The 144,179-nt window shown below is 43.6% G+C and overlaps 3 protein-coding genes across 3 annotated transcripts; 1 reads left to right on the forward strand and 2 right to left on the reverse strand.

Moving 5' to 3' along the window:
* Positions 1 to 9,830: 9,830 nt before the first annotated feature.
* suclg1 (succinate-CoA ligase GDP/ADP-forming subunit alph) lies at positions 9,831 to 35,327 on the reverse strand. Its single transcript, XM_084155698.1, has 9 exons — positions 35,086 to 35,327; positions 26,736 to 26,836; positions 24,723 to 24,839; positions 24,362 to 24,574; positions 24,137 to 24,194; positions 23,103 to 23,186; positions 21,895 to 22,046; positions 13,131 to 13,319; positions 9,831 to 10,248 (listed from the first exon to the last, which is right to left on the reverse strand). Exons 1-9 carry the CDS (start codon positions 35,117 to 35,119, stop codon positions 10,222 to 10,224), a joined length of 975 nt encoding a protein of 324 aa, XP_084011824.1. The 5' UTR covers positions 35,120 to 35,327; the 3' UTR covers positions 9,831 to 10,221.
* Positions 35,328 to 38,350: 3,023 nt separating this feature from the next.
* Positions 38,351 to 45,994, forward strand: cisd2 (CDGSH iron sulfur domain 2). The gene is made up of 3 exons (XM_084154952.1): positions 38,351 to 38,631; positions 44,109 to 44,323; positions 44,823 to 45,994. Exons 1-3 carry the CDS (start codon positions 38,529 to 38,531, stop codon positions 44,910 to 44,912), a joined length of 408 nt encoding a protein of 135 aa, XP_084011078.1. The 5' UTR covers positions 38,351 to 38,528; the 3' UTR covers positions 44,913 to 45,994.
* A 3,026-nt stretch (positions 45,995 to 49,020) lies between these two features.
* On the reverse strand, positions 49,021 to 79,247 carry LOC311112199 (sodium/hydrogen exchanger 9B2). The gene is made up of 13 exons (XM_084155224.1): positions 79,168 to 79,247; positions 69,951 to 70,225; positions 68,456 to 68,654; positions 67,564 to 67,734; positions 65,348 to 65,490; positions 64,856 to 64,983; positions 54,718 to 54,893; positions 54,074 to 54,180; positions 53,701 to 53,850; positions 51,505 to 51,613; positions 51,186 to 51,322; positions 50,543 to 50,726; positions 49,021 to 49,810 (listed from the first exon to the last, which is right to left on the reverse strand). The coding sequence occupies exons 2-13, from the start codon at positions 70,056 to 70,058 to the stop codon at positions 49,752 to 49,754; spliced, it is 1,671 nt and encodes a 556-aa protein (XP_084011350.1). The 5' UTR covers positions 70,059 to 70,225; positions 79,168 to 79,247; the 3' UTR covers positions 49,021 to 49,751.
* Between the last annotated feature and the right edge of the window lie 64,932 nt (positions 79,248 to 144,179).

Consider the following 144,179-nt stretch of genomic DNA (forward strand, 5'->3'; position numbering starts at 1 on the left):
GTTTAAATGTATTTGGCTAAGGTGTATGTAAACTTCCGCCTTCAACTGTAAGTCATGCTCTCTTTAGACAGGAGTAATGATATAATTTTGGCAAAACATCAAATTTACTATAGGGGAAGCCAGCATCCGAACAGTGCACTGTGCACTCGACATCTTTCCTTTCCAAAGTGGCTGAAACCAGAGATCTGGTGCCCCCAATGTTTTATTTTTAAAAGTCACTTCTCTTTTCCCACTAGCACTGACTTTGATGATACATACTTTGCTGACGGAAAATGTACTTGATACAATTGTAATGTGTTGTTGTCTCACCTAGCTATCTTAAGATGAACGCACTAATTGTAAGTCGCTATGGATAAGAACATCTGCTAAATGACTTACATGTAAATGTAATTACGAGATGCTAATTTCTCCGCCCTAACAATGGGAGTTGTTGTCCTAAAGGCGGGAAGGCAGGCGACATGCTTTGGTCTGCATATTCAGCCCATAGAAACCTATTGGGTTTATTCTGGACAGTTTTTGGCGAATGAGCACTCTCGCTTTCGCCTCGCTGAAAATATCTCACTGGAGAAAGCATCCGAGCGAGCAAAACAGCGCCCCTCTGTGTTACTATATGTAGGCCATGTATCCGATGCTGTCTGGACAGAAATAGTATGACATGCTATACTCTTTATCCAGACAGCATCATATACATGGTATGCACATACTGAGACAGAGGGGCGCTGTTTCGCTGGCTCGGATGCTTTATCTGAGATTGATGCGTCTTTCTGTCGGCACGCGTCTCAGTCAAATAAATGATCAATATTTCAATATTTTATTTGGACGGGCAAGGAGGTACGGCAGGGCGGGCCAGGACCCCTATAATGCCGGCCCTGGGTGTGCATGCGTGCAGAGAATGTAAGATGTATTTCTTTAAAGTTGGCAATTTCAAAAGAGAAGAGAGAATGCTTCAACAAAATGGGGAAGAGTCAGCGAGGAAGAAACCTGGGGCTATTTTTGCCTCATCGCCTGTCGCTCCGGCACAGTGCGATGCATTTACACCTTCTGACCTCCGCAATCGAAGCTGTCGCTCGGAGGACGGCGGCCAGGGCTCATGCAGCCCGTTCCTCCCACCCGTCTCATTAGATATGTGCAGCGAGATAAAAAGCTTGGCGGCGGCTGTGTGCTCACTTGGCAATAGTTAGTTAAAGGAAACACCTGAGCCCCAACACAAATAAGATTCCAATTCCACTGGCAATCTGTATTATGGTAATTTCTCTAACGCAGATTAGAAAGTAATTGCTAACAATGTGTACACATAATAATAAGTCTTGGCCACCTACACGTTGAAGACATAAAGACTACAGAGATGTCTGGTATAGGAGGGCATTTTAAATATATTTGAATATATTCCAGAGGAGTTGTCCATCTGTAATGTTGTTCTTCAATTTCCAACAGCATAGACTTACATTTTCTATATATGTAGGCCTTGGCTTAAGTGGCCTAATCTTCAAGTCTTTCTATACTGTATGTCGTCTGTTATCTATTGTTATCTATTGCTTCTTTCCAAGGTTAATACGCAAACATGTGAGAGGAATGAATCTATGCCTGAAAGCATCAACCAGTGATCACACTATCTTCACTAAAAGACTTGACTTATTCCACATTTTGTTGTGTTACAGTCTGAATTCAAAATTGATTCAACTGATTTTCCCCTCAGCCATCTACACACAATACCCCATAATGACAAAGTGAAAACATGTTTTTTTTGTTGAAGTTTTAGCAAATCTATTGAAAATTAAATCCAGAAATATCTCATTTACATAAGTATTAAGACACTTTACTCAGTACACTGTTGAGGCGCCTTTGGCAGCGATTACAGCCTTGAGTCTTCTTGGGTATGACGCTACAAGCATGGCACACCTGTATTTGGGGAGTTTATCCCATTCTTCTCTGACCAAGGTCCTTTTCCCCCGATTGCTCAGTTTGGCCGGGCGGCCAGCTCTAGGAGGAGTCTTGGTGGTTCCAAACTTCTTCCATTTAAGAATGATGGAGGCCATTGTGTTCTTGGGGACCTTCAATGCTGCAGACATTTTTTGGTACCCTTCCCCAGGTCTGTGCCTTGACACAATCCTGTCTCGGCGCTCTACAGACAATTCCTTCGACCTAATGGCTTGGTCTTTGCTCTGACATGCACTGTCAACTGTGGGACCTTATATAGACAGATTTGTGCCTTTCCAAATAATGTTCAATCAATTGAATTTACCACAGGTGGACTCCAATCAAGTTGTAGAAACGTCTCAAGGATGATCAGTGGAAACAGGATGCACCTGAGCTCAATTTCGAGTCTCATAGCAAAGGGTTAGAATACTTATGTAAATAATGTATTGCTGTTTCAAAATGCTTATACAAAAAATTGTAAAAAACTGTTTTGGCTTTGTCATTATGGGGTATTGTGTGTAGATTGATGAGGAAAACATTTAATCCATTTTAGAATAAGGCTGTAATGTAACAAAATGTGGAAAAGTGATACTTTCTGAATACACTGTACTCTTATAATAAAAAAAAAAACTGTACTGGTTACCTTCAGATGAGTCCTGTGACATTTTCACAGTGGGGTCGCATTAGTTTGTAGCCTAAACGGTTTGGACGCTACAATCAGTTGGCCCATAGACGGCACCGACTTCAGAAGAGTCCCCTAACACTTGTGGGGGTCATAGAGCAAAACGGAGAACAACATCGTGTTTGTAGGTCAATAGTTTGTAGGTCAAACCGTTCTGACGCTACAGACGATTTCTTGAGAAGACTGATTTTCGGTATGTCTCATGGTATGACAAACACCGCTCTAGCTCTGCCACCTTTCACCACAGATGCGGAAACGCGACATCATCGGATGCGGTGGATTAAGATGCATCCAATGCAAAAATATCTGTAGTTTAAACTGATGGATTTTTTTTATTATGTTACTTAGATTGACAACTCTGGGGTTTTTTAAATACTATTATTGCACAGTGAATCCATTAAACGTATTATGTGACTTGTTGAGCACATCTTTACTCCTGGCTTGCCACAACAAAGGGGTTGAATACTTATTGACTCAAGACATTTCAGCTTTTAATTTTTAATTAATTTGTAAAAATGTGGACATTATGTGGTATTGTGTGTAGGCCAGTGACAAAGAAAATCTAAACGTAATCCATTTTATATTCAGGCTGTAACAACAAAATGTGGAATAAATCAAGGGGTGTTAATACGTTCTGAAGGCCTCATCACAATTCTCTCTCGGAGTTCTACGGACATTTCCTTGAACTTCATGGAATAGTTTCTGCTCTGACATGCACTTCTTCTTCGGTGAGGTTTAATGGCGATTGGCATCCAATATGTTGCATTACCCGCCCCCAACTAAACTATACTATAGATCCATTACACTTTATGATACAAAATGGGAAAGAACCAGGAAGAAATATGTATACTGTGTGTGTGTATGTATATATATATATATATATATATATAAAATAAAAGTATACATCTATGTTTAATTACCCTACCAACTAACCCTATACTCATTAAAACCAATCACTGTATTCCACTACTTTAACCCCATCTGTTCCTACCCCAGGCCAACGGCCTGATAGGACGGGAAACTACCACTCAACACACGCTGTAGCTCTTCTGAAGTAAAATCTCGTACCCCCAAGTACTTCTCTGCAACTGCCACCACAACATCTATTTTCTGTGACTTACGTTTCATCTCTGCGGTACAGTTGATAACCATTGCTGTGAACGCTAAGAAGCCAACCTTACTGAAACATATCACTCATTGACCTATCCCTCTGCTCTGGCACAGATCTACTATTCACAGGGATCCTCTCAGAATCCTTCACCCTTGATCCACCCTCTACTTTCTTCACTGCCTCAGCAAACAACACCTTCTGCACTACTCTGACCCTTGCCACCTCAACATGCCTTTCTCGCACCGGACACCTCCGATCCATAGCAACATGAGCACCCCTACAGTTGACACACACAACTTTTTCCACTGAAACTACACATTCCTCTGTCTCATGTCCTCCTGCACATTTCCCACAATGGAATCTCCCTCTTACACACTGCTGTTACATGCCCATAAACGTGACACCTATAACACTGCAGTGGATTTGGCACAAAAGCTCTAACAGCATAACTCATATATCCTAACATTACTTTGTCAGGTAAAGACTAAATCAAAGCTCAAAAGAACAGACTGTGTCACCTCTGTTTCACCATGCTCTTCACCGGGTCGGAGTCGCACCAAACGGCGGGTGTCACAAACACCAGGACTCTTCAACTTCAATTGCTCCACCAACACACTTAACGCTACCCCAGAAATCACTCCTTTCAATGGTGCCCTGTACCTAAGCGCAAAGCAAGATACAGGTCTTTCCCCAAGTTGCGTCGCACGGAGCGCCTGCACACTCTGATCTGAAGAAACACAAACAAACATCACAAGTCCACTTCGGGTTACCTTCACCGACTCAACAGCACACACCATCTTTTCCACCCAACCTGAAACCACCCATGGATCAGCCAAAAGGCCTGGTTCCACTTCTTTAAAAATCTTACTCTCACTTGACCAAATGAATCATCTTTATCATAGCCATGTCCATCAATGCAAGGCTCGGGCTCTGAGCTCGGGCTCCTCACAACACCTTCTACCCCTTCCATTTCACCTACAGAACTCGAACTGGTGTCCGGCTCACTCTGTTTCAACTTGATGTTAATCGTAATCTCCTTGCGTTGAGTTTGGTTCAAAGAAATGACCCCAGCCAGTGGTCCAAGTTAATCGTTATTTATTATCCCTTGCATCACATTTTCATACTGGGGCATAAACAAAATACAAAAATACAATACAAAATGTGTAAATACCTGTGATTAAATAGGAAACAGCACGTTAGTTGTGCAGGGTTTAATGAGGTTGATGGCTGTCGAAGCTAAAATCTGTAGCATGAAAACAACTGTTAGCAGTGAGCTTATGTGACCATTACGTCGGTGCATGTTTAGCTAACACACTTCTATACAGCAATCATATACCAAAGCACATCCCAGAAAGCCCCTCAATCCCTAACAGGTACCATATACCCACTCATATATAAATCAGGAATGTACAGCAAACCTGTACACATTGTAAAATATAAAAATAGAATACAGTATTCAGAACGTGATCTACCCCTTGCATCACATTTTCATACTGGGGAGACCTGACGTCCGCAATCTCCCCCTATCTGCAAGTGGGGCCAATAGCAACACACCTTATTGTCATCGGAATTGAACCAACCAAGAGTGCTTGAACATTAAATACACATTTCTTTAGATGAAAGTGGAAACATAACCAACCCTGTTACATTGACACCAATCTTCTTCAACATACCCTCTCCCTTGTTATTGCTAGCTTAAACAGATTCAAACCCATCCTCTGCCTCCCTCAGTCTTTCCAACCTCCTTTCTCTTTCCCTCCAATCCTCCTCCCTTGACCAATTATCTGACTGCTTCTGAAAATATTCAACTTTTCCAAGCCAAAATCTACTTTTAGCCTCAGAGAAAGACATGCTAAGCCCTGCACTGTCTCCACTTCAAACTCGGTCAGCCAATCTACCTCGGTGCCTGGTCGAGACCAGTCTGACATGCACTTCTTATACGGTGGAGTTTAATGGCGGTTGGCATTACCACCCCCAACTAAACTAGAGTATAAATCCGTTACACTTATACAAAATGGGAAAAATAAACAAACCCTACACTCATTAAAAACACAATACCCCATTCCACTACTTTGACCCTATCTGTTCCTGCACCATGCCATCGGCCTGGGAGAACGGGACACTACCACTCAACACACCCTGTAACTATTCTGAAGTCAAATCTTATATAGCCAAATACTTCTCTACAGCTGCCACCACAACATCTATTTTCTGTGATTTACATTCCATTTCTACAGTTCAGTTGATAACCATTGCTAAGAAGCCAACCTTACTGAAGCATATATCATTCATTGGCCTATCCTTCTATGCTGGCAGAGATCTACTACTCACAGGATCCCTCACCCTTGACCCATCCTCCTCTACTTTCTTCACTGCCTCAGCATATGACACCTGCACTACTCTGACCACTTCAACCTGCCTCTCTCACACCGGACACTTCCGATCCCCAGCAACATGTGCATCCCTACAGTTGACACAACTTTAGCCACAGAAACTACACAATCCTCTATCCCATGCCCTCCTGCACACTTCCCACATCTTGGAATCTCCTTCCTACACACTGCTGCGACATGACCATAAACGTTGCACCTAAAACAGCGCAGCGGATTCGACACAAAATCTCTAACAGGATAACTGATAAATCCTAACATGACCTTGTCAGGTAAAGACTGACTCAAATCTCAAAAAGGACTGACAGTGACTGTTTCACCACGCTCACCACCGGATCTGCGTCACACCAAACTGCAGGCATCGCAAACACCAGGAATCTTCAACTTCAATTGCTCCAACTCCACACTTAACGCTACCCCAGAAATCACTCCTTTCAATGGTGCCTGCTTCCTAAGAGCAAAGCAAGAAACAGATCTTGACCCAAGTTGTGTGACACGGAGTGCCTGCTCCCTCTGGTCAGAAGAAACACAAACAAATATCACAAGTCCACTACAGATTACCTTCACTGATTCAACTGCACCCAACTCCTTTCTTGCCCACCGAGACCATAAATGGATACACTTTCTCCAAAAATGTCACTCCTACTGGACCAGATTGTTATTTATCATGTCCATTGATGCCAGGCTCCAGTTCCGAGCTCTTCACCACACCTTCCTCCTCACTTAATGCACTTAATCGCCATCTTTCTCAAATTCAAATCCAACCTCCTCTTTTACCCCCTCCATTCCTCCTCAGAAATCCACCTTTCTGTGTCCCTGCCCCAATATTCCTCTTCTCCGGACTTTGATGTAACTCCATCTCATAATCATCCTGCCCACCTCCGAAACATGTCTTCTCGGGCGCCGACATTTTGAGAGCATCTTCCCAATATGGCTACAGTCCTCTCCATTCGCTTTCCTTCTCATGTGACTGCAACACATGCACTGGGTTTCGGGCTGAATTGGCCACAGGTGGACGCCAATGAAGTTGTAGTGACATCTTAAGGATTATCAAAATAAATTGGTTGCACCTGTGCTCAATTTGAAGTGTCATAGCAAAGGGGTGTGAATACTTTTGTAAATGACTAAAATGTAAATGACATATTTCTGTATTTAATTTTCAATACATTTGCAAAAGTTTCTAAAAACATGTTTTCACTTTGTCATCATGGGATATTGTATGTAGATGGGTGATTAAAAAAAATATATTTAATCCATTTTGAATTCAGGCCGTAACACAAAATGTGGAATAAGTCAAGAGTTTTCTCTACAAAACTCTTGAGCGTGCCGTCTCTAGCCAACTCTCTTGCTATCCCTCTCAGAATGACCTTCTTGATCCAAACCAGTCAGGTTTCAAGACTGGTCATTCAACTGAGACTGCTCTTCTCGGTGTCATGGAGGCTCTCCGTACTGCTAAATCTAACTCTCTCTCCTCTGCTCTTATCCTTCTAGACCTATCCGCTGCCTTTGATACTGTGAACCATCAGAGCCTCCTCTCCAACCTCTCCGAGTTGGGCATCTCCGGCGCTGCTCACTCTTGGATTGCGTCCTACCTGACAGGTCGCTCCTACCAGGTGGCATGGCGAGAATCTGTCTCCGCACCACATGTCTAGGCCCTCTCCTATTCTCTCTATACACCAAGTCACTTGGCTCTGTCATATCCTCACATGGTCTCTCCTATCATTGCTACGCAGACACACAATTAATTTTCTCCTTTCCCCCTTCTGATAACCAGGTGGCGAATCGCATCTCTGGCACACATATCAGTGTGGATGTCGGATCACCACCTCAAGCTGAACCTCGGCAAGACGGAGCTGCTCTTCCTCCCGGGGAAGGACTGCCCGCTCTATGATCTCGCCATCACGGTTGACAACTCCCTTGTGTCCTCCTCACAGAGTGCAAAGAACCTTGGCGTGACCCTGGACAATACACTGTCGTTCTCCGCTAACATCAAAGCGGTGACCGATCCTGCAGGTTCATGCTCTACAACATTCGCAGAGTACAACCCTACCTTACACAGAAAGCGGCACAGGTCCTAATCCAGGCACTTGTCATCTCCCGTCTGGATTACTGCAACTCGCTGTTGGCTGGGCTCCCTGCCTGTGCCATTAAACCCCTTCAACCTATCCAGAACGCTGCAGCCCGTCTGGTGTTCAACCTTGTGCTCCTCCGCACACTCCACTGGCTTCCAGTTGAGGCTCGCATCTACTACAAGACCATGGTGCTTGCCTACGGAGCTATGAGGGGAAAGGCACCTCCTTACCTTCAGGCTCTGATCAGACCCTACCCCCAAACGAGGGCACGTAGTTCATCCACCTCTGGCCTGCTAGCTCCCCTACCTCTACGGAAGCACAGTTCCCGCTCAGCCCAGTCAAAGCTATTCGCTGCTCTGGCACCCCAATGGTGGAACAAGCTCCCCCACGACGCCAGGACAGCGGAGTCACTTACCACCTTCTGGAGACACTTGAAACCCTACCTCTTTAAGGAATACCTGGAATAGTATAAAGTAATCCTTCTTCCCCCACCCCCCATTATTATTATAATTTTTTTTAAAGGTGGTTGTCCCACTGGCTATCATAAGTTGAATGCACCAATTTGTAAGTTGCTCTGCATAAGAGTGTATGCTAAATGATGTAAATGTAAAATGTAAATGTATGAATACTTTCTGAAGGCACTGTATGCTCTCTACTAGCCTGGACAAGGTACACAATTATTTAATTAAATGTAGCCTACAAATTGGGCCAATTGACTGAGGCTGTGATGATCAAAATGTAAAGCCTGATTCACACTATGCTACTATGGTGAATGCTTAACCAGGCCAGATCAGTACCCTACAGCTCAGTTTGGGCCTATATTGTGAGTAAATGGTGACCGACTGTCTGATCTACAAATAATAATTAGTAGCTATGATGCAATGGGATTTGTAGTTGGCAGTCACCTGCACTGTCAGCTGCAGTGTCGAACAAGCCCATAAACCCCTCCACTGATTGGTCGTTTGACCAATCACATCACATCTTTTTCAGAACTGATCTGATTAGTCAAAAGACCAATTAGTGGGGGTGGAAAAAGATCAGAATTGTGCTGCTTCTGTAAACGCAGCATTAGTATTCATCCCTTAAACCACAGCTTCAAGAGCAGTTATGAAAAGAGTAGTGTGAATTGAGAAGGAATTAGCATTTTCATCTGGTATAGTTTCAACATGTGTCATTATGTAATGAAGCAATGCAATTATACTGTAGGACCAAGAAAAGCCCTCCTACACAGCTTCCCTTTCCAATGAGGTGAAGAGAGAATGAGTGTGTGCGTGCAAATGCAAATCCCATAATGGGTGACATGTTAGTTCTACTATAGCACCTAAAATCCCTGGATTGTATATACGCTGCCTCCTAATTGGCCTCGCCAGGGAGTGACACTGCATGATGGGGGATTGTGATTGGATGAATTCAGTTCAGTGGAGACCTTTTCAAATTGGAACAAAAGAACATCTTCCAAATAAAGTTTAGTATTACATACCATTTCCAAACAGACATTGTTTTTAATGCTACTATACTGTAAAGCTTAGCAGAACCATACCTCATATGCACCCAATAATACCACTGTGTGATAACACTTTCACACTGTCATGCCAACCTGTGTGTGCGCGCAAAAGAGAGAGCGAGAAACATAAAAAATGAGCCTACAACCCAAAAAGTGTTTGAGAAATATTTTCTTATTCAGGTGTATAGCCAGTGACAGACAGTTTGATGGAATAGTTGGTTACAGTAGGAGAGTGAAGTAGTAGGAAGACAACACAGACACCAGATCACCTCGGTAACCATGGCATCCCTCTGTAGTCGAACTAAGCTAGACACATCAGAAGCTACCATAACAGATGGCAATAACTGTCCTCTAAAATACACTTTTACTTAAGTCTATAACAAGCATGTTATCACTTATTTAAAAGAAACCATCAAGACATACTGATATAATTACTCTCTTGTGTAAAGGTATGAATTCATAGCTGAAATCAAAAACATCTTAAAAACACTGCGTAGTGGGGGGGTGGGGGGGGGGGGTTGTTGAGGGGTGTTTCCTTTCCCCATTTACAACATCTTCCTCTTCTCAAACTCCTGCGGAGAGATGGACAGAACAAACAGAGGAGGGTGAAAAAGGGGGAAGGAGAGGAGAGGGTGATTTATTCATGTAGATTACTGCTACAGGGGGTGGGGGATGGAGGGATGTTAGTAGACCCTGACAAGGCACTTTCCTTTCGTCCTGGGGAGGGGGGGAATGTCATCGTCCCAAATGGCGCCCCCATTTCCTACATAGTGCACTACTTTTGACCAGAGCCCTTTGGCTGCCATTTGGGATGTAGACAATATATTTCTCTCAGAGATTATTGAAGAGTTTTTTAACAGACAAATAACATTCAAAATCGTTATTTCGGATGCAAAGATAAATACCTTACAAACCGAATAAGGCTATGGAAGGCTCATATACAGTGTGGAGTAGTCCAAACACAGAAAACATGTATATTCACACCAACGCATCAAGATCCATAGTCATATTATACGACAGTGAAAAAATAAGAAGCACATAACCAAAAGGATGACGGAGAACATTAAGCATCGGATGTCGCCATTTACATAGACCATTTACTAAATATCAGCAGAGGAAGGATGACAGAACAAATACTCTCCTTCCCTTCGTCCTAGAATTTCCCATTTCAGAGGAAAAAGCTTACTTTATGCAAATGTCATTTATCAGGTCTGCAGCAACACACATGCATGATGTTGCCCATTGGAAAATGCCTTACTTCCAAAATGCCTGGAAGTCTACTGCCGCCAAGTGGTTGAAAACACCTACTTCGGCTCAACGCCACAACTTTGAGTGCTAGAGCAACTCGGCGGGGTGTGTGTTATCTGTAATGTAATACTCAGGAGTGTTAAGGGAAGACGCCCTTCAGTCTCACACGGGGCAGATTAAGTGTATCTGTACGCGCCAATCAAGGTCGGGCCCTTGACTTTCGGAGAAAGGGACAGATAGAAAGAGAGAGAGAAGAGGGGGGAGGAGGAGAAAGAGACTGGGGGATGAGCGGGGCTGTGTTAGGGCTGACATGGTGGCCCCGAGGCTTCAGGCCCTCTCTGATGGATGAAAGGAGGGATAAGGGTGGAAGGTGGCACAAGGTCCACTCAGAGTCCAAAGGGAGAATGCTAGAAACTGTTCTCTCTGCTACCGCACGGCAAGCAGTACCGATGCACCAAGTCTGGAACCAACAGGACCCTGATCAGCTTCTACCCCCAAGCAATAAGACTGCTAAATAGTTAGTTAAATAGATTACCAATAGCTACCCGGACTATCTGTATTAACCTTTTTTGCACTAATGCTTTTGACTTATCACATACGCTGCTATTGTTTATTACCTATACTGTTGCCTAGTCACTTTATCCCTACCTATATGTACATATCTACCTCAATTACCTCGTACCCCTTCACATCGACTCGGTACTGGTACAGTACCTTGTGTATACAGCCAAGTTATCGTTACTCATTGTGTATTTATTCCGTGTTATAATTTGTATATTATTCTATCTATTTGAATGCATTGTTGGGAGGGGCCCGTAAGTAAGCATGTGACATAAAATGTGATTTGAAGAAGGAAAGACAGAGGAGAGAGGGGGAGAAATAGTGCTTGCTTGAGATATGTATTTAGGCAAAGGGGAAACTGTAAACGAAAGGTGTTGCAGAGTAAGAGGAACAGGAGAGAGAGAGAGCGAGAGAAAGAGAAGCGAGAGGGATCGTCCTTGTGTGTGACAAACAGTCAGGAGGGAGTGTCAAAGGTGCTCAAGACAGAAAGAAGGGGAGAGGCGGAGCAAGATGAAGGAGAGGAGAGAGGGAGGGATGAAGAGTGCTGTGTGTGACATTTTGTGAAGGGAGGCCATGAGAAAGAGTGAGAAATGGAGAGCGCAGCACACATGAATGGAGGTTTATGTGGGCCTGACAGTCTGCCTGGAATGCTAGGTGGGTGGAGTTTGCACCTTTGGGACTATTCTATCAGTGACAGGAAAGCTTAAATCTAGCGCAGTTACAATATTTGAAAGAAAACAAATACTTGAATCTAGGTGTGGACAGAAGGGGAGCTTCACTGACCAAGCAAAAACAAACACTAGAGGGTTAGGCATTGTACTGTACTGAGAGCAGAGCATGTTATACCAAACCAAACTACCCCCAGCGGGCACTACTTTGTTTGTTTGCTCTGGTGTGTATTATTACGCCAATTACAGCAGCCGCCAATGAGATTAACAGAGACGTATGAACACAATGGGCTGGGAAATTAACACGCCGGGAAAGAGTTTTTCATCATTACGCGCAATGATTATGAATTAAACCAAAACAGTGCCACCACCGCACAAATCCATATCTGTGTGTTGGGGTTTGCCACCCTGCGCTCGCTCGTAATGAAAGAATAAGATGATGAATGGGTGTAATACACGCTGTAACTTTTTATACGTCTTGTTAAAACCGGCTTCCTCCGGTGATAAATTGAAATAAAGAGGCAGCAGCAGCGTAGCTAAGTTACCCGCCCTGGCATCAACAGCCATGCTTATTCATTTCCCCCCTTCACCTTGCTGTTGCCTTTTGTTTATTGCATATTAAAAAGTTCAATCCCAAGTCCCACAACCTTGCTTGTTAACGAACCCAAACACTGAAAACAACATACACTCAAGTAGAAAAAACAAAAAAATTTACTCAACATACAGTCAACTTGATTTAGTTCATGGTTTTTTTTCTACTTTTGTATGTAGAGATTGTTTTTAGTATATCTGAGGGAAGAGGCAAGGTTGGGATGTGGGACTAAAGCGACTAAAGTAACCCTTTTGCCGTCCTCCCCCAGCTGCTTTGGGAGAATGGTACGGTCTGTCGCGCCACTGGTCTCACCCATAGAGTTGGCTAGAGGGCTCGAGCCATGGCAAAGATAGATGAGCTCTTTAATACATCTCTATAGTCTCACCTTGAACATGGTGCTGCCCAGTTGGGCGGGGGACATGCTGACCACAACGCCCGCCTGCTGTAGGGCGGCAATCTTCTCTTTGGCACCGCCCTTGCCCCCTGCGATGATGGCACCTGCGTGGCCCATCCTACGGCCCGGCGGGGCAGTGAGCCCGGCAATGAAGGACACCACGGGCTTGGCATTCGCTCCCTGGGGAGGGGGGGGGGGGGGGGGGGGGGGGATTGAAGGGAAAGGGATTGAGGGGGAAAGAGAGCCTCAGTCACACCTGTATTCTCAAACAAATGACAGACTAGACACTCCAAAACAAAGACAACACGTTTTCCTATTAACAGCCCCTCTTAAATAGGTCATCCTTAGACCCCTCTTATTTGATTATTAAAACAAAGATGGTAGCGTAGAGTAAATCTTGAGTATAGTAATTATATTCACATTCATGCCAATATTATATTACATGCTCTGTCCAGATGTGTGTGAAAGAGTCAATGAGACCATTTAATTGCATGGGTATGAGCGTGGATGGGCAGATACACTCCCTCCTCACACACACAGCCCCCTCCCCGCCATTTCATATGATCTCATTCTCGCAGAAGAAGGTAATTAGTCACACGGACACTGATTAGCTCTGGCGCTGTCCGCTCAGCTCGTCCTGATGGATGGCTAAATTCAACAGCAGAAATAATCTTCCAGCGCTGGCGGGAGGGGAGAGAGAGCTAATATTTCACACTCAGGAATAACATTGTATTGGGGATGAAAGACCTTAGGGTGGGGCTTGTTCATTAGGGCACGCGAAGGAAAACATTTTGAAATAGATATTGAAAATGAGTGTTTAATATTAGACTAGGTACTGTAGTAGCTACCCACTTCTGTCCATTTGGTGCTAAATGAACACAACCCAGGCCTCTCTTCAGACGCTCCTTCTAGGGGACATGCCTTGTGATAAGGATCTCCCTCCCTCTCTCTCCATCTTTCTCTTGCTCTCTCTTTCTTTCCCTCTCTCCGATAACACACGTCTGAGGGAGAGGGTAACACAGTGTGTCGAACAAACTGTCCGACAAGCCAGGAAAGGTGGTCCTCCTGCTTATGGCTTTACTTCACTTCTACCATTTCAGCACAGGCTTTACAAATGGAGCCCTCCTGAAACTGGCAGGTATGTACAGCAAGACAACCGCTATTAATTTCAAGACACTGGATACTTGTTTAAGCAGATCAGCCAAGAAAATCAAGAAAAAAATGTTTGAAAAAAACCTGGCTAACGATGTACAGTATTAACAAGAAATGGCTCTGAAAGCAAATGTTCACTGAACAGGGGAACATGACTGCAATCAAGGAAAAAAAATGTACAGAAAGGATACTAATTAGTAGAGGTGAATGTTTCCGCTTGTAAGGTGGCCCAACATTTTTTCCTCTAAATGTATTAGAACGAGGGTGGCCAAGCCTTTTCCTAAAGACCGACCCACCTGCAAGGCTTTTGTTCCACACCTGATTGTACTACTCAGCTGCTTTTCAGGACCTTGACTAGCTGAAGCAGGGCTGGCGCAAAAGCCTGAACACCCAGTAGCTCTCCAGGAGGAGGGATGGCCACCTCTGTTTCAGAATCTTTATTCAAAGTGTCCCTGTCCATACAATCTTATTCATTATGATCAACAAGGAAAAACTGATACTGGATCAGCACTCCTACTTACTCTGAGACGCTTTATGAATACAGGCCCAATGCCGTTTCTCTAGCTAGGCCCTAAAAACTCCAGTTCCAGCTCTCGCTAGTTCCATCCTAATGAATTCAAAGCTTTGACAAACGAACCACCCCTGTGTGAATCAACTCTTAAATCTACCTAAACATGTAAGGCTGTAATTAGTCAATGAATCTTCATCTTCACTCGGAGAGAAATCGGTGGATAATAAGAGAAGTCGAATTAGCATTTGAATGTTCCCACCGCCTTTGTCCTCCATTGTTAACCGTGGAGATGTATTACTTTAATAATGGAACTAGAGAGAAGAGGAGGAGAAGAGGGTTGTTTCCACAAATCTTCTTCAGTTCCTTCCCCCACTGGAGGAGGGGTGGAGTAGGAGGCAGGGGGGAAAAAAGGGGGAAGCCTTGTTGTATGCTCGAGAGTAGAGCCTCAATCTTGTCAGATTAAGACGACAGACAATTACAAATTGAGGAGGCCCCATATTCACACACTAGATGTGAATGGAGTGTGCTACACACTCCACAACTATTTCTAAAATCCTTCCCCTGGCCTCCTAGACGACAATTGGTGTGTGTTAGTGAATTACAAGGGCTTTGCGTCATGCGTAAAGCGAAAGAGAGAGTGAACAAGTGAGCGAGAGCAGGGGCTAAGAGTCAGAGGATAAAATGAAAAAGGATTAAAGGATACGTTTAGTGTTCACGGTGGGTTAGCTGCCAAATACTCTACCTGTCTCATTGGAAAGCCTGGGCTCACCGGTGTTAGGTCTTATGTAGCCCTTTAGTTTTACAATGCATGGAGAGGCTGAAGAATACTAGGTGAGCCTCTGCTGCTTTCTCCCTCCCTCAGATGAGACTAATGCCGTGTTCAAAACAACTGGGAAATCTGAAATCTCAGACTTCCGGACAGCCGTGCGTTCAAGACAACTGGGAAAAATAGTTTTGAACGGTATTCCAACTCGGAAATTCTGGCATCTTTCTAGAGCTCTGACTTTCCGACCTGAAGATCACTGACATCATGATTTGACCCCCCCCCCCCCCCCCCCAGAGTTTCCAGTTCTCTTGAAAGAACCATGACAGATCAGTCCAGTAAAATAAAAAAGCAAATTATTAAAATGTATGCTCAGCTGTGCCTTGCAAGTGCTACACCAACTGATCTATTATGTAATCAAAGCTCGAGTTTTGAAATATAATATGGTCTGAGAAGAACAATATTGGCAGGCCAGGCATTTAGCCAATATGCTGTGATAATGTATTAGGCCTACTGCACAAACCTCATTCCTACAGAACTCTTTTTATTTGGCAGTAAGGTTTAAAAAAAAATATCTGAGCAGTAGATCTCAGCTTGCTTTTTGACTGCGAAAGTGATCTTGACTCAGAAAAGGTTGGTGACCACTGCTTTACGCCAACCTTATTTCGACAGTCTTTACCCATCCCCACCTAACCTCCACCAACCTTAAATAATATGTATGGACAAATTACTTAAAACCTGCAGGTTTTACAACTTATAAGACAACCCGTAATAATGTGTTTTCATAAGGCTTAAGTTACAATACCTTATGTCTATGTATCAAAATATCAACTGACTCAAAATCAATTTCTAAGACCAAGAGCACCGCTGTCGGTCCTGTCCTCCGTAATGGAATCAATACGCGGCCGTCGTTAACAGTGCGTACGTCTCAAATGGCACCCTAGTCCCTATATAGTCCTATGGGCCATGGTCAAAAGTGGTGCACTATGTAGTGAATAGGGTGTCATTTGGGACGCGAGCCAGGGGAAGAACGGTCCTGTCGCCCGACATCTACTACATCTCTTCCAGGAAGATAAAGTTCAATACATGTAATGTTGCCTGACCGTTCATTGATCATGTCCTCCGCATATTTCACACCAAACCCTCATTTGTAATCTGTCCAGTGCAATGAAATTCATTAGGGATCTGTCCCAAATGGCACTCTACTCCCTAGCACACTACTTTTGACCAGGGCCCGGGCTTTGGTCGGAAGTAGTACACTATATAGGAAATAGGGTACCATTTGGGACGCACACTAGGATGATGTGATGCGTCTGCTGTAACTAATAGATTGAATGGTTTGAAGGTTTTTCATCTGTGGAGAAAAAGAGATCATTTTGAAATATCTAGCTATGCTGGTAAGGGCATACCAATAGAGCATACCAATGTGATATTGTATTGCACTTTTCGGTCCCAAATGGCACCCTATTTGCTGTAGTGTCATTGTATTATACTTTCATATACGATTCCATTAAGTGTCTGAAAATATGCCAAGCTGATCTTATAATGACGAATTAGAGTAAAATAAATGACAATACAGTTAGTATCTGTTAGGGTTGGGTGGTATCCAGATTTTCATACCGTCATACTACACTGCTCAAAAAAATAAAGGGAACACTAAAATAACACATCCTAGATCTGAATGAATGAAATAATCTTATTAAATACTTTTTTCTTTACATAGTTGAATGTGCTGACAACAAAATCACACAAAAATTATCAATGGAAATCAAATTTATCAACCCATGAAGGTCTGGATTTGGAGTCACCCTCAAAATTAAAGTGGAAAACCACACTACAGGCTGATCCAACTTTGATGTAATGTCCTTAAAACAAGTCAAAATAAGGCTCAGTAGTGTGTGTGGCCTCCACGTGCCTGTATGACCTCCCTACAACGCCTGGGCATGCTCCTGATGAGGTGGCGGATGGTCTCCTGAGGGATCTCCTCCCAGACCTGGACAGTCTGTGGTGCAACGTGACGTTGGTGGATGGAGCGAGACATGATGTCCCAGATGTGCTCAATTGGATTCACGTCTGGGGAACGGGCGGCCCGTCCATAGCATCAATGCCTTCCTCTTGCAGGAACTGCTGACACACTCCAGCCACATGAGGTCTAGCATTGTCTTGCATTAGGAGGAACCCAGGGCCAACCGCACCAGCATATGGTCTCACAAGGGGTCTGAGGATCTCATCTCGGTACCTAATGGCAGTCAGGCTACCTCTGGCGAGCACATGGAGGGCTGTGCGGCCCCCCAAAGAAATGCCACCCCACACCATGACTGACCCACCGCCAAACCGGTCATGCTGGAGGATGTTGCAGGCAGCAGAACGTTCTCCACGGCGTCTCCAAACTCTGTCACGTCTGTCACGTGTTCAGTGTGAACCTGCTTTCATCTGTGAAGAGCACAGGGCGCCAGTGGCGAATTTGCCAATCTTGGTGTTCTCTGGCAAATGCCAAACGTCCTGCACGGTGTTGGGCTGTAAGCTCAACCCCCACCTGTGGACGTCGGGCCCTCATACCACCCTCATGGAGTCTGTTTCTGACCGTCTGAGCAGACACATGCACATTTGTGGCCTGCTGGAGGTCATTTTGCAGGGCTCTGGCAGTGCTCCTCCTGCTCCTCCTTGCACAAAGGCGGAGGTAGCAGTCCTGCTGCTGGGTTGTTGCCCTCCTACGGCCTCCTCCACGTCTCCTGATGTACTGGCCTGTCTCCTGGTAGCGCCTCCATGCTCTGGACACTACGCTGACAGACACAGCAAACCTTCTTGCCACAGCTTGCATTGATGTGCCATCCTGGATGAGCTGCACTACCTGAGCCACTTGTGTGGGTTGTAGACTCCGTCTCATGCTACCACTAGAGTGAAAGCACCGCCAGCATTCAAAAGTGACCAAAACATCAGCCAGGAAGCATAGGAACTGAGAAGTGGTCTGTGGTCACCACCTGCAAAACCAGTCCTTTATTGGGGGTGTCTTGCTAATTGCCTATAATTTCCACCTGTTGTCTATTCCATTTGCACAACAGCATGTGACATTTATTGTCAATCAGTGTTGCTTCCTAAGTGGACAGTTTGATTTCACAGAAGTGTGATTGACTTGGAGTTACATTGTGTTGTTTAAGTGATCCCTTTATTTTTTTGAGTAGTGTATTTCTAAATAAATATATTTTGTATTTATTTTTGATGCACAAAATAATTGTAGGCAACATGGATCTTGATCCAGGAGGGGATTGATTGTCTCTGTAACCAAGAATATTGATCTTGCCATCTAGCCACTTAGCTAGCAAGTTACCAAATGCATAGCTTGAGCCCTGAGCTGGACATAATATATTTGGCACATCTTACATACAGTGAGGGAAAAAAGTATTTGATCCCCTGCTGATTTTGTAAGTTTGCCCATTGACAAAGAAGTGATCAGTCTATAATTTTAATGGTAGGTTTATTTGAACAGTGAGAGACAGAATAACAACAAAAAAATCCAGAAAAACACATGTCAAAAATGTTATAAATATATTTGCATTTTAATGAGGGAAATAAGTATTTGACCCCCTCTCAATCAGAAAGATTTCTGGCTCCCAGGTGTCTTTTATACAGGTAACGAGCTGAGATTAGGAGCACACTCTTAAAGGGAGTGCTCCTAATCTCAGTTTGTTACCTGTATAAAAGACACCTGTCCACAGAAGCAATCAATCAATCAGATTCCAAACTCTCCACCATGGCCAAGACCAAAGAGCTCTCCAAGGACGTCAGGGACAAGATTATAGACCTACACAAGGCTGGAATGGGCTACAAGACCATCGCCAAGCAGCTTGGTGAGAAGGTGACAACAGTTGGTGCGATTATTCGCAAATGGAAGAAACACAAAATAACTGTCAATCTCCCTCTGCCTGGGGCTCCATGCAAGATCACACCTCGTGGAGTTGCAATGATCCTGAGAACGGTGAGGAATCAGCCCAGAACTACACGGGAGGATCTTGTCAATGATCTCAAGGCAGCTGGGACCATAGTCACCAAGAAAACAATTGGTAACACACTACGCCGTGAAGGACTGAAATCCTGCAGCGCCCGCAAGGTCCCCCTGCTCAAGAAAGCACATATACATGCCCGTCTGAAGTTTGCCAATGAACATCTGAATGATTCAGAGGAGAACTGGGTGAAAGTGTTGTGGTCAGATGAGACCAAAATGGAGCTCTTTGGCATCAACTCAACTCGCCGTGTTTGGAGGAGGAATGCTGCCTATGACCCCAAGAACACCATCCCCACCGTCAAACATGGAGGTGGAAACATTATGCTTTGGGGGTGTTTTTCTGCTAAGGGGACAGGACATGTACCGTCAAATGTTGGGTGAGATCCTCCTTCCCTCAGCCAGGGCATTGAAAATGGGTCGTGGATGGGTATTCCAGCATGACAATGACCCAAAACACACAGCCAAGGCAACTGCAAAGGAGTGGCTAAAGAAGAAGCACATTAAGGTCCTGGAGTGGCCTAGCCAGTCTCCAGACCTTAATCCCATAGAAAATCTGTGGAGGGAGCTGAAGGTTCGAGTTGCCAAACGTCAGCCTCAAAACCTTAATGACTTGGAGAAGATCTGCAAAGAGGAGTGGGACAAAATCCATCCTGAGATGTGTGCAAACCTGGTGGCCAACTACAAGAAACGTCTGACCTCTGATTGCCAACAAGGGTTTTGCCAACAAGGGTTTTGCCACCAAGTACTAAGTCATGTTTTGCAGAGGGGTCAAATACTTATTTCCCTCAATAAAATGCAAATCAATTTATAACATTTTTGACATGCGTTTTTCTGGATTTTTTTGTTGTTATTCTGTCTCTCACTGTTCAAATAAACCTACCATTTAAAATTATAGACTGATCATTTCTTTGTCAGTGGGCAAACGTACAAAATCAGCAGGGGGATCAAATACTTTTTTCCCTCACTGTAGTTAACTTATAGTTTTCAGGAAAACCTGGGAATTTTGGGAATGCTACAGACATCTTGCAACCCTAGAAAATAAAAATGTTTGACGCATGGAATTGTTCAAGGAGTCAAACTAAAGAGAGCAACATAATTTTAGGGCTGGCTTTGCATTCAGCATTTTCATTTCTCAGCGTTGACAAAACAGCAGCTCAGGTTAAACAATTTCAGGCTTTGGTTAAACTGCTGCCTCTGGTGTTCAACGCTCAACACACAATCGACTTTCAGAGAACTACCCGCCACTTACACACTCAAATTGGCTTTTCATGCATGTTGGTGTCGCGAGCCATTGGTCTCGGTTTGTCAACACTTTGGATGATTGGGTGAGCCGGTTTGTACATGAGGGAGTGGGAGAGAGAGAGAGGTTCCGTCCCAAATGGCACCCTATTCCCAATGTAGTGCACTACTTTTGACCTGGGCCCATAGGGCTCTGGTCAAAAGTTGAGCACTATTAGAAAATAGGGTGCCATTATGAACTCATCCAAAGAGTTGTTCTCCCGAGACAGAGGGTGGGGAGAGAGATTTGCATGCATTAGGACAGCCGAAAGCACATAAAATTAATTTTCAGCTGCTGAACACCTGACACAGACAGACAAACCGCATAGTGTGTGTACACACATACACCTCACAAAAATATCTTTGCTCAATCAAAAATTCTGTGTCTTGACAAATCTAGAGAGGGCAAAACACCCACTTGGCAATAACTGTCGCTGAAAGACACTTAACCACTTTTCAAGCCTTGCATAATTCACCATCCATGCTCCAAAGAGCAGTCTCTCCAACGCCTGCCTGGAACGAGTGTGTCAAAGGTGTGTGCCGTATTCTGCACCATGAACCCTAACACTCTCTGGAAGGACATGCACTCTAGCTCACACCCTCAGCCTGTGCAGAACCCAAGATCCATTAGCAGGTGGGAACACACACACAGTCTTACTATACTTGAGGACCAACAATTGATTCCCATTCAAAATCCAATTTTCCCTAACTCTAAACCCTAATTCTAAACCTAAAATAACCTTTTTACAAATGAGGACCAGGAACATTTACTAATTTATCGGAATTTTATAGTTAGTTTACCATTCTTGTGAGGACTTCTGGTACTCACAAGTATAGTAAAACGTGTCCACACACACGTTTTGGATGTGGGGGCTCTGAGTGTGCACTCCTAAGGGGGTCGTCGGAATCAAAGCGATGAAAGGGAGTACCTGACAGAACTACACACATCTTTCCAAAAGGGTCTGGATGATTCACAAAAGTACTGGTGGACCATTGACAAAGTGTTAACAGTCTGGTAGCATGTTAATGTGTGTGGGTCTCCTCTTACAGAGTTGTGCCGTTTGAGGTAATTGGCAGCGTTCTCCTCTGCGTTGCCTCCGATCTCTCCGATCAGGATGATACCCTCCGTCTTGGGGTCCTGTAGGAACACCTCCAGGCAGTCGATGAAGTCTGTCCCGTTGAAGGGGTCCCCGCCGATGCCTGAACAAAAACCACACAAACCATTAGAAAACACTGTTACGCTGCTTATATCCATAAGATGGATGTCAGATGTGACCGTAGGCATATAGTACAATGTACTTAGAATTTGTATTTTTAATTGGTTTTATATGTGACTAGGAAAGTGTTATGTATGCATTAAAAATAACTACACTGAGTGTACAAAACATTAGGAGCGCCTTCCTAATATAGAGTTGCACCCCCTTTCGCCCTCAGAACAGCCTCAATTCATCGGGCATGGACGCTACAAGGTGTTGAAAGCATTCCACAGGGATGCTGGCCCATGTTAACTCCAATGCTCCCACAGTTGTGTCAAGTTGGCTGGATGTCCTTTGGGTGGTGGACCATTCCTGATACATACGGGAAACTTGAGCGTGAAAAACCCAGCAGCGTTGCAGTTCTTGACACAAACCGGTGTGCATGGCACTTACTACCACACCCCATTCAAAGGCACTTCAATATTTTGTCTTGCCCATTCACCCTCTGAATAATACACATACACAATCCATGTCTCAATTGTCTCAAGGCTTAAAAATCCTTCCTTAACCTGTCTCATCCCCATCTACACTGATTGAAGTGGATTTATCAAGTGACATCAATAAGGGATCATAGCTTTCACCTGGATTCACCTGTTCAGTCTATGTCATGGAAAGAGCAGGCATTCCTAATGCTTTGTACACTCAGTGTATATTGTCTATACCAGGGACGTGCAACTGGCGTCCCTTTTTGTAGGCCCGCAGAAAAATCTTCTGTAGAATTGCATGAAATTACTCTAAAACTTCAGATTGTTCACTCTGCTGTCAAGAGGGGAGAAAACAACTTCAGTTAGTGAAATTGTTGTTGTTTGAAATTTTCCTTAGGGCCCTCAAAAGGCTAGGGCCGGCTCTGACTGCATGGGCGGGTACGCAGACCCGCAAGCCTCTGAGGCCCCTCATGATCAGTTCAGATGTTTTTGTGGCCCCCACCCCCATCAAAGTTGCCCATCCCTGGTCTATACATTTGCAGTATCTGTATATCATAACATTTCATCCCACGTACCGATGCAGAGAGACTGCCCCAGGCCAACTTGTGTAGTCTGGTGCACAGCTTCGTATGTGAGAGTTCCAGACCTAGAGACAATGCCTGAAAGAAGGGGAAAAAAATACCTATATTTCACAACCACTGGCAACACAGTTCCCTTTCCTGTATGTAGATAAGGAGAGACTGAGGACAAGTTCCAATTCTCTTAACATGCATCTTTCCTTCTTGAGAGGTAAGGAGGAAGGATGCATTTTTAAGTATTGGAAAGGACCTGTATTTAAACTGTATGGGTGAGGCCAGAATTGCACCTTATTCCCTATATAGTGCAATACCTTTGACTGGAGCCCCAGGGACAATAGTGAATAGGGTGCCATTAGGGACGCACACACTGTATGCCTTTGCAATGAGCAGCAAGTGGTCTAGGATGTCTGTGCAGCTCCCCAGCAGTCCCTACATCACTACACCAGTGGAGGCTGGTGGAAGGAGCTATAGGAGGACAGGCTCATTGTAATGACTGGAATAGAATAAAAGGAACAGAGTCAAACGTGGTTTCCATATGTTTGACACTGTTCCATTTATTCCATTCCAGACATTACAATGAGCCTGTCCTCCTATAGCTCCTCCCACCAGCCCCCACTGCACCTGGAGAAATATTTGCTATGGCTGTGTCTGCTGACTAGTGCCTACAGGGTTGCAGCACTGACATCTTATCAAACTGTCTGCCGCGAGACAGTGAAGAAAATAAACTGCTTGGTCGCTCGCTGAGCGACTATCATGGATCGCCACATGGGCAGAGGTCCTTTCTCCCTCTCACTTTCTCTCCCTCATCGCTCTTTCTCCCTCTCGGACTCATTCTCACGATTCAACTACACACATGTCGTTTTGGAGACTAAAGCACGTATTGTGGGATCTCTAACCTACTGTTAACTTTCCATCAGACACAGAACAAGCTGTTGGTCTGTCAGCATTATGACACTGCTGCCAAGTAAAAGGGGATTTTATTCAATGATTCACTGAGATGAATGCAAGTGACCCGGGGGAAAATATCTCACCAATCCTCCCTTTCTTGTGAATGTGGCCTGGCATGATCCCGATCTTGCATTCTCCCGGCTGCAAAATAGGAAAACACAAAGTTAATACCAAAAGAGTGTGTGTTCTAGCCTCTTACGTTGATCGCTCTAGAGCAGTTGCGGCCGATGAGGCGGGTAGTGACCTGGCGCATCTGCTTGTGTGTGTGTATACTAAATACCAGTGCGTGTGTGTATATGTATTCTTACATTAATAACTCCGGGGCAGTTGGGGCCGACGAGGCGGGTGGTGTTCTGGCGCAACAGCTTGTGTTTGACCTTGACCATGTCCTGCTGTGGGATTCCCTCTGTGATGCACACCACCAGGGGCATGCCGGCGTCGATGGCCTCGATGATGGCGGCACCCGCAAACGGAGGGGGCACGTAGATGACTGTGGCGTCGGCCCCGGTGCCCTCTCTAGCCTGGAGGTTTGGGACAGAGGGACATGGTGAATTTAGGGCTTTCTATTCATCAATGTATGTATTTACTTAACCATTTCTTAACCAGGCAAGTTAGTTGAGAAACAGTTCTCGTTTAGGGCTGAATAAGAAATAGTGGAACACATTTAACCTCCTTGACAGAGTTGAAGACAGGCACGCCGAGGTGTGTCCTCCCCCCCTTGCCGGGGGATACGCCACCGACTAGCCGGGAGCCATAGTCGATCGCCTGCTGACTGTGAAACGTCCCCTAGAGGGAGAGAGGAGGAAGAGTCAGCTAGCCCATTCCCAATTCACCCAGTCATTTCTCTTGACCTTAGCCCGCTTCAATGTTTGATTGCAGATCTGTAAGATGGAAGCAATGTCGTGGAGATCCTTCAGTTCAAAGGGTTAGGGCCAAGGGGAAGGGAGGTAGCGGCTGACAGTGTGTGATGGATGGAGCGGGGAGTTGTCCCGGTCACTCACGGCGCCAATCGCCAACCTTGAGATATCATTAAAGACAGGTAGTTGGGAATGAGGAGAACAGGCCTGCCATCCACCATTAATCAACTGGGCAGAATGGTGCCTGGTGCCCGCAGAGGGAGGGGGCATGGGAATCAAGCTGACATGGATGGGCACACAGACACCACCAGCATATTAAGACTAGGTACAACAGCAGGTAAATCAAGGACTATGTGAATGGGGGTCAGAGAGGAGATTTGGTATAGGATCTTTCAGGTATTTTACTGTGTCTAATTGTCACTTAGTCACGCATTTAGGTCAATGGGACACTAAGTGAAAATTCAACTTAAGTGTAAGTTAGGATTAGCCTGTAACTGAAATGGGGCTTAGGTTGGCATCACATACAATCAGTTTAAATCCAACCCAGGCACACTAAACGACCATAATCAATGGCATTATGTCTCTGTATTTCTTGAGGTCATCAATAAAAATCACTCACAGTCCCAACTTTACTTTTTCAGGGGGCACCCAGTCCAATAATGTGTCGTAATATTATTAATATTCAACCTGCCAAGTTCCAGCAGCCTTCTCGGTGAATAATTACAGAGGCTGTCTAGAAACGCTATAGATAAGTGGCTACAAGGGCCAACTACGAAACGTCCAATTCAATGACCCTAACGTTAAAACTATAATTACCAGCAGTAAAGAAAGATAAAGGAAAGACTGAGCCAGCACTTTTTTTCCTCCCAATGCAGATATCTTTAAATTTCAATATTTCTTCCCTGCACCAGACTCATCTATTTTCTTCCTCTGTTCATTTTTAATGCAACATGCACTGTCTGCTCACTTTGCTCTTTTCACCGGTGGTGGCGGTCCTAGCTATCATCCACTAATGATAGGACAATTAATTTGAAGTATGGTTTGCTTATCAAGCCATTGAGGAAAGTCAGTGCACAGTTCATCCCTTTCTAATTAGCATGAGTGTTCATTCGAATAACTATATTTAATAACCCTATATTGAAGAGTTGTTGCAGAGGAGGGGGGATGGGTATTAACCTACAAGGTGAAAGAGGAAAGAGATGTTCGCTTGTTGGACAATGATGCCGATACTCTTCTTTCGACTGGGCCACTTTGACAGACAATTACAGAGGGCTTCCATCCTCATCTAAGACAATATCGGGGAACGAGGTTCTGCTGTCATTTAACTACCACTCACTGTCTGGGGATAAGGTGCTCAGTTGCAGATAGCTAGCTACTGTGTGTGTGTGTGTGTTGCTTTAATTTATTTGTTAATCTTTTTTTTTTTTACTCAATGTAACACATTGCAAATTCAAATCCTTAGCCAGTGGATAGATAGTTGGTTCTTTTTAAATCTCTAGGCCTACATACTCCTATGGCAACTTTGGCAATGAATATTTTGGGAAGATGATTGAGCTGTTTTGACTCTGCACAGGCTGATCGTCAACAATGCCTGTTGATAGTAAAACACAATAACCCAATCAGGGTTGTGTTCATTCGGCGCCAAACAGATGAAAGCGGACTGAGACAGGGAGGGACTACCTGGACTTGTCCAATAGGAAACAATAATGTTCGATAATTTCAGTTGCAAAAGTTTTAAAGATTTCCTTTGAGTGCCATAATGAACACAACCCAGTTGAATGAAGACAGCAGCCAGTGTCAGCCAGGTGTTGTGTAGCCTACATACCTGCTTTCCTGTGAAGCCTTGGCAAATGACCTTGGTGTCCTTGTCAATGTAGAGGTGCTTCCTTGAAGCAGTATAACAGTTCCTTACCCCATTTTGCTGCACTGCAAATGGAGACAGAAGGAGAGGAAAGTGAGACCACACAGACAAGTGATAATACCAAAAAACACCTGTCAAAATGCACTTTCACATCATGATTACACCACATTACACCACAAAAACATTATTTCTGGATCAGCTGTGGTGTTTGGTGACTGGAGGACCAGCCTGCTGAAACCATCTGGGATCTATCACGTGACTTCCGTCTCGCTTCCGCATTGTCTCCGTGCTGCTGTGCTGTTTGTTGCTACTTGGCTACCTGCCAAACTATTCACGTTTTACTTTTAATAAACGTTTAATCAATCTCTGTGTTCAACAAATTTACCAACTTTTTAGTTTTGTCCTCACTCATCTTTTTTCGTTAAACTTTTTCACCCCGGACGTTTTATCCCGAGACAGAAGAGTCATTTTCCTGTGCGTTTTTGCTGCCAACTGTACTTTATTTTCCTTTTTTCCATCGCAACTTTTTTCCCTTATTCAACTTTTTCACTCCGGACGCTTTATCTGGACATGGTTCATCAACATCTTCAACAGCCGAAGCTAAGTAGTAACATTAACATGATGTCTTCTAATTGCAGTCGCTGTACTCATAATATACAGGAGAACGATCGCCTTACGGCGAGAATAGCTGTGCTACAAGCCCAGCTTCAGACGCAATCGTTAGGCAAGGGTAATATCAGTGTAGGAAAGGAAGAAACAGCGTCTGTGCCACCAGTAAGTACAGATAGTAACGTTAGTATAAATCCCCCCGCACAGTCCCCGCAGCCGGACAACTTTCTCATGGCTTCTGGAGGGAAATACTGTTGGAATGCTCAACCGGTGTCGCTCATTCAGCCGACAGAAACTTTCAACCGGTTTTCCCCATTATGTAGCGAGTCGGAGTCTGAGTCTGAGTCTTCTCTTGTCTCTACTCCTCCCGTTACGGGGTCTGAGACGCCGAAGGCTCCCACCATTAGCTCTGACAAATTGAAAACCCTAGTCATTGGCGACTCCATTACCCGCAGTATTAGACTTAAAACGAATCACCCAGCGATCATACACTGTTTACCAGGGGGCAGGGCTACCGACGTTAAGGCTAATCTAAAGATGGTGCTGGCTAAAGCTAAAACTGGCGAGTGTAGAGAGTATAGAGATATTGTTATCCACGTCGGCACCAACGATGTTAGGATGAAACAGTCAGAGGTCACCAAGTGCAACATAGCTTCAGCGTGTAAATCAGCTAGAAAGATGTGTCGGCATCGAGTAATTGTCTCTGGCCCCCTCCCAGTTAGGGGAAGTGACGAGCTCTACAGCAGAGTCTCAGCACTCAATCGCTGGTTGAAAACTGTTTTCTGCCCCTCCCAAAAGATAGAATTTGTGGATAATTGGCCCTCTTTCTGGGACTCACCCACAAACAGGATCAAGCCTGACTTGCTGAGGAGTGACGGACTCCATCCTAGCTGGAGGGGTGCTCTCCTCTTATCTACCAACATAGATAGGGCTCTAACTCCTCTAGCCCCACAGTGAAATAGGGTGCAGGCCAGGCAGCAGGCTGTTAGCCAACCTGCCAGCTTAGTGGAGTCTGCCAATAGCACAGTCAGTGTAGTCAGCTCAGCCATACCCATTGAGACTGTGTCTGTGCCTCGACCTAGGTTGGGCAAAACTAAACATGGCGGTGTTCACCCTAGCAATCTTATTAGGATAAAGACCTCCTCCATTCCTGCCATTATTGAAAGAGATCGTGATACCTCACATCTCAAAATAGGGTTACTTAATGTTAGATCCCTCACTTCAAAGGCAGTCATAGTCAATGAACTAATCACTGATCATAATCTTGATGTGATTGGCCTGACTGAAACATGGCTTAAGCCTGATGAATTTGCTGTGTTAAATGAGGCCTCACCTCCTGGTTACACTAGTGACCATATTCCCCGTGCATCCCGCAAAGGCGGAGGTGTTGCTAACATTTACGATAGCAAATTTCAATTTACAAAAAAAAAAATGGCGTTTTCATCTTTTGAGCTTCTAGTCATGAAATCTATGCAGCCTACTCAATCACTTTTTATAGCTACTGTTTACAGGCCTCCTGGGCCATATACAGCGTTCCTCTCTGAGTTTCCTGAATTCCTATCAGACCTTGTAGTCATAGCAGATCATATTCTAATTTTTGGTGATTTTAATATTCACATGGAGAAGTCCACAGACCCACTCCAAAAGTCCTTCGGAGCCATCATCGACTCAGTGGGTTTTGTCCAACATGTCTCTGGACCTACTCACTGCCACAGTCATACTCTGGACCTAGTTTTGTCCCATGGAATAAATGTTGTAGATCTTAATGTTTTTCCACAAAATCCTGGACTATCGGACCACCATTTTATTACGTTTGCAATCGCAACAAATAATCTACTCAGACCCCAACCAAGGAGCATCAAAAGTCGTGCTATAAATTCTCAGACAACACAAAAATTCCTTGATGCCCTTCCAGACTCCTTCTGCCTACCCAAGGACGTCAGAGGACAAAAATCAGTTAACCACTTAACTGAGGAACTCAATTTAACCTTGCGCAATACCCTAGATGCAGTTGCACCCCTAAAAACGAAAAACATTTGTCATAAGAAACTAGCTCCCTGGTATACAGAAAATACCCGAGCTTTGAAGCAAGCTTCCAGGAAATTGGAACGGAAATGGCGCCACACCAAACTGGAAGTCTTCCGACTAGCTTGGAAAGACAGTACCGTGCAGTACCGAAGAGCCCTCACTGCTGCTCGATCATCCTACTTTTCCAACTTAATCGAGGAAAATAAGAACAATCCCAAATTTCTTTTTGATACTGTTGCAAAGCTAACTAAAAAGCAGCATTCCCCAAGAGAGGATGGCTTTCACTTCAGCAGTAATAAATTCATGAACTTCTTTGAGGAAAAGATCATGACCATTAGAAAGCAAATTACGGACTCCTCTTTCAATCTGCGTATTCCTCCAGGGCTTAGCTGTCCTGGATCTGCACAGCTCTGCGAGGGCCTGGGATCGGGAGAGACACTTAAGTGTTTTAGTACTATATCTCTTGACACAATGATGAAAATAATCATGGCCTCTAAACCTTCAAGCTGCATACTGGATCCTATTCCTACTAAACTGCTGAAGGAGCTGCTTCCTGTGCTTGGCCCTCCTATGTTGAACATAATAAACAGCTCTCTATCCACCGGATGTGTACCAAACTCACTAAAAGTGGCAGTGATAAAGCCTCTCTTGAAAAAGCCAAACCTTGACCAGGAAAATATAAAAAACTATCGGCCTATATCGAATCTTCCATTCCTCTCAAAAATTTTAGAAAAAGCTGTTGCGCAGCAACTCACTGCCTTTCTGAAGACAAACAATGTATACGAAATGCTTCAGTCTGGTTTTAGACCCCATCATAGCACTGAGACTGCACTTGTGAAGGTGGTAAATGACCTTTTAATGGCATCAGACCGAGGCTCTGCATCTGTCCTCGTGCTACTAGACCTTAGTGCTGCCTTTGACACCATCGATCACCACATTCTTTTGGAGAGACTGGAAACCCAAATTGGTCTACACGGACAAGTTCTGGCCTGGTTTAGATCTTACCTGTCGGAAAGATATCAGTTTGTCTCTGTGAATGGTCTGTCCTCCGACAAATCAACTGTACATTTCGGTGTTCCTCAAGGTTCCGTTTTAGGACCACTATTGTTTTCACTATATATTTTACCTCTTGGGGATGTTATTCGAAAACATAATGTTAACTTTCACTGCTATGCGGATGACACACAGCTGTACATTTCAATGAAACATGGTGAAGCCCCAAAATTGCCCTCGCTAGAAGCCTGTGTTTCAGACATAAGGAAGTGGATGGCTGAAAACTTTCTACTTTTAAACTCGGACAAAACAGAGATGCTTGTTCTAGGTCCCAAGAAACAAAGAGATCTTCTGTTAAATCTGACAATCCATCTTGATGGTTGTAAAGTCGTCTCAAATAAAACTGTGAAGGACCTCGGCGTTACTCTTGACCCTGATCTCTCTTTTGACGAACATATCAAGACTGTTTCAAGGACAGCTTTTTTCCATCTACGTAACATTGCAAAAATCAGAAATTTTCTGTCCAAAAATGATGCAGAAAAATTAATCCATGCATTTGTTACTTCTAGGTTAGACTACTGCAATGCTCTACTTTCCGGCTACCCGGATAAAGCACTAAATAAACTTCAGTTAGTGCTAAATACGGCTGCTAGAATCCTGACTAGAACCAAGAAATTTGATCATATTACTCCAGTGCTAGCTTCCCTACACTGGCTTCCTGTTAAGGCAAGGGCTGATTTCAAGGTTTTACTGTTAACCTATAAAGCGTTACATGGGCTTGCTCCTACCTATCTTTCCGAGTTGGTCCTGCCGTACATACCAATACGTACGCTACGGTCACAAGACGCAGGCCTCCTTATTGTCCCTAAAATGTCTAAGCAAACAGCGGGAGGCAGGGCTTTCTCCTATAGATCTCCATTTTTATGGAACAGTCTGCCTACCCATGTGAGAGACGCAGACTCTGTCTCAACCTTTAAGTCTTTACTGAAGACTTATCTCTTCAGTAGGTCATATGATTGAGTGTAGTCTGGCCCAGGAGTGTGAAGGTGAACGGAAAGGCTCTGGAGCAACGAACAGCCCTTTCTCTGCCAGGCCGGTTCCCCTCTCTCCACTGGGGTTCTCTGCCTCTAACCCTGTTACAGGGGCTGAGTCACTGGCTTGCTGGTGCTCTTTCATGCCATCCCTAGGAGGGGTGCGTCACTTGAGTGGGTTGAGTTACTGACGTGATCTTCCTGTCTGGGTTGGCGCCCCCCCTTGGTTTGTGCTGTGGTGGAGACCTCTGTGGGCTATACTCGGCCTTGTCTCAGGATTGTAAGTTGGTGGTTGAGGATATCCCTCTAGTGGTGCTGGGGCTGTGCTTTGGCAGAGTGGGTGGGGTTATATCCTTCCTGTTTGGCCCTGTCCGGGGGTTTCTTCGGATGGGGCCACAGTGTCTCCGGACCGCTCCTGTCTCAGCCTCCAGTATTTATGCTGCAGTAGTTTATGTGTCGGGGGGCTGGGGTTAGTTGGTTATACCTGGAGTACTTCTCCTGTCTTATCCAGTGTCCTGTGTGAATTTAAGTATGCTCTCTCTAATTCTCTCGTTCTCTCTTTCTCTCTGAGAACCTGAGCCCTAGGACCATACGTCAGGACTACCGGGCATGATGACACCTTGCTGTCCCCAGTCCGCCTGGCCTTGCTGCTATTCCAGTTTCAACTGTTCTGCCTGCGGTTACGAAACCCCTACCTGTCCCAGACCTGCTGTTTTCAACTCTTAATGATCGGCTATGAAAAGCCAACTGAGAGACCTGAGCCCTAGGACCATACGTCGGGACTACCGGCCGTGGTGACTCCTTGCTGTCCCCAGTCCGCCTGGCCTTGCTGCTATTCCAGTTTCAACTGTTCTGCCTGCGGTTATGGAACCCCTACCTGTCCCAGACCTGCTGTTTTCAACTCTTAATGATCGGCTATGAAAAGCCAACTGAGATTTATTCCTGATTATTATTTGACCATGCTTGTCACTTATGAACATTTTTGAACATCTTGGCATGGTTCTGTTATAATCTCCACCCGGCACAGCCAGAAGAGGACTGGCCACCCCTCATAGCCTGGTTCCTCTCTAGGTTTCTTCCTAGGTTTTGGCCTTTCTAGGGAGTTTTTCCTAGCCACCGTGCTTCTACACCTGCATTACTAGCTGTTTGGGGTTTTAGGCTGGGTTTCTGTACAGCACTTCGAGATATTAGCTGATGTAAGAAGGGCTATATAAAATAAAATTGATTGATTGATTGATTGATTGATGGAAAGGGGAGAAGGATTGCCATCTAGGAGACATAGTCCAGCGTTGTTGCCTGAGCTGTTATGTCACATGATGTGCCTCTGATTGCTATAAATCCAATTAAAACAGACCTGAAGGTAGGCCCAGAGTCTATGTTCCAAAACCTACAGTACACAGTAGCAACTGTCAGTAGTCAAACACACATACACTATGTAGGCCACTATGCTTGGATAATGTATTTTTGCTGCCCATTGTGCTTTTTCTCTCATGATTGATATTGAAAGGAAGATAAGTCTATGAATGGCATTAGTCTGTGCAGTTCTGTATGGCAGTCATGGTGAGATTATTATTTCACAAAAGGCAGGTTATAAATAAGGGAAATGAAACAAATGACCATGAATGTGTAATCTACAGAAATTTGTGAGATTCTGAAATTGCACACATTTGGAAATTCTGCTATTGGGCCATGAAGGCTTGCTTGAACAGAGGGCAACAACATGGTCGCATGTAACGTTAGTTTGCTCGCTAACGGTTAACACTTCATGTTGTCGTTTGTCCTCCATTTGTTTTGTTGTTGTTTTGTTGACTTTGAGCATTGAACTAAACTGCAGCAGAAAATCAATAAAATAACATTGACAGGCACTGACAGGCTACTGACTTGGCCTCCCGAGTGGCGCAGTGGTCTGGGAGACCCATGGGGCGGCGCACAATTCGTCCAGGGTAGGGGAGGGAATGGCCGGCAGGAATGTAGCTCAGTTGGTAGAGCATGGCGTTTGCAACGCCAGGGTTGTGGGTTCGATTCCCACAGGGGGCCAGTATGAAAAATAAATAAAAAAGAATGTATTCACTCACAAACTGTAAGTCGCTCTGGATAAGAGTGTCTGCTAAATGACTAAAATGTAAATGATTGATAAGGTTATCATTGGCCAAACATGTATCGCCAAGGTTAGTCGAAAATTCTGTGCTACGCCAAACATGAACTTACCTATTCTGTAACGGCTAATGGAGCATCACATTAGCCCGTTTCAATAGCCCATTGCTGGTGTAGAGCAATGGAATGCTAAAAACAATGGCGTAAAGAGAAGGGACAGAATGGATGGGTGACTTTAAAGTCATTTCATACCAACCAACCAGTGTTGGGGAGTAGTGAACTACATGTAGTTCAACTAGTAATTTAACTAAATGTTGCAGTATCTTGGCGGCAGTTGAACTACATTTACATTTTACATTTTAGTCATTTAGCAGACGCTCTTATCCAGAGCGACTTACAGTTAGTGAATATATATATATATATATATATATATATATATATATATATTTTTTATACTGGCCCCCCGTGGGAATCGAACCCACAACCCTGGCGTTGCAAACGCCATGCTCTATCAACTGAGCTACATCCCTGCCGGCCATTCCCTCCCCTACCCTGGACGACGCTGGGCCAATTGTGAGCCGCCCATGAGTCTCCCGGTCGCGGCCGGCTGCGACAGAGCCTGGTTTCGAACCAGGATCTCTAGTGGCACAGTTAGCACTGCGGTGCAGTGCCTTAGACCACTGCGCCACTCAGGAGACTAAATTCAAATCTAGGTAGTGTTGTCATTAGTTAATAACTTTTTTGCCATGTGGCAGTGTAGCTAACTACTAGAACTTCAGTACTTTTTTTGCAAAACGAAAAGAAAATGGGTTAAGTAGGCAATCATTTCCTTTCTTTTTCGGCATCAGATCTACCCAATTCTCAATTTAAACATCGTTTGTGTTTAACTGGCTAAAACACATATTCTCCCAAAGTGATCTGTTCTTGCAATTTGTTGTTTGGATGTACTGTAGTGAACAACTTTTTCAATGTAACTTTAGTTAAGTAAACAATTTCTTAAGTTAAGGTACACTAGGTAGGCTTCTTTCAGTGTGAAGTAATTGGTAGCTTGGTAAACTCTTTTCAGAGTACTAGTAGTTTCCCCCAACACTGCAACCAACATAACAGCCTATAGCTCCTTCCATATAAAGAGATAAAAATCACAAATTGAAAGCTTTACTTGTTGTTTGCAACCTAAAATACAATGGGGGAGTAACGTTAGGTAGCATTAGCTTACCAAGTGCCAGCTACCAAAACAACTAGCTACATGACAGTTACGTTATAGTATAGATAACTACATGTCCTAATCTAATTTATAGAAATGACATGCTAAATATACAGCCTAAAGGACAAGCACGGTCAAAGTTCAGTAGTTCGGACTGTGGCCTAGAAATTGATGCGCTATCAGCATGCTAAAAGAGTTAGCCAATATAGAGGCACGAGCGCTGCTTGTCATGGCTATCCTATGAGCAAGAAACCCCAAATTCCGTGCAAAACGTGCTCAGTGAAGCGCTTAATTTAGCTGAAACTAAACAATTTAAAGAATGTTTAGGAAAACACATATCTGTTGTTATACTTACAGAGCAGCCGGGCAAACAACCTACTATGCGACATCTTCGGTCATTCACCAATGACACGGGAGGCTATGGACCTAAACGTAAAAGGCAAAGGGCTGACTATAAATATGCCCAACTAAAAAACATGTTGCAAAAATGTTTGAACTTGTTCAACCGAGATACCAATTAAATATGTTGTTATTATACCAATTATTTAAGTCACTGAAAAAAATAGTACAACTAATGAGACGGACATTTCTCCAGGCAAAGATTCAAGGTTGGCTTTAGGCAAAGATTCAAGGTTGGCTTTAAACAGCAAAGAATTCTGGATAGTGGAGTTCAATCACTTTCATCAACAACTCGGATGAGGCCTGCATGCCTCAAACACTAGAGGGCGTGTTATGCCCATCATAGAAATCCCAAGGGTAAAACCTGCTATGGAAATGTGATTCTTACACAACAAAAATATACATGTTTTTACTGAGCTACAGTTCATATAAGGAAATCAGTCAATTGAAATGAATTCATTAGGCACTAATCTATGGATTTCACATAATATAATAATAATATAATATATTCCATTAAGCAGGCGCTTTTATCCAAAGCGAATTACAGTCATGAGTGCATACATTTTAAGTATGGGTGGTCCCGGGAATCAAACCCACTATCCTGGTATAGCAAGCACCATGCTCTACCAACTGAGCTATAGAGGACCACATGACTGGGAATACAGAGATGCATCTGTTGGTCACAGATACCTTTAAAAAAAGGTAGGGGCGTGGATCAGAAAACCAGTCAGTATCTGGTGTGACCCCCATTTGCCTCATGTAGCGCAAAACATCTCCTTCGCATCCAGTTGCTGGATATTGGCTGGAACTGGAACACGCTGTCGTACGCGTCGATCCAGAGCATCCCAAACATGCTCAATGGTGACATGTCTGGTGAGTATACAGGCCATGGAAGAACTGGGAAATGTTTCCGCTTCCAGGAATTGTGTACAGATCCTTGTGACATGGAGCCATGCATTGTCATGCTGAAACCTGAGATGATGTAGGCGGCGGATGAATGGCACGACAATGGGCCTTAGAATCTCGTCAAGGTATCTCCGTGCATTCAAATTACCATCAATAAAATGCAATTGTGTTCGTTGTCCATAGCTTATGCCTGCCTATACCATAACCCCACTGCCACCATGGGGCACTCTGTTCATAACGTTGACATCAGCAAGCCGCTTGCCCGGTACAGTTGAAACTGGGATTCATGCGTGAAGAGCACACTTCTCCAGCGTGCCAGTGGCCATCAAAGGTGAGCATTTGCCCACTGAAGTCGGTTACGACGCCAAACTGCAGTCAGGTCATGACCCTGGTGAAGACGATGAGCATGCAGATGAGCTTCCCTGAGACGGTTCCTAGCAGTTTGTGCAGAAATGATTTGGTTGTGCAAACCCAAAGTTTCATGAGCTGTCCGGGTGGCTGGTGTCAGGATCCCGCAGGTGTAGAAGCCGGATGTGAAGGTCCTGGGCTGGCGTGGTTACACGTGGTCTACGGTTGTGAGGCTGTTTGGACGTACTGCCAAATTCTCTAAAACGATGTTGTCTTATGGTAGTGAAATGAACATTCAATTCTTTGGCAACAGCTCTGGTGGACATTCCTGCAGTCAGCATGCCAATTGCACGCTCCCTCAAAATTTGAGACATCTGTGACATTGTGTTGTATGACAAAACTGCACATTTTACAGTGGCCTTTTATTGTCCCTAGGTCACAAGGTGCACCTGTGCAATGATCATGCTCTTCAATCAGCTTATTGATATGCCACACTTGTCAGGAGGATGGATTATCTTGGCAAAGGAGAAATGCTCACTAACAGGGATGTATACACATTTGAGAAATAAGCTTTTTGTGCGTATGGAAAGTTTCTGATAACTTTTATTTCACCTCATGAAACATGGGACCAACTCTTTACATGTTGCGTTTATATTTTTGTTTAGTATATTTGGATTCATAAGGAAATAAATTCAACTGGAAATGGAAAGTACAACGTTATAACCTCCCGAGTGGCGCAGTGGTCGTAGCCGGCCGTGACCGGGAGACCCATGGGGCGGCGCACAATTGGCCCAGCGTCGGGTAGGGGAGGGAATGGCCGGCAGGGATGTAGCTCAATTGGTAGAGCATGGTGTTTGCAACGCCAGGGTTGTGGTTTCGATTCCCACGGGGGACCGGAATGAAAAAAATAATAATGTATGCATTCACTAACTGTAAGTCGCTCTGGATAAGAGTGTCTGCTAAATGACTAAAATTTAAATGTAATTCAGGGTGTTATTATGCCAAAGGTAAGCCTATCTTTATGCCCAGTGATTTTTGCATATTTATAAAAGAGGATACAGGGGTCTGTCTTAATCAATTGCTTTTCCTCTGTGGATTTCCTCTGTGGATCTGTGGATTGTCTTAACCAATTGCTTTTCTTCTGTGCATTTTAATGGTCCTTCCATTCATCAGGAGTGAGGTGAAATAACTTGACAGGCATAAGCAAATTCCCTGAACGCATCATCATCCACGTTGATTTCACCTCTCCTGTGTTTTCAGATTAGTGCAGATTGCAGACAAGCCATTCTGTACTATGGAGAAAGAAAAACCCATCTTTTAAATTTAAATAATTTCAGATTATTAACTATGTCTGAGACATAATTTGAGATTATGAACAATGCCTGAGACATAGATATATGATTTATGTAGCCCCTAAACTTTTAAGTGGATCCCATTTGTAGCCAACTACCCACATCACACACTCACTCACACAGATAGAGAGAGAGAGAGAGAGAGAGAGAGAGAGAGAGAGAGAGAGAGAGAGAGAGAGAGAGAGAGAGAGAGAGAGAGAGAGAGAGAGAGAGAGAGAGAGTGACTAGATGACTATGCAAATAGATACATCCCAGCCTATTGGATTTCCTCTTGAAGTTCTACTCAAACTTTTAAGTATTATTATATGGGTGAAATTATGAGTAAACAAACATTTACACGTTTGCTTAGGAAGGATGAATGAATGAATGAAGCCAATGCACAAATAAATAAATAACAAATAGAATGCAATACAATAGCATACAATAGAATGGAATACAATGTATTTTTTCCCAGAAAACATCGGTAGGCTACTTTGTCATACAAACATCACATAGGCCTATGTATCAAACAAGGTTCATGAAAATAGCTAGTTTCTCTTTATCCGATCCATTATAAACTGTCCAATCAGATTACACCAACTCTGCCAACGTTCATTGGCTACATGTTTTAGCGTCATCTTCCGCAATTGCGTCTATTCACCAACACATCTACGCGTCTTCTCTATTTATTTCTATTGCACGGACAATTTGTACGCACCGGTCAAGACTTGAGCTTCAAATATAGCGTAATGACGCAAACGGACCTCAGGAAATATCCAGCTCAAACTAAAACCTGCCTATAGTTTCATTCAAGATGGTTTTAGAAACTATTTCAAGGATCATAAAAATCCAGCTTCCAGCCTACCTCAAAAAGCTCCCCCTTCCGGAGACGATCGGAGGATTTGCGAGGTTAACAGGTAAATGGTTACAATGTTGCAATGGTGAAAACAGGAAAGACAGAATAGCTTATCCCCATGCATGCACGCCTACAATACTAGCCACAGTAGTTTGATAGTTTTAATGCGGTTTTTCCAAGTTTCTTATAGATTGTTTTCTGTGTGGCTGTTAAAGTGCTCATCCACTTCATATTGAATAAAGTTCCTTACTTGGCTCAGGTCAAGATGATTGAACATTGTAGGGTAGCTTAACAGTGCACTACTTTGAGAAGTGTTATTGTATTGTTACAATGTATCAGACTCGGAGAGTGGAAACATTGTATCAAGTGTACTGTACCGTAGGTGTAGCCAAACAAGTGTTTCGTTTGTATATAGCACATTTCCTCTCTTGGCTATTGAAGGGAACTAAACCATGTTATTCCATGCATGTGAAACATTAGGCTACAACAAAATAGATTAAAATCCAGGTTGAGGCTGCTTATACTTTGATATACAGGCTACAGTGATGCGTGTTTTACATACTCCTGTGTGCATCAGCAACAAACTCCAAGTTCAATTGATGGAGTTCATTGCTTGACATGAACAAAGTATATGCTATTAGCAGTGATGATTCTTTCTCTCATTGCAGGCCAGCACATTGAGACCAGTCAGTCAATAAAGCAAAAATAAAACCAACTATAGGCCTATTGGCGCTCTAAATGTTTATAAGGCAATAATAACACTTGATGAGAAGCTGCTTCAAGTAAACTGTTACCAACCAGTCACATGTAGGCTAATAAGACTCGATGGATGGCTTTATAAAAGTTCCTTATGAAACTGCTGCTGATATAATTTGGTGTCATTAAACAGTGCATCTTCAAACCTTTTATTTTATTTTTTATTTCACCTTTATTTAACCAGGTAAGCCAGTTGAGAACAAGTTCTCATTTACAACTGCGACCTGGCCAAGATAGAGCAAAGCAGTGCGATTAAAAACAACAACACAGAGTTACATATGGGGTAAAAAAAACATAAGGTCATAAAATACAACAGAAAATATATATACAGTGTGTGCAAATGTAGCAAGTTATGGAGGTAAGGCAATAAATAGGCTATAGTGCAAAATAATTACAATTAGTATTAACACTGGAATGCTAGATGTGCAAGAGATTATGTGCAAATAGAGATACTGGGGTGCAAAAGAGCAAAATAAATAACAATATAGGGATGAGGTAGTTGGGTGGGCTAATTTCAGATGGGCTGTGTACATGTGCAGTGATCGGTAAGGTGCTCTGACAACTGATGCTTAAAGTTAGTGAGGGAGATAAGAGTCTCCAGCTTCAGAGATTTTTGCAATTCGTTCCAGTCATTGGCAGCAGAGAAGGAGGTGTTGGCTTTGGGAATGACCAGTGAGATATACCTGCTGGAGCGCAGACTACGGGTGGGTGCTGCTATGGTGACCAATGAGCTAAGATAAGGCGGGGATTTGCCTAGCAGTCATTTATAGATGGCCTGGAGCCAGTGGGTTTGACGACGAACATGTAGTGAGGGCCAGCCAACAAGAGCGTACAGGTCACAGTGGTGGGTAGTGTATGGGGCTTTGGAGACAAAACGGATGGCACTGTGATAGACTACATCCAATTTGCTGAGTAGAGTGTTGGAGGCTATTTTGTAAATGACATCGCCGAAGTCAAGGATCGGTAGGATAGTCAGTTTTACGAAAGCATGTTTGGCAGCATGAGTGAAGGAGGCTTTGTTGCGAAATAGGAAGCTGATTCTAGATTTAACTTTGGATTGGAGATTCTTAATGTGAGTCTGGAAGGAGAGTTTACAGTCTAACCAGACACCTAGGTATTTGTAGTTGTCCACATACTCTAGGTCAGACCCGTCGAGAGTGGTGATTCTAGTCGGGTGGGCGGGTGCCAGCAGCGTTCGATTGAAGAGCATGCATTTAGTTTTACTAGTGTTTAAGAGCAGTTGGAGGCTACTGAAGGAGTGTTGTATGGCATTGAAGCTCGTTTGGAGGTTTGTTAACACAGTGTCCAATGAAGGGCCAGATGTATACAAAATGGTGTCGTCTGCGTAGAGGTGGATCTGAGAGTCACCAGCAGCAAGAGCGACATCATTGATATACACGGAGAAAAGAGTCGGCCCAAGAATTGAACCCTGTGGCACCCCCATAGAGACTGCCATAGGTCCAGACAACAGGCCCTCCGATTTCACACATTGAACTCTATCTGAGAAGTAGTTGGTGAACCAGGCGAGGCAGTCATTTGAGAAACCAAGGCTATTTAGTCTGCCAATAAGAATGCGGTGGTTGACAGAGTCGAAAGCCTTGGCCAGGTCGATGAAGACGGCTGCACAGTACTGTCTATTATCGATCGCGGTTATAATATCGTTTAGGACCTTGAGCGTGGCTGAAGTGCACCCATGACCAGCTCGGAAACCGGATTGCATAGCGGAGAAGGTACGGTGGGATTCGAAATGGTTGGTGATCTGTTTGTTAACTTGGCTTTCAAATACTTTCGAAAGGCAGGGCAGGATGGATATTGGTCTGTAGCAGTTTGGATCTAGAGTGTCACCCCCTTTGAAGAGGGGGATGACCGCGGCAGCTTTCCAATCTCTGGGGATCTCAGACGTTACGAAAGAGAGGTTGAACAGGCTAGTAATAGGGGTTGCGACAATTTCTGCGGCTAGTTTTAGAAAGAAAGGGTCCAGATTGTCTAGCCCAGCTGATTTGTAGGGGTCCAGATTTTGCAGCTCTTTCAGAACATCAGCTGTCTGAATTTGTGTGAAGGAGAAGCGGGGGGGGGCATGGGCAAGTTGCAGCGGAGGGTGCAGAGTTGGTGGCCGGGGTAGTGGTAGCCAGGTGGAAAGCATGGCCAGCCGTAGCAAAATGCTTGTTGAAATTCTCGATTATTGTGGATTTATCGGTGGTGATAGTGTTTCCTAGCCTCAGTGCAGTGGGCAGCTGGGAGGAAGTGCTCTTATTCTCCATGGACTTTACAGTGTCCCAAAACTTTTTGGAGTTAGTGCTACAGGATGCAAATTTCTGTTTGAAAAAGTTAGCCTTTGCTTTCCTGACTGCTTGTGTATATTGGTTCCTAACTTCCCTGAAAAGTTGCATATCGCGGGGGCTATTTGATGCTAATGCAGTACGCCACAGGATGTTTTTGTGCTGGTCAAGGGCAGTCAAGTCTGAGGAGAACCAGGGGCTATATCTGTTCTTAGTTCTGTATTTTTTGAATGGGGCATGTTTATTTAAGATTGAGAGGAAATTACTTTTAAAGAACAACCAGGCATCCTCTACTGACGGAATGAGATCTATATCCATCCAGGATACCTGGGCCAGGTCAATTAGGAAGGCCTGCTCGCTAAAGTGTTTTAGGGAGCGTTTGACAGTGATGAGGGGTGGTCGTTTGACCGCGGACCCGTTACGGACGCAGGCAATAAGGCAGTGATCGCTGAGATCCTGGTTGAAGACAGCGGAGGTGTATTTAGAGGGTAAGTTAGTCAGGATGATATCTATGAGGGTACCCATGTTTACGGATTTAGGGTTGTACCTGGTAGGTTCGTTGATAATTTGTGTAATACTTTCCTTTGCCTTAGCCTCAAAACACTAAATACACTCTCATAGTATTCCCATAGAGCAGTGTAAATCTAGGACTGCATGCTTACTCAATGGAGAACAGATTCCTCTCAAACTACACCTGAACGAGGCTCACACACTAGCCTTTCTGAGTAGTTGTGAGAGGAAAAGGGTCTGACGACAGTAGCTGTCATTGCACAACATTGGAAAAGTTATGCCTTGAATTTAAGTACTATGACAAATCCAATGTAAATATTGGCTTTACATGAGCTTTGACAACTTGAAGAAACGCTTATGCTTGACCTTTGGGATGAACGCTGAATGCATGACTATGGAAAGTGTCAGATTTGGGACCTAAAAATAGCCCTAAAATAGTGGCTGGGGTTCTGAGTTGGGTCTTCATAGCAGATATTCTTGAGTGTGGAGATGACATGCCCTTTGCTAAGGAAAGCAGCAGACCTGGGTTCAAGTACCTGGGTTGAGTGTTTTTCCTATTCTGTCTGGATTGCCAGATGGGATGGGTTTTCAGTTTTGGGACTATTATATTTGTCCATTAAGCCAGGCAAGCTCAATCGAGCACAGAGTACAATATTTGAAATGAATTCAAATAGGATTTGAACCCAGGTCTAGAAAGTGGTGGTGGAAAATTATGGTTTCTCCCATTGCCCTGAGGTGCTCCATACTGAGGATCATTGACATTGTAAACATTGATTTAATAAGTCTTCGGTAGCAAATCTATAGGAGATGCATGAACATGAAGCGACTGGAATAATTGGCATGGCACTGGAAGCTCAATTATTGTTAATTTCATTGCCGTTCGGTGTAGCTTTGAAGTTATAACTTGCCTGCAGTCAGTAGCATAAGTACTGAGGTTTTTCCACCCCTATATTACATTTGTCTTTTTAATTTTTTCACTGTCAGGAAAATATGGGAGTCAAGTGAAATGTCCCTGCAGGAATCTAAAGACACTATGGCTGCGTTTAGACAGTCAAAAGACCAATTAGTGGAAAAAAGATCAGAATTGGATGCCTGTGTAAACGATGCCTCCACACAGGGAAATACATTCTAGCAGCTTCAAATATGTGCGCGTCATTAAATTGTTTTGCTCTTTTGTCCGGATTTGATGGTGTTTTTACATTTGCCTTTTGAAGTCGAGATAAATCGTATAATGAGATTAACATTCTCCCATTAGGCACCCTTCTTTTTAATCAAAAGGCTTTTAATTTAATTGCCATGAGATTCAAAACACAGCCCTCAGCTGTCATAGTCAATGGTATAATCCATGGTCATTGGGGTGCACAGTGATCAGGTTTCCAGACAGTTGTATTCTGCTAAATGGAGACAGCCTATAGAGCCCCACAGTGGAGGTGTCATAATACCCATCAAACCTAGCGGTCAAACAAGGAAATGGTTCCAATCGTTTTTCCACCATTCATTTTTCCCATAGGGAATTTTAGAACACTTAAAATAAGGGCTGTGTTTCGTGTGGGCTTACCCTGGCGCGACGTTTTGATAGCCATGTAAACCTCTCTCGAACAAGGTGACTTTCATCAATATATTCCGCTGTATTTACTCTGATTCGAAAATGCTAATTAGCATCAAAGTAGACATCATGCAAGACTACAAATCCCTGCAAGCTTCTGCACGTCATTTCTAGCCTACACCGTTGCTAACAGGTATTGTGTCAATTTAAAAATTGCACAAGACAGTTCACAGAATTGTCAATTGAAAGAAATGTAGCTAACATTAGATAGTTAATCCAGTGGCATGTAGCATCGGACACTGATACAGAACATCCCACCGGAATGTTATGGGAACCTCAGGGGTGGAACAATTGAGGAGATCCAACATCACTGTGTGTGTGTGTGTCTGTTTTACCTGTGCCTGCCTGTGTGTGTGTGCCTGATTTGTGTGTGTGTTTTCTTCCCAGTCTCTGAGTGGCTCCGGTTGCTGCCTCTCCTGGGAATCTTGGCCCTGCTGGGCTACCTCACCATCCGGCCCTTCCTGCCCAAGAAGAAGAAGCAGAAGGACAGCCTGATCAACCTGAAGATCCAGAAGGAGAACCCCAAAGTGGTCAACGAGATCGACATTGAGGACTTGAAGAGCACAAACGTCTGCTACTGCCGCTGCTGGCGCTCCAAAACGGTAAATTGGACTAGAGGGAGAGTTGGATGTTTATTGCTAACACTACACCTTCCTAGTAATTTCAGGGCCCATATTCACAAAGTCTCTCAGTAGGAGTGCTTAGGATCAATATTGCCTGATAGATCATAATGAATAAGATTATATGGACAGGGGGAACCTAATCTTAGATCTCATTCCTACTCTGAGACACTTGTTGAATACAGGCCCTGATCAGCCTGGGATAGTGGTTGGCTTGAGATTGGTTTTAGATCATGTTAGATGCAAAGACATAGCTATAGCAAGTGATCTTCTAACCTTTGTGAAAATGTTATGCAGAATTGTTAGCAATTTATGCAGATGTCAGCAGTTTCTTTGTCCATTCTCACAGTCTTTTGAGGCCAAGGGGAAGCATATGACTGTTAATAAACTGCCAACTATGCGGGGGGCTCAAGTTATCCTATCTATAAGCAATGCCTCGTACTGTACGTATCAGCTAATATTAAGTTGTTTCCTGTTGCAGTTCCCTGTTTGTGACAAATCACACATAAAGCACAACGAGTTGACTGGAGACAACGTGGGGCCTCTCATACTCAAGAAGAAGATACTATAATCCATCTTTAACGCTGTGAGGGAGCCGACATCTTTACTCCCTTCTTCTCTAACGGTCTTTAGTTCTTTTTAAAAATGTGTTTTTGTCTGTATTTTAGGGCATGGCCTTTTGCACTCTGCCAAATTGTCTTACATTTGTTTTGGTAAAAAAAATATGAAATGGCGCATACTTTGCTTTTGGTAGTGATATGCTGCAGAAATGTTGGTGGCGAGTTAACTCCTCAAAGATTTTACCATCAACACTTTTGTGAATCTTATTTATTTCAACTTGCCAATAATGGGCAATAACTGAGATAGTTTGAAAGGCTATACCACGGAGTAGTGTAAAACCTATCACCACTCCCTCTTATTGTCTCCTTCAGAAAACATTTTGTATAGTGGCCATTTTCCAGTCTGGCTATCTCTCACTTATAGGTCTCATTAAAAAACAAGTTAACCTAAGGCTCCTTGGTAGCGCCGCTCGGTTCCAAACTATTGGGACCACATTGAGGGGAATTTGGACTTGAATCACGATTGCAACTAGGGTAGCAACTTGCTCTTTAGGGTAGTAGTATATTTTGTTAGGTTGAAAGAAAACAACTTTACTTAGCCTTTTCAGTCTCCGAACTGCTGTAAGCTTGAAGTCTTTCACTTGCATACAAACACATTTACAGGATTTGTTTTCTCTGCCATTTCTCTTTGTTCATAACCTTATAAAACATGCCTTAATTCTGTGTTCATACTATATTGTGTGTCCTTGTATTGAAAACTGAAGATCTTAAGACATTTCAGAACATCTTAATTACACAAAACTGCTCCCCTCAAGAAACAATGTTTTTCTACACCAAAATATTTAAGCAATTCCTTTTTTTGCCTTTACAGTATCAAACATGTCAGTTGTCAGATTGACTTTGCATTCAGACTGAATGTGTTGCAAGTACTTCTTAATTCATTCATCAACATGAGATTTGGAGAAGGGATCTGATCCTTTGGTTACTGATCCTTATGTTAAATACCAATTACAGTACATAGATATGTATTTTCATAATGTTTTACTGGGATTTAGGCCGTGGGACTTTTGTAAAATAAAAAAAGTTCACCTGAGTTACTTTGTTTCACAAAATGATTTTTGTCAAATGGCAAGAAGAAAGAAACAGACAGGCCTTGAAGTTTTGGGAACTGATTGGACAACTGATTTACAATCATTTGACACATTATATATTTTCCATGAGTTTGTCTGCACAAAAATGTGTGGTGTTTTCACATTCCAACATATAACCTAAGGACGTCAGCAGCACCAGTTACTATTTGCATCTGCTTTCCATTCCAAAACATTGACACTAGGACCCGACCTGTGCTTTCTGATGGTGATAGGAAAATCTCACCCCTTATAATAAGATATTATCACCACATTAAAGATAAGAACTTTGCTCACCTCTAACACAAAACAAAAACATGACTACTACAATACATGTAGTAACTATATCTACGCTGAGTGTTCAAAACATGAAGGACACCTGCTCTTTCCATGACAGACTGACCAGGTGAATCCAGGTGAAAGCTATGATCCCTTATTGATGTCACTTGTTGAATCCACTTCAATCAGTGTACTGTAGATAAAGGGGAGGAGGCAGATTAAAGAAGGGTTTTTAAGCCTTGAGACATGTGCATTCAGACCCCTTGACTTTTTCCACATTTTGTTACGTTACAGCCTTATTCTAAAATTGGTTAGATAATTTTTTTCCCTCATCAATCTACACACAATACCTCATAATGACAAAGCAAAAACAGTTTTTTGTAAGTTTTTTCCCAGTATTATTCCAAATAAAAACGGAACTATCACATTTACATAAGTATTCAGACCCTTTACTCAGTACTTTGTTGAGGCACCTTTGGCAGCGATTACAACCTAGAGTCTTCTTGGGGATGACGCTACAAGCTTGGCACACCTGTATTTGGGGAGTTTCTCCCATTCTTCTCTGCAGATCCTCTCAAGCCTTGTCAGGTTGGATGAGGAGCTTGTCGCTGCACAGCTATTTTCAGGTCCCTCCAGAGATGTTCGATAGGGTTCAAGTCCAGGCTCTGGCTGGGCCACTAAAGGTCATTCAAAGACTTGTCCCGAAGTCACTCCTGCGTTGTCTTGGCTGTGTGCTTAGGGTAGTTGTCCTGTTGGAAGGTGAACCTTTGCCCCAGTCTGAGGTCCTGAGCACTCTGGAGCAGGTTTTCATCAAGGATCTCGCTGTACTTTGCTCCGTTCATCTTTCCCTCGATCCTGACTAGTCTCCCAGTCCCAGCCGCTGAAAAACATCCTGCAGCATGATGCTGCCACCACCATGCTTCACCGTAGGGATGGTGCCAGGTTTCCTCCAGATGTGACGCTTGGCATTCAGGCCAAAGACTTCAATCTTGGTTTCATCAGACCAGAGAATCTTGTTTCTCATGGTCTGAGAGTTCTTTAGGTGTCTTTTGGCAAACTCTGAGCGGGCTGTCATGTGCCTTTTACTAAGGAGTGGCTTCTGTCTGGCCAATCTACCATAAAGGTCTGATTGATGGAGTGCTGCAGAGATTGTTGTCGTTCTGGAAGGTTCTCCCATCTACACAGAGGAACTCTGCAGCTCTGTCAGAGTGACCACCGGGTTCTTGGTCACCTCCCTGACCAAGGCCCTTCTCCTCCAATTGCTCAGTTTGGCCTGGCGGCCAGCTCTAGGAAGAGTCTTGGTGGTTCCAAACTTCTTCAATTTAAGTATGATGGAGGCCACTATGTTCTTGGGGATTTTCAATGCTGCAAACATTTTTTGGTACCCTTCCCCAGATCTGTGCCTCGACACAATCCTGTCTCAGAGCTCTACGGACTATTCCTTCGACCTCATGGCTTGGTTTTTGCTCTGACATGCATTGTCAACTGTGGGACCTTATATAGACAGGTCTGTGCCTTTCCAAATCATGTCCAATCAATTGAATTTACCACAGGTGGACTCCAATCAAGTTGTAGACACATCTCAAGGATGATCAATGGAAACAGGATGCACCTGAGCTCAATTTTGAGTCTAATAACAAAAGGGTCTGAATATTTATGTAAATAAGGTATGTTTTTAATACATTTGCAAACATTTTTAAAAACCTGTTTTCGCTTTTGTCATTACGGGCTACTGTGTGTAGATTGATGAGGATTTTTTTTTATTTAATCAGTTTTAGAATAAGGCTGTAACATAACAAAATGTGGAAAAGTCAAGGGGTCTGAATACTTTCCCGAATGCACTGTATGTGCCATTCAGAGGGTAAATGGGCAAGACAAAATATTTAAGTGCCTTTGAAAAGGGTATGGCACTAGTTTGTGTCAAGAACTGCAATGCTGATAGATTTTTCATGCTGAACAGTTTCCCCGTGTGTATCAAGAATGGTCCACCACCCAAAGGACATCCAGCCAACTTGACACAACTGTAGGAAGCATTGGAGTCAACATGGGCCATCATCCCTGTGGAACGCTTTCGACACCTTTTAGAGTCCATGCACAGACAAATTGAGGCTGTTCTGAGGGCAAAAGTTAGGGATGCAACTCAATATTAGGAAGGTCTCCTTAATGTTTTCTTACACTGAGTGTCAAAAGACTACCACCTTTGTTAAAGGGCCAGTGCAGACGTTATCTCAATATCAAATCATTTCTGGGTATGAATATGTCATTTCCGGGTATAATATTCTGGTTGAGCTATACAGGACTCTTACATGGTATGATATACTACAAATTACTACTGAAAAACCTAAGGGACTCTTTCAAGAGTCAATACAAATGTAACAAAAAAGTATCTAAATCAACTGCACAATAAATACAGAATAATATTAAGAATAATAAAAACATGATAAAATGAATAGAACAAAAACTGTTTTGGCAGTCTTTTCTTAAACATTGATTTTACAGTATATTGCTCGGAATGTGACTCGATTATCTGAGCCACACTGATTTTGCCTGAAAGACCCGTCTTAAATAGATCTTAGCTAGGGGCCCATATTATTCATGTTTTTTGTGACATAATTTGGTCACATTTAGTGCACACTGCACAACATTATCTGAATATTGCTTAAAATGGAAATGTACAATAAATAAAATCATCTTGCCTTTGTCCTGAGTCTAGCTAGCAACAACTGTCCATCGCTAAATATAATATTTTCTCTGTATCAAACTGCATAACAAACTAGTACAACACTTCTCATAAATACATTACATACACACAGAATACAACATCAGCAGCTGGTAAATAATTGATGCGTAAGGCCTAAGGACAAAAAATAAATGTTGTGAGGGCGTACATACAGTGTATGACAGTATGATAATGAACACACAACATGCCTGATGGTCAATTTCACAATTCTAGTGGCTCTGCTCATAGAACCACTTTTAATGATAGGGTATCATTTTAGTAGTAGCATTACTGAATTTTCAGTCGTTGTATCGTAACATTACAGTATAGTGTAGAATGCTTGGATATAGTGGCTTGTTGGTTGAGTGGCAGGTGTAGCTCCAGTCTGGAAACTACCCTTGGGGGAGATATAAATAAACGCTGCAGGATGTCAAACACACCAAGGACAGATACACGGATAGACAGATGAGAGAGGTGGCAAAGCCCCTCTGAAAACCCCCCTGTCTGAAAGGCAATATCGTGGGTGTCACCTGAGTCTAAAATAGGAACCCTATTCTCTATACTGTACCACACTTTAAAGGGAATATGGTGCATTTTTTACACTAGAATAGGATGCCATTTTAGATGCACGCTTGAAGTGCCCCCATTTCCCTATGATCCATCCATGTAATTTTCTCATTGGTGAAGTGTACTTCCTGGTTCCCGCCACTGAGGTTGGTTTGTTATCAGAGGGTACTCTCGTAGGAGATTGGGGTGTCGGTTATAGTTCCGCTTTGCTCCCGCTCTGCATATCCAAGGAAAAAGGGTAGAAAATAATTATTAAAAAATGTATTTTACCGTGTGTGTGTGTGTGTGTGTGTGTGTGTGCTTGCGTGTGTGCGAGAGCGAGAGAAACTGAAGTGCCTCCATGTGAGTATAAACAAAATAAGACTAGAGGCCAAATGGTTAATATGGAAAATGTCTCAGCGAGTGTAGAGTCTGAGACACAGTGATTGGCAGGTAACACATTTTACCAGGACACACAGTGTAGTCAAATAAAAAATCTCCCTCCAAACCTGAAGAGCAAAAAAAGCCACCATTGTGTGGTGACAGGGCTGAGACGAAACATGATGCAGGAAACAAAAACTACCTGAAGCCACGATACAATTCATTCTCCCATCCACAGCTTCTCTTTATTAGCCTGAGATCCTGGCTGATGCGCTCTGTTTCACCATTGTCAACCATGTTGAAACAAAGCATATCTGTTTGGATTCCAGGCTTTTTCTAATAAAGATAATCTCTGTCATTAAGGGACACTGCTTTTCATAAACACGCTTCCTTCCCAATGCTGTGTGGACAAAGCTATGACAAGCTGTCACTCAAGCAAGTTTAGTAGTAGGTGTGGGGTTTTGTGTGTGTGTTTCTATATTAAAACACTCAGATGGTGAGGCAATCCTTCCTGTTGCTGTGTGTGTGTGCTTCTGTCTTTGCATTTATGCAGACAGTGTGTTTGCACATTCTGTGTGTGCGTACTCACCCCAGGCAGGGTTCTTTGGTTTCTGCAGCAGGCGAGGTCCTGTGAGTCCTATGACAAGGGCCCCTATGGGGGCGGTGAGCAGGATGGAGAGCACGGCTACTGTCAGCACGTCCATGCCATACTTCTCCAGCTCCTTATCCTCCTTGGTGCGGGCCATGTCCAGCGCTGTGGAGCCGATGGCCGCCTGGGGAGAGAAGATCGACACATTGGCCACATGTTACCCACAACATTGTGAGAGCTGGAACACTCACCCGTCATAAACTTAAAATGACACCAACATTGGTAATAATACGACAGATTTTCCCTAACCCCTTCTCCGGCTCACGCAGAGCAGCACCAGACTCTGCAAAAACATTATTTTTACTCACAATACTAATATTGTTACGAGTTTAAGTAAACAGAAAACAAACGTGTTGCATGTGGCGCAATCACTAGTCACAATATTCAAATTATATGGTTATTTTGCTTGTTGAGAAGCCTTTTTGTGAGGCAAATTTCACCCTTAGATAGTCTTTTGTATGCTTATTGGATAGCGAGAGATGGAGAGGAGAGAGAATGCTGAAAGAGCAGTAAGCTGGATTCGAGCCCTGAGGCAGTGGCTTAGACCGCTAGACCACCTTAGTTTCTGTTTACCATTAAGTACCTGTACGGTGGCTTTGGGTAGCCAGGCCAGAGCAATAAAGAGCTTCTCTTTGAAGTTGAAGCCGGCACACAGCACACAGACGAAGGTGAAGAGAACACGCACCAGCAGACCAATGGCCAGACAGCCTATGCCCAGGCCTGGTAGGACAGATAAGTTAAGGGGGGGGGAGTAGAATGACAGAAACACTTTATTCAAGTTACATTTGGAAAACATTTGGAAAACGCCCCTAATAGATGATCTCCAAAGAGCGGGGTATAAATGTATATTATGTGGTGTGTGTTCTTACTGACTGTGTGTTTATGCATGTGTGTGTTCTCACCGACAGTGTTTTTGTCCAGCTCTGAGATTTGGATCTCGGCCCCGATCAGGCCGAACAGCAGTGGCTGGAACACCTCCCAGGCAATACCTACTATGTCCTCCACAGGGACCTGCACACACACCCGCCGAGTCAGACAGACACGTACACACACGCATAAAGTATTCAGACCCCTTCCCTCTAAAATTGATTTAAAAAAATAAAAAAATAATCAATCTACACACAATACCCCATAATGACAAAGCAAAAACTGATTCTTTAGACATTTTTGTACATTTATTAAAAATAAAAATACATTATTTACATTAGTATTCAGACCCATTGTAATGAGACTCTAAATTGAGCTCAGGTGCATCCTGTTTCCATTGATCATCCTTGAGAGTCCACCTGTGGTCAATTCAATTGATTGGACATGATTTGGAAAGGCACACACCTGTCTATATAAGGTCCCACAGTTGACAGTGCATGTCAGAGCAGAAACCAAGCCATGAGGCCGAAGGAATTGTCCATAAAGCTCAAAGACAGGATTGTGTCAAGGCACAGATCTGGGGAAGGGTTCCAAAAAATATCTGCAGCATTGAAGGTCCCCAAGAACACAGTGCCCTCCATCATTGTTAAATGGAAGAAGTTTGGAACCACCAAGACTCTTCCTAGAGCTGGCCGCCCGGCCAAACTGAGCAATCGGGGGAAGTCAGGGAAGTGACCAAGAACCCAATGGTCACTGACAGAGCTCCAGAGTTCCTCTGTAGAGATGGGAGAACCTTCCAGAAGGACAACCATCTCTGCAGCACTCCACAAATCAGGCCTTTATGGTAGAGTGGCCAGACGGACGCCACACCTCAGTAAAAGGCACATGACAGCCCGCTTGGAGTTTGCCAAAAGGCACCCAAAGGACTCTCAGACAATAAGAAACAACATTCTCTGGTCTAATGAAAACAAGACTGAACTCTTTGGCCGGAATGCCAAGCGTCACGTCTGGAGGAAACCTGGCACCATCCCTACGGTGAAGCATGGTGGTGGGGGCATCATGCTGTGGGGATGTTTTTCAGCGGCAGGGACTGGGAGACTAGTCAGGATCGAGGGAAAGATGAACAGAGCAAAGTACAGAGAGATCCTTGATGAAAACCTGCTCCAGAGCGCTCAGGACCTCAGACTGGGGCAAAGGTTCACCTTCCAACAGGACAATGACCCTAAGCACACAGCCAAGACAACGCAGGAGTGGCTTCGGGACAAGTCTCTGAATGTCCTTGAGTGTCTCAGCCAGAGCCCAGACTTGAACCTGATCGAACATCTCTGGAGAGACCTGAAAAAAGCTGTGCAGCAACACTCCCCATCCAACCTGACAGAGCTTGAGAGGATCTGTAGAGAAGAATGGGAGAAACTCCCCAAATACAGGTGTGCCAAGCTTGTAGGGTCATACCCAAGAAGACTCGCAGCTGTAATTGCTGCAAAAGGTGCTTCAACAAAGTACTGAGTAAAGGGACTGAATACTTATTTAAATGTAATATCAGTAAATTTTTTATACATTTGCAAAAATGTCAAAAAACATGTTTTTGCTTTGTCATTATGGGGTATTGTGTGTAGATTGATGAGGGAAAAAAATCTATTTAATCCGTTTTAGAATAAGGCTGTAACGTAACAAAATGTGGAAAAAGTCAAGGGGTCTGAATACTTTCCGAATGCACTGTGCACGCACACACACGGACACCCAAGTGTTACGGTTTCTCAAATTACTGACATTTTCAACATGTTTTCAAAAACAAATTGTGAAAGTAGAGCAAATGGAAGGGTTCGAGAGGTGCTATTAAAACAAGTGATAACAAAAACATTAAAAACCCCCTACCAGACACAAACCAGACTACAGAGAGAGTTCAGCAAACACCAAGACTTCACAACTGTGTTTCTCTACTGGAGAATCTGCCTCCCATAGAGACAATACCAGATGGGACTCTGTGACTGTATATTTGGGATTGGGCCTCTGTATACTGACTGGAAGGGTCCCACTGTGTCCTAAAACAACAGTTTGTGTTGCACTGGAACGTTCAAGCTGTCCAGCTGCTATCCAATGCTTTAGGGGGGCATTTGGGGGTTGGGTGAGAGAGTAAATGTCTAGCTAGAAGATGCAGTGTACGGGGGGTTGAGTGAGGGGTTGACACGGGATGGGGTCGTTGTGTGTGTGTGTGTGTGTGGTTGACTGACCTTTGACCTTCTCCAGCCCAGGCCGGCCAGGAAGGCGAGGACCAGGGTGCAGAGGCCCCCCGAGCCGGGGAAACCGGCCACGTTGCTGCCGAACACGGCAAACACCGATAGGCCCAGCAGCAGGAATGAGCGCTTCATCACAACGTTGTCCTACAGGAGAGAGAGCGAGAGAGTGAAAGAAGAAGGAAGGAAGGATGCATTACTAAAGTTTTCCAAACAAGGACTATGTCCCTGGAGTAACATTATTGAAAAAGGGAAAGGCTACTGAGAAAACTGAGCTTCGTTATAGGTCAACTCTACAGGCCAGTTTCCTAGAGCTGTATTAAGCCTACTCCTAGACTAAAAGCTAAGTGCTTTTAATAGAGATTCGTACCTGGTCTTTGCTGGGAAAGTAGCGCAGCAGGAATCCCAGCAGTACCCCAGCTACCATTCCCCCTCCCACCTCCAGTATACCCCTCAGCAAGTTGTACCACATGGAGCCTGCAGAGGGAGACACAGCACAACAAAACATATACAGTTATATCAAAAGATGATGGATGCGTCCCAAATGGCACCCTGTTCCTTATATAGTGCACTACTTTTGACCAGAATCCTATGTGGGCCCTGGTTAAAAGTAGTTCACTATATATAGAATGGGATGCATTTAGGTTGCATTATGCAGTAGGAAGTCAATAATAAAACGCATGCAATACAGAGGAAGACACTGTAATAGCAGAACACATGCAGTTAGCTCATACTAAATGCATCCCATTCTATACTAAAAGCATGGCGCTTGCAACAACAGAGTTCGTAGGTTCGATTCCCGAAGTGTGAGGGCGCCATCTATTGGATCCAGGACGGATTGCAGGAAGATTTCTATGAATGTTTTGACAAAAACAGATCAAAAAGGTATATTCTTTTTCTAGTGGTCTCCTCTCATCATTGGCTCAGAGCAGAGGCACAGATCAACAACCTTTCTCCTGATTGGGTCAGAGCAGAAGTACAGATCAACATGCTCCCTCCTGAGTGGATCCCTACCGGTGGCGAAGGCCATGCCCATGCAGGTGGTGAAGCCGGTGATGGCCAGGATGTCATCGAAGCTGCCGGCGGCCATAAGGAGGGTAGGGATACCCTGCTCCAAGCCGTAGCCATCCTTCTGCAGCAGCAGCATGGAGGGAACCACCACAGCCGGGGACACGGCTCCCAGCACAAACCTACAAGAGATGGGAGAGCCAAAGTGAGAGTTAATCATCATAATATCATATTCATCAGGTTTGGGTTGCCAGAATGGGTGAGTTTGGGTTGCCAGGCTTAAGAGCGACCTCCGAAGTAACAACCTGTAATACAGTGCATTCGGAAAGTATTCAGACCCCTTGACTTTTTCCACATTTTGTTACGTTACAGACTTATTTTAAAATTGATTACATTTTTTCCCTCATCAATCTACACACAATACCCCATAATGACAAAGCAAAAACAGAAATATCACATTCACATACAGCACCAGTCAAAAGTTCTCTGTCATAAACCTACTCATTGAAGGGTTTTTCTTTATTTGTAATATTTTCTACATTGTAGAATAATAGTAAAGACATCAAAACTATGAAATAACACATATATAATCATGTAGTAACCATAAAAGTGTTTAAAAAAATCAAAATATATTTAAGATTTTTCAAAGTAGGCACCCTTTGCCTTGATGACAGCTTTGCACACGCTTGGCATTCTCTCAACCAGCTTCACCTGGAATGTTCCCACATATGCTGAGCACTTGTTGGCTGCTTTTCCTTCACTCTACGGTCCAACTCATCCCAAACCATCTCAATTGGGTTGAGGTCGGGTGATTGTGGAGGCCAGATCATCTGATGCAGTACTCCATCACTCTCCTTCTTGGTCAAATAGCCCTTACACAGCCTGGAGGTGTGCTTGGTCATTGTCCTGTTGAAAAACAAATGATAGTCCCACTAAGCGCTAACCAGATGGGATGGCGTATCGCTGCAGAATGCTGTGGTAGCCATGCTGGTTAAGTGTGCCTTGAATTCTAAATAAAATCACAGACAGTGTCACCAGCAAAGCACCCCCACACCTCCATGCTTCACGGTGGGAACTACACATGCAGAGATCATCCGTTCACATACTCTGAGTCTCACAAAGACACGGCGGTTGGAACTAAAAATCTCAATTTTGGACTAATCAAACCAAAGGACAGATTTCCACCGGTCTAATGTCCATTGCTCGTGTTTCTTGGCCCAAGCAAGTCTCTTCTTCTTATTGGTGTCCTTTAGTAGTGGTTTCTTTGCAGCAATTCTACCATGAAGGCCTGATTCACGCAGTCTCCTCTGATCAGTTGATGTTGAGATGTGTCTGTTACTTGAACTCTGTGAAGCATTTATTTGGGTTGCAATATCTGAGGCTGGTAACTCTAATGAATTTATCCTCTGCAGCAGAGGTTACACTGGGTCTTCCTTTCCTGTGGCAGTCCTCATGAGAGCAGGTTTCATCATAGCGCTTGATGTTTTTTGCAACTGCACTTGAAGAAACTTTCAAAGTTCTTGACATTTTCCAGGTTGACTGACCTTCATGTCTTAAAGTAATGATGTACTGTCATTTCTCTTTGCTTATTTGAGCTGTTCTTGCCATAATATGGACTTGGTCTTTTACCAAATAGGGCTATCTTCAATATACCACCCCTACCTTGTCACAACACAACTGATTGGCTCAAACGCATTAAGAAGGAAAGAAATTCCACAAATTAACTTTTAACAAGGCACACCTGTTAACTGAAATGCATTCCATGTGCCTACCTCATGAAGCTGGTTGAGAAAATGCCAAGAGTGAGCAAAGCTGTCATCAAGGCAAAGAGTGGCTACTTTGAAGAATCTCAAATATATTTTGATTTGTTTAACACTTGTTTGGTTACTACATCATTCCATATGTGTTATTTCATAGTTTTGATGTCTTCACTATTATTCTACAAAATAGTACAAATAAAGAAAAACTCTGGAATGAGTAGGTGTGTTCAAACTTTTGACTGGTACTGTAAGTATTCAGACCCTTTACTCTGTACTTTGTTGAAGCACCTTTGGCAGCGATTACAACCTCAAATCTTCTTGGGTATGACACTACAAGCTTGGCACACCTGTTTTTGGGGAGTTTCTCCCATTCTTCTTTGCAGATCCTCTCAAGCTCTGTCAGGTTGGATGGGGAGCGTCGCTGCACAGCTATTTTCAGGTCTCTTCAGAGATGTTTGATCTGGTTCAAGTCCTGGCTCAGGCTGGGCCACTCAAGGACATTCAGAGACTTGTCCCGATGCCACTCATGCGTTGTCTTGGCTGTGTGCTTAGGGTCATTGTCCTGTTGGAAGACGAACCTTCACCCCAGTCGGAGGTCCTGAGCGCTCTGGAGCAGGTTTTCATCAAGGATCTCACTGTACATTGCTCCATTCATCTTACCCTCAATCCTGACTAGTCTCCAAGTCCCTGCCGCTGAAAAACATCCTTACAGCATGATGCTGCCACCACCATGCTTCACCGTAGGGATGGTGCCAGGTTTCCTCCAGGCATGACGGTTGGCATTCAGGACAAAAGAGTTCAATCTTGTTTCTCATAGTCAGAGTCTTTAGGTGCATTTTGGCAAACTCCAAGCGGGCTGTCATTTGCCTTTTACTGAGGAGTGGCTTTTGTCTGGCCACTCTACCATAAAGGTCTGATTGGTGGAGTGCTGCGGAGATGGTTGTCCTTCTGGAAGGTTCTCCCATCTCCACAGAAGAACTCTGGAGCTCTGTCAGACTGACCATTGGGTTCTTGGTCACCTCCCTGACCAAGGCCCTTCTCCCCCGATTGCTCTGTTTGGCCAAGTGACAAGCTCTAGGAAGAGTCTTGGTGGTTCCAAACTTCTTCCATTTAAGAATGGAGGCCAATGTGTTCTTGGAGACCATCAATGCTGCAGACATTTTTTGGTACCCTTCCCCAAATCTGTGCCTTGACACAATCCTGTCTCGGAGCTCTACGGACAATTCCTTCGACCTCATGGCTTGGTTTTTTGCTCTGACATGCATTGTCAACTGTGGAACCTTATATAGACAGGTGTGTGCCTTTCCAAATTATGTCCAGTCAATTGAATTGACCACAGGTGGACTCCAATGAAGTTGTAGAAACATCTCAAGGATGATCAATGGAAACAGGATGCACCTGAGCTCAATTTCGAGTCTCATAGCAAAGGGTCTGAATATTGATGTAAATAGGGTATTTAAGTTTTTATTTTTTATAAATGTGCAATCTAAAACCCTTTTTTCACTTTGTCATGATGGGGTACTGTGTTGATGAGGAAAAACATTCATTTTAGAATAAGGATGTAACGTAACAAAATGTGGAAAAAGTCAAGGGGTCTGAATACTTTCCAAATGCACTATATGAATACTGATCATAATACACTGCTCAAAAAAATAAAGGGAACACTAAAATAACACATTCTAGATCTGAATGAATGAAATTCTTATTAAAAATACTTTTTTCTTTACATAGTTGAATGTGCTGACAACAAAATCACACAAAAATGAAAAATGGAAATCAAATGTATCAACCCATGGAGGTCTGGATTTGGAGTCACCCTCAAAATTAAAGTGGAAAACCACACTACAGGCTGATCCAACTTTGATGTACAGTGGGGAAAAAAAGTATTTAGTCAGCCACCAATTGTGCAAGTTCTCCCACTTAAAAAGATGAGAGAGGCCTGTAATTTTCATCATAGGTACATGTCAACTATGACAGACAAAATGAGAAAAAAAATTCCAGAAAATCACATTGTAGGATTTCATGAATTTATTAGCAAATTATGGTGGAAAATAAGTATTTGGTCACCTACAAACAAGCAAGATTTCTGGCTCTCACAGACCTGTAACTTCTTCTTTAAGAGGCTCCTCTGTCCTCCACTCGTTACCTGTATTAATGGCACCTGTTTGAACTTGTTATCAGTATAAAAGACACCTGTCCACAACCTCAAACAGTCACACTCCAAACTCCACAATGGCCAAGACCAAAGAGCTGTCAAAGGACACCAGAAACAAAATTGTAGACCTGCACCAGGCTGGGAAGACTGAATCTGCAATAGGTAAGCAGCTTGGTTTGAAGAAATCAACTGTGGGAGCAATTATTAGGAAATGGAAGACATACAAGACCACTGATAATCTCCCTCGATCTGGGGCTCCCCGCAAGATCTCACCCCGTGGGGTCAAAATGATCACAAGATCCCAGAACCACACGGGGGGACATAGTGAATGACCTGCAGAGAGCTGGGACCAAAGTAACAAAGCCTACCATCAGTAACACACTACGCCGCCAGGGACTAAAATCCTGCAGTGCCAGACGTGTCCCCCTGCTTAAGCCAGTACATGTCCAGGCCCGTCTGAAGTTTACTAGAGTGCATTTGGATGATCCAGAAGAGGATTGGGAGAATGTCATATGGTCAGATGAAACCAAAATAGAACTTTTTGGTAAAAACTCAACTCGTCGTGTTTGGAGGACAAAGAATGCTGAGTTGCATCCAAAGAACACCATACCTACTGTGAAGCATGGGGGTGGAAACATCATGCTTTGGGGCTGTTTTTCTGCAAAGGGACCAGGACAACTGATCCGTGTAAAGGAAAGAATGAATGGGGCCATGTATCGTGAGATTTTGAGTGAAAACCTCCTTCCATCAGCAAGGGCATTGAAGATGAAACGTGGCTGGGTCTTTCAGCATGACAATGATCCCAAACACACCGCCCGGGCAACGAAGGAGTGGCTTCGTAAGAAGCATTTCAAGGTCCTGGAGTGGCCTAGCCAGTCTCCAGATCTCAACGCCATAGAAAATCTTTGGAGGGAGTTGAAAGTCCGTGTTGCCCAGCGACAGCCCCAAAACATCACTGCTCTAGAGGAGATCTGCATGGAGGAATGGGCCAAAATACCAGCAACAGTGTGTGAAAACCTTGTGAAGACTTACAGAAAACGTTTGACCTGTGTCATTGCCAACAAAGGGTATATAACAAAGTATTGAGAAACTTTTGTTATTGACCAAATACTTATTTTCCACCATAATTTGCAAATAAATTCATTAAAAATCCTACACTGTGATTTTCTGGATTTTCTTTCTCATTTTGTCTGTCATAGTTGACGTGTACCTATGATGAAAATTACAGGCCTCTCTCATCTTTTTAAGTGGGAGAACTTGCACAATTGGTGGCTGACTAAATAAAAAATTTCCCCACTGTAATGTCCTTAAAACAAGTCAAAATGAGGCTCAGTAGTGTGTGTGGCCTCCACGTGCCTGTCTTCATCGACCTGGCCAAGGCTTTCGACTCTGTCAACCACCGCATTCTTATTGGCAGACTAAATAGCCTTGGTTTCTCAAATGACTGCCTCGCCTGGTTCACCAACTACTTCTCAGATAGAGTTCAGTGTGTCAAATCGGAGGGCCTGTTGTCTGGACCTATGGCAGTCTCTATGGGGGTGCCACAGGGTTCAATTCTTGGGCCGACACTTTTCTCCGTGTATATCAATGATGTCGCTCTTGCTGCTGGTGACTCTCAGATCCACCTCTACGCAGACGACACCATTTTGTATACATCTGGCCCTTCATTGGACACTGTGTTAACAAACCTCCAAACGAGCTTCAATGCCATACAACAATCCTTCAGTAGCCTTCAACTGCTCTTAAACACTAGTAAAACTAAATGCATGCTTTTCAATCGAACGCTGCTAGCACCCGCCCACCCGACTAGAATCACCACTCTCGACGGGTCGGACCTAGAGTATGTGGACAACTACAAATATCTAGGTGTCTGGTTAGACTGTAAACTCAACTTCCAGACTCACATAAAGAATCTCCAATCCAAAGTTAAATCTAGAATCGGCTTCCTATTTCGCAACAAAGCCTCCTTCACTCATGCTGCCAAACATGCCCTCGTAAAACTGACTATCCTACCGATCCTTGACTTCGGTGATGTCATTTACAAAATAGCCTCCAACACTCTACTCAGCAAATTGGATGTAGTCTATCACAGTGCCATCCGTTTTGTCTCCAAAGCCCCATACACTACCCACCACTGTGACCTGTACGCTCTTGTTGGCTGGTCCTCACTACATGTCCGTCGTCAAACCCACTGGCTCCAGGCCATCTATAAATCACTGCTAGGCAAATCCCCGCCTTATCTTAGCTCATTGGTCACCATAGCAGCACCCACCCGTAGTCTGCGCTCCAGCAGGTATATCTCACTGGTCATTCCCAAAGCCAACACCTCCTTTGGCCGCCATTCCTTCCAGTTCTCTGCTGCCAATGACTGGAACGAATTGCAAAAATCTCTGAAGCTGGAGACTCTTATCTCCCTCAATAACTTTAAGCATCAGTTGTCAGAGCACCTTACCGATCACTGCACCTGTACACAGCCCATCTGAAATTAGCCCACCCAACTACCTCATCCCTATATTGTTATTTATTTTGCTCTTTTGCACCCCAGTATCTCTATTTGCACATAATCTCTTGCACATCTAGCATTCCAGTGTTAATACTATTGTAATTATTCTGCACTATAGCCTATTTATTGCCTTACCTCCATAACTTGCTACATTTGCACACACTGTATATATATTTTCTGTTGTATTTCTGACTTTATGTTTTTTTACCCCATATGTAACTCTGTGTTGTTTTTATTGCACTACTTTGCTTTATCTTGGCCAGGTCGCAGTTGTAAATGAGAACCTGTTCTCAACTGGCTTACCTGGTTAAATAAAGGTGAAATTAAAAAAATTAAAAAAATGACCTCCCTACAACACCTGGGCATGCTCCTGATGAGGTGGCGGATGGTCTCCTGAGGGAGCTCCTCCCAGACCTGGACTAAAGCATCCGCCAACTCCTGGACAGTCTGTGGTGCAACGTGGCGTTGGTGGATGGAGCGACATGATGTGCTCAATTGGATTCAGGTCTGGGGAACGGGCGGGCCAGTCCATAGCATCAATGCCTTCCTCTTGCAGGAACTGCTGACACACTCCAGCCACATGAGGTCTAGCATTGTCTTGCATTAGGAGGAACCCAGGGCCAACCGCACCAGCATATGGTCTCACAAGGGGTCTGAGGATCTCATCTCGGTACCTAATGGCAGTCAGGCTACCTCTGGCGAGCACATGGAGGGCTGTGCGCCCCCCCCCCCCCAAAGAAATGCCACCCCACACCATGACCCACCGCCAAACCGGTCATGCTGGAGGATGTTGCAGGCAGCAGAACGTTCTCCACGGCGTCTCCAGACTCTGTCACGTCTGTCACATGCTCAGTGTGCTTTCATCTGTGAAGAGCACAGGGCGCCAGTGGCGAATTTGCCAATCTTGGTGTTCTCTGGCAAATGCCAAACGTCCTGCACAGTGTTGGGCTGTAAGCACAACCCCCACCTGTGGACGTCGGGCCCTCATACCACCCTCATGGAGTCTGTTTCTGACCGTTTAAGCAGACACAGGTTATTTTGCAGGGCTCTGGCAGTGCTCCTCCTGCTCCTCCTTGCACAAAGGCGGAGGTAGCAGTCCTGCTGCTGGGTTGTTGCCCTCCTACGGCCTCCTCCACGTCTCCTGATGTACTGGCCTGTCTCCTGGTAGCGCCTCCATGCTCTGGACACTACGCTGACAGACACAGCAAACCTTCTTGCCACAGCTCGCATTGATGTGCCATCCTGGATGAGCTGCACTACCTGAGCCACTTGTGTGGGTTGTAGACTCCGTCTCATGCTACCACTAGAGTGAAAGCACCGCCAGCATTCAAAAGTGACCAAAACATCAGCCAGGAAGCATAGGAACTGAGAAGTGGTCTGTGGTCACCACCTGCAAAACCAGTCCTTTATTGGGGGTATCTTGCTAATTGCCTATAATTTCCACCTGTTGTCTATTCCATTTGCACAACAGCATGTGAAATGTATTGTCAATCAGTGTTGTTTCCTAAGTGGACAGTTTGATTTCACAGAAGTGTGATTGACTTGGAGTTACATTGTGTTGTTTAAGTGTTCCCTTTATTTTTTTGAGCAGTGTATTATATGAACATTTAGCAGATGGCCAGTACAAACCTACAAGAGAGGAGACATACTATGAGGGTTCATCATATAATATAATATGGCCCTGTAGAAGATGCTTTCAAAGGCCAGGTTATTGTAAAAGCACTTTGTGTCAACTGCTGATGTAAAAAGGGCTTTACATAAACATAATGCATTTGATTGATTTGAAGACATCACAAACCTAAAAGAGACAGGGGAGGGGAGATGGGGGATAATACAATGAGTCTAGACAAAGTGTTTAATGATGCAGCTTTACTAATAGGGATTAGTTTGAGATATACACTATATATAAAAAAGTATGTGGACACCCCTTCAAATGAGTGGATTTGGCTATTTCAGCCACACCCGTTGCTGATATAGGTGTATAAAATCGAGCACACAGCCATGGAATCTCCATAGACAAACATTGGCAGTTGAATGGCGTTACTGAAGAGCTGTGACTGTTAACGTGGAACCGTCATAGGATGCCACCTTTCCAACAAGTCAGTTCGTCAAATTTCTGCCCTGCTAGAGCTGCCCCGGTCAACTGTAAGTGCTGTTATTGTGACGTGGAAACGTCTAGGCTCAGCCGTGAATGGTAGGCCACACAAGCTCACAGAACAGGGCCGCCGAGTGCTGAAAAATCATCTGTCCTCGATTGCAACACTCACTACCGAGTTCCAAACTGCCTCTGGAAGCAACGTCAGCACAATAACTGTTCATCGGGAGCTTCATGAAATGGGTTTCCATGGCCGAGCAGCCGCAAACAAGCCTAAGATCACCATGCGCAATGCCAAGCGTCGGCTGGAGTGGTGTAAATCTCGCCGCCATTGGACTCTGGAGCAGTGGAAACGTATTCCTGGAGTGATGAATTACGCTTCACCATCTGGCAGTCCGACGGACGAATCTGGGTTTGGAGGAAGCCAGGAGAACGCTACCTGGCCGAATAAATAGTGCTAACTGTAAAGTTTGGTGGAGGAGGAATAATGGTCAGGCGCTGGTTTTCATGGTTTGGGCTAGGCCCCTTAGTTCCAGTAAAGGGAAATCTTAACGCTATAGCATACAATGATATTCTAGACGATTCTATGCTTTCCTGTTTCAGAATGACAATGCCCCCGTGCACAAAGCGAGGTCCATACAGAAATTGTTTGTCGAGATCGGTGTGGAAGAACTTGACTGACCTGCACAGAGCCCTGACCTCAACACCATCGAACACCTTTAGGATGAATTGGAACACTGACTCCGAGCCAGGCCTAATCGCCCAACCTCACTAATGCTCCTGTGGCTGAATTGAAGCAAGTTCCCGTAGCAATGTTCCAACATCTAGTTGAAAGCCTTCCCAGAAGAGTGGAGGCTGTTATAGCAGCAAAGGGGAGACCAACTCCATATTAATGCCCATGATTTTGGAATGAGATATTCGACGAGCAGGTGTCCACATACTTTTGATAATGTAGTGTATTTAGAGGGATGGATGAATAGAACGATGGACAGATCAGAGTGAGAGACAGCAAGAGTGGAGAGGATGAGAGAGCAAGAGTGGAGAGGACGAGAGAGAGAGCAAGAGAGAGGAGGAGAGAAATAGAGAAGACAGAGATAGAAAGCAAAAGACAGGGATAGAGCAAGAAAGAGAGAGGAGAGAGAGAAAGAAAGACAGAGAGAGCAAGGGGCTAAGAATCATAGGATGAAATGAAAATGTATAAAGGCAGGGTCTCCAAACCTGTTCCTGGAGGGCTACCCTCCTGTAGGTTTTCGTTCCAACCCCAGTTGTAACTAACCTGGGTCAGCTTATCAACCAGCTAATTATTAGAATCAGGTGCGCTAGATTAAGGTTGGAGTGCAAACCTATGGCACAGTAGCTCTCCAGGAACAGGGTTGGAGAGCTCTGATATAAAGGATACTTCAAGTGTTCACGGGGAGTTACAGTAGCTGCCAAATACTCTACACCTGTCTTATTAGAATGCAAGCGGTGTTAGGTAGCCCTTTAGTTTTACAAATGCATCGGGAGGCTGCAGAATACTAAGTGGGATTTAGAAGTAGAAGTCTCAGAGAGACAGAGAGCGAGAGAGACAGAGAGAGACAACGAGAGAGGGAGAAGAGAGAGACAACGAGACAGAGAGAAAGAGAGTTTACCCTAGGATGAATCCCCATATCCAGGGCAGGCCCATGAGGAAGTGGGAGACGATGGCGATGGTGCATGCCTCGATGATGCAGGGTCCCATTCCCACACGTATACACACCATACTAAGCTTCTTCAGAGCCTGGGAACACATACATGTACACACACACACATTAAAAGGAAAAATCATTAAGTCAAGTTTTGAAGATAAAGGACATTCAAGAAGCAAAGTGTCACTTGCTACATCATCATGTTGATGAGTTTTGCATCATGATGATGTGGCAAGTGACACTTTGCTTCTTGAAAGTTCTGAAAACTTGACTGCTGAAATGCAAAACATTTTGGGACTGTATCAACAGTGGACTAATTTAAAAAACATACACATATTGTTTTTTAGTGAATTTTTCCTTTAACACAGGTTATCACAGGAACATAAATAATAAAGACAAGTACTAAACACTAAAAGCATTGGCCTATGGAGAGAGATTAGTGTTTGATTGACATACTGAGCCATCCAATCCCAGGCCTGCTCGGGCCAGGATGACAGCGAGGGCAATGTTCCTCAGGGCGGCGGACCATCGGAAGTCGATGTACACGGCGTCCGTTACCACGGGGATATTACGCAGCAGGAAGCCCGTCAATAGCATACCTGTAGAGAATGACAGAGAACAATGATACTTTATCATACTATTATATTAAAGTTAATACTTTTATAAACAACCATGGTGTTATTCTTTGGACTTTCTCTCACAGCAAGAGGGGCAAAAAAACGATGTATTGCTGTATTGTTCTGAAGACAATCTTGTATTTATAAAAAGGAGAGTTAAAACAGAGAACTTGAGGCTAAGATATCATTCCCATCTTCACATTGGTTAAATGCCAAGAAATTCACTTTTTCCGACACATTCTTTGTTCTGATAGTCTGGGAACTGCGTATTAAAAGGTTGAAGATCAATTGGTTTAAGATATCAAAGGCTTCTAGGCATAGGATCCTTTTGAGAGTAAAGAAAAAACCTTTCCAAGTAGGAATAGTGCAAACTGAAGAGAGACATGCATACAGTGGAGTCTTTAATCTACTGTATGAAATTGAATTGCCTTTGAAGTTCAGAAAGATCAATGTGGTCCTGTGTGGTTTAGTTGGTAAGAGTGGCATTAGCCAACGCCAGGGTTGTGGATTTGATTCCCGCTGGTGGTATACTAAACCGTATGCACTCACAGTCACTGTGCTGTAAGCCGCTTTGGATATAAGTGTCTGCTTAATAGCATATTATCAATAAAGTACACAACAATTGCATCCCATCTGGGACGCAAGCAATGAATACTAACTGAGCAGGGAGGAACTAGTTAACAGGCATAAGAATATGGGACCGACTGTCTGTTAGCCTAAATACCTTTAAGGCTGTAACAAAGCTTGGCCGAAATGAAATTCCTGCTTTGTTCCGTTTTAATCCTGCGTCAGGCCAAAGAAGTCTGTTCAGTTCAAACAACGAAACGGGGACTTTGAACTGGGAAACAGAGTTCCTCTGGGTTTAAAAAAAGGAAAACAGGGGTTGGAGAGACATTAACTATCCAAGTTTTGAAATCAAAGATCTACATCCAACAATCAGTTTTTGGTTCAGACTTTACTTCTGACCTATGGAGTGGGATCTATCGGATAGACACTACGCTAACGATCAAAGTTTCGAAATCAAACACCCACCAAAACACTTTTTTTATTATCTACAATCTCCTTTCTGGACTGTTGAAAGTGAGGAGTAGGTTGTGAATCTGAACATCTGACTTCTATCTTTTTGTGAGCTGAGTGAGTGGCCACTGTCTTATTATATGGGTCTGTGCAAACTATAGGTCTTGTCATGTGGTTACCAGCATCAAGAGAGACTTTGGTCAAAGCTGCGCCGTATCTCAACCAAGTCTCTATTGTATGGTGAGAAATGCAAAATACTCCCTATCAGTCTAAGTCAACAAGGGTGTTCATTTGGTTAGAAATGGGATAAGGTGGGATATGAACTCACTTCACTGTCTAGGTATGGTAGTAACACATGTATGATGTACTAGTCCCCTGTAGCTCAGTTGGTAGAGCATGGCGCTTGCAACGCCAGGGTTGTGGGTTCGTTTCCCACGGGGGGCCAGTATGAAAAATGTATGCACTCACTAACTGTAAGTCGCTCTGGATAAGAGCGTCTGCTAAATGACTAAAATGTAAATGTAAATACTACACGTGAAGTAGCAATGTTGGCAAAGCCAGCCAGAATAATAAGGGACTGTTTGTCCATCCATGTTACATGCAGGTGAAACAGTCACATTTTACATGTATAGTAAAGAGTAGTAGTGAGGGGACAAGCAAGTGCATGCATGCTTAATCTAGTGAGTGGGTGTGTTTAATCTGAATGTGTGCTTATTATAGTAAGTAGGTGTGTGTGTGTGTTCTATCTACTATATCAGCAGATATAGTACCAACAGCCAGCCACCACTTCCATATCAAAGACAAAGAAAAGGATGGTGTCTCTCTGACTGTTACCAAGGAACATGTAGGGCATGTAACACCCTGAAGATGCCATTTTGTCTCTCTCAACAAGTCAAATGAGGTACAGGTTACCGAAAATAACCTGTTATATGCTGCACATACATATGCCGTCACAGACAACACAGACCCCATCACCTACAACACATACACGCAAACACATATACACCCACACACGCTCTCTCTATTCGCATGACCTACCCAGGAGCGGGGGAAAGGGAGGCAGTTTGGGCAGCCGTATGAGGCCCACCAGTTTGCCCCCGGTGACGGAGCAGATGAAGAGCACGGTGATGCCAAACAGGTTCCCCGTCGGCAGACACTCCTCCTCTGTGATGGACCAGACCACGCCAAACAGCACTAATGCAATGACGACTGGGAGGGAGGAGAGGTCAGAAGTCAGTACATGGCCAGTTAGCAGTTTGTCTTTTACTTTTACCTGCCAAATAAAATACAAATTTGATCAAAAAAGATTGCATGTGCTGTACTAGATTTGGTTTGCAAGGTACAGTGGTCTCAAAAGTCTACTACTAAGCCTAAATGTTAACTTGTACATTTCAGTATATCAGGGACACTGGGTAGGGCTTTAGTCCATCTGTATATCTTCTCCATTTGTGCTATATAAATGCCTCTGGGTACAACTGTGGCACTGTTCAACAGCGTGCGCTGGATAAAGAGAAGCAATTCTAGAGTACCTTTGTTCCCTTTATTGAGACACACACACACACTGGTTCTACAAACTCAATCCTAACATATTACTCCACTCTCTCTCTCTCCCTCTCTCTCTCTCTCCATTTTCCACTCGCCCAAGCACAAAACGCTACAAGATGCCAATCCCTGATCCCATAGCAATGTCACCAAGGTAACATCACTACGGTAGCATTAGCCCCCCTGGTGCCCGGAATTAAATAAAACACAGACCACAATGGCATTATCAGCGCATTGTAGCATTATGAGGTTCATGACATTAGGCCACTCTAGTATTAGGCCTATATTGTATCTCTATTCTGGTGTCGATAGAAGTATAATTCAATTTCTATGGGCATCAGCATAGAGACACAATACTAGAGTGGCCTATTTCTATGCTGGTGCCCACCCTTGGTGATGAGGGAGGCCAGGAGGCCTCGGGGCGGGCAGGGGCATGCCCGGCGGAGCCTGCCACAGCAGATGACCGGGGGGTCAGTGTTGGTGCCCGCATCCACCACCGGGTTACGGGGGATAAAGTAGGTCTCCTCCGTGACCTGGGGGGTGGAGCTCCGTCTCACCACCACCTGAATCTGGTTCACACCCAGGAACTACCGGGGGGAAGACATAGAGGAAAGGGGTTTTAGTTCAATATGAAAATGTGTTAGTAGCCATACTTTTAAATGAAACTTTCTTACTACATAAATGCCATTTCAATACAAGCTTCTGAAAAAGTAACACACTATTAGATTTTTTTTTTGTTTTGTTTTTTTTGCGAAAGAGACACTTGACAAAGGGACACTTCGATGTTTTTGTACACTTGCTTTCAAAAAGCATCCTCTCGACTCCATCGTACTCTAACCCCAGTTAAAAGGTGCAATACGCAGAAATCGCTCCGCCATTTCCTGGTTGCTAAAGTTTGAATAATTCGCATAATTTCAGTTTATGTAACAAAACAAGCAATGTATAGTGTAGAGAATCATTGTACCATTTAAAACTGCTGTGAAATATATTTTTAATAACCAAAAATATATTGTATTTTCAGATGTTTGAAGCTAGTGTACAAAACCAAAAGTAAAAGAGGCAAAAACAAAACTTAACGGAAGCATAGAAATAGTGCACATAGAACAGATCTTGCTTTCAATGAGAATGACTGATCTATAACTCACATTTCTATGTGAATTTGGATGGGTCGCCCAAAAAGTTGCATATTGTAGCTTTAACTTCTTGAGTTGAAATGATAGCAATCTTTCAAGAGAGACTGATTGTGGTGTCAGGAACTTGTTTTGGCTAGCCTAGCCCAACACTTGAAGGTTGATAAGAATGGTACTGGAGCCAATGCCAATGCTCCTGGCTTTTTTACCTCCATTTCTTTGTCACACCTATGTTAAGTGGTTCTCATTGTTGACAGGGAAGTTAGTCATGCTAACAAGACACTACTGTGTTCCAACTTAGTAATAGTTCTCATTCTTATCATAAAGAGTAGATATGGACTTTTACTACAAAGAGTGTGCCACAATGAGAACAGTCAGTGTCATGAAAAAGGCTGTTGTTCCAACTTACAGAAATACCACTCTCTGTGGAAAAAGAGGCTGGCAAAAATCATGAGCAAATCTCCTGGTAGGGTACATCTCAAGGTATGTTTCAAATGACCTAACAAAACTAAATGTCAGCATGATGATTTTACATTTTTGTTTTCCCGTAAATAATTGACCCCATAAATGCATAGTGCCAAATAAGAGTGCACAGTACACTGCCAACTGATTCCAGATCAATATGTGTGGAATCATTCAACCAAAATGACTATTATGCCGAAGCCATTTCTCATAGCTTCAGCAACTCAGTACCATTAAATTATGTAAAGGCTATCTATTAGCATTTTGGCTAAACCACTAGATATACTATACCTCTGCATGGTTTGTTACTGGCGAGGCTCCGGGACTTTGTTCTAGGTCCAGCAAGGGAGAAGGTGAAGGTGTAGGCGGCTTCAACTTGGGCTGGTCGTCCTCCATCATGGCATCTAGTACAGTTCACTTTCTCCTCCTCACTTTTTCTCTAACCTCACAGCAAACCCGGTGGAGGGGTGGGGTTGGCCATCGGTGCACTGCTGCTCTGCTCTTCTCCTGTTGTATCCCAAGGTCTGACTCTGTCCAGCACTAGCTCCCATTCAGTGGGTCGTCACCTGTTTATCAGTCAAAGGCAGTGAGAGTGAGTGTTTGCTTGGTGGAACTGGCCAGAGAGGCATTTGAGGCAAACATGGCTGTAGAGATATGAGGTGAAAACCAACCAAGTGCAGAAGCAATCAAAGGTGAAGGTAAACAGTACTATAAAAGAGATTATAAAGAAAGACAGAGGTTTTCAATGTTCAGCATTCTGCTACCAGTATGGAATGAGACTGGGAGTAAGGGAATCAATGCATGAATGCAGAATCTCGTCATTAACTTCATATAGAAATCATACTATGTTATTAGCTACATTGTCACCACTCTCCTTCTCCTATGATAAAGCCATGAAATATAATGGCATTTCACTTACAGTAGTGTCCATTTTATCTGAGACAAGCTGAAGTTGGATTGCTTTCCATCCACAGTTTTTATGCGAGTAAAGTCATACTGTATAAAAAATAAATTGTGACAGCTGTGATGGAAATAGGAAGTGTTATAAATGCCGACAGATCATTTGTTCGTTCAACATGGTCGAAATGGCGGTGGAAACGCCTTTATGCACAAATATTGATACAGTATAATAACCATCATCTCGAAGTAAACTTGGGAGTCGTGATGATATGGTGTGTGGTCCTCCCACTACAACTCGGGAAACCATGCAGTTTATTAGGCTACAGATGAAACAAGTTATGATGAACTTCACAGGGTGGTGACAGTGCACGGTGATGAGCTTCATGCTGCTTTCCAATAAATATCTAGGGTCTTATTCTGGTGACATGATGATCGGTGCTTGACTGCCGTTTGACAAATACTCACTCTTCAATAATAACTTCATCATGTAGACTAGCCTACCCGCGCGCAATATTTCCTTTCATAGGATAGCCAGAGCCAAAGTCATTATTATCCATCGGTGATTGGTTGAGCCTTATTTGAAGGCGTGACATCACTTCGAGCCCTGACCAAAACAATGGTGTACAATCTCTCTCCCATCGGATCTAAAACTTGGTAACAAGTGACAACCTTAAAACCAGTAGTAACGACCAACTTCAATGACAGTTATCTTAAAATTAAAAAGACATATCTAATATTCCTGCACCCCAATAACATTGTCGCCGAGGAGGGCTTGTTAGCTAGCTACAGGGTTTGAGTCACCTCAGCCATTTTATTATAAAACAGCTCAGCTAACAACGCTAGCTAGCCTATGTCTAGACGGAGGAGCTCATGAGCATATACTAGACATGTCACATAGGCTTCAGGAGCCAGCTGGTTAGATATGATTCCACCATGGGCAACAACAACTGGCTACTAGTTAGTTTTCACCAAAATATCTTCAACTCATAACTAGTTTATCCAGTGACCACCGCATTTAGAAGGACAGCTACTGACTGAAATGTAGCATGCTGGCTCACACTGGCCAGGCAGAAGCCATCTCGCTAGCTATTTAACAGTTAGCTAATCGTGGACGTCAAACGAAGACGCTAGCTAGACTCCGAAACTCACGGGCTACAATAGCTAACTGGTTAGACATGATAACAACATGGGCAACAACTCATAGTTAGTTTAGCCACTTACAACTGCATTTAGGAGGCTAACTAAATTACTGAAATGTAGCTAGTTCACTGGCCAGGCAGTAGCCATTTCTAGCCAACTAATAGATTTCCTATAGATGGGTTAGATCGCTAAGCTTTTCACATTAAACTACCATCTTTCCTGTAGTTTATTTTATTTTAGTGTTACCAACATAGTGATGCACACACTGAATGATGTGGCACAGACGGTGGTCACACACTACAAGATTCTTCACTTGGTTGTGAGGATTCTCGATACCACGCTGTCTTGTGAAAACAATGATGTGATTAGATTTAACGTACGAGCTGTGGCTCAAAGCAGCATCATAAACGTTCAGTCAGACATTCACGCTTGCCATAGAGTTGAACTATCTAGCCAACATTTTGAATTGAATAACATTGCTTGTGAACTTCAGATCTGTAACGTTTTGCTTTGGTAAAGGCAAGCACAAACGCATCCTTGTAGTAGTCATCGCTCCTGCACGAGATGCGTCATCATCTCACTGGCTTCTTCTCTGGCGAGCTCTCATTGGCTATTGCTGATCACCGTTCTCAAAACTAGTCGTTGCACATCTCACAGTACAAGAGCATTGCAGATTTTGTGCCGATAAAATCAAACATGTTTGAAAATATCAGGACGTCTGGGACTGCTCAAAGATGAGATCGGTAGCCCTCAGATTGCGTCTCTGACCCGCTCACATTAAATGAGCGTCGTAACGACATGGGGATTTTGTCTCTGATCTCCAAATCGTGTGCTGCACTCCTGGCTTCAGCTGACAACATCACGAAAATGATGCGCACGCTTCCTTGGGGCAGAAGTCAACCTGTTGTTGTGGTTCTGGATAGCAATAATTACCAGAAACTGCCATGTGGGGAATCACAAGTAGCTTGTTTCATCTTGTTATTGATACCATGTCTTGTTTTTAGGTGTTTTGACTGACTTCATGTCAATGCTAATATGGCTGAAATTCAAATAGCTAGCTAACCAACAACTTTAACGATGTATTTGAGAGACAAGTGCTCATTGTGCAAATGTATTTATTTTCAAAAAACATTGGAGATGAAATATAGCTTACATGTTGTCAACAATCTAAGCCAACCCTGTCTGTTTTGCCCAATAGTTGCGCACACCTCGGTTTTGTTGCAAAAACCAACAACCCATCTATTCTTTGATGAGTTTGTGGAAAGGTAAAAGCGCATCTGTGTAACATCACACACACAAGAAGGCTCAACCAATCACTACGCAACTCAAGAATATTGACTTCTCCTCCAGCTATCCTACAAAAGGAAATTTCGCTACCAGCACTGTATCTGCGAACGTTGGCTAGAGCGCATGTGCCAAGACCAGAGTGGGCACATTTGCTATTTAGGCCTAATGCAACAGTTTGTGACAAAACTATTGGTAGAGTTTAAAATGCGATGGAAACACATTGAACTTTAGATTTTTAATCGGTACATGAAGACTTAAGTGAAAAAGTATACTGAACAAAAATATACACGCAACATGCAACTATTTCAACGATTTTACTGAGTTACAGTTCATATAAGTAAATAAGTCAATTGAAATAAATTAATTAGGCCCTAATCTATGGATTTCACATGACTGGGAATACAGATATGCATCTGTTGGTCACAGATACCTTTAAAAAAAGGGCGTGGATCAGAAAACCAGTCAGTATCTGGTATGACCACCATTTGCCTCATGCAGCGCGACACATCTCCTTCGCATAAAGCTGATCAGGCTGTTCACTGTGGCCTGTGGAATATTGTCCCACTCCTTTTCAATGGCTGTGTAAAGTTGCTGGATATTGGCGGGAATTGGAACACGCTGTCGTACACATCGATGCAGAGCATCCCAAACATGCTCAATGGGTGACATGTCTGGTGAGTATGCAGGCCATGGAAGAACTGGGACATTTTCAGCTTCCAGGAATTGTGTACAAATCCTTGCGACATGGGGCCGTGCATTATCATGCTGAAACATGAGGTGATGGCGGCAGAGGAATGGCACAACAATGGGCCTCAGGATCTCATCACGGTATCTCTGTGCATTCAAATTGCCATCGATAAAATGCAATTGTGTTTGTTGTCCGTAGCTTATGCCTGCCCACACGGAGCACTCTGTTTACAACGTTAACATCAGCAAACCACTCGCCCACACGACCCCATACACGTCTGCGGTTGTGAGGCCAGTTTGACGTACTGCCAAATTGTCTAAAACGACGTTGGAGGCAGCTTACGGTAGAGAAATTAACATTTAATTCTCTGGCAACATTTCTGGTGGACACTCTTGCAGTCAGCATGCCAACTGTGCACTCCCTCAAAACTTGAGACATCTGTGGCATTGTGTTGTGACAAAACTGCACATTTTAGAGTGGCCTTTTATTGTCCCCAGCACAAGATGCACCTGTGTAATGATCATGTTGTTAAATCATCTTCTTGATATGCCACACCTGTCAGGTGGATGGATTATCTTGGCAAAGGAGAAATGCTCACTAACAGGGATGTAAACAAATTAGTGCTCAAGATTTTAGAGAAATAATCTTTCCGTGCTTATGGAACATTTCTGGGATCTTTTATTTCAACTCATGAAACAAGGGACCAACACTTTACATGTTGTGTTTATATTTTTGTTCAGATTCTATAACGTTAGCTTATGTGAGTTACTTTGCCTGACCTCACTGAGTACGGTTACATGCACACAATAATATGATTATTGTGGATCGTCAGATTAATATAATGGTTTGTTTAAAACGTTTACATGCTTTGCAAGAAGAATGACTTCCCTAATAATAATTTTACATGGACACATTTGATGGGACTGAAATAAATGCAGAAAATCGCAAATCAAAATAAACGTTCTACCAAAGCGATCATGTTATTTTTGCGAAGTCTATTTGATTTCGGACATATAAAATGCGTTATGTGACAAAACATTTAAATGCATACTTTCAGATTTTCCTAACTCACTTCACTCTCCCAAACAAGCTGAGATTTGCGCTTGTACATTTACATGAACATTAATAATTAGATATTCAACAGATTATGGCATTAGTCATGTAAACACCTTACTTTACTTATCTTAAATCGGCGTAACGTCAAAATCGAAGTAAGCATACATCGATTAAATCACCGGGTTTTCTGAGCTAACTTTGGAATGATTAGGACATGTAAATAACTTCATCGGTGTTCCAGCACTGTATTTGATCTGTGCATGTGCCAGCACCGGTAGCTCAAGTGTCCCTCTTACGTGCTACCCAGACCGCGCATGCGTCCGTGTGCACCATCACGCACAAGTTGATTTTGTCCACCCACACCAGACGTGATCAGGACACGCAAAACAAACTCTGAACCAATTATATTAATTTGGGGACAGGTCGAAAAGCATAAAAAACATTTATGGCAATTTAGCTAGCTAGCTTGCTGTTGCTAGCTAATTTGTCCTGGGATAAAAACATTGGGTTGTTATTTTACCTGAAATGCAGAAGGTCCTCTACTCCGACAATTAATCCAGAGATAAAACGGTAAAAGTTTGTTTTCTAGTAATCTCTCCTCCTTCAGGCTTCTTCTTCTTCTTTGGACTTTATATGGCGGTTGGCAACCAACTTTATGGCGCATTACCACAACCAACTGGACTGGAGCGTAGTCCTCAGTTCATCTTTCGATCACCCACGTGGGTAGATGCTCCTAAAAACCAATGTAGAGATGGGAGAGGCAGGACTTGCAGCGCGTTGAGCATCACAAATAGAACCGAGTTCTATTTTAGCGCCTGGCCACGCAGACACTCGTTGACGCGTGCGAGCAGTGTGGGTGCAATGATTGAATAACATGTATGTGTACATTTATTTTGCAACGCACGCAACGCGTGCGGTGTGGTCAGCATGTTATGCACGAGTGAAGTGAGTTCGAAAAAACTTAAAGTATGCATCTTAGAAATCGAATTCACATACAAACTTTATATGTCTGAACTCAGAATCAAAAATGTTTGGCAAAACTAACATGGTCACTGTGGTATAACGTTTATTTTGATTGCCGATTTTCTGCATTTATTTAAGTCCCATCAGGTAGCCTGATTTCAGATGTGTCGATGTACACTGCTCAAAAAAATAAAGGGAACACTAAAATAACACATCCTAGATCTGAATGAATGAAATAATCTTATTAAATACTTTTTTCTTTACATAGTTGAATGTGCTGACAACAAAATCACACAAAATTATCAATGGAAATCAAATTTATCAACCCATGGAGGTCTGGATTTGGAGTCACCCTCAAAATTAAAGTGGAAAACCACACTACAGGCTGATCCAACTTTGATGTAATGTCCTTAAAACAAGTCAAAATGAGGCTCAGTAGTGTGTGTGGCCTCCACATGCCTGTATGACCTCCCTACAATGCCTGGGCATGCTCCTGATGAGGTGGCGGATGGTCTCCTGAGGGATCTCCTCCCAGACCTGGATTAAAGCATCCGCCAACTCCTGGACAGTCTGTGGTGCAACGTGGCGTTGGTGGATGGAGCGAGACATGATGTCCCAGATGTGCTCAATTGGATTCAGGTCTGGGGAACGGGCGGGCCAGTCCATAGCATCAATGCCTTCCTCTTGCAGGAACTGCTGACACACTCCAGCCACATGAGGTCTAGTATTGTCTTGCATTAGGAGGAGCCCAGGGCCAACCGCACCAGCATATGGTCTCACAAGGGGTCTGAGGATCTCATCTCGGTACCTAATGGCAGTCAGGCTACCTCTGGCGAGCACATGGAGGGCTGTGCGGCCCCCCAAAGAAATGCCACCCCACACCATGACTGACCCACTGCCAAACCGGTCATGCTGGAGGATGTTGCAGGCAGCAGAACGTTCTCCACGGCGTCTCCAGACTCTGTCACGTCTGTCACGTGCTCAGTGTGAACCTGCTTTCATCTGTGAAGAGCACAGGGCGCCAGTGGCAAATTTGCCAATCTTTGTGTTCTCTGGCAAATGCCAAACGTCCTGCACGGTGTTGGGCTGTAAGCACAACCCCCACCTGTGGACGTCGGGCCCTCATACCACCCTCATGGAGTCTGTTTTTGACCGTTTGAGCAGACACATGCACATTTGTGTCCTGCTGGAGGTCATTTTGCAGGGCTCTGGCAGTGCTCCTCCTGCTCCTCCTTGCACAAAGGCGGAGGTAGCAGTCCTGCTGCTGGGTTGTTGCCCTCCTACGGCCTCCTCCACGTCTCCTGATGTACTGGCCTGTCTCCTAGTAGCGCCTCCATGCTCTGGACACTACGCTGACAGACACAGCAAACCTTCTTGCCACAGCTCGCATTGATGTGCCATCCTGGATGAGCTGCACTACCTGAGCCACTTGTGTGGGTTGTAGACTCCGTCTCATGCTACCACTAGAGTGAAAGCACCGCCAGCATTCAAAAGTGACCAAAACATCAGCCAGGAAGCATAGGAACTGAGAAGTGGTATGTGGTCACCACCTGCAAAACCAGTCCTTTATTGGGGGTGTCTTACTAATTGCCTATAATTTCCACCTGTTGTCTATTCCATTTGCACAACAGCATGTGAAATGTATTGTCAATCAGTGTTGCTTCCTAAGTGGACAGTTTGATTTCACAGAAGTGTGATTGACTTGGAGTTACATTGTGTTGTTTAAGTGTTCCCTTTTTTTTTTTTGAGCAGTGTATTATATTGGGGATAACTTAGTGAGATCTGACCTGCCCCCTGAGCCCACTCAGACACTCTTGACACCCATTCCAAATGGGAACTACAAATGCAACAGCACTACAAAAACATCCTTCTTTAGACACCCACATACAGGTCGAAAAATCCATTAGGGGTATCATCTCTTGCAAGACAAAGGGAGTCAAATCAGGTGTAGGAACACTAACTATCCAGTAGCAGCTCACTTTGTTGAAGCCAACCATCCCATCTCCTCCCTCAAATACACTGGCATTGAGCATGTTGCTCTACCAAGGAGAGGAGGTAACATCGAGATCCTCCTACTACAGAGGGAGGCCTACTAGATATCCTATTTAAAAACATTGACCCCTAGTGGTCTGAATATTGACTTTGATCTCAGGCCCTTCTTATGAACAATTATATTTTCTATGAACAAGTCTTATAAATGAATATATTATTTCTACAACTTATCCGCATACACACAATACGTTCCCCCTGTTGATGATGCTTATTATGCATTATGGTTGAACTAAAATATTACATTTAACAAAGCATTTATTAAATTGGAAACATTAAAATATATATATGTGAAATTAAATTAAACAATAATGTATGTTGATACTAATCTTATGCTAATGCTAATGGTTCCTCTCTAGGTTTCTTCCTAGGTTTTCGCCTTTCTAGGGAGTTTTTCCTAGCCACCGTGCTTCTACACCTGCATTACTAGCTGTTTGGGGTTTTAGGCTGGGTTTCTGTACAGCACTTCGAGATATTAGCTGATGTAAGAAGGGCTATATAAAATAAAATTGATTGAAATTGATTGATAATGCTAACAATAGCCTAATATATTCAATGCTGTAAACTATTGTCTTAACAGTTTCAATCAATTCATTCTAATCAACCTAATAATTATGACACACCCCTCACTATTGTCATTGGTTGCACTAATTGCAGTTTTGTCTACATAACCTGGTTCAAGCGTTCATGACATTACCCTGAAGAAGGCACATTGATGGTTTACGCAATAAATTACTGAGAGTTTATACATAGTGTGCGACTCTCTTTGTTTTTATAGATAATTAGGGAAGTCATTATTCTAGAAAAGCATGTCAACGTTTTAAACGAACTATTATATTATCTGACTATCCACAATAATCATGTGTGCATTTAACCGTGCTCAAGTCTCGCACGTCAAAGCTGCGAAGTTACCACACAAACTCATTGCAAAGCAGCCATCAGGCTAGTGAAAATGATAACCAGTGCCGCCACAAATATGACCAGCAACGTTGTTTATGCCAGTAAGCAACGCTGACCGACGTTAGTTAATCCAATTTTGAAGAGGCAAACACTAATGAATGCTAGGTTTAGCGCAAGACCATATGGCACCTTTTGGAACCTAGCGACTTTAGCTAGCTAACGTTATTCGCAAACCTGTGGCATATGGTCTCGCGCATTAACAATAAGCTAGCTAGTTGGCTTCATTATCGTATCTTTACATTCACATTATTCATATCGACGGCTTTAAAAATGTATTTATTCCTGTAGAATCTTAAACATAGCTAACTAACACTATGGCTAGCTAACTATTATTATGCCCCAGCTGTCTAAAAACGAACTGAATTACCGCACGCAAACCTTTAGAAAAATTGCTACCAACTGACTTAGAAGTTGTTTTATAAATCACACCATAAAGTAGTCTCGACAATGACTGTTGTTACTCACCTCAAAACGCAATAACTGCCATGCCCACTTATGAACTGTCTGCCTGCCTGCTAGCGGATTCCATAGATGGAAACAAGTGGGAATCAGGAGGATTAGTGATGTCCACTCCTGCACGGAGTTGCTACAGTACATGATGATGATGATGATGGGCAGGATCGATGACAAGACCATCCACATGAGATCAGTGTGCATTATTACAGTAGCACACAGGTTTTAATTCTGGACTTTGACTACTACAGGCTACAAGGCTAAGCAAGAAAATAAAAAAATTACATCATTTTCAAAAAAAGAAACATACATAGCAATAGTAGTTAGGCCTATTGATCGGATCCGTGTACTGTATGTTCAATCAATATCCGAATTTAAACAACGAAAACGGATAATAATTTCCACTGCATGAAATCATTTTTCTAACCTCATCCACAAAATTGTATTCAGGAACAGAGATGCCTGGAGAGCAGCAGCTGCAACAGGATAGATACACACGTTGAGGCGTGGCTTAACATGACCACGCCTCCGAGGATGGTACAACTGTACGACAAATGATTTGCATGATACTTATTCTGCCACTCTGTGGTACCCGACCTGCTAACACTGAAGCTAGTAAAACTATTCTTGAATGGTTGTGTATAAAATCTCCAGAATTACCTATGTTTACCTTTGATGATGTTAAATGGCATTATGCTTATCCTTGTAATTCCGATCATAACCATTTTATTAACATTATTATTCTCTTGGCCAAATATTATATTCACAAATGTAAATGGGGTGAAAAAATTCCTTATTTTGTAGTTACAATTGTATAAATCCATCAAACTTGTGAAACTAAAAAAGTTGAGGAAATTATTAGAAGTCATGTCTCTGAATGTCTATTAATGTCTCATTGCCTTGTCACATATAAATAGTGTCCTGAATTCTTCTTATTTTTTTGTGAAGGGGGGGGTCAACTGGTGTTTTATTATTTTATTTTTTCATTGTATTCACAGGAATGTCCCTGTATTGATGTGTAATATTGTTATTATTGTTGCAATAAAAAATAAAAAATAAATAAAAGTAGCTAGTAAAACTGTCGCATTATATTTACGTCACTGTTTGTTTACCCCTGAAATTAGTTAGCTGGCTAGCGAGATAAATTAATATCGATCTAATTCGCTAGTCTTAGATATGGTGCGTAACAAACAAGTGTTAGCTAGCGACTTACTGTGAATGAAGTGTTTCGAACAGAAATGCATCAAGTTCTCTTCAGATGAGAAGGGATCACTCCCAAAGATTGATACCCTGGTCAATGTGGATCCAACATCTTCCCTATACATGTCTGCCTGTACTGTGGCGCAAGGCACCATCTCCTCCCCAATCTTTTTTGGGCATCTTCATCCATACTCTGCCAAGTGATTGGGTATTCCTTTGCCTGCAAAAATAATAAGATGCTACACCAAAAAATAAGCAATGTTAAGATAACTATTTAAAGTCAGCAAGTTTAAAATATAAAGTATATCCAGCACATCACTAACACCTCATTTAACTAATTGTGGTTTAAATTGTAGGCCAAGAATAGTTAAACATAGTGTTTGTCCAGGGCAGCAATAAAAATGTGCACAGAGTGTAGTACCCTGGGACAGAAATCACCCACGTCTGTATTTTAGAATGAGCTTCATATGTTACAATGAGCTGACAATTCTGCGTGATAGAGAATAACATGAGTTGATGGAAAATGATATAGAGTAAGGGAAAAAAGTATTTGATCCCCTGCTGATTTTGTACGTTTGCCCACTGACAAAGACATGATCAGTCTATAATTTTAATGGTAGGTTTATTTGAACAGTGAGAGACAGAATAACAACAACAAAATCCAGAAAAACGCATGTCAAAAATGTTATAAATTGATTTGCATTTTAATGAGGGAAATAAGTATTTGACCCCTCTGCAAAACATGACTTAGTACTTGGTGGCAAAACCCTTGTTGGCAATCACAGAGGTCAGACGTTTCTTGTAGTTGGCCACCAGGTTTGCACACATCTCAGGAGGGATTTTGTCCCACTCCTCTTTGCAGATCTTCTCCAAGTCATTAAGGTTTCGAGGCTGACGTTAGGCAACTCGAACCTTCAGCTCCCTCCACAGATTTTCTATGGGATTAAGGTCTGGAGACTGGCTAGGCCACTCAAGGACCTTAATGTGCTTCTTCTTGAGCCACTCCTTTGTTGCCTTGGCCGTGTGTTTTGGGTCATTGTCATGCTGGAATACCCATCCACGACCCATTTTCAATGCCCTGGCTGAGGGAAGGAGGTTCTCACCCAAGATTTGACGGTACATGGCCCCGTCCATCGTCCCTTTGATGCGGTGAAGTTGTCCTGTCCCCTTAGCAGAAAAACACCCCCAAAGCATAATGTTTCCACCTCCATGTTTGACGGTGGGGATGGTGTTCTTGGGGTCATAGGCAGCATTCCTCCTCCTCCAAACACGGCGAGTTGAGTTGATGCCAAAGAGCTCCATTTTGGTCTCATCTGACCACAACACTTTCACCCAGTTCTCCTCTGAATCATTCAGATGTTCATTGGCAAACTTCAGACGGGCATGTATATGTGCTTTCTTGAGCAGGGGGACCTTGCGGGCGCTGCAGGATTTCAGTCCTTCACGGCGTAATGTGTTACCAATTGTTTTCTTGGTGACAGGTGGCTTTTATACGGGTAACAAACTGAGATTAGGAGCACTCTCTTTAAGAGTGTGCTCCTAATCTCAGCTCGTTACCCGTATAAAAGACACCTGGGAGCCAGAATTATTTTTGATTGAGAGGGGGTCAAATGCTTATTTCCCTCATTAAAATGCAAATCAATTTATAACATTTTTGACATGCGTTTTTCTGGATTTTTTTGTTGTTATTCTGTCTCTCACTGTTCAAATCAACCTACCGTTAAAATTATAGACTGATCATTTCTTTGTCAGTGGGCAAACGTACGAAATCAGCAGGGGATCAAATACTTTTTCCCTCACTGTATATGGACAAATGTTATTTTTTTCTTCCAGCCCGTCACTAACACCTCATTTAACTAATTGTGGTGTAAATTGTAGGCCAAGAATAGTTGAATATGGTGTTTGTCCTGGGCAGCAATACAGATTTGCAAAGAGTGCAGTACCCTGGGACAGAAATCACCCACGTCAGAATTTTAGAATGAGCTTAATATGTTACAATGAGATGACAATTCTGCGTGATAGAGAAGAATAACATGAGTGGATGGAAAATTATATATATATAACGTTTTAATTAAAACAACAACAATACAATACAATACAATACAATACAAAGACAATACGAATGGCTGCTCCACTCAGTGGATGCTCTGGTCATTGGGGCGGCGCACAATTGGCCCAGCGTCGTCCAGAGTAGGGGAGGGAATGGCCGGCAGGGATGTAGCTCAGTTGGTAGAGCATGACGTTTGCAACGCCAGGGTTGTGGGTTTGATTCCCACGGGGGGCCAGTATGAAAAATACAAAAAATTATGTATGCACTCACTAACTGTAAGTCGCTCTGGATAAGAGCGTCTGCTAAATGACTAAAATGTAATGTAAATGTCATTGGGTGCGCTTGCCCCACCAGCCCCGAGACGCCGGCAGGGCACCACCAGGACCAGCACACACAGTGCTCACAGCGTGAAACCAAAACACAAAACATAAATAACTAAACACAAAACATACAATAATCATATTCCCACCCTCACCCCTGATTGGAGGCCATCAAACATTTATACTGTGTATATGTGTATGAATTTATTCCCACATTCATTCAGTCCAACCTTCAGACAGCCACATATCAACCCATCTTTCCCAGTAAATTATAATTCTACCATTTCCTCTTGCAATACATCCCTCCATTCTACCATGGTGTCTCACTAGGGACTTGAACCTCCCCATCTGCAACATTTCTGCTGAAATTGCCCCCAAAATAAAAAATGTACCCAAGAGCACAATGATATTTCCTATTGAATGACTGTGGTCCTTCAAATCCCCCAAAAATTCAGTTGTCAGATCCAACCGCGACCTGATGTTTATGACATAACAACCATTCCTGTACCTTACTCCAAAAACAAGCCACCGATGGACAGTACCAAAAGAGATACTCTATTGATTCTGTTTCTGCATGGCAGAGTCTACACAGAGATATAGCGCAGATTTTCTATAATATCTTAAATTGAGAAGAACGGATTGATGCGTCAATTGTTCTTTTGTATATCAGTTCATAAACCTGATGCTATGGTGTTAGGACATCGTCAATCTGTTCCCAACTATCTTACATTTTATGCAAAATAGTTGTTAACCCTCTTGACGGTAGGTGAAACTGATACATTTTATGATTTACACTGAGTGTACAAAACATTAAGGACACCTGCTCTTTACATGACATAGACTGACCAAGTGAATCCAGGTGAAAGCTATGATCCCTTATTGATGTCACTTGAAAAATCCACATCAATTAGTGTAGATGAAGGGGAGGAGACAGGTTAAATAAGTATTTTTAAGCCTTGAAACAATTGAGACATGGATTGTGTATGTGTGCCATTCAGAGGGTGAATGGGCAAGATAAAATATTTAAGTGCCTTTGAACGGGGTATGGTAGTAAGTGCCAGGCGCACCGGTTTGTGTCAAGAACTGCAACGCTGCTGGGTTTTTCCCGCTCTACAGTTTACCCTGGGTATCCAGAATGGTCCACCACCCAAAGTACATCCAGCCAACTTGACACAACTGTGGGAAGCATTGACGTCAACATGGGCCAACATCCCTGTTGAACGCTTTCGACACCTTGAGGCTCATCATAGGGCAAAAGGGTGGGGTGCAACTCAAAATTAGGATGGTGTCCTTAATGTTTTGTACACTCTGTCATTTTAAGCAATTTAAGATTTTTAATTGGTAACAGACAAACTAATCAATAATTTTATATTTTAAGCAATTGCCTCTTCCATTTTTGTGCAAGAGCTGCGATGAGTTGGTTATAATTTTCTATTGAGAATACCTCTCCATACACCTTGATTAACTGCTTGTGTGACATAATTTTACTGTCGTTGTTTACAATGTAATTCATAAACATGATCCCTTCGTTACACATTCTCTTCAAGAAAATTGGTATATTCTATGTTAGTACATTGGAGTATTGTCATATATTTTAATTTTTTTCGTATTTGTAATATATATATATATATATATATATATATATATATATATATATATATATTTTTTTTTTTGGAATGGATCAGCTTAATATTGCAGATAGATTGTATCTTCTATCAATGTAATTGTCTGCATCACTTCCAATCCCCCATGTTTTTTTGATTTTTTATATATATACTCCCTTTATTACTTTTCAACCCCACCATCCTTTCCCTACTTGGAGTAAATTAGTGAACAACAATGCCCAGGCCTCTACTTCCGGTCTATACTTACTATCTACACCTTATGGACAGAGTTCATTTTACAATAATTATATTATATATATATATATATATTTTTTTATTTTTTTTTTGCTCCTGAACTTCTTCTACTCTCAACCTCTCCGATCATTTTCATGGTGTCCATCCGGTTTGCTTCCACATGCTATATCTTTCTAACTGTGCTCCCTCCCAAAAGCTCCCAACATACAACCTATATACTTATTATGGACACAGTATGCTTACATTATTAGCTATCTTTGTTATTATTTGTTGTTATTTGTTATTAGTCCCATCCTTCAACTCTATTCAATACCTCCCATCTATCTCTTAACACCATCCATATAGGATATATTTCAACCGTACTGTGATGTTTTACAAAAATTCTGAACCTTTCTATTCTCATTGCTTCTACAGATTGTGAATTAAAAATAAACATTTTTGCTAAAAGTATTATTATATCATTGATTGATTGACTATGACTTTTCAGATCACCCAGTAATGCTATCTGCAAGGTTAGTTCCAGGTAAATATTGCAATCCTTTAGCCATTCCTGGACCTGTGTCCAAAAACAAGCTACAAATGGACAGAACCAAAACAAATGATCTAATGATTCTGTCTCTTCACAGCAAAACCTGCAGAGCTGGGAAGATTGTATCCCCCATATAAATAACATTCTATTGGTAGCAAGAATTTTATATAATAATTTAAATTGAAAGATTCTAATTTTTGAATCCGGTGTCGTTTTGCGTGTCAGTTCATAAACACTATGCCATGGGATCGGTACGTCAAAGATCTCTTCCCAACTATTTTGCAATCTATATGGGACGGCTGTCAATCCTTTGGTCCTTAAGTGAAACTGATATACTTTTTTATTTATCACAGTTTTCCTTAACCAATTATGTTCTTTAATGCAAGGCCGACAGACAAGTTCCTTACTTTCTCCCCCTTCCACTTTCCTCTTCCACTTTTGCGGTAAGGCTGCAATTATTTGGTTGTAATTTTGGGTAGAGCAGACATTTCCATATGTTTTTGTTAGCTGCATGTGCGACATAACTCCACCAGTCCTACCGATGATATCATTTACGAAGATTATACCTTTTTTAAACATTCTGTCAAAAAATAAAGGTTTTTTGTCAATTAGTATATTTGAATTTAACCACAATATTTGTTGCATTATTTGTTCTGTCGTTTCTGGAGGATTAAATTGAAATTGCAACCAACTTTCTATGGCTTGTTTTAGAAATAGTGACATTTGGGAGATTATTTCCTTTTCAAATAACTGAAAGTGAGAGGTTGTAATCTGAATAAAGGGAAAAAGGCCTTTCTTGAACATTGGGTGAGACAATCTTACTAATTTGCTTGAGAACCAGTTCGGATTTAAGTATAACTTTTATATGACTGAAGCTTTTAGTGATAGGTCTAATGCTTTAATATTTAATAATTTCTGTCCTCCGAATTCATATTCATTATATAAATATGCTCTTTTAATTTTGTCTGTCTTGCCGTTCCAAATAAAATTGAATATTTTTTTCTCATATAATATAAAAAACTGTTCGCTAGGCGTAGGCAAGACCATAAGCAAATAGGTAAACTGGGATAATACTAAAGAGTTAATCAGGGTGATTTTTCCACAAATTGACAGGTATTTTCCTTTCCATGGTAGTAAGATCTTATCTATTTTTGCTAACTTTCTATTAAAATTTATTGAAGTGAGATCATGTATTTCCTTTGGGATATGTATTCCGAGTATATCCACATACCATCAGACCATTTTATTGGTAAACTACATGGTAATGTAAAAATTGTATTTTTTAGTGATCCAATACAGTAGTACATTTGTCATAATTTGGTTGTAATCCAGAGAGGTTAGAAAATGTATCTAGATCCTCTATGAGGCTGTGGAGGGATTATAGTTGTGGATTTAAAAGAAAACATGATTCATCAGCGTACAATGACACCTTAGTTTTTAAGCCCTGTATTTCTAATCCTCTGATATTATTATTGGATCTGATTTTAATAGCTAACATCTCGATGGCCACAATAAATAGATTTGCCGATAGTGGACATCCTTGTTTCACTCCTCTTGACAGTTTAAAACTTTCTGAGAAATAGCCATTATTTACTATTTTACACCTAGGGTTACTATACATGATTTTGACCCATTTTATAAGAGATTCTCCAAAATTGAAATGCTCCAGGCATTTATATATAAACCCCAGTCGAACTTTATCAAATGCCTTTTCGAAGTCTGCTATGAATAGCAGGCCTGGTTTCCCATATTTTCCATAGTGTTCTATTGTTTCCAATACTTGCCTTATATTATCTCCAATGTATCTTCCATGTAAAAAACCTGTCTGATTAGAATGAATAATATCCGACAATACCTTTTTAATTCTATGCGCTATACATTTTGCTAGGATTTTTGCATCACAATACTGAAGTGTAAGGGGCCTCCAATTTTGTAAATGGACTGGATCTTTATATTTTCCACTTGTATCCTGTTTCAGTAATAATGAGATCAGACCTTCTTCTTGAGTATCAGATAATCTACCATTTACATAGGAGTGGTTAAAACATGCTAATAACCGTCCGCTTAGTATATCAAAAAAGGTTTGGTATACCTCGACTGGTATGCCATCCAACCCTGGAGTTTTCCCGGACTTAAAGTCTTTAATTGCATCCAGTAGTTCCTCCTCTGTAATTTCACCTTCACATGAGTCTTTCTGTGTGGCTGTTAATTTGACATTATCAATAGAAAAAAATCTCTACAATTAGCTTCAGTTAGAGGAGATGGAGACGACTGAAAAGAAAACATATGCTTAAAGTACTTTGTTTCTTCCTTCAAAATATCATTTGGTGAATTATGGGTGACTCCGTCAATTGTAACCAGTTTCATTAAGTTCTTTTTGGTAGCATTCCTATGTTGAAGATTAAAAAAGAATTTTGTGCATTTTTCCCCATATTCCATCCAGTTTGCTTTATTTTTATAATATATTACACTTGATCTTTCTTGAATAAGTTTCTCCATTTCTTTTTGTTTTTCCTCTAATTTATTCTGAGCCTCTATGTTACAGTTTTTATTGCCATCTATCTGTTCTGTTAGATTTTCTATTTCCTTTCTTAGTATAAACTCTTTTGACCTAAATTGCTTTTGTTTTCGAGATGAGTACTGAATTGCATGGCCTCTGAATTGTCATATTGTTTGCTGTAATATATATTCTGCCTTGTCTGGAGGATAACATTGGAATTGTAGCAAACTCTGTATGGCTTAATTTAAAAAGGAGCAAACTTTAAACATGGTTCCATTGTAAATCCACCTGAAATTGATGGTTTTAATCTGTATAACAGCAAAGAGCCCCCTTTTAAACATTGTATGCGCCTCTCTTTGTAGCCTAATGAAAAACCAGTTTGGATTTAGATACAATTTCGGTATAATATAAGCTTTAAGAGAGAGGTTTAATGCCTCCAAACTCATATTCATTATATAAATATACCCATTTAACTTTATCTGGTTTGCCATTCCAAATAAAATGAAATATTTTTTGATCACATGACTTGAAACAAGATTCTCCTGGAGTCAGTAGAGCCATGAATAGATTTGTAAACTGCGATATCTCTAGAGAATTAAGCAGGGTTATTTTCCCATAGATGGACAAATGTTTATATTTCGAATGTTTCAAGACCCTATCGATTTTGCAAAATTTTCTATCAAAATAAATAGTATTGATCATTCAACTTTTCCGGGATGTGTACACCAAGCACATCAACTGCACCATCTGGCCATTTCATCGGGAGACCACGTAACAATTTAATGTTTGTGTCTTTTAGAGACCCAATCCGTAATCTAGTATACCTATCATAGTTTGGTTTTAATCCAGATTAATTGGAGAAATTATCCAGGTCCTCAATAAGACCCTTCAGGGTTGAAAATTGTGGCCCAAGAGAAAACTTGAATCATCGGCATACATTGATACCTTTGTTTCTAACCCATTCATTTTGAACCCCTTAATTGTATCATTGGATCTGATTTTTATAGCTAACATATCAATGGCCATAACAAACAAGTATGGTTACACCTCTTGAAAATTCAAAATTCTCAGAAAAATAACCATTATTTAGCATTTTACATAAAGGAGTGTTGCGCCACTCTGCCTCCAGAGTGGCGCAGTGCTTGAGGCATCACTACAAACCCGGGTTCGATCCTAGGCTGTGTCACAACCGGCCGTGACCGGGAGTCCCATAGGGCGGCACACAATTGGCCCACTGTCGTCCGAGTTAGGGGAGGGTTTGGCCGTGGGGGCTTTACTTGGCTCATCATGCTCTAGCGACTCCTTGTGGCGGGCCGGACGCCTGCAGGCTGACCTCGGTCGTCAGTTGAACAGTGTTTCCTCCGACACATTGGTGCAGCTGGTTTCCGGGTTAAGCGGGCGGGTGTTAAGGAGCGCGGTTTGGCAGGTCATGTTTCGGAGGATGCATGACTCGACCTTCGCCTCTCCTGAGCTTGTTGGGGAGTTGCAGCGATGAGACAAGATCGTAATTGGATATCACGAAATTGGGGAGAAAAAGGTGGTCAAAAACAAATGCATTACTTTTATCCATTTTATGAGACTTTTATCCATTTTATGAGAGATTCTCCAAAATTGAAATAATCCAGGTACTTATAAAACATTATAGCCGTACTTTATCGAAGGCTTTCTCAAAATTTGCTATAAAGATTATACCTGGCATTCTCATAGTTTTCAATTATTTGTAATAATTATCTAATGTTATCTCCAATATATCTTCCTTTTACGAATCCTGTCTGATCATGATGAATAATATTCGGGAAGACCTTTTTAATTCTATGAGCTATACCTTTTGTCAATATTTTTGCATCGCAACATTGAAGGGTGAGGGGCCTATGATGTTTTTAGAGACTGGGTCTTTATACTGTCCACCCGGCTCCTGCTTCAATAGGAAATAAATCAGCCCCTCTTTTTGTGTGTCAGACAGTTTATTATTTATACAGAAAATTAATAATTAAAACATGCTAATAGTGGATCTTTCAGTAATTAATCAAATGTTTGATATATCCAGTGGTGGAAAAAGTACCCAAGTAAATGTATAGATACCTTCATAGAAAGTTACTCAAGTAAAAGTGAAAGTCACCCAGTAAAATACTACTTGTGTAAAAATCAAAAGTATTGTTCAAATGTACAAAAATGTATCTGAAATGTAGCCGTACACATCAACAACCATAGTTTTATAGAATAACACAAAGAATATATATGCGCCCCACTACCACATACAGGTGCATCTGAAATACAGCCGTAGCAATTGTAGGCCTACACATAATTTGCGCCTACCATCACGCACAGATCAGCTCGACAGAATGAGCACCACTAGGCTATCAAAGATTCTTACAGGCTTCAAAGCTTATTGCTGTCGAATTTGTGACACTAAGGTGTCTACGCAATGAGCGTAACCAAGCCGCCACTTCTCCAGGTGCGCAATAATTTCTGTGTGGGAGAGTTTCACACACACACACACACACACACACACACACACACACACACACACGCTATAGCAAGAGAGCAGGGAGGAGGCAAAAATGTAGGGCCATAAATGTTGTAGCTTACCATTTAGAAGAGCTGCAGCCTTCTCGATGCTGTGTTGAACCTCATGAGAAGTTTCTGATTCCATTCTCCTTCCTAGCGAAATTTACTTGTCAGGTCCCTCTCAAATGCCAGCTGAACAAGCTGGGCTTTTCGTTGATGTAACATGCTCTGTGTCTGTGTCTGTGTTCAGAGTCTATGTTCACTGAATACATTCTTCATTGTGGATTTATTGTTTTCGCACATTGCTGTAGATGCCCCAAAAATGTAATCATGTTTAAGTACTAACAGCACAGTCGGCATTGCTGACAAAGGCCCGCCGTATCTTTGAAGAACACTGAGTGGGGTCCATTTATTGTTGCTGGCTGTGGTTCTGATTTCACTTTGCAAGAATGTGCGAGCCCCAATAAAATCTGCTTACACTGGTTCAGTTTTAGTTAGATTCAACAGGTCGTCAGGTGCTAGCGGCCGGGGTAACGGCGGTGCAGGTGCTTATATATATATAATTCGAAAAGGCATGATATTGACATTCCGGTAAGGCAGTCACATTTATATTGCAGTAACCAGTGGCATAAAGTACTTAAGTAAAAAATACTTTAAAGTACTACTTAAGTAGTTTTGGGGGGTATCTGTACTTTAAAATGTATATTTCTGACAACTTTTACTTTTACTTCACTACATTCCTGAAGAAAATAATGTACTTTTTACTCCATACATTGTCCTTGACCCCAAAAGTGCACGTGACATTTTGAATGCTTAGCAGGACAGGAAAATTGACAAATTCACGCACTTATCAAGAGAACATCCCTGGTCAACCCTACTGTCTCTGATCTGGCGGTCTCACTAAACACAAATGCTTAGTTTGTAAAGACGTCTGAGTGTTGGAGTGTGCCCCTGGCTATCCGTAAATAAAATAAACAAGAAAATGGTGCCGTCTGGTTTGCTTAATGCAAGGAATTTGAAATGATTTACAGTGCCTTGCAAAAGTATTCATCCCCCTTGGCGTTTTTCCTATTTTGTTGCATTACAACCTGTAATTGAAATGGATTTTTATTTGGATTTCATGTAATGGACATACACAAAATAGTCGAAATTGGTGAAGTGAAATGAAGAAAATCACTTGTTTCAAAAAATTATACAAAATAAATAACGGAAAAGTGGTGTGTGCATATGTATTCACCCCCTTTGCTATGAAGCCCCTAAATAAGATCTGGTGCAACCAATTACCTTCAGAAGTCACATAATTAGTTAAATAAAGTCCACCTGTGTGCAATCTAAGTGTCATATGATCTGTCACATGATCTCAGTATATATACACCTGTTCTGAAAGGCCCCAGAGTCTGCATCACCACTAAGCAAGGGGCACCACCAAGCAAGCGACACCATGAAGACCAAGGAGCTCTCCAAACAGGTCAGGGACAAAGTTGTGGAGAAGTACAGATCAGGGTTGGGTTATAAAAAAATATCAGAAACGTTGAACATCCCATGGAGCACCTTTAAATCCGTTATAAAAAATTGAAAGAATATGGCACCACAACAAACCTGCCAAGAGAGGGCCGCCCACCAAAACTCACGGACCAGGCAAGGAGGGCATTAATCGGAGAGGCAACAAAGAGACCAAAGATAACCCTGAAGGAGCTGTAAAGCTCCACAGTGGAGATTGGAGTATCTGTTCATAGGACCACTTTAAGCCATACACTCCACAGAGCTGGGCTTTATGAAGAGTGGAAAGAAGAAAGCCAAAAAAAATAAGCAAACACGTTTGGTGTTCGCCAAAAGCCATGTGGGATACTCCCCAAACATATGGAAGAAGGTACTCTGGTAAGATGAGACTAAAATTGAGTTTTTTGGCCATCAAGGAAAACGCTATGTCTGGCGCAAACCCAACACCTCTCATCAGCCCGAGAACACCATCCTCACAGTGAAGCATGGTGGTGGCAGCATCATGCTGTGGGGATGTTTTTCATCGGCAGGGACTGGGAAACTGGTCAGAATTGAAGGAATGATGGATGGCGCTAAATAAAGGGAAATTCTTGAGGGAAACCTGTTTCAGTCTTCCAGATATTTGAGACTGGGACGGAGGTTCACCTTCCAGCAGGACAATGACCCTAAGCATACTGCTAAAGCAACACTAGTGGTTTAAGGGGAAACATTTAAATGTCTTGGAATGGCCTAGTCAAAGCCCAGACCTCAATCCAATTGAGAATCTGTGGTATGACTTAAAGATTGCTGTACACCAGCGGGACCCATCCAACTTGAAGGAGCTGGAGCAGTTTTGCCTTGAAGAATGGGCAAAAATCCCAGTGGCTAGATGTGCCAAGCTTATAGAGACATACCCCAAGAGACTTGCAGCTGTAATTGCTGCAAAAGTTGGCTCTACAAAGTATTGACTTTGGGGGGGATGAATAGTTATGCACGCTAAAGTTTTCAGTTTTTTGGTCTTATTTCTTGTTTGTTTCACAATAAAAAATATTTAGCATCTTCAAAGTGGTAGGCATGTTGTGTAAATCAAATGATACAAACCCCCCAAAAATCAATTTTAATTCCAGGTTGTAAGGCAACAAAATAGGAAAAATGCCTACGGGGGTGAATACTTTTGCAAGCCACTGTATACTCTTACTTTTAATACTTACGTATCAATTACATTTACTTTTGATACTTAAGTATATTTAAAACCAAATACTTTTAGACTTTTACTCAAGTAGTATTTTACTGGGTGACTTTCACTTGAGTCATTTTCTATTAAGGTATCTTTACTTTTACTCAAGTATGACAATTGGTTACTTTTTCCAACTGGCAGTAACTAATGACAGTTTTCTAAATTATTTATTGTTCTCTGTTCTGTAGGTTATTCAGAGCCTCCATCCTCCATTGATTTTATACTCTGGTCCAGTCACATAGGCAGACTAAAGGGAGGTGGAAAAAACAGTTACGCATAACACTTACTGGATAATGGCGCTGGAGGGGATTGCTGCCGCTCCTAACCAACTGTGCTATTGTGTTAGTTTTTTCGCATTGTTTGTAACTTATTTTGTACATAATGTTGCTGCTACCATCTCTTATGACTGAAAAGAGCTTCTGGATATCAAAACAGCGATTACTCACCTTGAACTGGACGAATATTTTTTCTTTAATGAGTCTGACGCGAAGGATATACTGCTTCTCCGAGACCAGGCACAAATCCCCATCATTCGGGTGAAGAAAAGACGGAAATTAGTCGTCGAGTGGGTAACCCACCTCTACTGTCAAGGGCTGAGGGTAGATGTGGTGCAGAAATCAAGCGCAGGACAACAGAGGCTCTTCAACAGTCTTTAGTGAGGATCAAACAATACAAAAGACTCACGGCAAAATCCCAGCCGGAGGGCAAGCGAAAAATTACGCACACAGAAAACAGTGCGTAACCCAAACTGCGCACACAGTGCGGACACTCTCTCAAAACAAAACAGAACGAGAGAGAACAAACTGACAGGCCTTCGAGAACCTATCTGACACGAAACAATTACACACAACACATGACAAAACCTAAGAGAACTTATAGGGCACATAATCAACACTAACAAAGAACAGGTGTACAAACAGACCAAACCAAATGAACATCGAAACATAGAACGGTGGCAGCTAGTACTCCGGAGACGACGACCGCCGAAGCCTGCCCGAACAAGGAGGAGAAGCAGCCTCGGCCGAAACCGTGACAGTACCCCCCCCCCCCCGCTTGACGTGCGGCTCCAGCCGTGCGCCGACCCCGGCCTCGAGGACGACCAGGCGGACGCGGAGCAGGGCGCGTAGGATGACCACGATGGAACTCGGTCAGAAGAGACGGGTCTAAGATGTCCCTCCTCGGAACCCAGCACCGCTCCTCCGGGCCGTACCCCTCCCACTCCACGAGATATTGGAGCCCCCCCATCCGGCGTCTCGAATCCAGGATGGACCGAACAGTTTCTCCGGAGCCCCCTCGATGTCCAGCGGGGGCGGAGGAGTCTCCTCTATCTCAAAGTCCTGGAGTGGACCAGCTACCACCAGCCTGAGGAGAGACACATGGAACGAGGGGTTAATATTCTTGTAATCAATAGGCAATTGTAACCTGTAATACACCTCGTTCAACCTCCTCAGGACTTTAAAAGGCCCCACAAACCGCCGACCCAGCTTCCGGCAGGGCAGGCGGAGGGGCAGGTTTCTGGTCGAGAGCCAGACCCGATCTCCCGGTGCGTACACCGGTCCCTCACTGCGGTGGAGATCGGCGCTCGTCTTCTGTTGACGGATGGCCCGCTGCAGATGGACGTGAGCAGCATTCCACGTCTCCTCCGAGCGCCGCACCCACTAATCCACCGCAGGGGCCTCGATCTGGCTCTGATGCCAAGGTGCCAGAGCCGGCTGGTATCCTAAAACACACTGGAACGGAGTTAGTTTGGTGGAGGAGTGGCGGAGAGAGTTCTGTGCCATCTCGGCCCAGGGAACATACCTCGCCCACTCCTCCGGCCGGCCCTGGCAATATGACCTCAGAAACCTACCCACATCCTGGTTCACACGTTCGACCTGCCCATTGCTCTCCGGGTGGTACCCCGAGGTAAGGCTAACCGAAACCCCCAAGCGCTCCATGAATGCTCTCCAGACTCTGGAGGTAAATTGGGGGCCTCGATCAGACACTATATCCTCGGGTATCCCGTAATGCCGGAAGACGTGGGTGAATAGTGCCTCAGCGGTCTGTAGGGCAGTAGGGAGACCCAGCATGGGAAGGAGACGACAGGCCTTCGAGAACCGGTCCACAACGACCAGAATGGTGGTATTCCCCTGTGAGGGGGGAAGGTCTGTAACAAAATCCACCGAGAGGTGCGACCAGGGTCGTTGTGGAACGGGCAGGGGTTGTAACTTACCCCTGGGCAAATGTCTGGGCGCCTTATACTGGGCACACACCGAGCAGGAGGAAACATAAACCCTCACATCCCTGGCTAACGTTGGCCACCAGTACTTCGTGCTAAGGCAGTGCACTGTCCGACCAATACCTGGATGGCCAGAGGAGGGTGACGTGTGAGCCCAATAAATGAGTCGATCCCGAACCTCGAGCGGAACGTACGTCCGACCCACCGGACACTGGGGAGGACTAGGGTCGGTACGTAACGCCCGCTCGATTTCAGCATCGACCTCCCACACCACCGGTGCCACCAAACAAGACTTCGGTAGTATGGGAGTGGGCTCAACGGACCTCTCCTCTGTGTCATACCGCCGAGACAGGGCGTCTGCCTTTCCGTTCTGGGACCCAGGAATGTAAGTGATCTTAAACACGAACCTGGCTAGAAACATAGTCCACCGCGCCTGGCGAGGATTTAGTCTCCTAGCTGCCCGAATGTATTCCAGATTACGGTGGTCAGTCAAAATGAGAAAAGGGTGTTGAGCCCCCTCAAGCCAATGCCTCCACACCTTTAGGGCCTGTACCACGGCTAACAGCTCCCTGGCCCCTACGTCATAATTTCGCTCCGCCGGACTGAGCTTTTTCGAGTAAAAGGCACAGGGGCGGAGTTTAGGTGGCGTGCCGAACCGTTGCGAGAGAACGGCTCCGATACCGGCTTCTGACGCGTCCACCTCCACTTGGAATGGTAAAGCGGGATCCAGGTGCGCCAGCACCGGCGCCGAAGTAAACAGGTCCTTCAGTCTCCCAAAAGCCCTGTCCGCTTCAACTGACCACCGCAAGCGCACCGGACCCCCCTTCAGAAGGGACATGATGGGAGCTGCCACCTGTCCAAAACCCAGGATAAACCTCCGGTAGTAATTCGCAAAGCCCAAGAACTGCTGCACCTCTTTAACTGTGGTTGGGGTTTGCCAATTACGCACGGCTGACACACGGTCAACCTCCATCTTCACCCCTGACGCAGACAACTGATAACCCAAAAAGGAGACCGACTCCTGGAAAAACAGACATTTCTCTGCCTTGACATACAGGTCGTGCTCCAACAGTCTCCTCAATACTCGGCGCACCAGGGCTACATGCTCGGCTCGGGTAGAACTGTACACCAGAATATCGTCTATATACACGACCACCCCCTGTCCCTGCATGTCCCGGAAAATCTCATCCACAAAGGATTGGAAGACTGACGGAGCATTCATTAAACCGTATGGCATGACGAGATACTCGTAATGACCCGAGGTGGTACTAAATGCTGTCTTCCATTCATCGCCCTCCCTAATGCGCACCAAGTTGTAGGCGCTCCTGAGGTCCAATTTTGTGAAGAACCTTGCCCCGTGTAATGACTCCGTCATAGTCGCAATCAGAGGGAGTGGATATCTGTATTTTACAGTAATCTGATTGAGACCACGGTAATCAATACACGGGCGCAAACCTCCATCTTTCTTCTTCACAAAAAAGAAGCTTGAGGACGCAGGGGAAGTGGAGGGCCGTATGTAACCCTGTCTCAGAGACTCAGCTATGTATATCTCCATAGCTCTCTTCTCCTCTTGTGACAACGGATACACATGGCTCCGCGGGAGCGCAGCTCCTGCCTGGAGATCTATCGCACAATCCCCCTGTCTATGAGGTGGCAATCGCGCCGCCCTCGCCTTGCTAAACACGACTGCCAGATCCTCATACTCGGGGGGAATGTGCAATGCGGGCACTTGGTTTGGACTCTCCACCGAGGTCGCCATCACGGAAACACCCAGACATCGCCCCACACACTGGGCAGACCACCCCTTAAGAGCCCTCTCTCGCCACGAAATAGTGGGATCATGAGTAATCAACCAGGGAAGCCCCAGCACCACCGGATACGCAGGAGAGTCAATCAGATATAGCAGAATCGTCTCCTCATGACCCCCCTGCGTCTCCATCCTAAGTGGCGCGGTGACCTCCCTAATCAACCCCGATCCCAACGGACGGCTATCTAGGGCATGTACAGGGAAGGGATCTTTAACAGGAAGGAGAGGAATCCCTAACTCTTTACAAAACTTACGATCTACAAAATTCCCAGCCGCGCCTGAATCTACTAGCGCCTTATGCTGGGAACGAGGTGCAACCTGTAAAAAACAAACAGGTATAGTTATGTGCACGACAGAGAGCTCTGGGTAAGTGGGGCGCCTACTCACCAGGAAGGACTCCCCAGCGCGTGGCCTGCCGTCTCGTCCCTCAGGAGACCCTCCCCAGCACCTGGCCGCAGTGTGTCCTCCACGGCCACAGTTGGTGCAGGGGACGGCCCCCCTCGAACTCCCTCTCCTCCGTTCTCTAGCGCCAGCCCCCCCAATCTCCATGGGACTCGACTCGGAGGTGCTGGAGGGTGGAATGGGCGACCCCCCCCCAGGGCATCCGCGGGTGGCCAGAGGTTGGTCAAAGGTGAGAGTGGTGTCCCTGCAGGCCAACTCTCTACGGACGTCCTCCCTGAGGCTGCAGCGAAAGTGGTCTATGAGGGCCCGCTCATTCCACCCTGCATCAGCCGCTAGAGTCCGGAACTCCAGTGCAAAATCTTGGGCACTCCTCATCCCCTGCTGGAGGTAGAACAGACGCTCCCCCGCCGCTTTCCCCTCTGGTGGATGGTCGAACACAGTCCGGAAGCGGCGGGAGAATTCTGCATATGTGATAGTAGCGGCGTCTATCCTCCTCCATTCGGTGTTGGCCCATTCCAACGCCTTGCCGGTGAGACAGGAGATGAGGGCGGAAACGCTCTCGTATCCCGAGGGCACCGGGTGTACAGTGGCTAGGTAAAGTTCGACTTGTAGAAGGAAACCCTGACACCCGGCAGCGGTGCCATCATACGCCCTCGGGAGCGAGAGCCGAATCCCACTGGGTTCCGGAAGTTGAACAGGCGGACTGGCTGATGGCGATGGTGCGATGGGTGGATGTGTGAGAGCCCCGCCGGTCTCCCATCTACGGAGGGTCTCCACCACCCCCTCGAGAGAGTTCCCAATCCAGCTGATCTTTTGATCCTGTCCGCGAAGGCGCTCCTCGATTGCCTTGACAGATGAGGCGGCTCCTGCTGATTCCATAATGGTGTGTAATTCTGTCAAGGGCTGAGCGTAGATGTGGTGCAGAAATCAAGCGCAGGACAACAGAGGCTCTTCAACAGTCTTTAGTGAGGATCAAATAATACAAAAGACTCACGGCAAAATCCCAGCCGGAGGGCAAGCGAAAAATTACGCACACAGAAAACAGTGCGTAACCCAAACTGCGCACACAGTGCGGAAACTCTCTCAAAACAAAACAGAACGAGAGAGAACAAACTGACGCCTAGCTGACACGAAACAATTACACACAACACATGACAAAACCTAAGAGAACTTATAGGGCACATAATCAACACTAACAAAGAACAGGTGTACAAACAGACCAAACCAAACGAACATCGAAACATAGAACGGTGGCAGCTAGTACTCCGGAGACGACGACCGCCGAAGCCTGCCTGAACAAGGAGGAGAAGCAGCCTCGGCCGAAACCGTGACATCTACCATCCGTTCTATTGGCCAACGTGCAATCACTGGAAAATAAACTGGATGATCTCCGTTCGAGATGATCCTACCAACGGGACTTTAAAAATGGCAATATCTTACGTTTCACCAAGTCATGGCTGAATGACGACATGGATAATATAAAAATACTTTAAAGTACTACTTAAGTAGTTTTTGGGTGTATCTGTACTTTAAAATGTATATTTCTGACAACTTTTACTTTTACTTCACTACATTCCTAAAGAAAATAATGTACTTTTTACTCCATACATTGTCCTTGACCCCAAAAGTGCACGTTACATTTTGAATGCTTAGCAGGACAGGAAAATTGACAAATTCACGCACTTATCAAGAGAACATCCCTGGTCAACCCTACTGTCTCTGATCTGGCGGTCTCACTAAACACAAATGCTTAGTTTGTTCGAGATTATCCTACCAACGGGACTTTAAAAATGGCAATATCTTACGTTTCACCAAGTCATGGCTGAACGACGACATGGATAATATAGAGCAGGCTGGGTTTTCCATGCATCGGCAGGACAGAAAAGCTACGTCTGGTAAGACGAGGGGTGGGTGTGTGTGTCTATTTGACAACAGCTGGTGCGCAATGTCTAATATTAAATAAGTCTCAAGGTATTTCTCGCCTGAGGTAGAGTACCTCATGATAAGCTGTAGACCACACTATCTACCAAGAGAGTTTTCATCTATATTATTCATAGCCGTCTATTTACCACCACAAACCGATGCTGGCACTAAGAACGCACTCAACGAGCTTATAGTGCTCCATAAGCAAACAAGAAAATGCTCATCCAGAAGCGGTGACCCTAGTGGCCGGAGACTTTAATGCAGGCAAACTTAAATCCTTTCTACCAGCATGTCACATGTGCAACCAGAGGGAAAAAAATCTAGACCACCTTTACTCCACACACAGAGACGTATACAAAGCTATCCCTCGCCCTCCATTTGGCAAATCTAACCATAATTCTATCCTCCTGATTCCTGCTTACAAGCTAAAACTACAGCAGGAAGTACCAGCGACTTGCTCAAAACGGAAGTGGTCGGATGACGCGGATGCTATGCTACAGGACTGTTTTGCTAGCACAGACTGGAATATGTTCCGGGATTCATCCAATGGCATTGAGGTGTATACCACCTCAGTCACTGGCTTCATCAATAAGTGCATAGACGGCTTCGTCCCCACATTGACCATGCGTACATATCCCAACCAGAAGCCATGGATTACAGGCAACATCCGCACCGAGCTAAAGGCTAGAGCTGCCGCTTTCAAGGAGCGGGACACTAATCCGGAAGCTTATAAGAAATCCCGCTATGCCCTCAGACGAACCATCAAACAGGCAAAGCGTCAATACAGGAATAAGATTGAATCCTACTATACCGGCTCTGACGCTCGTCGGATGTGGCAGGGCTTGCAAACTATTACGGACTACAAAGGGAAACCTATGTCTGAATGCTGTTAATTGATTACAGCTCAGCGTTCAACACCATAGTGCCTACAAAGCTCATCACTAAGCTAAGGACCCTTGGACTAAACACCTCCCTCTGCAACTGTATCCTGGACTTCCTGACGGGCCGCCCCCAGGTGGTAAGTGTAGGCAACAACACATCTGCTACACTGCTACTCAACACTGGGGCCCCTCAGGAGTGTGTGCTTAGTCCCCTCCTGTACTCCCTATTCACCCACAACTGTGTGGCCAAGCACGACTCCAACAGCATCATTGAGTTTGCTGACGACACAACAGTGGTAGGCCTGATCACTGACAACGATGAGACAGCCTATACGGAGGAGGTCAGAGACCTGGCAGTGTGGTGCCAGGACAACAACCTATCTCTCAATGTGAGGAAGACAAAGGAGCTGATCATGGACTACAGGAAAAGGAGGGCCGAACAGGCCCCCATTAACATCGATGGGGTGTAGAGGAGCGGGTTGAGAGTTTCAAGTTCCTTCTGGTCCACATCACCAACAAACGATCATGGTCGAAACACACCAAGACAGTTGTGAAGAGGGCACAACAACACTTTTTCCCCCTCAGGAGACTGAAAAGATTGGGCGTGGGTCCACAGATCCTCAACAAGTTATACAGCTGCACCATCGAGAGCATCCTGACCGGTTGCATAACTGCCTGATATGGCAACTGCTCAGCATCAGACTACTTTTCAACGTCCATGGACGTCCGGTGTCGGTCAGTTGGTGCTCAGTAGGTAAGGATGCTGGTTGCAGTAAATGGAAAGAGAGGGGGCTCATGGGTAGGTGTCAGTAAGAGCCGGGAGAGGTGACATTAACTGGAGAGAGAGAGGGAAAGAGAGAGAGGGGTTGACCAGACTGTTTTCACACTTGCTTTAACCACCAGATGACAGAAAGAGAAAGAAAACAGTTATGAGTTGAACTTAACAGTATGCCAGTGAAAAGAAAGACTGTAACAGGTGCCCCAACTGTGATTTGTGACTGCTATCATTTCCCATTGTAGCCAATTCAATTGCAATGATTCCGTTACTGAGTTTTCTGAAATTACGTTAGTTTTAATCACTTATTGATTCATAAACCCAATAGATATCAGTAAAAACACTATAACTACTTGTTGCCTCTTTGAACTTTCATTATCCTCCCTCATGAGGGAGAGAAATTAGAAAATATCTGTGGGTTTTTGGTAGCGGAATTTCAAGGCACAGGTCAATGTTTCTTAAACATACACTTTTATATATAATTTATTTATTTATTTCACCTTTATTTAACCAGGTAAGCCAGTTGAGAACAAGTTCTCATTTACAACTGCGACCTGGCCAAGATAAAGCATAGTAGTGCGATAAAAACAACAACACAGAGTTACATATGGAGTAAAAAACATAAAGTCAAAAAATACAACAGAAAATATATATACAGTGTGTGCAAATGTAGCAAGTTATGAAGGTAAGGCGATAAATAGGCTATAGTGCAAAAATAATTACAATTAGTATTAACACTGGAATGCTAGATGTGCAAGAGATTATGTGCAAATAGAGATACTGGGGTGCAAAAGAGCAAAATAAATAACAATATAGGGATGAGGTAGTTAGGTGGGCTAATTTCAGATGGGCTGTGTACAGGTGCAGTGATCGGTAAGGTGCTCTGACAACTGATGCTTAAAGTTAGTGAGGGAGATAAGAGTCTCCAGCTTCAGAGATTTTTGCAATTCGTTCCAATCATTGGCAGCAGAGAACTGGAAGGAATGGCGGCCAAAGGAGGTGTTGGCTTTGGGAATGACCAGTGAGATATACCTGCTGGAGCGCAGACTACGGGTGGGTGCTGCTATGGTGACCAATGAGCTAAGATAAGGCGGGGATTTGCCTAGCAGTGATTTATAGATGGCCTGGAGCCAGTGGGTTTGACGACGAACATGTAGTGAGGACCAGCCAACAAGAGCGTACAGGTCACAGTGGTGGGTAGTGTATGGGGCTTTGGAGACAAAACGGATGGCACTGTGATAGACTACATCCAATTTGCTGAGTAGAGTGTTGGAGGCTATTTTGTAAATGACATCGCCGAAGTCAAGGATCGGTAGGATAGTCCGTTTTACGAGGGCATGTTTGGCAGCATGAGTGAAGGAGGCTTTGTTGTGAAATAGGAAGCTGATTCTAGATTTAACTTTGGATTGGAGATTCTTAATGTGAGTCTGGAAGGAGAGTTTACAGTCTAACCAGACACCTAGGTATTTGTAGTTGTCCACATACTCTAGGTCAGACCCGTCGAGAGTGGTGATTCTAGTCGGGTGGGCGGGTGCCAGCAGCGTTCGATTGAAGAGCATGCATTTAGTTTTACTAGTGTTTAAGAGCAGTTGGAGGCTACTGAAGGAGTGTTGTATGGCATTGAAGCTTGTTTGGAGGTTTGTTAACACATGTATACAAAATGGTGTCGTCTGTGTAGAGGTGGATCTGAGAGTCACCAGCAGCAAGAGCGACATCATTGATATACACGGAGAAAAGAGTCTGCCCAAGAATTGAACCCTGTGGCACCCCCATAGAGACTGCCATAGGTCCAGACAACAGGCCCTCCGATTTGACACACTGAACTCTATCTGAGAAGTAGTTGGTGAACCAGGCGAGGCAGTCATTTGAGAAACCAAGGCTAATTAGTCTGCCAATAAGAATGCGGTGGTTGACAGAGTCGAAAGCCTTGGCCAGGTCGATGAAGACGGCTGCACAGTCTGTCTATTATCGATCGCGGTTATAATATCGTTTAGGACCTTGAGCGTGGCTGAAGTGCACCCATGACCAGCTCGGAAACCGGATTGCATAGCGGAGAAGGTACGGTGGGATTCGAAATGGTCGGTGATCTGTTTGTTAACTTGGCTTTCAAATACTTTCGAAAGGCAGGGCAGGATGGATATAGGTCTGTAACAGTTTGGATCTAGAGTGTCACCCCCTTTGAAGAGGTGGATGACCGCGGCAGCTTTCCAATCTCTGGGGATATCAGACGTTACGAAAGAGAGGTTGAACAGACTAGTAATAGGGGTTGCGACAATTTCGGCGGCTAGTTTTAGAAAGAAAGGGTCCAGATTGTCTAGCCCAGCTGATTTGTAGGGGTCCAGATTTTGCAGCTCTTTCAGAACATCAGCTGTCTGAATTTGTGTGAAGGAGAAGCGGGGGGCATGGGCAAGTTGCAGCGGAGGGTGCAGAGTTGGTGGCCGGGGTAGTGGTAGCCAGGTGGAAAGCATGGCCAGCCGTAGCAAAATGCTTGTTGAAATTCTCGATTATTGTAGATTTATCGGTGGTGATAGTGTTTCCTAGCTTCAGTGCAGTGGGCAGCTGGGAGGAAGTGCTCTTATTCTCCGTGGACTTTACAGTGTCCCAAAACTTTTTGGAGTTAGTGCTACAGGATGCAAATTTCTGTTTGAAAAAGTTAGCCTTTGCTTTCCTGACTGCTTGTGTATATTGGTTCCTAACTTCCCTGAAAAGTTGCATATCGCGGGGGCTATTTGATGCTACTGCAGTACGCCACAGGATGTTTTTGTGCTGGTCAAGGGCAGTCAAGTCTGAGGAGAACCAGGGGCTATATCTGTTCTTAGTTCTGTATTTTATGAATGGGGCATTTTTATTTAAGATTGAGAGGAAATTACTTTTAAAGAACAACCAGGCATCATCTACTGACGGAATGAGATCTATATCCATCCAGGATACCTGGGCCAGGTCAATTAGGAAGGCCTGCTCGCTAAAGTGTTTTAGGGAGCGTTTGACAGTGATGAGGGGTGGTCGTTTGACTGCGGACCCGTTACGGACGCAGGCAATAAGGCAGTGATCGCTGAGATCCTGGTTGAAGACAGCGGAGGTGTATTTAGAGGGTAAGTTAGTCAGGATGATATCTATGAGGGTACCCATGGTTACGGATTTAGGGTTGTACCTGGTAGGTTCGTTGATAATTTGCGTGAGATTGAGGGCATCTAGTTTGGATTGTAGGATGGCCGGGGTATTAAGCATATCCCAATTTAGGTCACCAAGCAGTACGAACTCTGAGGATAAATGGGGGGCAATCAATTCACATATGGTGTCCAGGGCACAGCTGGGGGCTGAGGGGGGTCTGTAGCAAGCAGCAACAGTGAGAGACTTATTTCTGGAAAGGTGGATTTTTAGAAGTAGAAGCTCAAACTGTTTGGGCACAGACCTGGATAGTATGATAGAGCTCTGCAGGCTATCTCTACAGTAGATTGCAACTCCACCCCCTTTGGCAGTTCTATCTAGACGGAAAATGTTATAGTTGGGGATGGAAATTTCAGAATTTTTGGTGGCCTTCCTAAGCCAGGATTCAGACACTGCTAGAACATCAGGGTTGGCGGAGTGTGCTAACGCAGTGAATAACTCAAACTTAGGAAGTAGACTTCTGATATTTACATGCAGGAAACCAAGGCTTTTGCGATGACAGAAGTCAGCAAATGATAGCGTCTGGGGAGTAGGAGTGATACTGAGGGCTGCAGGGCCTGGGTTAGCCTCTACATCACCGGAGGAACAGAGGAGGACTAGAATAAGGATACGGCTAAAGGCTTTAAGAACTGGTCTTCTAGTGCGTTGGGTACATAGAATAAAGGGGGCAGATTTCCGGGCGTTGTAGAAAAGATTCAGGGCATTATGTACAGACAACGATATGGAAGGATATGAGTAAAGTGGAGGTAAACCTAAGCGTTGGGTAACAATGAAAGAGATAGCATCACTGGAGGCACCAATTAAGTCGGTCTCCGCGTGTATGGGGGTTGGGACAAAGGAGCTATCTAAGGCAGGTTTAGCTGGGCTGGGGGATCTACAGTGAAATAGTACAATTAGAAATAACCGAAACAACAATAAGCTAACCATATTGAGATGGGAGAGAGGCATAAAGCAATCACAGTGTAATTTGAGAGAGCTAAGACAACAGCTGGTAATGACGACACAGTTTGGGCTGAGGCTAAACATAAACAGGATGCGGTACCGTAAAAAGGAACAGTCCAGCAGGCATCAGCTGTATAGCTGAGTTATCATAAGGTCCGGTGAACAGCAATAGGATAGTTCGGGGGCTGCTAAAGCACTAGCGTGTGCTAGCGGGCCGGGGCTAGCAGATGGAATCTTCGTGGTCGACGTGGTAACGGGAAGCCTGTTGTAATCACATCAGACGATTTCGTCGGCAGACCAGTCGTGTAGGATCGGCGGGGCTCCGTGTCAACACTAGGTGGTCCCGTCCGGTTGACGTAGAGGTAGATAGCCGGGAGATGGGCCTAGCTCAGGATGATTAGCCAGACCACAACGTCCATTTTGTTGCAGCTAGCTGGTAGCGATGAATCCGGAGTTAAAGGTCCAGTGATTCAGTGATTCCGGCAGAAGAACTGATATGTTCTGGGTCAATAACGCGCTGTGCAGACAGTGCAGACTGGCCGAATAATAGTCCAGACTAGAGCTGGCTGGTGGGTGGTGCAGGCCACGGACAATGGTGAAAAAACCGCCAACGGTAGCTGATAGCAAGTAGCTAGTTAGCTGGCTACTCCCGTCCGGTAGACCTAGAGGTAGATATGAGCCTGGCTCTAGGCTAGCTCGAGGCTAACTGGTGCTTGCATCGGGGGCAGTGGTGAATTAGCCAGACAGCAACATCCATTCGGTTGCGGCTAGCTAGTTGCGATCCGGTGATTAATGTCCAGTGATTAAATTATTCCCGCAGAAAATCCAATGTTCTGGGTGAAATACCGCTAACTGTGGCTAACAGCAAGTAGCTAGTTAGCTGGCTAGCTAGTTTCAACTGGAGATTCTAGATAAAAGGCAAGTCAATAATAGAATCCGTTCCACATTGAGTGAGGCGGGTTGCAGGAAAGTATATTTTGTAGAAGGATGAAAAGTCTGATAGGGAAATATGTACGAAAAATACAAAAAAACTGGGTATTTACAGGCTATTTACAGACACACGACAAAAACAGGACTGCACTACTACGCCATTTATCCAAAACGAAATATAAGTGTCGATATTAGTTGGCAGGGGTCTTTATTTTGAATACCTTTTAAGACTTTTTCTGGTAGATATTTTCTAAGACCCCTTTTCCATCTGTTTGACCAGAAATCAAAGCCTTCGCTTATTCCTAATATTTAGGATAGAAAATGGTTGAAAAATGTATATATGCCTTAATTTCTAAATAATATAGACGCAGCATTTGACACCAGATTTGACATGCTCCTATGAACTTCACATGTTGGTGCTCATGGGTCCGTTTAATGTGCCAGTTGGTTTCTGCTCACACGCCAACTCCTTATTTGGCAAGAGAGCAGAAACAGACTGGCACCCAGGCTAATGGTACACCACAATGATAAAACAACAACAATACACCTTTTCACAAGGGGAAGCTACCACCTCTGCCATAAGCCATTATATGGCTGCCTGTCTGACCATCTCTGTACTGCATGGTCATCTCTACAACTTTGACAGGTTTAAAGTTACAGACATATTGGGTCCTTACTGAGACATGCTGGTACCATTTAAATATTCCACTCCGGTATTGTGTCATAAGTCCTCAAGTGTGTCTGTGTCATAATCTAACACAGTATGTGTTCTCCTTGAGTCATGGTAGAGTGTATGATTAAAATGGAGAGGCACTTTAATCAGACTTTATACAAGGAATGCATCCCAAATGGCACCTTATTCCCTTTATAGTGCATTACTTTTGACCAGGATCCATAGGGAATAGGGTGCCAGGGCCCTGGGGACGCCCACAAGGAATGGAGGGTGATGTAAGTGCAGTGCTTACCAGGGCATACGCAGTTGCAGCGAATGCCTTGCTCAATGAAATCGGCTGCTATATGCTGAGTGAACAAAACACATTTGTGCCAAGTCTGGGTGGTGGGCCATTCTTGATACACATGGGAAACTGTTGAGCGTGAAAAACCCAGCAGTGTTGCAGTTCTTGACACACTCAAACCGGTGCGCCTGGCACCTAATACCATACTCTGTTCAAGGGCACTTCAATATTTTGTCTTGCCCATTCACCCTCTGAATGGCACACATACACAATCCATGTCTTGATTGTTTCAAGGCTTAAAAATAATTGTTTCACCTGTCTCCTCCCCTTCATCTACTGATTGAAGTGGATTTAACAAGTGATATCAATTAGGGATCATAGCTTTAACCTGGATTCACCTGGTCAGTCTATGTCATGGAAAGAGTAGGTGTTCCTAATGTTTTGTACACTTAGTCTAGATTTGGTGAGACCAATGACTGCAGCATTGGAGGTGCTGTACACATGACGATTTGGACATGCTTTACACACAATGATTCGTCACGCCTACGTTTTGCTTGACTAATTACATTGTCAGAGATAACAGGATCAGATAGGACACATCTCATTGGCTGTTCAGGAATTGTACTGTCTATTGATATCATATTTTGAACACAAAATCACATTAATGATACTTTACCTTTTGGGCCATTGATGCATTGTTAATGATATTCCCAGACTTCTTGGTCAACATCTGAGGTGAAAAAACAAAGTTGATTAAGAAGGGTAGTGGGAAACCAATTTAAGGACATTGACTTTATTGACTTTGTGTTCAAAAAGTGTTTCATCAAATTAGTCAGATATTAGTAATAACTATTAACTACTCACTATTAAATTGAAGGTGCTGTTGCATTCCCTATCTACATAAAAGACAGCTGATTATAATAAAAGCCAACTCAAGATCGACTGAAAGAGTGGATGGATGCATTGTATGCTAAGGAGCGCTAATTAAGACTACACTTTGTGGTAATTTGGTCAGTTTATGGTTAAAGCCAGGAGTAGTGGCTAGAGGTTAGCATCCTATATCCCATGGCTCAATGCAATGCAGTTAATCCGGGTGGGAGAGCAGTCGAAGGAAAAACAACATGTAAGTCAATTGACCACAGCACCTCTCTCTCTCTCTCTCTCTCTCTCTCTCTCTCTCTCTCTCTCTCTAGACTACAATAGGATAATAAGATAATCAGGGAACAACAGGGGCAGGATGGACATATGTATTCCTGTAATCCTTAGGTCAGAGGTCATGTGGGGCGGCAGGTAGCTTAGTGGTTAAGAGTGTTGTGCCAGTAACCGAAAGGTTGCTGGTTCTAATCCCCGAGCCGACTAGGTGAAAAATCTGTCGATGTGTCCTTGAGCAAGGCACTTAACCCTAATTGCTCCTGTAAGTTGCTCTGGATAAGAGCGTCTGCTAAATGACCCCAAAAAAATGTGTAGTGGAGGGATGGGTTTGATGGTGGTAGTCAGCTTGGGCAGGAGGTACATGCTGCGGATGTTGACTTCCATGGTGAAATCCCAGTCGGTCTCCTTGGAGTCCAGTTTGGAGCCGAAATGGACGAACCTGGGAGAGGATGATGATGGGCGGTGGCCAATTTGAGGATCCAAAATGGCAGTGTTCCATGTTGTCATTTTTGCAGTTGCTCTGTGAATCTTTACATTTACATTTGAGTCATTTAGCAGACGCTCTTATCCAGAGCGACTTACAGTTAGTGAGTGCATACATTTTCAATCTTAGATTGCTATCATATTAATATGGTTCTCCAGGTGTGAGATATGACTGCATAAGAGACGACCTGGAGCACCACCAATCGCTTCTCCTTCACCTTTGCCCATCTACCTGTTGACACCTCAGTCGAGCTAGTCTGGTTGTACCAGACATCGCACCACCAAATTCTCATTCAAGTCAACCCTCTTCCACTTCCAGACCAGTGTCACAGATGAGGGAGACAAGAGTGCTTATTCACAGGGCCTGAGCAAAGTGCTGTGCAGATTAGCCTTATACCTGTGAACAAACTGTCTATACTGTGGGTCTTCTGAGGGTGACACCGACCTAAATATTAGGGCAGCATCTTAGTGACCTCCATTAAGGGGATTGGTTGGTGACAGAGTGGAGGGTAAGCCCATGGGATTCTGGGAACAGTGTCTGTTGGACATTTACAGTGAGTGGAGAGAGAAGTGCCAAATAATTTATCTTGTTTACTGGTTTAAACAAAATAACAAATATAAGTAGTTGTTGTTACTGTAGGTTTACAATGATTAACAACAGTGCCATAGCTATTTAGGGACAGTGGGTGCAAATCAAATGCTGGAAATGAGCCCAAGCTAAAGTGTGGTGGCTCAATGTGTCTTGTTAATTAAATGTGTCAATGTTCTAATTGCATTAGTTCCTACACAAATAAGTGATTTGATGAGAGTGAAACAAGACCAGGAAAAAGCTAAACTTGGAACAACATTGAAAAATACCTCTACATGGTCAAACTCCTTGGCCAGACCTTTCACTTGGTCCTTCTTGGTCACATCCACCACTTTGGTCTCGATAGCTATTTAAATACACGTTAGCCTGGCTAAACCAAACGGAATGCTAGTGAGCACAGCGTTTAGTTTGGCTACATCAACATATGATTAGCTTCAATAAGCCAAACCTAGTACAAGGAGATGTGTCGTAGGGGGATGTATTGCACACTAGATCATGTGAGGCGATTTGTGTCTAGATTAACAGGATTAGTAGGTGCGGGTAGAGGAGCATGCACGGAAAAGAGCAGTAGGACCGTACACTATCTGAGAGGAATATCTAGTCTATATATACAGTAGGCATGGTTAATGAACACCCATTGACCTATATGCTGGATAATCAATATGGTTGTGGGCTATAAACTACTCTGATCATAGACCATGTCATAGAAATACATTGAGTACTGAAATGTATGGTGAGAGGTTAGAAAGAGGCTAGCAAGTGATAAAGCCTTGAATTGTGTTTTTATGCAGCCTTTGAAAATACCAGTATTCTGCTACCCTGAGAGGTAAGCGTTAATGAGTTTAACACTGTCAGAGTTGTAATGTTAATGTGAGTCAATTGCTCTCAAATCATAAAAATTGGTCAAGGTTAGGGATAGGTTAGGATTAGATTTAGGGTTAAGGTTAGTGTTAATAGCAAGGTTAGGCATAGAGTTAGTGGACCATCATTGGGAAGTTCTGCAAACCATTCAAATCTGTATAATAAACATCATTTTTATATGAACAATGGGCACTCATTCATTCTCAAGATGCCCAGTAGATGGCATAAGTAAACCATAAGAAACTACCAGGGTGGACATTGAGTTCCTTCACTCTACATGGATATCTGTTGTTGTAACTTGGGCTCCCTCTTCGGAAAAAGGCCTATAATGTATAAAGATAGAATATCTTGATTTTTCACACAAAAAATCAGTAAAATTTTCAAATGAGACTGTACGTAGGTTTCTTCTCCCCTCACTCCTCTCAGTGTGTTCAGTGTAATGATGGCTTTTTGCCTTCTGATCTGAAACTGCTCGAATAGATATCAGTGGCTCTTGCCCACACGCGCGCACACACACGGGCACAGGCACACTTACATGGCACCTCCCTCAAGAAGCATTGCTTCAAGGAACCCAATCAAGACATGGGCAATGTGATCCAATCCCAGCAGTGATTACTAATTAGCTAAGCCCTATAAGCTAGGCCCTTCTTTTCTGGCAAGACATCGCACCAGAGGAAACCAGAGGAACTCTTGGATGTGTGTAATTAATAATGAATGTGCAAACAGAGCATGGAGTCTGGAGAGAAGTGTTACAGGATATTATTTGGTAGGCGGAAAATCTTTGTTCTGAAAATCTACAGCTCTAGTTTGAGATCCCTGAAGATACCTCTTCAGGGATCTCAAACTAGAGCTGTAGATTTTCATGTCATGGTAAGATGCTGCAAGGCCTTGGTATCAATTGCCTTTATAATATGTCCACAGAGGCTACAGCACTACACTACATGTGTTCATAGCTGGAAGCTAAGTACCGGGTAAGCCAATTTTGGATGAATGAGCCGATGGGAACTTCACTCTTTCCATCACTTTAGAAATGAGGACTTTTTTTTAAATAGACACTTCACTTTGCAGCACTATCGTATACTCTAGCGCTTTGCAGAACTTTGCTCATGTTTCTGTGGTCCTCTGTAGCTCAGCTGGTAGAGCACGGCGCTTGTAACGCCAAGGTAGTGGGTTCGATCCCCGGGACCACCCATACACAAAAATGTATGCACGCATGACTGTAAGTCGCTTTGGATAAAAGCGTCTGCTAAATGGCATATTATTATTATTATTATTATTTCTGGCTGATAAGAACCCTCACAAACAAACCTGTTGGTACCGGACACACACACACATATACACACACGCGCGCGCACACACACACACACAAACACACTGCGGGGGCTTGGCGAGGGAGAGAGTGCACGTCAATGGAAAGAGAGTGCACGTCAATGGAAAAAGAGAGTGCATGTCAGGATAGTGGAGCCCATGGACAGAAACAACAATTCAGTCACCAAAGCGACATATGCCTAACATTTATTTGAGTTAAGGCTGGTTTACACTAGACTGTGTCTACAGACAGTCACTAGATCAAGTATACACCAGCCTTTACAATAGAAAGATATGTTGGCTCTACCATCCTGAACAAACTGAACAGTTTTCTCTCTCCATATTTTCCCCACAGAGAGGGTAGTTACAGCAATAGCAGGAATCAGCCTAAAGGGCCTAAATGTTCATAACAAGAACCAGGGAAGATGCATTAACATTATAAGCCAGAAAATGGACCGTATCATCTATAAATAATTGTGTGTGAAATGTGATTGTGCAGCAGTGTGGTTGTGATGTGTAAATGGAGTAAATATTACTATGCGGCCCTTCCAATGCCCTGGGCGGCTGCTGACAACACAATGGCTTTCCCGTCCAGGCGGCAAATGATGATGCAGGCTTTAATTCCACTGGAAATGGTAATGCTGTGGATGAATAAAAACAATATTATTATTATTATTACTGTTAAAAATCGCAGTCAGTATGGTGAAGTTGACGTTGTTGTTGTGGTCAACTTCTTATTAAAATACTCAGCAGTGGAGGCTTGTCCTAAATAAACATGTAGGTTATATTAACATAGTTTTCAGTCTAGACCTTGATTATATCAATCAGGTGTGTTCGTGCTGGGCCTGAACAAAAGCCTGCAAAGTAACTCTCCAGGGCCCTCCCTGTCATATGACGAGATACTGGTAGATCTGCAAGCGATATATACAGTGACCCTATCCTCTCCCTGTTGTAGTGTTATGCTTTATATGAAGAATCCGGAGGCGAATATCACTTTGGTTGACTTTAATGAAACAATATGTAACATAACACAGGAGACTGTCTTCACTGGACTTTTTACGATGGATGCATGCGGACCGACTTGCCCAATCATCTTTTACAAAAGTATTCAGACCCCTTTACTTTTTCCACATTTTGTTAGGTTACAGCCTTATTCTAAAATGGATTCCTCATCAATCTACACACATTGCCCCATAATGACAAAGCAAAAGCTGGTTTGTCGAAATCTTTGCTAATTTATTAAAAATACAAAATTGAAATATCATATTTACGTAAGTATTCAGACCCTTTACTCAGTACTTTGTTGAAGCACTTTTGGCAGCGATTACAGCCTCAAGTCTGCTTGGGTATGACGCTACAAGCTTGGCACACCTGTATTTGGGGAGGTTCTCCCATGCTTCTCTGCAGATCCTCTCAAGCTCTTTCAGGTTGGATGGAGAGTGATGCTGCACAGCTATTTTCAGGTCTCGTCAGAGATGTTCGATCGGTTTCAAGTCCGGGCTCTGGCAGGGCCTCTCAAGGACATTGAGACTTGTCCCGAAGCCACTCCTGCGTTGTCTTGGCTGTGTGCTTAGGGTCGTTGTTCTGTTGGAAGGTGAACCTTAACCCCAGTCTGAGGTACTGAGTGCTCTGGTGCAGATTTCCATCAAGGATCTCTCTGTACTTTGCTCCATTCATCTTTGCCTCGATGCTGACTAGTCTCCCTGCCGCTGAAAAACGTCCCCACAGCGTGATGCTGCCACCACCATGCTTCACCGTAGGGATGGTGCCAGGTTTCCTCCAGACGTGACGCTTGACATTCAGGCCAAAGAGTTCAATCTTGGTTTCATCAGAACAGAGAATCTTGTTTCTCATGGTCTGAGAGTCTTTAGGTGCCTTTTGGCAAACTCCAAGTGGGCTGTCATGTGCCTTTTACTGAGAAGTGGCTTCCTTCTGGCCACTCTACCTTAAAGACCTGATTGGTGGAGTGCTGCAGAGATGGTTGTCCTTCTGGAAGTTTCTCCCATCTCCACAGAGGAACTCTAGAGCTCTGTCAGAGTGACCATCGGGTTCTTGGTCACCTCCCTGACAAAGGCCCTTCTCCCCCGATTGCTCAGTTTGGCCGGGTGTCCAGCTCTAAGAAGAGTCTTGGTGGTTCCAAACATCTTCCATTTAAGAATGATGGAGGCCACTGTGTTCTTGGGGACTTTCAATGCTGCAGACATTTTTGGTACCCTTCCCCAGGTCTGTGCCTTGACAAAATACTGTCTCAGAGGACAATTCCTTCGACCTCATGGCTTGGTTTTTGCTCTGACATGCACTGTCAACTGTGGGACCATATAAAGACAGGTGTGTGCCTTTCCAAATCATGTCCAATCAATTGAATTTACAACAGGTGGAATCCAATGAAGTTGTAGAAACATCTCAAGGATGATCAAAGGAAATTTCGAGTCTCATAGCAAAGGGTCTGAATACTTACGTAAATAAGGTATTTCTGTTTTTTATTTTTACAAAATTTGCTAAAATATCTAAAAACCTGTTTTCGCTTTGTCATTATGGGGTATTGTGTGTAGATTGCTGAGGAAATTGTTTCATTTAATCAATTTTAGAATAAGGCTGTAACGTAACAAAATGTGGAAAAAGTCAAGGGGTCTGAATACTTTCCGAAGGCACTGTATATGACATCATGAATATACTTGCGCCATGCGCTATAATAAAACAGTTCCAATACAACATACCTGTTATGGCATGTCAAAAAGAAAATTTGTTGCCAAAGCAATATGTGCCTGTCATATGAGATGACTGTATGCAGCAGGTGTGCTTAATCTATCACTAGTGCAACAGGTCGAAGGCCACTGAAGTACCATCATTCATGACAAAGTCATGACGAAGAAATACCACATCAAAGTTACATTTAATCTGTGAAGGGTTTGCTTACTGATTAAATGCTTTGACAACCTTTGAAGCCATTTGTTTTCAGGCGCTCTCACCTCTTTTTACTCACTAGCCTACCATGACATTTCCACACAGTTCTATTTCAAAACACTTTCAATTCTATTAATTTAAAAGTAAATAAGATCAAACGTTTTATTTCACTTATTCAGTTTGCCAAATTGTGACTGTGTCACGGTTTCGGCCAAGGCTGCTCCTCCTCCTGGTTCGGGCAGGCTTCGGCGTTCGCCGTCCCCGGAGTACTAGCTGCCACCGCTCTATGTTTCTGTGTGTGATTGCTTTTGTCTGTCTGTCACACCTGTGTCTGGTTGGGAGTTGATTACGTGTCTTATAAGTTCCTTGTTGTGATCTAGGGTAATTGTGTGTTGTTATTCTGTTGCCACTTTGTCTATGATACGTGTTTGTTTTCCCGTTTCTATTTTTCATGTTTAGTGTTTTACGCGTGTGCGTAATTTTCCCTCGCCACTTCGTGTTTTCGAGGTCGGGGTTTGTTCTAGTATATTTGAGACTATTAAAAGTCTTGTTGGACTAAACCTCTGTTTCCTGTGCTTGACTCCTCCACCACATCCACGACGGCTTAGTGACAGAACAACACACCATCATGGAGTCAGCAGGAACAGCGGCGGCACCCGAATCCCTGCTGGACCGGATCAACTTCCAGGACGCCATGATCCGGCAACTCGGGACCGCCATGGACGAGGTGTCCAACATGCTGCGCCGATTGGTGAACCCTGAGGTGGCCAAGGACCCTTACAACATCGCATCACCAACGGCCAGTCCTCCTCTCTCAGCACCGGAACCCAGTGGCATTCGGCTCTCATTCCCGAGGGCATATGACGGTTCTGCAGCCGGGTGTCAGGGATTCCTCCTGCAGGTAGGACTTTACCTTGCCACCATACACCCGGCGCCCTCGGGATACGAGAGCGTCTCCGCCCTCATCTCTTGTCTCTCCGGCAAGGCGTTGGAGTGGGCCAACGCCGAATGGAGGGGAATAGACGCCGCAACCATCACCTACGCGGAGTTCTCCCGCCGCTTCAGGGCTGTCTTCGATCATCCCCCTGAGGGGAAAGCGGCGGGAGAGCGTCTATTTCACCTCCGACAGGGGAAGAGGAGCGCACAGGAGTTCGCACTGGAGTTCCGGACACTAGCGGCGGATGCGGGGCGCAATGAGAGGGCCCTCATCGACCAGTACCGGTGTAGTCTATGAGAGGACGTTCGTCGGGAGCTGGCCTGCAGGGACACCAACCTGTCGTTTGACCAGTTGGTGGACATTTCCATCCGTCTGGATACCCTGCTGGCTACCCGCGGACGTCCCGAGTGGGGGTCGTCCAGTCCACCCTCCAGCACCCCCAAGCCGATTCCCATGGAGCTCGGGGGTGCTGGCGCTAGAGAGAGGAGGAGAGGGAACCCGAGGGGGGCCATCCCCTGCACCACCTGCGGTCGTGGAGGACACACTGCGGCCAGGTGCTGGGGAGGGTCTCCTGGGAGAGGTGACAACAGGCCACGCACTGGGGAGTCATTTCAGGTGAGTAGGCGCCCCACTCACCCAGAGCTCTCTGTTGGTCACATGAGTATTCCTGTGAGGTTTCCACAGGTAGCACCTCATTCCCAGCATAAGGCGCTAGTAGATTCAGGCGCAGCTGGGAACTTTATTGATCGGGCATTTTGTAGTAGGTTAGGAATTCCCCTTCGGCCGGTAGATGATCCATTTCCTGTCCACGCATTAGACAGCCGGCCGTTGGGGTCGGGCCTGATCAGGGAGGTCACAGCACCACTGACGATGACGACGCAGGGGGGTCATGAGGAGATCATTCAGTTTTATCTGATTGACTCTCCTGCGTACCCCGTGGTGTTGGGCCTTCCCTGGTTAAGCACCCATGATCCTACCATAGCGTGGCAACAGAGGGCTCTTATGGAGTGGTCTGCTCAGTGTGTAGGGAGATGTCTAGGTGTTTCCGTAGGGGCGACCTCGGTAGAGAGTCCGAACCAAGTGCCCGCACTGCGCATTCCCCCCGAGTATGAGGATTTAGCACTCGTGTTTAGCAAATCGAGGGCAACACGGCTACCTCCTCATAGACAGGGGGACTGTGCGATAAATCTCCAGACAGGAGCGGCTCTACCACGGAGTCATGTGTATCCCCTGTCTCAAGAGGAGACAGCGGCTATGGAGACATACATAGCCGAGTCCTTGGCACAGGGATACATACGGTCCTCTACTTCCCCAGTCTCCTCGAGTTTCTTCTTTGTGAAGAAGAAGGACGGGGGATTGTGCCCGTGTATTGATTATCGTAGTCTCAATCAGATCACAGTTAAATACAGCTACCCACTTCCACTGATTGCGACGATGACGGAATCATTACGCGGAGCGCGGTTCTTCACAAAGTTGGATCTCAGGAGCGCGTACAATCTGGTGCGCATTAGGGAGGGGGATGAATGGAAGACAGCATTTAGCACCACCTCGGGTCATTACGAGTATCTCGTCATGCCATACGGGTTAATGAATGCTCCGTCAGTCTTCCAATCCTTTGTTGACGAGATTTTCCGGGACATGCATGGGCAGGGGGTAGTAGTTTACATCGACGACATCCTAGTGTACTCTGCTACTCGAGCCGAGCATGTAGCCCAGGTGCGCCGAGTGTTGAGAAGACTGTTGGAGCATGACTTGTATGTCAAGGCAGAGAAATGCCTGTTCTTCCAGGAGTCCGTCTCCTTTTTGGGTTATCGGTTGTCCGCGTCTGGTGTGGAGATAGAGGTAGACCGGGTATCGGCCGTGCGTAATTGGCAAACTCCAACCACTGTAAAAGAGGTGCAGCAGTTCTTGGGTTTTGCTAATTACTACCGGAGGTTTATTCGGGGTTTTGGACAGGTTGCAGCTCCCATTACGTCCCTGCTAAAGGGGGGTCCGGTTCGTTTGCAGTGGTCGGCTGAGGCGGACAGGGCATTTGTCAAACTTAAGAACCTGTTCACCTCGGCTCTGGTGCTGGCGCATCCGGATCCCTCTTTACCATTCCAGGTTGAGGTAGACGCGTCCGAGACCGGTATTGGGGCAGTCCTGTCACAACGGTCCGGCGTGCCACCTAAACTCCGCCCCTGTGCTTTCTACTCTAAGAGGCTCAGCTCGGCGGAGCGCAACTATGATGTTGGGGACAGGGAGCTGTTAGCCGTAGTCCAAGCCCTAAAGGTGTGGAGGCATTGGCTTGAGGGGGCTCAACACCCTTTCCTCATTCTGACTGATCACCGTAACCTGGAGTACATCCGGGCAGCTAGGAGATTGAACCCTCGTCAGGCTAGGTGGAATATGTTCCTAACCCGGTTTGTTTTTAAGATCACATACATCCCAGGGTCCCAGAATGGTAAGGCAGACGCCCTGTCCCGGCGGTATGACACGGAGGAGAGGTCCAACGAGCCTACTTCCATATTGCCGGAATCTTGTTTGGTGGCTCCGATAGTATGGGAGGTCGATACGGAAATCGAGCGGGCACTGCGTACCGACCCTACTCCCCACGAGTGTCCTGTGGGGCGGACGTACGTTCCGCTCGAGGTCCGTGATCGTCTTATTTATTGGGCTCATACATCACCCTACTCTGGACATCCAGGTATTGGCCGGACCGTGCACTGTCTTAGCATGAAATACTGGTGGCCAACGTTAGCTAGGGATGTGAGGGTTTATGTCTCCTCCTGCTCGGTGTGTGCCCAGTGTAAGGTGCCTAGACATTTGCCCAGGGGTAAGCTACATCCCCTGCCCGTTCCACAACGACCATGGTCCCACCTATCGGTGGACTTCGTAACAGACCTACCCCCCTCCCAGGGGAATACCACCATATTGGTCGTTGTGGATCGGTTTTCCAAGGCCTGTCGTCTCCTTCCCATGCCGGGTCTCCCTATTGCCCTACAAACCGCTGAGGCCCTATTTACCCATGTGTTCCGGCACTATGGGGTCCCCGAGGATATTGTGTCTGACCGAGGTCCCCAGTTCACTTCCAGAGTTTGGGGAGCGTTCATGGAACGGTTGGGGGTCTCGGTAAGCCTTACCTCGGGGTACCACCCAGAGAGTAATGGGCAGGTGGAACGTGTCAACCAGGATGTGGGTAGGTTTTTGAGGTCCTATTGCCGGAACCGGCCGGAGGAGTGGTCGAGGTTCATCCCCTGGGCAGAGATGGCCCAGAATTCTCTCCGCCACTCCTCCACCAACTTAACACCTTTCCAGTGTGTTTTAGGTTATCAGCCGGTCCTGGCACCGTGGCACGAGAGCCAGATCGAGGCCCCTGCGGTGGACGAGTGGATTCGGCACTCGGAGGAGACGTGGGACGCTGCCCATGTCCATCTGCAGCGTGCCATCCGTCAACAAAAGGCGAGCGCCGATCGCCACCGCAGTGAGGGACCGGTGTACGCACCGGGAGATCGAGTCTGGCTCTCGACTCGAAACCTGCCCCTCCGCCTGCCCTGCCGGAAGCTGGGTCGGCGGTTTGTGGGGCCCTTCAAAGTCCTGAGAAGATTGAATGAGGTGTGTTACAGGTTACAACTGCCAATTGAGTATAAAAATATTAACCCCTCGTTCCATGTGTCTCTTCTCAGGCCGGTGGTAGCTGGCCCACTCCAAGAAGATGAGATAGGAGAGACCCCTCCGCCCCCTTTGGACATCGAGGGGGTCCCGGCGTACAGGGTCCGGACCATCTTGGACTCGAGGCGCCGGAGGAGTGGTCTCCAGTATCTCGTGGAGTGGGAGGGGTACGGTCCGGAGGAACGGTGCTGGGTGCCCAGGAGGGACATACTCGATCCATCCCTCCTGACTGAGTTTCACCATGGGCATCCCACGCGCCCGGGTCCGCGTCCTCCTGGCCGGAGCCGCGCGTCAAGGGGGGGGATACTGTCACGGTTTCGGCCGAGGCTGCTCCTCCTCCTGGTTCGGGCAGGCTTCGGCGTTCGCCGTCCCCGGAGTACTAGCTGCCACCGCTCTATGTTTCTGTGTGTGATTGCTTTTGTCTGTCTGTCACACCTGTGTCTGGTTGGGAGTTGATTACGTGTCTTATAAGTTCCTTGTTGTGATCTAGGGTAATTGTGTGTTGTTATTCTGTTGCCACTTTGTCTATGATATGTGTTTGTTTTCCCGTTTCTATTTTTCATGTTTAGTGTTTTACGCGTGTGCGTAATTTTCCCTCGCCACTTCGTGTTTTCGAGGTCGGGGTTTGTTCTAGTATATTTGAGACTATTAAAAGTCTTGTTGGACTAAACCTCTGTTTCCTGCGCTTGACTCCTCCACCACATCCACGACGGCTTAGTGACAGACTGCAGGCAAAGGCATCCTTTTGATCAACAGTAAAGTTTGTGTAAGGAAGATAAATGGACATTTGTAATGAAATGTCAAATGTTTAACATTCATTAATCACATAAGTCTAGACAGGCCTAAATAACTTTGTAGGACTTGAAACAACTTACCTAGGCTCTGCAAAGACACCAGACTAGACAAGTTTAATGTCAATGTCAGGATGTTGTAGGGTGAAATTGCGCCTAGATACTGATCTGGGGTCAGTTTCTCATTTCCCCCACTAATGGTTAAGGATAGGATTGGGGGAGAGGAAGCTGATCCTAGATCTGTGACTAGGGGAAACTTATGAGCTGTCAGGACAGGAGTTGCCTCAGAGGTCGTTCCCTGACCCGTTCCTTTTTCTACATTCCAATTGGCTTCTGCATGAGGAAGTTGAGTTAAAAACATGCTTTGGTGACTAGTAAGTATTTTTTAAACCTCCCACTTTGGGCTGGATGTGTCAATGTGTACTTCATACATGCATAATCTATGAGCAAAATTACTGTTTTACCTCAATTAGCCACATAATCCCTAGTTTGAAAGCGATTGTTTTCTGGACGTTGTGCAGCGCCATTTTCCCTACATTAACCCCCACGTGGGCCAGCCCCCTAGCAATTGGAGTTTCAGACAATGAGCTTCAGACCCTCGCTATCTGACTGACAGCTAGCAAGATGAAAACACATTAGAGTGAGAGAGAGAGCAATGACGTGGTGCACATATCTGCACATTTGGGATGTAGTACACAATTTTCAGGGACCACTTTTGGCTCGTGGGGCTACTTTCAGAACTACTGGTTAAAAGTATACAAAGTACCGGAGAATATCTTTAAAGAATTTTTTTAAATAGTGTTAATACAGATAGAGGTTTTCAACCTTCTCTGGTTCCAACATACTTTAACATTTTAAATGTCATATTATTCTTAAACAAACTATTAATCACGTTAACAGATTAAACATAACAAACTGTTTAAACACATTTTTTTGCGATGAGGATATTTGGTGTATAGTTTGCTAGGACCAGACGTAATATCCACATGTGTTAATGGGGTCAAAATAGAGGAAGTACCAAAGTACATGCATTAAGAGGGCAAAAATAAATTCTAGTGGCTCTCTAATGGGGGACCTAATGAAACAGTGGGAATAAATAAATCATAGGGAAAAGGACCGAGGCACCACTTGACATGGACCATCATTGGCCGAGACATAGATGAACGACAGTGGTGAAAAACAGGTTTATGTACCCTTCCGTTATCAAACCAATGAGAAGATGGCTTGACGCCATAGGCTACGACCCTGGTGAAAAGTAGTGCACTATAAAGCAAGCTGACTGTCAAGCCTTTTTACAAAATTCATTTTCTTGAATTCAAACATATTAATCAAAGAGAACTGTTGAAACAAATGTTCCATCATGTCTGTTTAAGGGGACTCGGAGTGTGAATTCATACGTGGCATGTTTGTAATTGCTTCATTGAGAAAAAAGCTCTGTGTTATTACTCGAGGGGGTGGACCAAAAATCGATTACATTTTTGCAAGAAGATGAATGTGTATTGCAATTGGTGTTTAACATTTTAAACAAACACACACGCTTACAAGCATGGACTTGCGCTGTCAGACGCACGCACGCACACATGCATGCTTACGCACCCATGCATGCACACACATGCATGCACGCACACGTAAATGTGCACACACGTGCACATGTGCACACACACACACGTGCACACACACACACACACACACACACACAGAACTCTGTTATTTCTGTTACGGTATGTTTATCTTTCAGAATACCCTCACCTTAACCAGCCACTGCAGTTGAGACATCATTCCACACTGATTGTCTGTTATCGGGAACATGAGTAAAAATAAACACTTACTGTAATCACTTTGTTCTCCTTGCATGAATCTTTAAGAGTCTATTGAAGCACCCGTGCGTCAATCTAAGTAACTATTTTTTTTTTATCCCCATAAAAACCTGTCGCTTTAAGATAGTACAAAAAGAGGACTCGCAATTTCAACCAATCACCACACAATTACCACATAATATGGTTCAATCAAGCCACATGTCAACAAACTTAACAAATTTGACAAAACATTGCATAATGCCCTGCATAATGTAAAAATTGTCGTAGCAAAAGCAAGCATTTTTGCCCGCAAATGTCACAAAAATTCCCTGTGAAATCCAGGAGGGACTGGATAGGCATTTCCGCCATTACAAATTCTAAAGGGAAAATAATAAATGTAATTAGCAGACGGTAGGTATAAAAGCTTTATAGAATTTTCAATTGACGGTGAAAGGGACTACAAATCAATTAGGCCGGACCTCGTTATGTTAAGTTATACAATGGATGGGTCTAATCCTGGATGCTGATCCTCCACAAGTTACCACCGGTTAAATCTATGATGTTGAAATGCCTATTTACTCTGTTCCATCTGACTGCGCAATCCGCTATCTCATAAGCTTAGCCAGGAAATGTATATACCAGATCCACACTGTAAAAAGCATCTAGACATTATCTCCCATTTCTTTTAGACTAGCATTTGGTTTTCAACAGCTGAGATTTGTAATAACCTTGCTGTCTGTCTCTCCGACATTTGCAACATTGTTTCAATATTGAAATTCAGTCTCCAGCTGTCTTATGGTAATGAACATGTTTGGAGTAGGGACAGACAGACAGGCAGGCAGCTTTTCTCAGCCATTCAACATAATTTTTATGGATATATACAAAGAAATGTCAATAGAAAACCTGAAATGCAGCAAGTTTGCTGTCATTCCAGCTTCAGTTTGAAGTGATTGTGTTAGCTGTGTAGTTGGCTATGTCTTCTGAACAGTGGCCTGGAGAGGGAGCAAATGTTTTATACCAGGCGAAATCGCACATAATTAGCTCATTGTTATGGTTGTATCCAAAAACAATTACTAGAAAGCAGCTTAAACAAACGCAAATGCAACAACTTTGCTGTTAATCTGGCTGCGCTGTTTGATGTGACTGTTAGCCAAAGTTTGCTAGCTGGCAAGCAAGGGATAAGAACATTGCCAGCCATCATGGCAACGGAACATTAAGATCGTATAACTGGGTCCATAGATTTCTATGGATATTTACAAAGAAATATACATTGAAAAAAGGTACAACGAAACAAAGTGATTGTGTTAGCTGCGTTGTTGGCTAACTCCTCTGAACAACAGTGTCCTGACGAGTGAGCACATTTTCTATGCCAGACAAAATTGTGCCTCATTAGCTCATTGTTATGGATGTATCCAAATAAATGTCACTAGAAAACAGCTTACACAAATGCAAATGCAGCTACTTTTTGACATGACTGTAAGTTAGCCGTAGTTGTCTAGCTAGCAAGCATGGGATAAGAACATTGCCAGCCAGTATGGCAATGGAACATTTAGAACGAGCGACTGGGTTGCGTCCATAGATACAGAACAAAAAGACTGAATAACTGGGTCGCGTCTCTGGCAACCGAACCGATAGAACGAACGACCAGCCGACTTGTGTAGCAACCTTAGATATGTGTCGGGACTATACAGTGAGGGAAAAAAGTATTTGATCCCCTGCTGATTTTGTACGTTTTCCCACTGACAAAGACATGATCAGTCTATAATTGTAATGGTAGGTTTATTTGAACAGTGAGAGACATAATAACAACAAAAAAATCCAGAAAAACGCAAAATGTTATAAATTGATTTGCATTTTAATGAGGGAAATAAGTATTTGACCCCCTCTCAATCAGAAAGATTTCTGGCTCCCAGGTGTCTTTTATACAGGTAACGAGCTGAGATTAGGAGCACACTCTTAAAGGGAGTGCTCCTAATCTCAGATTGTTACCTGTATAAAAGACACCTGTCAACAGAAGCAATCAATCAATCAGATTCCAAACTCTCCACCATGGCCAAGACCAAAGAGCTCTCCAAGGATGTCAGGGACAAAATTGTAGACCTACACAAGGCTGGAATGGGCTACAAGACCATCGCCAAGCAGCTTGGTGAGAAGGTGACAACAGAAACACAAAAGAACTGTCAATCTCCCTCAGCCTGGGGCTCCATGCAAGATCTCACCTCGTGGAGTTGCAATGATCATGAGAACGGTGAGGAATCATCCCAGAACTACATGGGAGGATATTGTCAATGATCTCAAGGCAGCTGGGACCATAGTCACCAAGAAAACAATTGGTAACACACTACGCCGTGAAGGACTGAAATCCTGCAGCGCCCACAAGGTCCCCCTGCTCAATAAAGCACATATACAGGCCCGTCTGAAGTTTGCCAATGAACATCTGAATGATTCAGAGGAGAACTGGGTAAAAGTGTTGTGGTCAGATGAGACCAAAATCAAGCTCTTTGGCATCAACTCAACTCGCCGTGTTTGGAGGAGGAGGAATGCTGCCTATGACCCCAAGAACAACATCCCCACCGTCAAACATGGAGGTGGAAACATTATGGTCCTCTGTAGCTCAGCTGGTAGAGCACGGCGCTTGTAACGCCAAGGTAGTGGGCTCGATCCCCGGGTCACCCATACACAAAAAAATGTATGTATGCATGCATGACTGTAAGTCGCTTTGGATAAAAGCGTCTGCTAAATGGCATATTATTATTATTATTATTATATTATTATTATGCTTTGGAGGTGTTTTTCTGCTAAGGGGACAGGACAACTTCACCGCAACAAAGGACCCAAACACCTGCTTCTCTGGCATTATCACTTAAATAACTACCTGACTTTGGAAAAACAGTGCCCATTCATTTCCATTTGGGATGCATCCTCTGTCTAACTTCCTGGGATATGGACTCAGTTATTTTTTCTTTGAGTAAATTATTGTTTGAGTGTATTTTATGCCAAATGGAGCCTTGGTGCTAACAGTGTTTTTATAAATATAGTTGCAAGATACTGTATAACAGAGACCACTGCTGTTGGGGTGGGAATGTTAAAGATGTGTGAGTGAGTGTGTGTGCTCGCTTGTGTGTGTGATGGTGTGGGTGTTATGATAGGATAGAAAGATGCATCACCCCCCCCCCCCCCCCAATTAATCAGATCCCCTGCGTTTGATTTAATTACTCCTTGATTGGATCCCTGTGAGACATTTCTCACTCAAATTTCACAGGAACAGAATTAGCATGAATCTCCCTCAAGTGCTACTATAATTCTGAAGATGGCCCGTAGTCATTGCGTTCTAATCATGACACATTTTACTGAACAAGCGTACATCATAGAGACTGTAACAAATGTAATCACTACACACTTATGGTTATATTGATTGATTCAGATGATAGGCTCAATTTAGTTAATTGTTAGTGTAAAAGTTATCTGAGAACTATGTTGCTGTGAACAACAATAATGCTTATAACTGTATATTATTCCTTCTCACAATGTGTATAACACCAGGTAAGAAGACACATTTTATTGTTAAAGTACTGGATATTCAATTATTACTAGTTTTTTCTCCACGCAAACGTCAGTGTAGCTATAGCCCTATCTTTTTAATGTTCTATTCCGAAAGAAAACCACATTTCAGAGGAGTTATTATGTACCCTGAGAGAGAGAAGCTCTAGTCCAGCCGGTCTCGGCTGAGCCTCTAAGTGTCGGCCACCTGATAGCTCAGTTGAACCACAGCCATGGAAAGATGGTAAAGAGGGCTTGGTGGAATTCTAAGTTATGCTGTCATCTTTCCTTGCTGTGAGATAATGAAATGGCTTTTGGGTCTTTCTAGTTTTTTTAAAGGGAACACTAAAATACAAAAAAGAAATCCCCCATTTTCTCAATGGCGACAAGACTGAATAATGCTTTGAATTTCACCTAGAAAAAGCTTCAATGCCTAGGGACATTACTCTTGACATTGCAGTACAGTACATTACCTTTACATTTTACTACAAAGAAAGTAAAGTAAGGTCATTACAAAATAATTGTATAATTAAGATAAATCAAATCAAATCAAATGTTAATTGTCACATGAGCTGAATACAACAGGTGTAGACCTTACAGTGAAATCCCTACTTACAAGCCCTTAACCAACAATACAGTTTTAAGAAAGAATACCAAAAAAATACCTAAAAAATAAATACAAAGTTACAAATAATTAAAGAGCTGCAGTAAAATAAAAATAGCGAGGCTATATACAGGGGGCACCGGTACCGAGTCAATGTGCGGGGGCACCGGTTAGTCGAGGTAATTGAGGTAGAGTTATTAAAGTGACTATGCATTGATAATAAACAGAGAGTAGCAGCAACAAAAAAGATGGAGGGGCGGGGGGAAATGCAAATAGTCTGGGTAGCCATTTGATTAGATGTTCAGGAGTCTTATGGCTTGGGGGTAGAAGCTGTTTAGAAGCCTCTTGGACCTAGACTCGGCACTCCGGTACCGCTTGCCGTGTGGTAGCAGAGAGAACAGTCTATGACTAGGTGTCACGAGAATTTCTATCTCTAATTAAACTCAAGCTTGAATAATTCCCAGAGGTTGTAAAGCTCTGGTTTTAATCATGAATTATTCAAGGTCCACAACCAGCAAGAATGATTTGTATTATTTAATCATGGAGAGCTCTGCCGCCAAAACACATACACAGCTTTTATATATGACTTCACACAAAGGAACTTTGCTCTGCCCACCTTTAGGCGGTCTGTAAATTTCCACAGTATAGAATGTTTAAATCATTTCTAAGTCTCCTTCCTCCTGGAATGTTTGTCTCAGCAGTTTCTTACTCACCCCCTCTGTTAGTGGGTTTATATTAGTCAGAGACAAATATCAAAGCTGGGCTTGGTTAAAACCCTGGATGGGAGACCAATAGGTTGCTTTAGATGGATAAATTCTCCAGTAGGAAGTGCTGCCCAGCATATTTTTTTTATTTTTATATTGGATTTAACATTGAAGATTTGACATTGTTTTAAAGGTACAAATTCAACATATTTTCTACAAGGTTGGTCTATGTTGATATGGGGCTACCATGATGACATAATCCTGTTGAAATGTCACTCTCAAAACAACAGATGATTATCTTTTTTAAATCTAATGTATTTTCCATGTAGATTCCACATCACAATACGTTGAAAATTTATTTTGAAACAACGGTGATTCAACCAGTTTGTGCCCAGTGGGAAGAGTGTTTATGGATAACTACCTGAACATTGTGGAGGAAGAAACACACACAAACACACACAATACCATCGACACTGCATTACAATACATTACCATTATATTTTACTCCTAAGTTAAGATCATTATGAAATTATTTGATAATTAAGATACTTGGAAAGAACAGTGGAGCTTTTTGGATTTAGAGGATAAGAGTGACCTATCTTGACCTATTTAAAAAAGATTATGAGCTATGCAAAATTGTGACCTTTAAAAAGCTTGATGACTGACAGGGGATATTGTTTCAGTCCTCTCCGGCTGCTCGGTTCCACCTGCATGCCTTGCAACTCATCTCAAGGGTTGATAGAAAGATTGATCAAAGCCCTGACTGTATAATAATGCTTAACTCATTGTCAATACCATGCTCTAATCACACATTGATCAATATTCAGTCCCAGCTCAGGGCCTTATTTGTAAACAACTGGCTGATCAAGTACCTTATATATAGGTTAGACAATGACCTGTTGCTGTTGTTATTGTAATGCTAACAGTGACTGGACCTGGTTAGGAAATACAGTGGGGAGATCAAGTATTTGATACACTGCCGATTTTGCAGGTTTTCCATACTCAAAGCATTTTCCATACACAAAGCATGTAGAGGTCTGTTATTTTTATCATAGGTACACTTCAACTGTGAGAGACGGAATCTAAAACAAAAATCCAGAAAATCACATTGTATGATTTTTAAGTAATTAATTTGCATTTTATTGCATGCCATAAGTATTTGATCACCTACCAACCTTTAAGAATTCCGGCTCTCACAGACCTGTTATTTTTTCTTTAAGAAGCACTCCTGTTCTCCACTCATTACCTGTATTAAATGCACCTGTTTGAACTCTTTACCTGTATAAAAGACACCTGTCCACACACTCAATCAAACAGACTCCAACCTCTCCACAATGGCCAAGATCAGAGAGCTGTGTAAGGACATCAGGGATAAAATTGTAGACTTGCACAAGGCTGGGATGGGCTACAGGACAATAGGCAAGCAGCTTGACGAGAAGGCAACAACTGTTGCCGCAATTATTAGAAAATGGAAGAAGTTCAAGATGACGGTCAATCACCCTCGGTCTGGGGCTCCATGCAAGATCTCACCTCGTGGGGCATCAATGATCATGAGGAAGGTGAGGGATCAGCACAGAACTACACGGCAGGACCTGGTCAATGACATGAAGAGAGCTGGGACCACAGTGTCAAAGAAAACCATTAGTAACACTCCACGCCGTCATGAATTAAAATCCTGCAGTGCACGCAAGGTCCCCCTGCTCAAGCCAGCGCATGTCCAGGCCCGTCTGAAGTTTGCCAATGACCATCTGGATGATCCAGAGGAGGAATGGGAGAAGGTCATGTGGTCTGATGAGACAAAAATAGAGCTTTTTGGTCTAAACTCCACTCGCCGTGTTTGGAGGAAGAAGAAGGATGAGTACAACACCAAGAACACCATCCCAACAGTGAAGCATGGAGGTGGAAACATCATTCTTTGGGTATGCTTTTCTGCAAAGGGGACAGGACGACTGCACCGTATTGAGGGGAGGACGGATGGGGCCATGTATTGCGAGATCTTGGCCAACAACCTCCTTCCCTCAGTAAGAGCACTGAAGATGGGTCGTGGCTGGGTCTTCCAGCATGACAACGACCCAAAACACACAGCCAGGGCAACTAAGGAGTGGCTCCGTAAGAAGCATCTCAAGGTCCTGGAGTGGCCTAGCCAGTCTCCAGACCTGAATCCAATAGAAAATCTTTGGAGCTGAAAGTCCGTATTGCCCAGCGACAGCCCCGAAACCTGAAGGATCTGGAGAAGGTCTGTATGTAGGAGTGGGCCAAAATCCCTGCTGCAGTGTGTGCAAACCTGGTCAAGACCTACAGGAAACGTATGATCTCTGTAATTGCAAACAAAGGTTTCTGTACCAAATATTAAGTTCTGCTTTTCTGATGTATCAAATACTTATGTCATGCAATAAAATGCAAATTAATTACTTAAAAATCATACAATGTGATTTTCTGGATTTTCTGTTTGATTGAGTGTGTGGACAGGTGTCTTTTATACAGGTAACGAGTTCAAACAGGTGCAGTTAATACAGGTAATGAGTGGAGAACAGGAGGGCTTCTTAAAGAAAAAATAACAGGTCTGTGAGAGCTGGAATTCTTAAAGGTTGGTAGGTGATCAAATACTTATGTCATGCAATAAAATGCAAATTAATTACTTAAAAATCATACAATGTGATTTTCTGGATTTTTTAGATTCCGTCTCTCACAGTTGTAGTGTACCTATGATAAAAATTACAGACCTCTACATGCTTTGTAAGTAGGAAAACCTGCAAAATCGGCAGTGTATCAAATACTTGTTCTCCCCACTGTATATGACAGTTCCAGTAGAATAAAAAGCAGGAAAAAGTTACGTGTACATATATTAGTGTCAGAACAAATTCCAGTTAATTTAGTAGAAAGAGATACACTGTGTAGAATGGGGGTCCAGATTAAATGCAGATCAGAGAGACTAATAATAGTTAAGGAAGGGGTATGTCCATAGAAGGTAATGGGGAAACCATCATCACATTAGTAAACTATTTTGGTAGAAGGGCCACGGCTTTTGTGGAGCGACGGGTAACGGTGCTTCGAGGGTGACTGTTGTCGATGTGTGCAGAGGGTCCCTGGTTCGAGCCCAGGTAGGGGCAAGGAGAGGGACGGAAGCAACACTGTTACATTGATGCTGTTGACCCGGATTACTGGTTGCTGCGGAAAAGGAGGAGGTCAAAAGGGGGGTGAGTGTAACCGGTGCACGCTAGTGGCATTTCAATCGGTGACGTCATTCGCTCTGAGACCTTGAAGTAGTTGTTTCCCTTGCTCTGCTAGGGCCACAGGCATGTGGGAAAGTACCACAAACGAGGCAAGGGATAGCATATTTGAGTTTTCGAGGTAACGAAGCATGTTGGGTGTGATGGAGTGGTAGCAGTGCGGCTAAGGAAAAGCATAGGGGTTTAAGTCTTATGGGATTTTTATTTCGATTTATGTGCGCTGAATTGTGGAATTCACCGGAGAAGGGAGCAGTCACAAGTGATGTTCTTGAGGGTTGTCTGAAAGGAGGGATCAGGAGATGTGGCAAGAGAGTGAGAATTTCGAATTTAGATTGTGTGGACTGATTAAGAGGTATCAAAATGAAAACTAACTAAATGTGTACTTTTTCTTCCAGGAAAAAGGAGGGAGTGATTCTTTTTTCTTTGAAATAGGCCTGGCCATTTTTTGTTTGTTTATTGTTTTACTATATGGTGTTCGAATAACCACAAACAAACTACTTAGTATGAAATGTTAGCTGTATAGGATTTTTATTTCTATTTTGGATTTTTTGACGGGATGGAAGTGAAATATCTTAAAGGGGCATACACATGTAATTTGGGTTTTCATTTACTGAGGGATAAGTAAATATGTGTGATTTATTTTGAAAAGAGCAGTACTAAGGACTTACTGTACACTCGGGATACAACATTTATTAAATGTCTTGATGGTTGTTAGGAGTGGTATACTATTGGATGAAACAAATCATTGAATGATTTCAATGACCTCTGAAATCTGTCCTGGCTTTATAGTGTGACCTGATCACCCGCACTGTAAATTCTAGAGGCATGCTGAATTAGGGGGTTAGATACAATAAGGATAATTGTGAAGAAGTTTATAATTTGGAAAAATCCTATATATAAATTAGTCCAAACACGACAAGGATGAAGTGAGAGGGTTAGTCCTGAAGGAGAGGTATTCCTTGAATAGTGTTATGGGATACAGTTAAGTAAAGATATGCTCAAGGGTTGTCATTTTAAGATTAGTTATTATTTTAGGTTTGATAGGCAATATTGTTGTTGTTTTGTTTTTTTGTACACATTAATCATGATGTGATGCATGTGTCCAAGGGGGGAAGTTGGGATTACAGAGGTTTTAATATTTTAGATAATGGTTTTGTGGTGAAATATGCAAGGTGTATTAAGGATATGAGCAGTAGTAATAATGTGTTATGGGTTAGGTTAAATCTTTTTTGTTTTTGTGATAGGAGGCATGGTGTAGAGGAGGTCTGTCTGAGATAAGTGGACTACAACAAGCTGGAAGCAGGTGTGCTTCATAATCTCAAGGCTTCTCTAGACGGATGAGAGGACATGAGTAGCATACTGTGTCTCACCTAACCTAACAATTCTCTTAAGATTTTCTTTTCATGGGTGAAGATAACTCTGCCCAACTAAGTAGGAGAATCTAAGTATTCTCTGCGCCCTGGAGACTATGTGATGGCAAAAGACTACAGAAGAAAGAGCTGGAAAATACCCTATGTGGAGGGGCCTGTACCAGGTGTTGTTGGCTATCTTAATGATGGTAAAATTGGTGGAGACAGATACTTAGATCCATGTTTCCCACTATAGGAGTGTTCCAACCTCAGCCATTGGGTAGCATTGTTGTCTTTTGTGTGTGTCTGTGCTTGTGTCTTTGCAGCAGTAACTCTGAGCTTCCCTATGGGTAGGCTGATTGAAGGACACTCTTCGCAGACCGATGTCGATAGATTGAGAGGGACTCTGGCTGATCCGGAGACCCTAGTGATGGAAGAAGGTTAACAGCTAAAGTGATCATACATCGTCGTCCAGGTTACACCAACAGCGGTACGGATAGAGGGGAGCGCGATCGGGTATCATCTAAACCATTGTACCAGAGTGAGGAAACTGATGACTAAGAGACCACCGAGACTTTCAGGACCTCCCAAGACCTTCCAGACCGCCGAGACTTTCAAGACCTCCAAGACGCACCAGAAATCCTCATCATTGATTTGTCTGTACTTGACTAGTTCCCTGAGAATAAGGTGAATGGGGTACTGATAATAGTAGAGAGCAGAAGAACAAGACATAGAAGGGATATAGACAGGATTAGAATGTATATTCTTGCACAGGCAGGAACCATAACTAAAATGCAGGAAGGGATCATTATTAAAATACAAGGGTTAAAATATTATTGGTGTGTGAGGAACCAGCACAAAGATTATGGGGAAGTCACATGGGGTAGTGTGACTTTAAGATAATGAAAGAAAGAGACAGGTGAATCATAGACATAAGGAGAACAGTCCAAGACTTAGATAAACAATTTGATGTAGTATTTAGTGTTAGATTTCCAGGGGGAAGTGTTGTTGGAGTAGTTATTCCTTGGGAATGTGCACTGAACCCTGTACATGTTAGAGCCATACCAAATACAGAAGAAAGGGAATTGAAGGAGCCGTTAAACAATGATTGGTATAGATGAGTACAATATATTGCATTAAAAGTAAATAAAATAAAATGGTCTAATATACACCACATCTCTGTTTTAAACAGTTAACAGTAGTTCAACATCTTCACAGTTACTAGGACTGTGTGCTAGGATTCAATCATAACTTTGATTGAAAAAAACATGACTGTAAAGAATTCAGCAGGTGTCAATATATGGGTCATGGCAGTGTTGTGACCATATTATGACAGGTTATGACCATGTCATAATGTGTTATGACAGTAGGTGTCAAGTAAAGTGTTACCCATTTTTGTACTTTTTCGTACTGGTCCCCTGTGGGAATACGAACCCACAACCCTGGCATTGCAAGCGCCATGCTCTACCAACTGAGCCACATTGGACAAAGAGCAAAGAGCAAAGAGCTTATGCTTTTTAATTGCCTTTGAATGTTATTACACCAATTTTATTAAACCTTTATTTTGACAGGGAAGTCATACTGAGACTAGGGTCTCTTTTTCAGATGAGCCCTGCATAAATACATCAAATATATATACATCAAAACATATGAAAAACAAAAACATTCAACATAGAGGTCTCTGATCATTTCTCTGAACTGACCAAGGGGGAACAGAACATCTAATTTCAGAGATTTCTGTGAATTGTTCCACATAAAGGGCGTAAAAAAAACAAATGCAGCTTTACCCAACTCTGTGGAGAACGAAGGGGCCTCCAGTGTTATCCAAGCCTGTGACCGGGTTTGGTAATGTGTACGTCTAAATTGAATTAATGATGATAGATACATAGGAAGTTTCTGCATGAGTGCTTTGTAAATTAACACAAGAGAATGCTGCTCTCTCCCTACATACAAAGTGGCCCAACCTACCTTTTGGTACATTTACATTACATTTTAGTCATTTAGCAGACGCTCTTATCCAGAGTGACTTACAGTTAGTGAGTGCATAAATTTTCATAAATGTTTTCATACTGGCCCCCCGTGGGACTCTAACCCACAATCCTGGTGTTGCAAGCGCCATGCTCTACCAACTGAGCTACACAGGGCCCCTAATGACTTCTTGATGTCCATAGCTAATAAGGCAGCAAGAACTCTGTTTCTGTGAGTAGCCTAAAAGAAAAACCCTGACTACCATTTCCTAAATCACGTGAGATTGACTGATCATCCATCGAGGCAACTGGAGGCTGTATGTGGGAGGAACAGTCAACTGACTGGCCAAGACCTGTATGACCACCATTTCATTTAAATAAGAAACAAGCTGAGATAAAATGCTGATTAAAAGTATCACAAATCTGAACTTTTTCAGTAATGATGCAGGAGTCTAAAACGACTTGCTTAGGCAGGGAAGTAGAAGAATTACCCCGCTTCAGTGAATTAACGGTTTTCCAGAATTTAGAGGGATCACTAACAGAGTCTGCCATAACGCTAAGAAAGGTGTTTGATTTGTTTAACCGAGGCAGTGCACCTATTTCTCAATCGCCTAAATAGCTGCCAATCAGCTAATGAGAGTTAATCTTGGCCAAGGCTTGATTTCTTATAAAGAGGAGGTCTGAGAGTACAGGAGGTTACCATGCTTTAGTTTGGTTTTTGGCTCTGAGTTGCTTGAAAGGGGCATGTTTATCAGCCAGAGATGTAAAAATGGATGAGAAAAATTAAAGTGCCAAAACAGGGCCTTGTAGTAAAAAGCTAGTAGAAAAAAGCTCTGAAGAATATAGATCATGAAGGAACACAAAGGGTGAGATTTTCGTAAAGGTTCTCATCACAGCAATATGAGGGTCAGAGTTTTTTAATTTGATATCTCTAATGCAAGCAATAGGTCAGTGGTCACTGATATAATTTGCAAATACAACACTAGCCAAATACTTATGGGGATGGTTAGTCAGGATGAGGTCAATCAATGAGGATTGATTGCCCAGGATAGACATCTTGATATGTCATGAAGTATTGATCTTCTTCAGAAATCAACATTTTTGTTCTCACTGACTGGGCACACCAGCCCAAGACTGATAACTATCACTGAAAGGCATTAATATCTTCAAAAAGCGATCTCTTCCTCTGCGCCCTCTGAAAACAACATAAAATTGAACATGCGATTCTGAGTATTCACATTGAGGTTTAGAAAAAAATACACAAAAGCATGGATGGCTGCTGATATCAGAACTGGAATCAAAGGGGACAACAGAATACAGTATGTGTTACGTCAGGTATCCTCTGACTCATGAGATGGGGACGACAGCACCACATCACACTGCATCACATAAAAACAGAAGTGCACCGCTGCAATCTTCAAAGCTCCACAGTCCTGCTGGTTTTTGTTCCTTGCTTTCTGACAAACATTCTCTGATCGCCCATAGAGATAAAACACCTATTTTTTGCCTGGTCTAACTCAGTAGCTGATTGTCAACAGAAGAGAACGAAAACAAGCAGACGCTGACTACGGCCCTCAAGGGTCGACATTGTGCACTTCTGCATTCACCCCATGTGCTGTACTGTTAAGGAGCCACTCCACTCCAAGATAGCATAGAGAAGTTAAGTCCCCCGACCCAATGTTCCTTCTCTGAGTAATCTAGCCGTGTTGAGCCTGAGGGGCAGCACAGATAGGGGTGTGATTGCTTTGTGATTGCCTGGCAGGCCTCACTCTTTAATTTGGGGCCTGGGGGCCCATCAGGACCTTGAGTAAGAGCAGCATTGCTTTGAGCATTATTTTCAAGGACCGGCTCATCTCAAAAGACCAGAGCAAAATAAGACGTAGGCAACAACGAGACAATATGATAGTGCTTGAATTGATTCTGAGGCGCTTGGTTATTGCCCGGAGCAATAGTTTAGATATTGAGGGCAGAGGAAATCTTCTCAAATTAATCTAGTCGTTTTTGTAATCTATTGTTCATTGCTTTTAAAGACTCCCAAGAGGAAGCTGAGAAAAAACTCCCGAGCTCAGTCTGGAAAAATGAGTTATATCTTAATGTAATTGATCATTGTTTTGCGGCAGGGGAGGCAGCAACCGTGTTCGCTGTCTAGTGCCTCTAAGGCTCAGTCGAGTTGCTCAGGTTATTTCTCCAATGCACCACTTATAGTCGAGTGGAATGTCCGTCGGTCAGTACAGCCAGCGGGAACGCCCATTTCATCCCAGTGAAGGAGCCGGAACGTTCTGTAGGTCCTAATCACAGTCTGACAGAGCAGAACTCTGTGCCTGTGGCAGGCCAATGAGAAGTGCTTGTATGATTGCAGGGCCAACTGTGCTGTTCATGACTGAGTAATCTGCTTGTGAATAACATGAAAGTCTCACTGACATCTTCCTGAGGAGGAAAGTCTGTGTGTGTGTGTGTGTGTGTGTGTGTGTGTGTGTGTGTGTGTGTGTGTGTGTGTGTGTGTGTGTGTGTGTGTGTGTGTGTGTGTGTGTGTGTGTGTGTGTGTGTGTGTGTGTGTGTGTGTGTGTGTGTGTGTGTGTGTGTGTGTGTGCGTGTGTCCTTGTGTGTGTGTGTGTTCTTGCGTGCATGTGTGCGTACTGTGTGTGCGTGTGTGTGTAAGCCACTGTCATTCAGGGATAAATTGCGCTTTGAGGGAAACCTAAAATGGAAATTAAAAGATGAGGTTAATGTAAGGCAAAAGCAAAGGAGAGATAAAACACATAACAATCTAATGGGAATAGTGTCCTGTGTGGCTCAGTCGCAACGCCATGGGTTTCGATTCCCACTGGGGCCACCCACACTGAAAATGTATGCACTCATGAATGTAAGTAACTTTGGATAAATGACATTTGGATATATTGTTATTATAGTGTAAGGCTGCAGGCAGACAGACATTTTGTCTCAGAAAATTACGGATTAAGCCAAAGTCAACGATGTAATCTCTGTATTTATAGATAAAATATTGCCATTAGATCCAGTAGTGATGTTGCTTTGTGATGACTCTGATTTGCACATGTCAGAACGCCAACAAACAGTGTGGATGGCAGGAACCACAGCTGCTAAAAAATTTTTGTACAAAGGTGAATTCCACCTCAATAGTTACCATTGCAACAATTGCTGCTCACGTTTAAGGAAATGTGTGGATCCACAGGGCCAAGGTGTCCACTCTGGACACGTGAAATATAGTCCTGTGTAGCTCAGATGGTAGAGCATTGCGTTTGCAACACCAGGGTTGTGGGTTTGATTCCCACAGGGGACCAGTATGAAAATGTATGCACTCACTAACTGTAAGTCGCTCTGGATAAGAGTGTCTGTCTGCTAAATGACTGAAATGAAAAGCAGCAGTGGACATTTCTGAACTCTTAACCAACGGGCCTTTAAATCCATTAATGTATATAAATAATTTGTAACTATTTCAGATGCTATATGATATATTGTTCAGTAGATTTACTATGTAATATGTATTTATTTGTTTTTATCCAATTATTGATTTTACATGCTATCAGATTGCCAGGGTGTGGGGGGGACCTTTAAAAATATATTTATAATATTTATATGTATGAATCCTTTAAAACACTTTAGCGAGCAGGCCTTTCTAATTGACCTGGCCCGGGTATCCTGGATGGATATTGACCTCATTCCGTCAGTAGAGGATGCCTGGTTGTTCTTTAAAAGTGCTCTCCTCTCAATCTTAAATAAGCATGCCCCATTCAATAAATTCAGAACTAAGAACAGATATAGCCCCTGGTTCTCCTCAGACTTGACTGCCCTTGACCAGCACAAAAACATCCTGTGGTGTACTGCATTAGCATCGAACAGCCACCGCGATGTGCAACTTTTCAGGGAAGTCAGGAACCAATATACACAATCAGTTAGGAAAGCAAAGGCTAGCTTTTTCAAACAGAAATGTGCATCCTGTAGCACTAACTCCAAAACGTTTTGGTACACTGTAAAGTCCATGGAAAATAAGAGCACCTCCTCCCAACTGCCCACTGCACTGAGGCTAGGAAACACTGTCACCACCGATAAATCTACAATAATCGAGAATTTCAACAAGCATTTTGCTACGACTGGCCATGCTTTCCACCTGGCTACCACTACCCCGTCCACCAGCTCTGCACCCTCTGCTGCAACTTGCCCATGCCCCCCCCCCCCCCCCGCTTCTCCTTCACACAAAGTCAGACAGCTGATGTTCTGAAAGAGCTGAAAAATCTGGACACCTACAAATCAGCTGGGCAAGACAATCTGGACCCTTTCTAAAATTAGCCGCCAAAATTGTCGCAACCCCTATTACTAGCCTGTTCAACCTCTCTTTCGTAACGTCTGAGATCCCCAGAGATTGGAAAGCTGCAGCGGTCATCCCCCTCTTCAAAGGGGGTGACACTCTAGATCCAAACTGTTACAGACCTATATCCATCCTGCCCTGCCTTTCGAAAGTATTTGAAAGCCAAGTTAAGAAACAGATCACCGACCATTTTGAATCCCACCGTACCTTCTCCGCTATGCAATCCGGTTTCCGAGCTGGTCATGGGTGCACCTCAGCAACGCTCAAGGTCCTAAACGATATTATAACCACGATCGATAAAAGACAGTACTGCGCAGCCGTCTTCATCGACCTGGCCAAGGCTTTCGACTCTGTCAACCACCGCATTCTTATTGGCAGACTAAATAGCCTTGGTTTCTCTAATTACTGCCTCGCCTGGTTCAACAACTACTTCTCAGATAGAGTTCAATGTGTCAAATCGGAGGGCCTGTTGTCTGGACCTCTGACCATCTCTATGGGGGTGCCACAGGGTTCAATTCTTGGGCCGACTCTATTCTCTGTGTATATCAATGATGTCGCTCTTGCTGCTGGTGACGCTCGGATCCACCTCTATGCAGACGACACCATTTTGTATACATCTGGCCCTTCATTGGACACTGTGTTAACAAACCTCCAAACGAGCTTCAACGCCATACAACACTCCTTCCGTAAACTCCAACTGCTCTTAAACACTAGTAAAACTAAATGCATGCTCTTCAACCAAACGCTGCTTGCACCCGCCCACCCGACTACAATCACTACTCTCGGCGGGTCTGACCTAGAGTATGTGGACAACTACAAATACCTAGGTATCTGGTTAGACTGTAAACTCTCCTTCCAGACTCACATCAAGCATCTCCAATCAAAAGTTAGATCTATAATCTGCTTCCTATTTCGCAACAAAGCCTCCTTCACTCATGCTGCCAAACATGCCCTCGTAAAACTGACTATCCTACCGATCCTTGACTTCGGCAATGTCATTTACAAAATAGCCTCCAACACTCTATTCAGCAAATTGGATGTAGTCTATCACAGTGCCATCCGTTTTGTCACCAAAGCCCCATATACTACCCACCATTGTGACCTGTACGCTCTTGTTGGCTGGCCCTCACTACATATTCGTCGCCAAACCCACTGGCTCCAGGTCATCTATAAATCACTGCTAGGCAAATCCCTGTATTATCTTAGCTCGCTGGTCACCATAGCAACACCCACCCATAGTCTGCGCTCCAGCAGGTATATCTCACTGGTCATCCCCAAAGCCAACACCTCCTTTGGCCACCATTCCTTCCAGTTCTCTGCTGCCAATGACTGGAACGAACTGCAAAAATCTCTGAAGCTGGAGGCTCTTATCTCCCTCACTAACTTTAAGCGTCAGTTGTCAGAGCAGCTTACCAATCACTGCACCTGTACACAGCCATTCTGAAATTAGCCCACCCAACTACCTCATCCCCATATTGTTATTTATTTTGCTAATTTGCACCCCAGTATCTCTATTTGCCTATCATCTTTTGCACATCTATCATTTAGTGTTAATTACGAAATTGTAACTATTTTTGCACTATGGCCTATTTATTTATTGCCTTACCTCCATAACTTACTACATTCGCACACACTGTAAATATATTTTCTGTTGTATTTTTGACTTTATGTTTTGTTTACCCCATATGTAACTCTGTGTTGTTGTTTTTATCACACTGCTTTGCATTATCTTGGCCAGGTCGCAGTTGTAAATGAGAACTTGTTCTCAACTGGCTTACCTGGTTAAATAAAGGTGAAAATAAATAAATGTAATGTGTCTCTGTGTGGCCATAACCTAACAAAGGCTCGATATTCTTGGCAACAGACAGCAGTATATTTAGCTCATCTCTTTTTAAAGGTTATCATACCATCTGTAGACTGTATCATAGTAAGTTGCTGTTTGTGATATGTCTCTGTACTGCTGAACATCTATCTATATGTGTTGAATGGATTGTGCATTCTGTTTGATCAGGCCCCAAGCCTACCCTCAGGTGATTCTCCAAATGGCAGCCATGATTAATGTAACGATGCCAGCTCTCTTTGGGAGCCTGAGGCATGACAACAAGCAAGGTTTTAAATGGCTGGCTCTGACAACTGATTGATTTATACTGGTGGCATATCTGACTGACTGTAGACATATGTGTCACGATTCTCTAAAGCAGAACCCAGAAGCAGACCAGGACAAGGTGAGTGGAACAAAGGTGAGTATTTATTTACAGATTCAAATGTGGAAGCAGAATAATCCAGGAGACGGAGCGGGCAGCGGAGGTGAGTTGGTGGGAGTGAATAGGCAGATCCAATGATGGCACAGAAGCCACCGACGAACAGGCAGGGGTGGGGTGAATGTTCCGGTAGAATGACTGTAGACAGAGTAAACGAAGGTAAGTACACGGCAAGCAAAAAGTACAAAACAACAAAACTAACTCTAGTAACTTTGAGGCTGATACGCTGACACAGCATACTGTTCATGGCTAACGATCCAGCAGGGAATGGATGTCAGGTCAGAGCTTATGAAGTGAAGAGGTGATGATCAGGACCAGGTGTGCAGATAGCTGATGAGATGCAGGTGCGGGTAATCGAGAGATCTCCCGCCTAGCTTCGTCGCCCGGCAACCAGACAGGGTGCGTTCAGGAACCTTCAGGAGACAGACTCCAAGACAAAAAACAGGTAACTCAGGCAGAAACAGACTCAGGAAGCGGGATTCATGACAATATGTGTTTGTGTATTGCATGGAATGTTTCATTTTGTATGTGTGACTAGCATTATAATCAAGAGTGGATATTTTTCATTCCACTTCCCAAGGACCTTAGAGATGCTTCCGATTTGCCACTCCGAAATCTCAAAATGGTGGTCTGAAAGGAAGCTGGAAAGTGGTGAAAATAACGGACAGAAATGCCGGAAAAGCTTGAGAATGTTCATTCAACACAGAACTACACTTAACTACCAGCTCTCACAACTTTATCTTCACCCTTTTAAGTCCAGGAAGGTGCCAGTTCTTGTCTTCCCTGGTGACTCATTTATAGTGTGTTTGTGTTTGTGTGTGTGTGTGTGTGTGTGTAAATAGGTTTTTTGATACGCTTGACTCTCTTTTGTTTGTGTGTGTTCCTCTCCCCTATGGGAATGTACAATGTGAGGCTAGAGACATTAACTGAATGTGTCTATAGTTGACTGTTCAACTTCAACTGCACAAAAATGGGATTCATTCAAGCCTTTAAATGGATTTATTGTGATGTCGGGCATTATACCAGTTTTCTGGTGAAAAGTATTTTGTCAATGTAAATGAGGCATTTCGATTTCAAAAGGTAACAACAGAAGGTAACAGATTACTGGATCATTTTGAAGTTAATAAAATACAATACCACAACACCTTGGGAAAGTCTCTGTCGATCACTTCTTTGAGCAAATGCCAGCCAAACCTCTACACTTCACATTCTAACACCTGGCTACCCTTGTAAATCAACACCATTATCCCAGAAACCCTAGACCCACTCCAATTTGCATATCGCCCCAACAGATCCACAGATGATGCAATCTCTATTGCGCTCCACACTGCCCTTTCACACCTGGACAAAAGGAACACCTATGTGAGAATGCTATTCATTGACTACAGCTCAGCGTTCAACACCATAGTGCCCTCAAAGCTCATCACTAAACTAAGGACCCTGGGACTTAACACCTCCCTCTGCAACTGGATCCTGGACTTCCTGACGGGCTGCCCCCAGGTGGTAAGGGTAGGTAACAACACATCCGCCACGCTGATCCTCAACACGGGTGCCCCTCAGGGGTGCCTGCTCAGTCCCCTCCTGTACTCCCTGATCGATCATGACTGCATGGCCAGGCACGACTCCAACACCATCATTAAGTTTGCCGATGACACAACAGTGGTAGGCCTGATCACCGACAATGACGAGACAGCCTATAGGGAGGAGGTCAGAGACCTGACTGTGTGGTGCCAGGACAACAACCTCTCCCTCAATGTGATCAAGACAAAGGAGATGATTGTGAACTACAGGAAAAAGAAGAGGACCAAGCACGCCCCCATTCTCATCGACGGGGCTGTAGTGAAGCAGGTTGAAAGCTTCAAGTTCCTTGGTGTCCACATCACCAACAAACTAACATGGTGCAAGCACACCAAGACAGTCGTGAAGAGGGCACGACAAAAACTATTCCCCCTCAGGAGACTGAAAAGATTTGGCATGGGTCCTCAGATCCTCAAAAGGTTCGACAACTGCACCATGGAGAGCATCCTGACTGGTTGCATCACTGCCTTGTATGGCAACTGCTCGGCCTCCGACCGCAAGGCACTACAGAGGATAGTGCGTACAGCCCAGTACATCACTGGGGCCAAGCTTCCTGCCATCCAGGACCTCTATACCAGGCGGCGTCAGAGGAAGGCCCTAAAAATTGTCAAAAACTCCAGCCACCCTAGTCATAGACTGTTCTCTCTGCTAACGCACGGCAAGCGGTAACGGAGCGCCAGGTCTAGGTCCAAGAGGCTTCTAAACAGCTTCTACCCCCCAAGGGCTAATTTCAAGAGATCCTCCACCTATGTCAGGAAGTCCAACTGTGGGAGAGGTGGAGCACAAAGCACAGTGGGGAAGCTGTTATCTGTCCCCTAACAGCACACACACACACACACACGGACACGCACACACAAACACACACACGCACACACACAAACACACGCACTACACACACACAACGCAGGAAGTGCAGCTTAAGGGCATCTTCTACTAGGGACACTCCTGTAGGCACTAGGGACACTCGTACTCATGTAGGAACATGCTGTGAACACATGGTGAGGTGTGTGGGGGAACATTAATGTCCCCAAGCATTTGATGCAGTAGACCTACATAAAGAACATCAAACTCCCACCACTCCACGCCAAGACTACATGGATTTAGTACTTAGTAATTTAGGATTTAGTAGTTGTGCTCTCTTCACAGCTTTCCCTTGCAGTTATTTACCGCAGTCACAGACGATGAGGGAAGCTTAGCGTAATAGAAGCTTAAAGGCCCAGTTCAGTCAAAATTATGTTTTTCCTTGATGAAACTAACATATAAAAGTGTGAAGAAATTGGATCAGTGTTATTTCCTGATAGTTGCTGATTGAAAATACAATCTACACAGGACCTTTTTTGCATGGGCGGGAGTTTCGGGTTTCCATGGTGACATCACCATGCGGTAAATTGGTTCCAAACCTCTCTGCCAATAACAGCTAGTTTTCTGTTTTCCCCTCCCCACTCAGACCACTCCCAGACAGTCCTAGCTAAATTATTGCTTGAGAAATTGTTTTTTGCTAAAAAGCAATTTTTGCCCATTTAATGGAAATCTGTTACAATAAGGTTAGCCAGAAGTGATTTGATATTGATATAAAAACTACTGCATTAAAGTAATACTCCCACCTGTGTATCAGCTATTCATTGGTAAACAGACATGGGCTTCATTCTCTGTACATTTAGGATAAGCACTGCTGTCTCAAAACATCACCAAAAAAAACACACCAAATGTGCGCAAATCTCAACAGCCAATCAGACTCCAAAGAGAGAGTGATAGGATTGAGCTACATTGCCAGAAATCGAATTTATGAAAATGAAGGCATAAATGCATATACAGTATAAACTTATGTAAATCACTGGGTAACCTTTCGATCAAAAAAGGGGAGAAATGACAGCCTAAATAATATATCTTTATCAAAGCTTCATTGTGGTGTAATACCGCCCATCAATACATCCTGTGACACAGACACACAGCAGTGTATGTTGAAAGATATGCAAATGAGAATAGATAGTTGGATAGCAGGCGAGGAAGAGGAATGCAAATGATAGAAGTGCTGGTATTGTATTGATGATCAAGGGTACATTCGCAACAAGAAATACATCTAAGAAATGGTGTGTGTGTGTTTGGGGGGGAGGGGGGGTTGATCATTTCGATGGACTGGTGAAAGTAAATGGAGGGAATTCTGTGTTATAGACTCATCTATAATTCATAGGAAATATCATCATAAAGGAATCAAGCTGTTTCACCATTTCTATTTATTTGAAAAAGAGAGGTTGTCGGTTTATTGAGGTCTTGAGTCTATGCCTTGATAAAAGTCAACAGAATGCATCTTACATAATCAAAACCCTTAGAGAAGAGACCCGGCTCAATATCAATGCACACAAACTAGATATTGTGTCTAGTGTAAATCTCTGGGATTTTCCACCTCACACTCTGACCTGTATAAAGAATCAACATCTATATTTCACATGAGGGACATACTTTCAGAGAAAGCTTTCAACTTTTAATGTACTATGGAGTGAATATGAAAGCAATTTCTTTTGGATTGCAGGTAACAATGTCAAGATCCGCTGTATGGAATACTGTATGAAAAAAGTTTATGACATGACTAGTAAGATGAAAGATCTGTGTGCTTGACTCTGAATTCGTAGTACAAACGTGTGAAGGTGTGCAGGGGCTCCGAATGTTTAATCCACATCTTAATGATTGTGTGTTGTGTTGAATTCTATTGCTCCCTTCAGTTGTGGTCCCTCCTTGCTTTCGGATGATACTTTCAGAAAAAAGTCAACCAAATCATTATGAAACCACAAATACTGTGTTTATTCCCTTTCAGTATCTTTTAAGAATTAACATAGGGGAATGGAATTAAGACAGCACAGGATCTTTTAGATCTCGATTAAACGTTCTGAAAAACTGACCCCTAAATATAGGATAAATATGATCATTGAGAGACTCAGGGAACAGTCTTTTAAAAGACAGGAAAGAGTTAATTCCATTGTCTGGGGATCAATTCTAAGGAGTGAGGCGACTCCAGTGATGAATGAAAGTATTCCACTACACCCCGGCCAGCCCACCCCTTTAAAGCTAAAAATCTCCCCTGAGAAGAAGAAAAACACGTTTTTTCTTACATAAAGGGACTTTGATTTCCACACCAGTGCGACCCTGTGATTCTTGTTGTATGTCTCACCGAAATGGGTCTGATTTAAAAAAGGAAAAAAAGATTGCATACCTAATTTCCCTTTTGAATTTCAAATGTTTTGTCTTGGAAAAAACATCCAAGAAAGACTATTCATTATAAGTCAAACAAGTGTATAGGCATATCAAGCTATGCT

The sequence above is a fragment of the Coregonus lavaretus genome (genome assembly GCF_964263955.1).
Source record: "Coregonus lavaretus genome assembly, chromosome: 38".
Taxonomy (NCBI): Eukaryota; Metazoa; Chordata; class Actinopteri; order Salmoniformes; family Salmonidae; genus Coregonus; species Coregonus lavaretus.

Excerpts from the sequence above, each read along its gene's own strand:
- cisd2 (XM_084154952.1), top strand. The coding sequence starts at position 38,529 with ATGGTTTTAGAAACTATTTCAAGGATCATAAAAATCCAGCTTCCAGCC. Across the intron at positions 38,632-44,108 it reads AGGATTTGCGAGGTTAACAG|TCTCTGAGTGGCTCCGGTTG; the intron begins GTAAATGGTTAC and ends TTTTCTTCCCAG. Across the intron at positions 44,324-44,822 it reads GCTGCTGGCGCTCCAAAACG|TTCCCTGTTTGTGACAAATC; the intron begins GTAAATTGGACT and ends TTCCTGTTGCAG.
- suclg1 (XM_084155698.1), bottom strand. The coding sequence starts at position 35,119 with ATGTCGCATAGTAGGTTGTTTGCCCGGCTGCTCT. Across the intron at positions 24,840-26,735 it reads AAGGCTTCACAGGAAAGCAG|GGGACGTTTCACAGTCAGCA; the intron begins GTATGTAGGCTA and ends CTCTCCCTCTAG. Across the intron at positions 23,187-24,136 it reads TCACAAGAAAGGGAGGATTG|GCATTGTCTCTAGGTCTGGA; the intron begins GTGAGATATTTT and ends CCCTTCTTTCAG.
- LOC311112199 (XM_084155224.1), bottom strand. The coding sequence starts at position 70,058 with ATGATGGAGGACGACCAGCCCAAGTTGAAGCCGCCTACACCTTCACCT. Across the intron at positions 67,735-68,455 it reads GGCCTCCCTCATCACCAAGG|TCGTCATTGCATTAGTGCTG; the intron begins GTGGGCACCAGC and ends CCTCCCTCCCAG. Across the intron at positions 53,851-54,073 it reads ACTTTCCCAGCAAAGACCAG|GACAACGTTGTGATGAAGCG; the intron begins GTACGAATCTCT and ends TCTCTCCTGTAG.